Source organism: Loxodonta africana, chromosome 19 (genome assembly GCF_030014295.1).
Source record: "Loxodonta africana isolate mLoxAfr1 chromosome 19, mLoxAfr1.hap2, whole genome shotgun sequence".
Classification (NCBI taxonomy): domain Eukaryota; kingdom Metazoa; phylum Chordata; class Mammalia; order Proboscidea; family Elephantidae; genus Loxodonta; species Loxodonta africana.
In genome coordinates, this window is record NC_087360.1 from 17,555,218 (window position 1) to 17,696,599 (window position 141,382).

Genomic DNA, 141,382 nt, shown 5'->3' on the forward strand with positions numbered 1-141,382 from the left:
TGGGGGGAAATAAGGATAAAGAGAGACCCCATCTGACCCTGCCTGCCCGACCCTGGCTCCACTGCCAAATATGAGTAAGAGATGGCTCCAGTGTGGGGTGCTGGCTTGGCCAGGCTGGTTCTTGGGGACACACAGGGTGCTGAGTGAGGAGGGTGGCCACTGGGCCAACACCAGCTTGGGCAGAGCTGCAGGCGGAGGGAGGGGGCCAGAGAGGCTCTGGCAGGGGCGAAGGAAAGCAGGCGGGACCCTCAGGGCCCCGTCCCCTCTTACACCGGCTGACGATGCGGGTTCCAGTTTCAGGCGGGTTTGCCCCTTCACCCCCGGGCGAGGTCTCTGGGTCACAGTAGCAATTGGGGGCTGGGCCAGCGAGGGGGCAGCTGAGGGAGGAGGGAGCCTAGCAGAAGAGCTTGAGGAAGCAGTTTTGACAGTAAGGCTTGTCGTTCTGCTCCTTAAAGGTGCCCTTGTTGAGCTGCTTGAGGCAGAAGGCACAGACAAAGTGCTCCGGGTGGAACTTCTTGGCCATGGCGGTGATGCAGCGGCCCGTGATGGGCTTCTGGCAGCCGGAGCAGAGTGAGCCACGCCGTTCGTGGTAGTGCACCTCGCAGTAGGGCTGCCCGTCATGCTCAAAGAAGCTGCCATTGACGAAGGGCGTGAAGCACTCCTGCCAGACAGAAGAGGAGTCGGGGTGCGAAGAAGGAGACTCAGTTGGCTGTCCCTTCAGGCTGGGACAGGTGGCCAGGGCGTGAGGGGCAGGTAACAATCTTCATTGTCACACTCATAATGACGCCCACTAGCTTTAGCTAAGCAATTCCTGTGTGCCAAGTGCTATGCTAAATGCTTATTTCATTCTCCCAACAGAGGAGGCACCAGAAGCATGCAAGTTAAATGACTAGCTCAAGGTCACACAACCTGAAGTCAAACACAGCTCTGACTCCTGTGAACTTCACCAGGAGGCTGTAGCAGTATTCCAAGAAACCCTAGTGCTGGAAAAGGGTTCTGTAATCAAACTGCATCCTAGATCCTAGATTTGGCGATTCACAGGCACATTTGGGTATAAAGGCTCTGAGAAGTCCTGCAGTGAACGGTGTTTCCCAAACATATTTCATCAGGAGGCCCTTGCTGAATCCCAAATATCATCTTGTGGGCCCCTGGTATACCCCAGGATGCAGTGTAAATACCACTGCCCTGTTCCACTGAGGCTGCAAAACACTTGTGTTATCTTATTTAACGTTCACATTCACTTCCCCTAGATATGACCACCCCAGGGCCGCCTCACAGCACTGGGCTGGGGACATGTCTATCTTATCCCAGCCTCATAAAAGCCTTGGCCCAGGACCCCCTGGACTTGAGGAACCCTATTCCTGTCTGCTCACCTCTGTACTGGATTCAGAGAGCACGCTGGTGCGGGGCCCTTCCCTCCCCACTGGCAGCTCTGGCCCCTCCAGGCAGGAGGACTCCTTACCCGGCACACAAAGCACTCGGGATGCCACAGGGTGTTGAGGGCCGAGATGTAGTTCTCAAGGATGGCCCGGGCACAGCCGCCACACTTGGGTGCGAACATGTCAAAGTAATCCTTCCGGCAGTAGGCCTTGCCGTCCTTCTCATGGAACCCTGGGGGGGGGGGGCGGGGGAGCAGCATTAGGGCCTCCAGGAGTGGAGCCACCCTGACTCCAATGTCCACTGTGTCAGCTCCCCCATCCCTGCCCCCACCTCCCCACCCTCCCGGGAGCCAGAGGGTGAGGCAGGCTGGCAGTACCTTCAGGACCAAAGAAAGCCCCACACTGGGCACAGAAGAAGTGTTCAGGATGCCACGTCCGGTCAAGGGCTGTCACCACTTTCTGTGAAAGGACAGTGTGGGATCAAAGCCGGGCCACCCGCCCGACAGTGTGGATCCCACCACAGGGACTCCTAAGAAAGGCAGCCCCCCAGCCCCCGCCTAGATCACCGAGGAAAGAGCAAACCTCTCCCAAGATGACGGTCTCTCCTGACTGTGCTGTTAATACCACTAAGAAGTAAAACTTCTCGAGGGATGACATGCCAGAGACACTCTCTCCTTTAATCCTCACACGGGGTCCAGATCATAGGTTCTGTTGTGATCTCCATTTATAAGGGGAGAAACATAGGCTCAGAGAGGCTAGGTACTTCGCCAGTGTTACACAGCGGATGGTGAGGGAGCCAGCATTCAACTCTGGTGAGGACCCCTAGCCCCGAGGGGGTCTCAAGAACTGGAATTCAGGATGGGAGGTGGCAGGGTGGTGGGACTGCCTAAGGTTAAGAAGACAGGCTCTGGGCTCAGGCTTGGGTTTGAGCCCCACCATCCTAGGTGTAAGGAGCCCTGGTGGCGCAGTGATTAAGCACTAGGCTGCTAATCGGAAAGTCAGCAGTTCGAACCCACCAGCTGCTCCAGTTCTAATCTGTCCTACAGGGTCACTATGAGTAGGAATCAACAGCAACAGGCATGCGTTTTGGTCCCAGCTGTACGAGCTCGGGTGTGTGCCTCGGCCTCTCTGAGCCCTAGGGACTCACGTCCAGGATGGGGCCATTGCAGTAGTAGCAGCGTGGAGAGAAGAGGTTGTGATAGTCTTTTTCACAGTAGGGCTGGCCGTCCCGCTCAAAGAAGTTCCGGGACCCGATCTCCTCCTGGCAGTGGGTGCAGACAAAGTGCTCCGGGTGCCACGTCTTTCCCATGGCGGTCACGACCTGGGGCAGGAGACGTAACGTGGTTTCGGGCCGAGGAGCAGAGGTCCCCGAGCCCACCTGTAACTCCCTCCCTTTCCACCACCCGCACCCCTAGTCACCTGCCCAGCGATGGGCTTCTTGCAGGCCCCGCAGACCCCTTTGGCAACTGTGGCGACCCCCAGTTTGTTCAGGTCAGACTGCAGGCTCCCCAGCATGCTGTCAAGCTGGCTCCCAGGCTTTGGGGTCCCCCCAGGGGGAGAACTGCTCCCTGCCTTCCCCTGGGCCATGAACTGTGGAGACAGGGAGAGAGGGGGCTGGTTAGGACTTCGGGACTGGGGTATCTCACAGCACCAGGGGCTTTTCTCTTCCTAGACAGGTGACGTGACTGAGGCAGGAAGAGCTGCCTCCTATAGGGGCCTGAAGAGCTAGATCGGAGGGGCATCAGAGGGACAGACAGCCAAGGGGCTTGCTCTCTGCCCTTTGCAAGAGGAAAAACTCATGGTACCCAGCTGGGTGAACAAGCCCGGGGACAACAGGACCAGCGGGCAGCTGGGCTCCCAGCCTGGGCACTGACCCCTCCCTCGTCTGGCCCTTGACCGCTCTGTCTGCCGTCCGGAGCCCAGCCAGCTGCCCAGCACAGCTCTCCATCTGCTCTTTGCTCCAGGCCCTGGATCTTAGATGGGGGTAAAAAAGACGATGAGAACTTTTTAAAAATCAAGGAAGAAATAGAGACCTCATCGTTGGATCGATTCACAAAAGGGAACTTAGGATGAGAAAAGAGGATTTTTCCCCACAGGCAATACCAAAATCAAGAGAACAAATCTACAGAACAACCCAGAAACAGAGAACCAGGAAGAGATGGAGAACGAGTGCAAGGGGAGCCAGCCAAGGCCAACAGTCAGGAGAGGTGAGCTGGGGACACAAGGCAGAGGCCTCTCCAGGCCCTGGGCCTGGGGCTGGCAAGAAAGGGAGGAGCTGGTGCCTGGTTTCTGTTCTGGGAATGGCCTCCTCATATGGAAGCCTGGGGGAGTGCCCAGGGGCTGTCGAGAGGGGGCAGGCAGAGGGGCGCCCACACAGAGGAGCAAGAGGGCAGCCGATCCCAAGGAGGGGGCATGCCCACCAGGTGAAATGAGGGTCCAGGCCTAAGGAAGGACTGTGGTTACTGTGGCTGGGGCTTACAGATGGAGGTAATAGGGTGCCAGTGTGTTCAGGTATGCAGGGTGGGGCTCAGGTATGAGAAGAGGGCAGGGAGGGTGGTGCCAGGGCCCAGGGAGGCCTGCCTGCACCGGGGGGAAGAGCGGGTCCTCGTCGGTCTGGCAGCCCACGGACCTCACAGAGGGCCTCATGGTGTGGGGCACAGGGGCGGGAGAGGCGGGGCCCTGCACAGCCTCATGGAGAGAGGGACTGTCCCCTGCACTCTGGACCCCAGGAGAGCCCCAGGTACGAGCTGAGGGTCCCGGTGGAGGGGGACCGGGTAGGCTGAGCAAGGGAGAAGAGCTGCTGGCCAAGACGTCTTTGCGATGCTGGAGCAAAGGGACAGGAGGAGGAGGAGAGGCCAGGACAGAGATGGTTCTTCTCAGGGGGATGGGAGAGCCAGGAGGGAAGACAACCTGGGAAGAAAGGAGGGAGAGAGGTGAGGAAGACAGAAGAAGCAGCTCAGTGACAGCGGGGCAGAGAGGTGATGTCCCCAGGCTCCCCAGCACCAAGACTGACGCCATTCTCACAAGACCCATCTCCCCTCCAGCCAGCGGTGGGGCCAGGAAGAACCTGGACCCTGCTACCCTGCCCGGCGACCCTGGCCCTCCTCCCTGCTACCTTCTCCACAAGCTGCCCCCCAGCCCGCCTCCCACGTGGCTGCACGGTGATGACGACGCCCTCCGTCAGCCAGTCCTCCGCCGCCGGCCCTGCCACCGCCGTGGATTCCTCGGCCTCCAGCTGGATGCCCAGCCGCCCCTGCAGCTCTGCGATGAGCCGCTCCTGGGAGGGGGTCCTGCTCAGGGAGGAGGGGTCTCGCCGGCGGCGGGGGGAGGGCTCCCGGGACATGGGGTGTGCGTGGCCTGTCTCCCGGCTCCTCCTGATCACAGAGCGAATCTGAGGGGTGGGGGTGGGGGGGGTGCTGTCACAGCCCCACTCTGGGCACAGGCACCAGGCTGCTCAGTCCACACTCAGGTGCCCTGGCAGGGGTTAGAAGAAGGCAGGGCAAACACGCCAGAGAAGAGCCAAGCTGAGGTGCTGATGGAGGCAGAGGTGGGAGGGCCTGGGGAGACCAGGGCGGAGCAGACTCCCTCGGGAGTGCAGGCCTTGAGAGACCCCTGACCCCAGGCAAGACACTTGACTTCCAGGGGCCTCAGCTTCTCCATCCTGAAAATGGGGCAAAAGTCTTCTTGGCCTACCTCACAAGGTTACCACAAGAATTATTTGAGAGGATGGAAATGAAAGCTCTTAAAAGGGATAAAGCTTTTTTTTCCCCCTTCCTTTCCTTTTTCAATTTGTGATAGAAAATGCAATCTTTTCTTCCAGTAAAGCTTTTAACAAGTTTTTGTTTCTACATATGAATACATATGAACGCTTTTGCTTCTAGTGTATGACCTGGTTGTTGACAGTGTTTTGTTTCTTAATTTCTGAAAGGGCATAAATTTTAATCAAGCAAGAAACAAATAATAACATTATAACATCAGCTGTCACTTCCTGAGGGACTCTGAGCTGTGTTCTAAGCACATTCCAGGCATGATCCCATTTCATGCTCTGGACAACCTTGAAGGGAAATGTTCTATTATTACCCCCATTTTAAAGATGAGAAAACTGAGGCTGGGTGGGCGGTGCTGCCCAAGCGTTGGAGGCATGGTCTGTATCCAGGTCTTTCTGAGTCCAAAGCCCATGCTTTTAACCACTATACACACATCAGGATGCACAGGTAGCTCTTCTAAAGAAAGGCACGAACAAAAAGGAGGTGGGTTGTCACTAAGAGAAACCCTGGTGTCTAGAACCCGCTGTGGAGCCCTGGTGGTCAGGGGCACGGCCATGGGGTCTCTGGATGTTCTGCCCAGCAGACATGCACAAAGGGGAGGCAACATGCAGTTAGGATGAGTGGCAGGGGCAGGGCCACACGCATGCCTGCTGAGGACAAAGCACAGCAGCCATGCAAGCTGGCGCCTGCCTGGCCAGAGGTGGAAATCCTCTCCGTGGTGCTGGGCGTGTCCATGACCGTGACATGTGGAAGCTCCAACTGCTCCTGCCTGGCCTCAGGAACAGCTTCAGAAGTGCACTCTGGGTTCCTTGGGTTCTCAGGTCCCTGGCTTGGCCTGATTGGGCTGCCCCTCTTGGGTGTCTCTTCACCTAGCTGCTCCTTCTCGACTGGGGCAGGGCAGCCCCCTTCTGGGTCCCCTGGCTCTGGCCTTGCCTTCTCCTTCCACTGCCCATGCTCCTTTGTGAGACTCCACGTATCCGGGAAGACGGCCTGGCGATCCACGGCCACAACGGCTGGCTCAGTTACTTCCTGGAAGGCGGACGCAGCTCCACGGGGAGCCTCAGGCCTGAGTGCCCCCAAAGCCCACACAGCCACAGCCTCCTCTGGGCACAAAGGGTTGGCTGGCAGCCCCTGGGGGTCTCCAGGCTCCTGGAGGCCTGTGCACCACCCAGCTTGGGGAGGAGTGTGACAGGGAGGAGCCACAGAGAGCTCACCCTTGAAGTTCTGTGTGTCTCTCATGAAGCCTTCCCTCCAAACTCGAGCTGGGCTCTCTGAATCAAGGTGCCCCAGAGAACCCTCTGCAGAGGGAACCCTTGAGTTGGAGGTGTCCAGTGTCCCCCCAAGATTGCTGGGGGCCACAAGAGACGGAAGCCCCCATGCATTACCACTTTTCTCAACGCACAGGACCTCCAGGGTGTGGCCGCAGCCTCGAGGGGAAGGTTTAGCAGTGGAAGGCAGGAGCACAGAGGGTGAGGGAGGAGGAGGAGGAGGAGAAGAAGAAGGAATTGTGTTGGGTGGGGATGGAGCTGAGCGGGGCTGCGGCCCCTGGGAGCTCAGGGCCACAGCTGAGGAGCTGGTCTGCAGGAGGAGAGAGACAAAGGCAAGGGGGAGATGAAGGGAGAGGTGAGATAGGATGCTCACTGCAGGGTGGGCTTGCCCAAGGGGCTCAGAGAGCCAGCATTTGCATTAGCCAAGGGGACAGCGAAGCTGAATTGTGGGGACTGCCCCTTGAAGAAGACCCAGGCCACAAAGCTGGCTGTCCTGGGTCCCACAACCCTGGCCCCATCAAACAGAGCAGCAGAAAGCCACCACTGTGGTGTGCCTGTGGGGCCAGCCTAACTCCAGTCAGAGTGGGCACAAGGGACAGAAGGCTACGGGTGAGGTAGGTAGGTAAAGGGATAAGGCTGAAAGACAGATGACCAAGTAGGCCACCTCAGGGCACAAGCTGAGGCAGCCGCAGGCAGCTGCCCTGCCCTCCTTGAGCTTGCGATGTGTCCCTTCCAGACACTCCCAGCTTTCCTACTTCACAGAGGCCCCTGCTCTGGGGTACAACTACAAACAGTGTGGCTTCTCCTCCCTGGGCATCAGATGCTGGCTGCCTCAGGAGGCAACCACAGCCTTAAGACACCAGGGCAGGGCTCCGGGAGGCGAACACCTAAGCCCAACCTACTGGCTCCTGACTGTGGCTACTCAGAATCCATGACAGGGGCTAGAGTCACGGCACCCAAGGGTCACAACCCCAGCTTCAATGCCTCCCCCAGCCATGCGCCCACCCCCCACCACGAAGCCTCTTGAAAGAAAGCTAGAAGGAACCCTCAGGGCCAAGAGCACACGGACCACCTGCTTCCCTTCTCATCTTCCCTAAGTCAGGCCCCAATGGTCTCTAGTGGGCCCACATGGAAGGCTGAAGTCAGCAGCTGCCGGAGAGTTCTGTCAATATCAATCCCCATGGAGGTGCTGCCAACAGACACTGCACTCTCTAAATAAAACATCTCGGCCTGGCAGGGCTGGGGAGGCCGGAAGCAGAGGGGCAGAGACAGCTCATGCAGGACTGGCCTGGGAACCTGCCGGTTAGGGTTCCCACAGAAAGAACTTGTGGGAACTTAGGCCACAGAAGAGGCCAGAGGCAGAAAGAAAAAGGAAGTGTTGAGGACAGCTAGAGTGGGAGACAGAGCTCCAGAGCAAATGACCTCTCAGGCACGGGATCCCAGGCCCCACAAGGCCCAGCAGGAATGCCCCCCCCACCAAGAGCAGCCTCAACACAAGGCCCTTTGTCTGAGACTCTGGGTGGCTGGGAGCGCCTGGGGAGGCAGGAATGTCCTTGCTGAGTGCCCTTCTGCCTTCACGGGCAGCTGGGGCAGTGTGCAGTCCCCACAGAGCCTGGTCTCCCTCCCCCGTATCCTGGCGAGACCACGGCACACAGGGCCCCGACTCAGGGCTGAGGGACCCAAACACTGAGGAGCTGAGTTCCAGCTACTCACACTGAGGCAAGGGAGAAGGATGGGGGTGCAGGAGGGGGCAGAGCAGGGAGGATCAGGGGCCACAGGGCACCTTAAAATCTGACAGTGAGGCCATCAGCTCGTCCAGCTCCCGGGTGGCCGAGGACGCCGAGATGCGCGTCTGCTGCTGGCTGGAGGTGACCCGCTGCAGGTTGCCCATGTCACCCTGGTTCACAGTGATGGCGGGGCTGTGGGGCAGGCATGGTGTCAGCAGGGGCCCCAGAGCCCAGCCCCATGCTCTGCCAGAGTGACCCTTCCCAATGACACTGAGGTCCCACCTTCCCCAACCTCACGAAAGCCCACCAGCTCCCACTGTCTCCTGGGGACTCATCATTGGAGGGGTTGTCAGCGAGGGGGACAGAGGTCTGCAATGGACTGACTTGTGAGAAAAGTGGCAGCTTCAGGGCACCTTTCCCAGGAAGAACCCCTGGGGCCTTCCCAGCCAGGTAAAAGCTCAAGGCACCCTGCGTGTGTCCTCCACTGAACACAGATGTGAGGACTCTGTTTTACAGTAACACGGTAACGCAAGAATAGCTAACGGTAACTACAGAAAATATTCCAAGGGCTTGCTTTATGTGTATTATTGGTTTAACCCTCATAGGTAAGCAGTCTTATCCCCATTTTACAGATGGGAAAAGTAGGCTTGAGAGATGACTCTTAGTAAGCAGCAAAGCCAAGACTTGAAAAGCCAGTGCTATTAACCACACAGCCCCAGGTACCCTCAGCATGCACAGTGTTTGTCTTTTCTGATTGGTGGCAGCTCCGTGAAGGCAAGGATGATGCCCTGTGACTCACCACCATCCCCCCAGTACTTGGTGCAGGGCCTGGCAAATAGCAGGCACTTGTGAAGAGAATGGACTGCACCAGGGTAAGTGAGTGGACACTGTGCCCAGGGGCTGGCTGGGCAGGACCTCCCCTAGCCTGCGGAGAGCCTGTGGATACTCACACAGGGCTAGGCACGGAGCTCTCCAATTCATCCAAGAGGCTCTCCACGCTGGGCCTCACGTCTTCCAGGCCCCGATTCCCATTCCGTTTAGGCTTCTCTTTCGTCAGGGGCCCGGCTTTGCCTCCTAGGGGGCTGTTGTTCTCTGGGATGCCATAGTGTGGGCTCAGGGCCGCAGGCAGAGGGGGGCTAGAGTTGACCTCATCTAGCGGGGTGGAAGAGGGAGAGAAAGGCTGCTCAGCCCTGCAGCCCTCTGGGACCCAAAGGGCAGCAGTGGGCCTGGGGGTCTTGTGGGCCCCTGCCCTAGGGACCCAGTCCCACCTGCAGGGAAGCCGGGGGGGTTATGCTGCACGGCGTTAAGCTCCAGCAGCAAGCGGTCAAGTTCTGAGAGGTTGCTGCCCAGGGAGGAGCTCATGACAGTGGGTGAGGGCTCAGCCGACTTCTGCTTGTTGGGGAAGCTTTGAGAGGCAAAGAGAAAGGAGACCGTGAGAAATGCTTCCCAGCCTTGGACTAGTGTCCCCCAAGTTCCCAGGAGAATAAGGTGGAGGGGATGAGAAGTGTGGTTCAGCAAGAGGACAGAGAGTGGGGAGGGGATGTGTCAAGACCAGGAGAGGAAGGAAGTCTTGCCTCAATTCCTCCACCACACAGAAGAGCTGCCACAGCCCAGCCTGGCCAGCAATGGTAGGAGGACTGGCCCATCGGAGGGTGGTGAAACCTCTTCCCAGTAACCCCTAAGAAAGTGGGCCTGCCTGCTCCCTGACCACCCACCCTGCCCAGCACCAGCCAGGTCCCGGGACACCCAGGAGGAGGGCAGGCGTCTAGGGGGCTGGGCTGTACCTGTAGACGTGTTCGTCCTCACCAGCACGGGAGCCTGGAGCACTGAGGCTGTCCTGGGGGGTGGGGGCACTGGGGCCCTGCACCGGTGACGGCGATGGAGGCTGCAGGAAGTACAGCACTGAGGCTGGGTGGGAGAGAACCTCGCCCCAAGGAGCAGTGCACGAGTCACCCCCAGCAGGCTCCTGCTCACAGACCATCTCACCAGGGAATTTCCACATTGTGGCTGGGAGACGGGTGATTAAGACTTGGTTCACTGCCTCCCCACTCACGTGGTAGGTGGGAGAACAGCGTCTGGTGGGGGCTGAATGTGTCCAGGCCCCCCTCCTCATTCCCCCATTCCATTCCTCCCGTGGCTCCCCAAACCCCTGCCAGACAAGCTCTTTTTGCCCTAAAGCTTCTCAGCTCGTCCCCGCCTTACCTGCTGGTGGATGAATCGGGGGCCACTGGGCTGCCACTGCTCTAAGGGGTCAATGATGCTGCCATTGAGGGCCTCACTAGATGGGGGTGGAGGGACTGGAGGCGGCACGGCGATCTCCTGGTAGGTGTGGTTTCCAGTTGGGTATGAGTAGGGTGTCTCCTCAGACAAGAACACGGGCCGTTTGGAGATGTGGGAGGTGGTGGACTCCAAGTCTGCAAGAAGGGCGTCTGCAAAGAGAAGGCAGGGTCAGAACCTGGGACCTTGAGATCTTGCCAATGGCAGTGCTCTCCCCACGTGTACCCCAGAATTAATGACTTCTGAGCACCTGCCCCACCCAGGAAAAGAAATGACCAGTTCAGGCCAGGCAGTCCAGAGCAGCCTAGTAAAAACCAGCTCCCAAGGCAAGCCTCTTCTGCCCCGACTCGAGACCGAAGTGCTCTGGAGGCACCTGCGCTGCCCCTTGGAGCATTCTACCTTGGGGAGCTGGCTGCCTAGCTGGGCGTCCCCTCCTGACAGGGCTGGGCTGCCGGCTGGCTGCGAGGGAGAGATGCCTGCCTGGAACTCAGTGCTCCAACTCTGCAGGGCAGCATGGAGAAGGGGCGGGAGGGGCCCCACATCACGGCGAGGCACCCGGGCAATGCCAGGCCTTCACTGAAGCTCCAAGAGCTCAGGCTCTCCCAGCACCCAGACTGAGGGGGCACCTGGGGTGCTGCCTGCCTGGAACTCAGCACTCCAACTCCGCAGGGCAGTGTGGAGAAGGGGCGGGAGGGGCCCCATGTCACAGGGAGGCACCCAGGCAGTGCCAGGCCCTCACTGAAGCTCCAAGAGCTCAGACTTTCCCAGCACCCAGACTGAGGGGGCACCTGAAGCACTGCCTGCCCTACTGACCACTTGGAATCTGACCCCCAGCCTCCAAGCTCCTCCTGAGGCCCCTCAGTGAGGTGAGGTGGGGGGGGCTGGAATGAGGCCGCTGCAGTGGTCCCCACCCCCTTGGCCGAGCCGGGGCTGGGGGGCAGGACTGCTCTGTCTGCTGTTTCTGCGGAAGCCTGGCAAGCAGCCCGGCCCCAGAGGCTCCAGGGCCCCACAATCTGGCTTTTAAAAGCAGCAAGGGAGCCGAACCAGCCCTCGAGTGAGAGATTCCATTACCCTGATGCGGGGGGCGGTGCCCTGGATCTCCCCAGTCTCCAGATGGGGGGCAGCTGGACGGGCAGGGATACACCTGCAGCCCCCCACCTCACTCTCCCCTCCTAGGACCCTCTACAGCCCACAGCCCAGACGGCTCGGCTCGGCCCAACACCACACCTCATTCCTGAGTGCTTGCAGCCTTGCTCACTCATGGCTCTCTGTGGGCTGCTGGGGTTGGGGAAACCCCCCCGCCCAGGGGTAATCATCATCAGAAGAGAAAGACTACATTTATCTCATTTACTAGAGACAGGTACCTTGCTGGCACTTTGCATACATGGCTTCAGTGAATCCTTCTAACACCCTCTGATCTCCCCTCACAGAGGAAGAAACGGAGAGGTAAGAGGTCTCTCCAGATTAACACAGCTAGTGAGTGGCAGGACTGCTAGACTCCTCCAGAAGCCTCAGACCCCAAAAAACCATCCTGCAGCAGTGGCTGTACCCCGTGATGATGCCGTATTTAGATGGCACAACTTCCTGAATTTCGGCGCCGGGGCTTGTGGTCCTGACCCTGCCACACCCCCACTTGCAGGAAGCCAGGGGGAAGCAAGGCCCTCACCCAGGGCCTCAGTCTCTGCTCCCACCCCTTCTCTCAGAGGCTTGCCCTGATCTTTCTGACCCACAAGGTCCACACCTACCTTAGGCTCCTACTCAGATGGTCAGGCGGGAAGCTTGTCCCAAGGCCCGGCAGCCCAGCACAGGTCTCCTGACTTCCTGGAATGACCAGTTCCTGCAGCCTCCTCCCCCTCCAGGTCCCCTGGAGGAGGACCAACTTCCTCTCTCCCGGACCGGAACTAGAGGGAGTCAGCGTGCCTCTAGGTAACTGCAGAAAAGGATCCTGCGTCCAGGGCCAATCCCAGTGGCCCTTGCAGAGCCACACCTGCTGCTTTGGCTCCACACTGTCCCCATATCCTCTGAGCCCAGCCCAGCAAGGGCAGGGTCCCTCCTTCTCCATCATAGGCAGGAGGCTCCCCAGATCAAACAGCAAGTGTACCTGGTCATGATAATAGGCACCATTCCTGTTCCTGAATGATCACCAGGTGCTGGGAGCCTCACCTGTTACTTCCCTGTATCCTCATAACGACGCTAGCATGATGTTTATAAAAGAGGCTCTGAAAGGCCGAGTCACATCCCCACACATTCAGAGCTGATTTTAGGGACAAAACAGAGATCTGAACCCAGGTCCCTTGAGCTCCAAAGCACTCAATGGGAGATGAATGGTTAACCTCCCCTATCAGACCTTCTGAACCAGGGGCCCATTACCTCCTACACCAAGCACCATCACCCCATCGCCCCAACATGATTCTAAGTAAAGTCTAGTTGGTTTATTATTTTAATGGGCTCTTTTCAACACTGACAGGTATGTTGGTCAAACTGCTGGTCAGAGGGTGTGGTCCTGGGAGACAGAGACAAAAGGTCACTGGTTCTAGAGCTGAGCCAGACCTGAGTTCAAGTCCAAGCTCCTCTAGCTTGGACTATCCCATGGTCACAAAGCAAACCGCTTAACTCTCTAAGCCTCAGTTTCTTTGGTAAGCTCCTACCTTACAACACTGGTGTGAGGTTAATACAACATAAATTTTTTTTTAAACCCCAAGCTTACTTCTGTTGATTCACTTCTGACTCACAGTGATCCCACGTGTTACGGATTGAACTGCTCCATAGGATTTTCTTGATTATAATCTTTATGGAAGCAATTGCCAAGCCTTTCTTCCACAGAGCCACTGGGTGAATCGGAATTGTCAACTTTTTGGTTAAAAGACAGGTGCAAACCATTTCCGCCTTTCAGGGACCATTTATACAGGACAGCAGATGCTCAAATACACCGGTGACTGCAAACATCGATTGCACTTGCTTTGCAAAACTCAGAAAAAAAGATCTTCCTCTAAGGAGCTCAGGGTACAATACAAAGTATTGAGTCAGCCTAAGTCTTGTAGAATTGGGATAAGACATGAAAAGGGCAACTTTGAGAAGAAAAGTGTATAAAGTAACATTCAAAGCGAAATATGTGTAGGTGTCAGGAAGAAGACCCTTTATTTTTCATTTTTTCCCAAACTTTTGTCTGAGTGAGAGAGGGGGACCCCAGGAAGTACAGTCACAAATCACAGGGTCTCTGCTTTTTCGCATAGCTTTCACCTCTCTCTCTGCCCTGAGCCCTTGTCTAGTGGCCTGGACAGGACGTGCTGTCAGTGTCCCACAAGACCCCCCTACAAATGCCTTTGGGAAGACAGTCAGAAATGTAGGAGGCAGCCAAGGAGTAGACTCTGAGCTCCACTTTGGATTCCTGTGGGTGCAAATGCCTGCTAACTCACCGCAGGTTGCAAAATGATTACAGGCCAAAGTCTCCTTGGAACTGAGCAGACTCCTCCCCTTGCTGAGTAAACAGAGCCAGCAGACCTAGGAGTGCATGAAGGTACACACTTATAGGTAAAGTCCCAGCCCAGTAGTGGAAGGTCCCTCAGTTTTCAGCTACAGCTACCCTCTTGCACCCAGCTCAAAATACCCTTGAGACAGGCCCAGAAATTCCTTCTCATATCCCAAAGAAGGCATCAGGCAGCCCCACCTTCAGAGAAAATGGTACCCATTGGAACATTGCAAGACCACAAACACACCCTCCCTTCTAGCATGTCCGGGGACACGGCCCAGGTAAAAAAAGCAGTTGGGGCTGATCATTTAGGCCTGGGAAGGCCCCAAAGTTCACTGAGGTTCTGGGTCCAGGCCTGAGCCCCACCTCAGGACATACCAGAGTCGCCACAGTCACCCAAGTTCCCCTTTGGGTAAGCTCTTCTGGGGCTTCCCATGCCTTTTCTGGAGGAAGTCTCTCTGGACTGGCTGGCCCAGGCCCTGGCTCTCCCATTCACAGCTGAGGGAAAACCAATATCACCAGACAGGACCAGTGCACGTGTGCGTGGGTGAGGGTGGGAACAGGCACACTCCTCTGGTGGGGAAGGGGGAGGTTTGCTGCAAAGTCTCTAGTCTCTCAGGGGCAAAGACCACCAAGGCCTGGTGAGGAAGGGGGTGGAGCAGCCACTGCCGACCACCAGGGGGCACTATCGGCACGCCGGCTTCCTGCCTCGGGGAGCAACGGAAGGTAACCTCCACAATCACGGAATTTTCAAGCGGGGAAGACCGGGGAGCCCCCAACTATGGGCGCACTGGATAAGTTTCAATGCCGAGGAAGCTCGATTGAGCTGGAGGAATGGCGCAGACTACGAGGAGGAGCGCGGGTTGGCCCGGGTGCCTGGAATACCCTATCATTGGAACGCGCGACCCAACAGTGACGCAGCCCTTGGGATGCGGGGGGCTGCTCCAGGAACCCCGGGGACACACGCCCTCGCCTCTGGCGCCCCCTCCGCAGCGAGCACGGCGCCCTGGGGCCAGCCCCAGATGAACATCCCCCTCTCTGACTCAAGCCACCGGCAGGGCAGTCCTAGGGGCCAGATGAAGGCAGCCTAGACTGAGTCCCCGAGCGGGTTAAGACGCAGACACCCTGGGCCTGCTGCCAGGTAAAGAAGGGGCTGAGGGGCCGGTCGGCCCGCACTCCTGAGCGAATGCTGCAGCTGTGCCCCTAGCGAACACTGGTTGTCACTTGGGACAGCACCTTAGTCTAGCGGTGCCGATGCCCAGACCAGTCCAGGAATGCTGGATGGAGTTCGGGGTCCCCTGAGGCCCCCAACGTGGGGGGCACCCCCACCCCCCCACCCACACCCCCACCGCGGCCCTGAGGGCTGATACAGTGGGCACCCAATACAGGTTAAAGTAAATCAATGGATCCCTTCTTCCCCCACCCCCAGCCACTACACAGAAACAAAATCAGGGCTTTTTCACAAGCCTGGCTTTTTCCTCCTGCTTCAAGCCCCCACCACTTCTTAGTGTTTGATAAGGACTGTCAGGTCCATAAGGGCAGAGCTGGGCAGGTGCCAAGAGATGGGATAAAAGTCTATCCAGAGTGGCTCAAGAGTGTGTGCGCTGGGGGAAGCCTGGGGGGGACGTGAAGGCAGCAACCAGAGCTACCCGATTCTCTCCATCCACGCTCTGAGGACACTGGACGTCAGAGCTCACACAGCGGGACTCTGACAGACTCTGCAAGCTGCCTGGACAGGCTACTTAACTGCTCTTGTGCCCCAGTTTGCCTGTCTGTCAAATGGGAATCCAGCTTCTTACTCACAGGAGTAAAGGTTAAATGCAAAAATGGACATAAACTGCTGACTTAGCACACCTGCCTGGAACTTGGAAATGATGGGAGTTAAGCAGATGGGTGTTCCACCCTCCTGAGAGATGTTCAGCCCCTCTCCACCTCATTCCACCCCTCAGAGCAAAGGAGACCACGGTCTAATCTGGAACCAGGAGGATGCAGCGCTACTCTGATCAAAAGGAAGACATCTCAGAGAAGCCTCTACCAGGTCACCACCTCCAAGCCCACACATGCGGCAGATAGCACCGAGCGGGAGCAAGCTTCCTCATTTCTTCCCTGAGGCTTACAAGCTTCCCCCTGTACCAGCCCCAGGATCCATGCTTGCCAGTCAGGACTCATCCCACAGCTCCGGGCATAACTAAACAAGGTGTGATCCCTGGACTTGCTCAGAACCAGCAGCCATCTCCACAGGTCACACAATCCGGAAGCCCGGGCCAGAGTCGATTCTGACCCATAGCAACCCATGTGTGCAGAGCTTTCAGAAGTAAATGGGATAAGACATGAAAATGGGATAAGACATGTGACCTTTCAGAAGTAAATCGCCAGGCCTTTCTTCTGAGGCCCTTCTGGGTGGATTCAACCTTTTGGCTGGTAGTTGAGCACTTAACCGCTTAACTGTTTGCGCCACCCAGGGACTCCTGGCCCAAAGTAAGAACAAAATCTTTTCAAGAGTCAGCTCACCCACCTTCTTCCTGCACGCCGGTCTAACTCAGCTTTCCTCTCCCTAGGCAGGGGCTGGCACAGCTTCCCTAGAAGCTGACAGGCAAGAGTAAGGAGTGGCAACCACCACCAGAAAGGCTCCTCCACAGGCAGCGGAGGGGCCGCCGTCGCTCAAGAGCCAGCCCGGCAGCCCAGGGCCAGCTGTCCATCCCTGCCATTTAATCCCAGGCCCGGATTCCCTCAGAGACAGGACCAGCTCTGCAAGTCCCCTCCCCAGAGTCTGCAGAAGCCCAGCTCTGCCTGTCCTGGTGGGCTCAGACCTCCAGCAACGGGGGGTTGTGGCCCCTCTGCTGACCACCTGGCGGCCTTGGTGGCCTCAGGTGACAGAGAAGTGGCAGCCTCCTTACAGCTGCCCAAGCTCAGGGATAAACAGGGAACGGGACTGGGCCCTTCCTAAGGAAGGAGCTATGTAAACACAGGGACTGGCCTGGGATGGTCTCATCCCAGTGCTTTTGGTGAGACTCTTCCAGATTAGGAAGGAGAGCGGAGGCTGATGGTCAGGAAGGCGGGTCCCCCCTTCCTGGCCAGCCTGCAGTCTCCATCCCTTCCCCCAGCCCCAGCCCAGTGAGAGCAGAGGTAACCTAATCCATGACAGCAGGGTGCTTTTCCTGGGTGAGTAACTCCCCAGGAATGGGGAGCTGGGTATATTTATCCTGATAACCGCCCTCAGAGGAGAGGCAGATCTGTGGACAGTAAGGGCCAATCCACGAGGAGGCCCCGTCCACTTTGCCCTCACCCAGCCCAGGGACGGGGCCTGGACACTGACCAGGAACTCGGTCTCTTGCAGGGGCCGGCCCTGCCAATTTGGGCTCTTGTCAATTGACCAGCTCCTCTCCAAGAATTCTGCTCCAGAGAGCAGGGGCCTTGTGCATCTTGTTGCATGCCATGCCCCCAGCAGCTAGACTGATCTGGTGAATGACAGAGGGACTGTGAGGAGGGAGAGGATGGGGAAGGAGCAGTGAGCAGAGAAAACAGCCAGTGCCAGGTGGGAGCCGGGATGCCACGATTCGAGGTCTGCTGTGTGCCCATTCACACAACTATGACCTCTCTGGGTCCTCTTCTTGACTGGTAAAATGGGCAGAACCCAGTTTGTCCCCATTGCTGGTGGCAGGCTCTGGGCAGGAAAGAAGGTAATTATGGGTGAGATTTACAGAGTACCTTTGGAGCTTTTCGGAGTTTGTCTAAATCTAACATATGGCTATTATCTGGATCCCAGACAGGAACTGCTCCCCCCAGGGGCAGGATGAGCACAGATCAATGCTACAGTGTCATTTAAATATTTAATAGCCGTGCCTGGAGGTTATGAAGACTCAGCTATGGGCTCCTTCGCTGACTCATGCCTCACTCAACAGGAACTGCCATCTTACTCTCACACCCAAAGGAAGTGTGGGCTGGGGGTAACACACAGGAAGCCAGGAGAGAAGAACAGAGAGCTTTCCAATCAGCCTGCGGAGGGGAGGGTAGTCGTTTGGGGAAGGCGTTTCTTCCTGGGGCTTCCTCCAGTGTCAGGGAGGGTGGTTTCCTGTCTGCTGACAGGTCCTTTCCTTGCAAAGTCTTACACAACCTGGGTGTGCCGGCGGGGTCCGCTTTCTTAACTGGGTGTCTGGCTTGTGCCCAAGGGCACAGGGCACAGGAAACCAGAGACCTGAGAGAATAAAGGCTGAAATGCAACACTAGAGGTCACCCTGAGTGCCAAGGAAAGGCCCCGTGGTGCCAGACCTCGTCCACATTCACACCGACATGTCCACACCGGCAGCCAGGCAGGTCCCGCCTGATCAGGTCTCTGTGAGCTTAAGCACCAGCAGGTGGGACACCTCCACAGGTCTACCCTCAGCCACAGGCATAGGACAGGCCAGGGTGGCAAGACAGCGGGTCTCTTTTATTGAAAATAACTCATCTTCCTTCCCGAGAGGGCCCAAGGCACTCTGGACACTTTTCCTCCAGGTCTGCCATCACCCCTCGACTCTGGGCCTTTCAAAGTCAAGTCTACACTCCACCACCACAGTCCCTTTGACGGGAAAAATCGAATTTACATACACGAAGACCCAAAGCCTCAAATACGGGATGCCCACATGCTGGGAATTTTCTGAGCTATTCCAAAACTATTCCAGTTCACTCCTAAAAGCCCGGCTCTGAGAGGCCAGTCAGTCTGCTGCAGAACAGGGCGGCACCCAGGCCTCCCTTTCCCTCGCTCATCACCAATAGAGGTTAGGAGGGGCTCAGAACTGAGTCATCCCCCCGCAGAGACCTGAACAGAAAGTTCAAAAGTTTGCCTGTTCCAGGGAGGAGCTGTAGTTCTTTCAAGCTGTTTGTGGCTTTCACAGCACTAGTTACCCACTAACTTGAGCAGAGCCCACGATGACCACTGAACAGGTCAATGCTTTCCCTTTCTCAGGCTTGCACCGCTGACGTCCCCAGTTCTCATAATAGAACCACTAACAGCTCCAGCCCCTCTCTTGCTTCCCACACTGCTGGTCTCCAGTCTCATCAGTTCTTCTTCACGTGGCCTCTCCCCACGACTTGCCTCCCTCTCCCTACAACTTGCCTCCCTCTCGTTTCATTCCTGGTAGCCAATAACTTGGACTGGCACCCAAATCCATGCTCAGTCCCTTCTTGAACTCCCTAGCAGTCCCCTGCTCTGGGTTCCCCCCACTCTAACCCTTCCCACAGATACCACCACTTGGAACTTCTAGGAACCCCACCTTTTTTGTGTTTTGACACTTCACTCTTGTTTCTCCCACTGGGCTACAAGTTCTTTGTGGGCAGGACCACTTTGCTGGGTCCCTGCAGAACAGATATCCTTCCAGACCTCTTCTACGGGGCTTGAACGAATGTGTGCTAAGCAACGTGCAGATGGGTCACAGGACTTACCCCACCAACCACCTCTTTGCCTACAGGATGAGGGTGGGACTCCTGGTTGTGAACCCCTCAGAATATGGCCCCAATCTAGCCTTCACCTCCTCTTCTGGCCCCTCACTCCAACCAGCTTCACCAGCCAGACTGGGCTCCCCCTTCCATTTTCCCAGCTGGTGCAAATGGTTAACATGCTTGGCTGCTAACTGAAAGATCAGAGGTTCAGGTCCACCCGGAAGTGCCTCGGAAGAAAGGCCTGGTGATCTACTTCAGAAAAATCAGCCACTGAAAACCCTATGAAGCACAGTTCTCTGCTCTGACACACATGGGTTTGCCATAAGTCAGTCAACTTGATGGCAACTGGTGCCTTTATTCGCAAACTGAAAGTCATCCCCCGACCCCCACCCCACGACCACCATCTTTTACCTGGCTCTCCCTTCCTCACTAGAATATCCATACCCCCAGAGGATGGATGGAGGCCAGGGGCACAGGCAGCCACCTCAGAACAAACCCAGAATACCTTCTGAGGATCAAATTCACTCAGTCGTAAGAAATTTAATCACTGTTTTAAATTAAAACATGCAAAGCTGCATTATGGGGTCAAATGCAAAATGTAAGCAGATTGTAAGGTAAAAAGCAAGGCTTCACCAAGACATTGCACACACCCTGGGTACTCTGGTGACCAATCTGAAGCAGCACCACAAAGCTATCACTGTCCACACATAGTCACCCTGTCCATAGCACAGATTTGGCTGCTCTGGGGTTGCTGGGAGCTGGGACGGTCACGTACCTCTTTATATACCCTTTGGCGCCCCACCCCGAGTGGCAGTGAGGTACACTGGACAGAACAGGGCTCCCAACAGTGAGGCATTCTGCGTTCAAATCGACCAGTCACCAGCCTGGGTGACAGTAACACTGACTTGACCACTCTGGGCTTTGGGTTACTGAAACAACCACAGAGCACAAGGGCAGTAATCAATGAGAAAAGATGTAAAACCCATCACAGTGGCGGGGGACAAAATCAACCTGCGCCTCCTCCTGCCTCCCACCCTGACACAGGGGACACCCAGTAAACAAACCCACATCATGACTTTCATCTCCCTTAAGACCGGGAGAGGGAGGCAATGGAGCCAGGGACTGTGGCCAGGAATCCTGGGAGCTGTGACAGGTCCGTCACTAACTCGAGCCTTCTTGCTGAGTAAACCACTGACCTCACCCCCTGGGCCTCGGGTCTGTTCCAAGTCCTCCTCAGAGAACATTGGCTGAGCCCAGAAGCCTCCAGCTCATTCCCTAGCAAGGGCAGAGGCACAAAAAAGAAGCTGTGAGGCTTCAGCACCCCCCGCCCCACCCCACCTCTGCCACCGGGAAGTCAGTGTCTGAAAGCTCTGTGGCTTTGAACATGGAATTGCGACTAGAGAAGGGGCTGCCCAAGCTCACACCTTGCCAAGGAATAAGCCCAGGGGACAGCAGGGCCCCAAAAAGGACCCAAAGGCAGGGCTACACAGATAGAACCTCAGGAAAAGGGGGAGGAATATAGGCATGAAATGACCCTAACTGAGTATCTACTGAGACCTGGGCCTCCCAACACCCCATTTTACAGAGAAAGAAACCACGGCTCAGAGACGTCAATGATGGCGCTCAGCAGGCAGACAGTCACCCACCTAGACAGCTCTGCCTGACCACAAAGCTCATGTGTGTTCTCCCCATGACACTCCACAGGGTGAGGAAGGATGGCTTCCCTCATTCTGCCTGGGGGCCACTCTCCTGGTTCCATGGCCACCAGTCCTCTGAGCTTCTCGGAGGGATCCAAAAAGCTGCCACTGGCATGGTTGCTCCAGCACGGCCTCCTCCAGGTCCTTTGCTCTCAGTCCCCCTTTCTCCCCTCTCTCCCTCCCTCTCATCCTCATTGTCCATCTCATAAAGGGTCCTGGGGCACTGAGGAGCCCCTGGGGGTTGGTGGCATGAGAGCTCCAGCATTCAGAGAAGGCTGGACTGCCCCGTGTGCTAGCCCAACTGTGGCTCTAGGAGGTCGACTTGACGAGTATGTTACTCCTGTCTGCTGGCCAGGGCCCCATGTGAGGCATGATACAGTACAGTCCAGCCCCAAACACAATCTCCAACCTCACTTAGGCCATGCAGCCTTCTTATCTGGACCACAGGGAGGGGCCTGGGCTGTTTGTCCCAGTACACAGACAGATCAGAGGCCTCCAGCCCTACCGGAAACAAGCAGAGAATCATCCGGAGACAGACAAATAGACAGGTGTCCACTGGATGTACCAAACCAACCAACAGGGAGAGCACAGAGACAGACAGCCTGGACTCGCCAGCCCCAGGGTCACGCTGCATCGTCCTTTACTGGGCAGCCGCATGTCTCACCCAGGTACTAAGGCTACGGGGTGAAAAAGAGGGAGGTCCTGGGTTTCTGCCTCTGTAAATTCTGTTCCACCGCCCCGAGTCAGTGGGGACAAGAGGCTGTGGAGCGCACGAGTGTGCAGGCGAAACACAATCCTAAGCCCGGAGCCAACCCTGGCCAGTGGCTCTCAACCCTGGTGTGTCATCAGCAGCGAGGGGCACCACCAGTCCCTGGATAATGAGAGTAACATATTGACATTTGTAATGGATTTGCTTTTACTTGTAAAAAATAAACCGAAGTGGGCTCAAGATGACTCAGTAACCGTCAGCCCCACTCACGCGTGCTCCCATCTGCTTTCCTGAGGGAGAGAAGGGGCGTCAGGGCCAGCGGAGGAACTGTACAACCCTAGGGACACTCTGAGGGAGGGGATGGGCGGCCCATGGTCCATGCGGTCACCTGTGTCATCTGTAGGGAGCATCATGGTGGAACACAAGTTGGAACCACTGTCTTAGATGGTTAGGAGCTCTAAGAACGAGCAGACGAGAAAGGAGCAAAGCCAGAGCCAGCCGCAGCCACAGCGCTCCACCATGGACCCTCCATGATACTCCTGCTTCCCAAGAAGCCTCTGTGCCACTCAGGCCTGGGTCTTCTTGGTCTGCACCCACTTTGGAAGCCACCTGCAGAGTTCAGGGCTCCTGGAGATCCTGGTGCTACATGACAGCTGGTGTCACCACAGACCATCAGCAACTTCTGAATCAGGGGTGGTCTCAGGAGGCTACTCACAGCACAGGCCCTCTGGGTCTCATCTCAGTTCCTCCAGAGAGGCTCGCTCCCCACATACTCTTCAGCCAGCCCGCTGAGCTGAGCCAAGCCGAAACGAGGCTGGCCGTAAGGATGCCTCCAGCTAGGTCTGGCAGCCTTCGCCCCTGGCCTAGGGCGGGCAAGACCAATTCCCCCGAAGTCCAGATCCTTGCTGCTGCTCTGCCTTGGGAACTCTGCCTTTTCCTGGCCAGGGAGGGAGCAGATTGAGGCCGCAGCTCTCACGGCTTTGGCTAACCAGAGTCACACTGGAAAACCACAAGAGAAAAAAAGGAAGGAAAACCAGCCTTCCCTGACACAGGCAGCATCCAGGGAGGCCTTGGGCTCTCAGACTAGCTGTCAGGGCTCACACGGAGGGACATTAAGGTGCAGGGGAGCATGGGGACTGAACCAAGACAAGCCCCTGTAGTGGGCCTGTAAGTATCCCAACAACCCCAGAGCTGAAGCAGTGCGCCAAGCAGAGGCCAAGCCTCACGGGGGAACTGATGGGGTAGCCGTGCCCAGGCACATGGGGCCAAGGGGCATTTCCCTCTCCAGACCTGGCTGGTTACACCGAAAGACTCTGGGTGGGGGCTGGGGGGGCCCAGCCACGTCATCCCTGATTTGAATTTGACTGGGGGAGACATTCTGGGGCTCTGGAAACCCAGCCCAGCAGAGCCAGGGCCGATGGCAGCAGCACCACTAGCCATAATCCCCAAAGACATCGTGCAGGAAGTCCCCCATGTACACATGGGGAGTGTTCCAGGAGTTTGTTTGGGAAGTGGATTTACAGCCATGCAAAATGCCTTCAAAAGTCCCTGGGTGGTGCAAACTGGTAAACACTCAACGATTAGCTGCAAGGTTCGTGGTTTGAACACACCCAGAGGCACCCTGGAAGACAGGCCTGGCAATCTGCTTTCAAAAGGTCACGGCCTTGAAAACCCTATAAAGCAGCTCTACTCTGCACACACGGGCTTGCCTTAAGTTGCAATCCATTCAATTCAATGGCAACTAACAACAACAACAATTCAGGTAGACCATTTATACCATTAGTTTCATATTTTTGTGTGTCTGTGTGTTCACTGTACGCAAGGAATACTTTATAACTCTGAGGAGTCAAGGAGGAGAGCCACCCTAGGGTAGGGCGAGGCCAGCATAAGTCAGGGACACCTGAACCCCATCGCTCCATGCTCACGCTGCACTTGCTACGTGACCACGAGTGTGCTGTGCACTGGGGTTACAGCTGACAGACACGATTCCTGCCTTCTGCACTTCACAAGGACAAGACAAGCAATCTGGGGCTCTGACCCTTAACATTTATACTCAAAGTCAGAGTCTCTTGGTATCTTAGGCTGGGTTCTCTAGAGAGGCAAAACAGGTAAAGCATATATATCTATCTGTACATCTATAGAGAGCGGTTTATCTCAAGGAAATGGCTCATGCAGCTGTAGAGGCTGGCAAGTCCCAAGTCCATGGGTCAGGGATCACGCTTGAGGCTTCTCTTGACTCATGGACCTGCAGGGATCCGCAGGTAAGGTGGCAGGTTGCTAGCTTACAGGCTGGGGGGGCTGACAAATCCAAGACCGGCAGGCAACATGGTAGGCCTCTGGCTCAGGTCCCAAGAACTGGAGGTCAGATGATGACGACCTGGATGCAGAATCCAGAGCAAGCAAACAAGCTTTGCCAGAACCTCGGTGTATATATTGGATGCAGGCCACATCCCGAGGAAACTCCCCTTATAATCGATTGGCTGATCACATCAGATCACATCACGAAGGATGACTACATCATTATATAACTTCCAAATTACATCATTACACAACTGCTAAACTACATCATTCATTCCTATCACCCATGGGGCCTCAGCAGGTATGGGAGTTTACAACATAATGTAGTTGGGTTCTGTAGTTGAACTTAAGTCCTCACTTTACTACTTGCTAGCATTTTCCCTCTTTGAGCTCAGTTCCCTCATCTATAAAACAGGTGTAATATGTAATAGTCCCTTACATTGTGGGGAAGGAGCCTGGTGGCACAACCGGTTGCATGCTCTGCTGCTAACTGAAAGGCTAACGGACTGAAAGGGTGGCGGTTCGAACCCACCCCGTGGCTCCATGGGAGAAAGACCCGGCAATCTGCTTTTGCAAAACTTCAAAAAACAAAAAACAGCCCACTGTCGTTGAATCAAATCCCGATTCATGGCGACCCTACAGGACAGAGTAGAACTGCCCCATAGGCTTCTCAGGCTATAATCTTTAAGGAAGCAGACTGCTGTATCTTCCTCCTGCAGAGCGGCTGGTAGGTTCAAACCATTGACCTTTTGGTTAGCAGTTGAGCACTTAACCACTGCACCACCAGGGCTCCTTCTCCGTAAAGATTACAGCTGAGAAAACCCTATGGGACAGTTCTACTCTGTCACATGGAGTCATAAGTTGAAATCGACTTGACAGCACCCAACACCACCACCATGTTATGGGGTTTGGTGAGTCTGTATTCCTAGTCCTCCCTCAAGCCATCTGGAAGAACAAGTAAGATCATGAATGTAAAGCAGCGTATGCCATAAGCACACGGTTCTTACATATTATTAACTCCTGCCTGCCAGGTGATGCCAGGTGACAGGCAGGGTTTTGAGTACCTGTCCCACCCACGAAGTTGATATCCCTGACGGCCCCACCTGAACAGGTGGGAAACAGTACGCAACACTACAAGCCACAGGCAACTCCAGAGGCAGCGCTCCTAAAGGAGCTGTGTCCTTCAGGCAGCCAATTCTACCACACTGTCCCCAGGTATACTTCATAATATACCAAGGCTGTATCCTCAGTCTCTGTCAACAAGGAGGTCTTGGCTGAAAAGCTGACAGGCTGTGCAGGACCCAACCAAAACCCTTAATTTCTCTCTGCCTGGCTTCAAAGCCATGCCCAAGTTCAAAGGTTCACCAAGCAGGAGCACCAGAGGCCCCTGCACATGGGGTGTAGGGAACTCAGTGCACAAGGCCAATGAGAAGAAGGGCTCTGCTGATCCATAGGCCAGCAGGCCAGCCCCACAGTGCCGTCTGCTCCCAGTGGGCCGAGTTCCAAGGAAGGAGGACAGGGACTGGCTGGGGTGCTCCCTGCTGCACACACCCAGCTGAGGCCTCTGGCTCCTCACTCTGGCCAGAGGGTTTAGGCCACTGGAACATCATGGACACTGGTCTGCCCTGAGCCTGGACTTACACCAGAGGCCCTGGGTGTCGGTCATGACAATGCACACTATGGTCTGTCCCCGCCCCCACAATCCTCCCTTTTGCTGCAAGAGAACAGAAGAGCCCTCACCATACACCAATGAGTCCCTGAGTGGTGCATACAGTTAAGCACCCCGCTACAAGCTGAAAAGCTGGTGGTTCGAACCCACCCAGAGGCACCTCAGAAGACAAGCCTAGTGATCTGCTTCCAGAAGGTCACAGCCTTGAAAACCCTATGGAGCACAGTTCTACTCTGAAACACATGGGGTTGCCACGAGTCGGAATCAACTCGACGGCACTGGATTTGGTTGTTTGTGCGTGTATATGATCTAGTTACCCTGTGGGGCAGTTCTACTCTGCACATATGGGGTTGTTGTGAGTTGGAATCGACTCAAGAGCAACTAACACCACCACCACCATATACCAGAGTTCTTGTCCTGGCATCTATGGGTGACCCTCAAAGAGTCTGCGAACCATCCAGAAGTACACACAGAACTTCATGTGCAGGTGCTGTGGCACTATTCTGCGGAGAGGGGGCACAACGTTCACGTCTTCAAAGGCCCTGGGCATTCACTGAAGTAAAAGGACTGTCCTGGACCGGAGCTGGTGGCAAGCCACCCTATAGCTCCATGTCACCGTGTGGCCCTTTGAAGGCAAGTCTGATCACTAGATGACCGGAATTTCCAGAACAGGACCTGTCCAGGCACTTACCCAGACAGCACACACTCCTCTCCAGCCAAATCACCACAGTTCAGGAGGAACGAAACGACCTTGGCCTCAATCAGGTACCCCAGGCAAGGGTCAGTGCTACATGCGCGTGTCTCACCTGCCTCCTCCAAGTCCTCTGTCCCTCTCCCTGGGCACAGCCTCGTCTTTGTCGGCGATGGTCTTGACCTTGTCCACAAACATGTCCTGAGCATCTGCCATGGGGCAGGCAATGTTTCGGGCACAGGCGTCTGCCCCAGAGACAGCCAACTAGAGAGAGACTGCCACATCCACCCAGGGGAGGGCTTTCCGGGCACAGGAAGCAGCAGAGGTGGACGTGAGAAATAGCCTGAGAAACTGCCCGGGCAGAGGAGGTGGGGGCTCAGAGCACAAGTCCCAGCTGGTCGAAGAGGGGCTGGTGGAAGAGTCACCAAGGACCCAGTGCCCGCTCAGGAGCCTGTACTTCCCACTGTCGAGCCTCAAAGGGCTGTCAAAAGGAGAAAGGCAGGACCAGGCTTGCATTCTGAATCCTTTAGGCAGGGTGTGCAGGAGGAACTGGAGGGAGACCAAAAGCTAGTTCTCCAACTACAAGGAGGTAATGTCAACAAGCCCCAGTAACTGAGGGATGTGGAGACAGATGGAGGAGGACAGGATGCCTCCCATGGTTGTTTTTTGCATAAAGGATGGAACAGATAAGATAGAGGACAGGAGGGAGCAGGGCCAAGGGGAAGAGGGTGCAGGGGAAGAGTCAGATGATGAGGGCAGCAAGGGCAGGCGTCAAACCCAGAACAGGCAGGGCCACAGGGCTACCCAGGCCTGGCCGAATCATCTAGGAGTCACTCAGGGCCCAGAAGGTGGCAGTTTGGGAAATGATACGGTATTGCCACTGCAGTCAGCTCTTCCTCCTGGCCAGCCCTGGAGGAGCTCAGTAGGCTGTAAGTAGCTGCTCCAGGGATTCTCAGAGGGTTCAGGAATGTCACAGTTCTCTCCCTCCACCCGCTCCCATCTGTGCTGAAGTCTGCCTCTGAAATCCAGATACGAAGCCAGCTCCATCCCTGACAGCCCCTCCCAGGGAGGAAGATGGGCCAAGCCAAGCCTGTTATCAGAGGAACCAGGTCCTTCCGGCCACATGTGCTCTCAGGCAAACCACTGGGGCCCAGCAGGCCCAGGACACAATCTCGGGCCTCAAACTCTCATGGAAAAGCCCCTTGGGACTGGCCCAGGGGCCCCACCTTTTTCCCAGCTAAGCCCAGAAAGAGTTTTCACAAACTCTGACTGCAGAATAAGAGAAGCCCACGGCCAGCCCTGCCTCAGCCCTGGCACCAAGCCCCTACCCAAAAGGTCATTCCATCGAGGAAGCCAAGGCTCGGCCTGGCCAGCGACCACCCTCAGCCTTGTGGCTCAGGCTGAGCTTGATTGGCTTGTAAGACCCAATTGGGAGGACCAAAACCAAAAACCAAACCCACTGCTGCCATGTGTCACAGAGTAGAACTAACTGCTCCATAGGGTTTTCTTGGCCGTAATCTTTACAGAAGGAGCTTGTCAGGCCCTTCTTCCGCAGTGCCCCTGGGTGGGTTAGAACTGGCAACCTTTAGGTTAGTAGTCAACTGCAAACTGTGTGCACTACACAGCGACCCTACTGAGAAGACACAGGGTGCCAAATCATAGTCCATGAACTTAGTGTATACATGCACACACACACACGTCTCTTCCCTCCAGGCCTTTGCACATGCTGTTCCCTCTGCCTAGACCACCCTCCTGTCTTCTTTACCTGGCTAAATCCTCTCTTATCCCTTGAGACTCTGCAGGGCTCAGTTTCCTTTCTGCAGCATGGGGATAAAAAGATGGACCTTAGCTACCTAACAGGCCCTGGTGGCACAGTGTGGTTAAGTGGTCCGCTGCTAACCAAAATGTCCACAGTTTGAACCCACCAGCCGCTCTGCAGGAGCAAGACGTGGCAATCTGCATCTGCAAAGATTACAGCATTGGAAACCCCATGGGGCAGTCCTACTCTGTCCTATAGGGTCTCTAGGAGTTAGAATCAACTTGATGGCAGTGTTTTTTGTTTTTCTTTTTTGACCTACCTAACAGGATCGATGTGAAGACTACATAAGAGAGGTGGAAAAGTGTTTTGAAAACTAAAGAATGCTAAAGCAAAAGTAATGTGTTGTTTTTATGCTGGGAACCTCTTTCTGTAACAGAGTCTCATATCTTATTATAAAATGCGATCTACACAAAAGACCAAAGTTTGGGGCTTTTCTAAATGTCAAGATCCGGTTACAATAAACACACAACAAAGATTCAGCTTAACGTACCACTTCCTCCACGAAGCCCTCCCTGACCACACTCCCCACAATGGGTTCGAGGCCCCTCAGGACCACGTACTTTCCCTATCAGAGCATATATCAAACTATCAGGAGCTGTCTGCTTCAGTGCCATGATCCCACCAGCCTATGAATGCCCAGTGAGGGCAGGGAGTGTGTGTTTGTCCATCTTTATCTCCTTAGCATAGAGCAGAGCCAACCACATAATAGGTACTTGGGGGACGACCAGTGAACAGATGAATAAATGACCCCCACCAAGTTCATTTCTCCAAAGTTCCATCCTACCCTTAGTTCAGTGCCACCTCCTGCTCTGCCATCTTTCACTTCCTCTGCTGAGCCTTCACTTGGTGCCTAGGTATCGACGGCTCACTATATGCAAGGCACAGTGGCGGAGAACAACACGTGACCACGTGGTCCAAGCCCTCCCAGTGAATTTCCCATCCACTGTGATCTACTTAGGTTCTCTGGGTGTTGCAAATGGTTAAGCACTCAAATACTAACCAAAAGGCTGGCAGTTCGAACCCACACCCAGAGAACCCTTGGAAGAAAGGCTGGCAATCTGCTCCTGAAAAGTCACAGCCTAGAAAACCCTGTGGAGCAGTTCTACTCTGAAACACACAGAGTCACCATGAATCAGAATCAACTCTATGACACTGGGTTTGGGTGTTTTTTTTTTGGTGACCTACTGATCTAGTTACCACCACCACTACCAGCCTTCCCAACCGGTACCACCCCCGACTCTTAAAAAATAAAAAATCAAAGGAAAGCTCCACAAGACTGGCCAGAGACAGGCCTTTGTGAGTACTTAGTTTAAACTCACTGTGTGGCCTCTCTGGTTTCCTTTGTGGTTGGGGGAGGGGACGATGGTGAGGTGAGTTCATAGGGGTGAGGCAGCTGGGAGGGAGTCTAAGGAGCCAGGCAGAGTCAGGGCCTGGCCACTGGACAGCACTTTTGTTGTATGCTAGGGAAAGACAAGGAGGGGTATGACCAAGGGACAGGGCAAGGAAGGACCAGGGAGACTGGCAGCTGCAGAGTCTGCGATCTTGTCGCACCTCTACCCACGGAGCAGAGGAGGCAGGAGAAGAGAGGTGGAATGTGAGGATTTTCTGAGCCGAGCACCACTGGAATGTGTTAGCAACACCAGCCCTGGGTTCTGTAGTCAGAGCTGCTGATAGCGTCATCGATTATCACGACTGTGAGCTGCCACAGATGAGACGAAGCACAAAGCACGCTCAGGTTAACAATGCTGACAGGAGCTCCAAGGGCAAGGAAACAAGCTGGGTAAAGAAAAAGAAAGGCAACAAGCTTTGGAAGTGAAACTGAAAGGGCAAGGAAGAAAAATTCAGGTTTTACAAACATTTTTGTTAATTTCCTTAGACTGAGAGGTCCTTTTTATGAAGGAACAGCGAGTGCCAGAAACAGTAAATTTATGGGTAAATATAAAAGACTAACAACAAACTGTGGGTTTTATAACATTTGTAGAGGTACAATTTATGACAACAATAGCACAAGGGGGAAGGGGAAAATGGAAACATACTGTTAGAAGGTTCTTACGCTACATATGAAAAGGTATAAAGATACATAGATTGGAAGATAGATGGAGATAAGTTAAACTTATAAACTATACAACCACTGACAATATTAAACCAAAGAAGTAAAGGTACATAAGCCAGGAATGGAGATAAAATGAAATTCTAAAAAAGGCTCAGTGAATCCAAAAGAAGGCAGGAGAGGAAGGAATAAAGAACAGATGGCACAAATAGAAAACAAATGGCAAGATGGTAGACTTAAACCCAATCATACCAATAATTACTTTAAATACAAAAGGTCTAAACACTCCAATTAAAAGGCAGAGATTGTCAAACTGAGTAAAAACAGAAGATTCAATATATGTGATCACAAGAAACACTCTTTAAAGACCCAGATAGTTAAAAGTAAAACAATGGGGAAATATATATCATGTAAACACTAATATCAAGAAAGTTGGTGTGTGGCTCTATTCCAGAAAAGAATATTACCAAGGGTAAAGAAGGGTATCTCATAATGATAAAATGGTCAATTCATCATGAAGACATAATAATCCTAAATGTGTATACATTCAATAACATAGCTTCAAAACAGATGAAGCAAAAACTGACAGAACTAAAAGGCAAGAGAGACAAATCCAGTTTTAGCTGGAGATTTCAACACCTCTCTCTCAATTACAGAGCAAAAGCCTCTCTAAGGGAGGCAGAAGCTACAAGCAAACAACCTGAAAGATGAAAGGCAGCTGGCCATTGGCCAATAGAGTGCTTAGACTAGGAACAAAAGGGACCCCAGACCTTTGGCCACTGAAACAGAGTGGGTAGAGGGATGGCTATGGGTCAGGAAATGCTCCCTTCCTTTTGGAAGGCCCACAGGCCTCCCCAGGAGGGAAGCACATACTTTCCAATCGTTTTCTGTCTGTAAGAGATCTGGGGAGGGGTCTGTGTTCAACACACTCTCCCAGCCATATACCTAGTTGATCATCGATCCATCTGTACCACCCAAGCACACTACACATGAAGCATAGATGACTTCGCATACACATACACACACACCACCCTTCCCCCCCTCCCGTCTCCCCTCCTTCCTCCTCAGGGGCACTGCCCTCACTGACAGGAGGGAATCACTGTAGAGTATACAGTGTAACCAAAGAAACTGTATGGGACAATGGTCTAAAGCACAGCCTCTGCAGACGAACTGCCCAGGTTCCAATCCCAGCTCTGGCACTTACCAGCTCTTCACCCTAGACAGGTCACTTAACCTCTCTGTGCATTAGTGTCCTCACCTACAAGAACACCTACTTCAGGGGCTTGCTGGGAGAAAAAAAAATAAGGTAGTACAAACAAAGCACTTAGAACAGTGTCTGTTGTTGTTAGGTGCCGTCGAGTCGGTTCTGACTCATAAGGACCCCATGCGCAACAAAACGAAACACTGCCCAGTCCTGCGCCATCCTTACAATCGTTGTTATATGCTTGAGCTCATTGTTGCAGCCACTGTGTCAATCCACCTCGTTGAGGGCCTTCCTCTTTTCCGCTGACTCTCTACTTTGCCAAGCATGATGTCCTTCTCCAGGGACTGATCCCTCCTGCTAACATGCCTAAAGTATCTAAGACGCAGTCTCGCCATCCTTGCCTCTAAGGAGCACTCTGGCTGTACTTCTTCCAAGACAGATTTGTTCATTCTTTTGGCAGTCCATGGTATATTCAATATTCTTTGCCAACACCACAATTCAAAGGCGTCAATCCTTTTTCAGTCTTCCTTATTCATCATCCAGCTTTCACATGCGTATGACAAGATTGAAAATACCATGGCTTGGGTCAGGCGCACCCTAGTCTTCAAGGTGACCACCTTTTTGCTCTTCAACACTTCAAAGAGGTCCTTTGCAGCAGATTTACTCAATAAAATGGGTCTTTTGATTTCCTGGCTGCTGCTTCTATGGCTATTGATTGCGGATCCAAGTAAAATGAAATCCTTAACGACTTCAATTTTCCCCGTTTATCATGATGTTGCTCCTTGGTCCACTTGTGAGGATTTTTGTTTTCTTTATGTTGAGGTGCAATCCATACTGAAGGCTGTGGTCTTTGATCTTCATTAGTAAGTGCTTCAAGTCGCCTTCACTTTCAGCAAGCAAGGTGCGTCATCCACATAACGCAGGTTGTTAATGAGTCTTCGTCCAATCCCGATGCCCCGTTCTTCTTCATATAGCCCAGCTTCTCGCATTATTTGCTCAGCAAAATAATGTGCTCAGCAAAAGAACAGTGTCTAGCACATAGTAAATTTTACATCGATGTTAGCAGTTATTATTCCAATTATGAAAATATGCACACATTCAAAAGATTTTACAGAAATACGTTAGAATATTAATTATGGTTATCTCTGGATAAAAAGGAGCCCTGGCGGCGCAATGATTAAGTGCTTGGCTGCTAACTGAAAGGTCAGCAGTTCGAACCCACCAGCCACTTCATGGGAGGAAGATGTAGGAATCTGCTTCCATAACGATCACAGCCTTGGAAACCCTACTGGGTAGTTCTACTCTGTCCCTATAGGGTTGTTATGAATTGGAATCGACTCGACAGCAACAGGTTTGGTTTTTTGGTTTTATAATCTCCGGACGATTCTCTCTCTGAGGTCTCATTAAGTTCTTTGCGCATCTCAATTGTCACAGCCTTGGAAACCCTACTGGGTAGTTCTACTCTGTCCCTATAGGGTTGTTATGAATTGGAATCGACTCGACAGCAACAGGTTTGGTTTTTTGGTTTTATAATCTCCGGACGATTCTCTCTCTGAGGTCTCATTAAGTTCTTTGCGCATCTCAATTGTATTCTGATTACCTACAATGAACATGTGTAACATTGATAATCAATTTAAAAAAGTTATATATTAAAAGAAATAATATAACTAGCCCTTTTAATAAACATTTAAGAAAATACAGAAGTCTTTTTGTTTTTTTTAAAGAAGGGCATATACAGCATATGTATGCTTTAAATTTATAAATTATGGAAAATGGTTTGGAAAATATATCAAAAAAAAAAGAAAAAAACAAACCCGTTGCCATTGAGTTGATTCTGATTCATCGCAACCCTCCAGGACAGAGTAGAACTGCCCCGTAGGGTTTCCAAGAAGCAGCTGGTGAATTCGAACTGCCAACCTTTTGGTTAGCAGCTGAGCTCTTAACCTCTGTGCCACCAGGGCTTTGGAAAGATATATACCAAACAATTAACAACAGTTACCCCTGGTGGGGGAAAGGAAGAAGGGACTTTCACTTTTATACCTTTTTTTTTTTCTTTTTATAATAACCATGTATCTTTGTGACATAAAAACTTTTACAAAACTAAGTAACAATAAAACCAAAACCAAAACCAAACCCACTGCCCTCAAGTAGATTCTGACTCATAGTGACCCTATAGGACAGGGTAGAATTGCCCCATAGAGTTTCCAAGGAGCACCTGGCGGATTCGAACTGCTGACCTCTTGGTTAGCAGCCGTAGCCCTTAATCTCTACACCACCAGGGTTCCAATACTGGATGCAAAATGTCCCAAGGAAAACAAAAAAACAGACCAGTTGCCTTCAAGTCTATTCCAACTCATGGCGAGCGCATGTGTTTCAGAATAGAACTGCTCCATAGGGTTTTCTTGACTGTAACCTTTATGGAAGCAGATCAGCAGGCCTTTCTTACATGGCACTACGCAGCTAGTTTGAACTGCCAACCTTGAAGTTAGTAGTCAAGCACAAACCGTTTGCACCAGACATGAGAAAAGGCCCCAGAAAAAAAGAGGCCTTGAGGCTACACTGTGGCTCGTGTGTATTTCTGCAAACGAGGAAAACTAGGACCCCAGACCTTCCAAAAAAAGGCTAGCGTGAAGACAAAGCACAGTCTGCTTGGGTACCCAATGACCTGGACAAGTCTTCTCCCCAGTATATCCCTCTATAAACAAGAGAGCTGGACTTGGTAGGTGATCTTCCAATGTTTTTGCATTTTCATTAGCAGTTTTTTAAAAAGCTGCAAGACCTCCTCTGCGATTGCAACCTGAGACAGAAGCCAGACGTATGAAACAGATAAAAAAAGCGAACAGCTCTGACTAAAGAAGGTGATAGCTGGAGACCCCCAATCACAGGGTGAGGTGACGCCCATGGCGCCCTTTCTGGAAGCATAGGAGTCTAAGAAATTCAATCAGCCCAGAACCACAAAGAGGGGAGTGTTCTCTGATTATACCCAAACAGACCATCCGGAGGGACAGTCTCGCAGGCTGGAGAAGCAGGAGGAGGTGAGGCAGGGTCAGGATGCGAGTCTGCACATAAGGCCCAAGCCAGCAAGGCTGAGAGGAGATGCTACCAGCAATGCCATCGATAGCCAGTGACCAGTGAGCCAAGAGGGGCTTCTCTGGGGCAGATGGGCTGTGACATCCCTGGCCCCATGCTCCTGACCCATAGTCAGGCACGTAACAGCTGTCTTCAGGTCAGTGTCCCTCAGGCTCTCAGGGCGCAAACAGGATGTTTGGAAGCAGATGACCACAACTGACCACAGGAAGCTATGACAACCGCCTCCAGGTGATGCGTCTCTTCCCCAGCTTGTTTCTAGCTGGGCTGCCTCTGACCAGCAGACCAGACAAAAAGCCTTCAAGTGCTGATTTCCCAAGAAGGAGGGGGTCAGGGATTCTTAGAAAATTCAGGACACGGGAGAAGGTGAGGCCATCTGAGATGGTGAGACCAGGAGGCAGAGAGGCCACCCAGCTATCCCAACGGCTACCTCACCCCAAAGACACAGCTAAGCTGATGCTAATACAGAGGGGTGGAAAAACTGCAAACCCACTCACTCCTGGGGACGACAGGCTTTCCAACATGACCAGCACGTGACCGAGTGAGCTCAGCGGGGCAGTGCAGTGTTCGTAGCATCACAGCTGCCCTATCTGCCCGCCCCAGAGAAGCCAGCCCTGCCAGGCATGCTCAAGCTCACCAGTGATGAGAAGCCACCCCTGCTGGCCAGCCCAGCTCAGAGACAAAAGGGGAAATGGCAAATCCAGAGGAAGCCAAGTGTAGGCCAGAGGACACTCCCATTTCCCCCTAAGGCAGGGGAATGTTCCTAAAAGCAGAAACAGCAGGAAAGCCTGGCCAGGACTCTCAGAGCCACTTCAATCCCTAACCAAGCCCAGGACTGGCCCAACTGATCAACTGCCCCTAAAAGAGCACAGAGGTGGCAGGGCCACCCAGTCACTGGCCCAGCTTCTAACAGCTATGCCTACTCTTTGGACAAAACCACAGCTCACTGTTCAAAAACCAAACTGCTCTTTTCTACTGCTGCTATGAGCCTCAGTGTGAATAGTGCCGAGATGGAGACACTTCGCTATAAACTTTGCTCAGGTGACAGAGGGACACCGAGGTTTTAAACAGAGGAGAGACACTGCCAGACCCAGAACACACCAGCTGCCATCAAGTCAACTCTGAGTCATGGTGACCCCACGTGTGTCAGAGTAGAATTGTGCTCCAGAGGGTTTTCAATGGCTTTTTTGGAAGCAGACTGCCAGGCCTTTCTTCCGAGGTGCCTCTGTGTGGGTTCAAACCTCAGATGTTTTGGTTACCAGCCCAGGGCATTCACTGTTTCGTTCCATTATACATAAGGTTGCTATGAGTTGGAGCTGACTCAATGGCACCTAGCAACAATGACAACAACTAGGAGCCTCAATGGCCAAACCTGTCCAGAGAGGCTTTGAAGATGTCACAGAACATTCTTCATGGCCTGCCTTGACCAGGAGGGAGAATGCTCTGGAAGTCACACCCCAGAGCAGCTCTCTGTGGCAGCTCTCAAAGCATAGTGTTAGATAAGCCACTAGTATAAATCAACCCACCAAAAGGCCTCCTCCCCGCCCGCTTCCTCCTTGAAGCTACCAAAGAGGCCCAGGGGAAATAAAATGTCACAAAACCAAAACCCGACTTAAACCCACCAGCACTCGGGTGTGGCCATTTTACCCCCATACTCTCCATGATAGTTCTAGATCACATTCTCCTGAGACATAACCAAAGTCAGATTCCTCCCAAGCCCAGCTGAACAGCCAACCGACACCTGTGCACTAACTGGCCACTGGCCGTCTCCAAGGCCACAGGAAACACAGCCGGCAGATACAGTGAAGTGCAAGCCGGAACAGTACCGAGAAGGTGACACAGAACATCAAGCCCCAGTGCTGTGTTTGGTTATTCCAAGAACTCATGACAATAGTTACCATCCACTCAACGCTTTATTTTGAGCACTTTAAAGTATTTCAGGAAATGCACCTGTTTCACGAATGACTGGACTGAAGCTTAGAGCATGGGGTGACTGGCCGAGGTCGCATAGTCAGCAAGTGGCAGAGTCTATACAGACGCAGGTGTGGCCTGTGTTCTGACCGTGGCACTATGCTGTCTGCTCAGCCCAAACCCTGGGGATTTCACTCTCTGATTCTCTGGCAGAGGAAGTGGTTTGCTGGAGGTCCGGCATCCTAGTGGGTATCCACAGCTCATTCCCATTTAATCACCAACCACTATCTAATATTTATTAAGCAACCACAGAAAGAACAGAGCAGTACTTAGTGGTTACAAACGCCAGCCAGTCGGATAAGATCCCTGCCTTCAAGGGGCTTACAGGGCACAGGGCAGACAGAATGCAATTTACACACATCTGTAAAGTTCCGTCTAAGTGGAAGGGTCAAGGCCCAGAACGAAGTCAGAGGTTGGCTGGTTTTAACCAGAAAATACGAAAAAAAACCAAACCAAACCCAGTGCGGTCGAGTCGATTCCGACTCGTAACGACCCTATAGGACAAAGTAGAACTGCTCCATAGAGTTTCCAAGGAGCATCTGGCGGATTTGAAATGCCAACTCTTTGGTTAGCAGCCATAGCACTTAGCCACTATGCCATCAGGGTTTCCACCAGAAAATAAAGCCTTCTCAAATAGATGGCTTCAGCTGAGATCTTAAAGGCAGAGAGTGTGCGCAGACAGATAAGGGGAAGGCGCCTATTTTCTGCTCCTTTGACAAAGATCCAGACTCAAGGTGGAGCTAAGTGCTTGGGGTGTTCCAAAGTCAAGTCTAACTCAGCGCAGTTCAAGAAACCCTTAGACTTGACAATGGTGCGTCTGTCACACAAAAAGGGCAGAAAGAGAACAATCTTAGAACCCTCCAGAGCAAAACCAAGTAGGAATACATTTGCAGGAAGCTACACCCAATGTAAGCAACCAAGAAAAAAAAAAAAACAGTTGCAATCGGGTCGATTCTAACGCACGGCAACCCCATGTGTGTCAGAGTAGAACTGTGCTCCATGGGTTTTCAATGGCTGATTTTTCAGAAGCAGATGGCCAGGCCTTTCTTCCAAGGTGCCCCTGGGTGAACTCAAATCCCAACCTTTCAGTTACAGCCATGCACATTAACTGTCTGCACCACCCAAAAAAAAAAAAAAAAACCCACTGCCATCAAGTCGATTCCTCTACTCATACTAACTCTGTAGAATACAGGAGAACTAACCCATAGGGTTCCCAAGGCTGTAATTTTTACGGGAGCAGACCTTTCTCCTCTAGAGTGGGTGGTGGGTTTGAACCGCTGACCTTTTGGTTAGCAGCCAGGCACTTATCCACTGTGCCACCAGGGCTCCTTTTGCACCACCCAGGGACTCCATAATGTAAACAACAGGGAGGACCAAATAACAGCGATGTAGCTGTTCAGCTCAGCCAAGTGGTGCCACGTAGGAACATGGGTCAGCGTATCCAAATCTGATTTTTCAAAAGAAACCAGACATGTGGACTTTATGTGTAATCTCCTGATGCTTTAAATGTTGACAAGAAATTTTGAAATATTTTTAAATAGCATGAAGGCCAAATTCGACCAGTGATTTGCCACTTCTGCCTTAAGGTTTTTGGCATGAAGAACCAAAAAGCAAATGGATGTGATGTTGGAAGACCTAGGCTCAAGTAATCGTAGCATTGTCTATGGTGACACCGGGTGGGTCCCCTAAACCCTCTGAATTTTAGTTTAGCTTCCTCATCTGTAACAAGGGGACAACCACCATCTACTTTGAAAGGTTGTTGTCAGAATCATACCAGAAATAATGAAGCAAATGAAAACATTTCCTAAACCTGAAAGTGGTACACGAATGCCCATTATTTAATACAGGCCAAGAGAACAGAAGAGACCATAACAGAGAAATCAGACAATACGGTCACCGAGAGAGAGTGAGAAGGAAATGAGTTGGGTCTTTGCTGGCGAGCGGACCGGAAGAACCTGGACAATAGGATCCACGTCAGCGTCCAAGGTGGAAATACAAATTTAGGAGTCGCCAGCACACGAGTGATAAAAGAGGTCACACAAGTAGATAAATTGACCTCAGTGCTCAGAAAGAGGAAAAACAGGGAGGCCTGAGCCAAGCCTTTGGAAAAACACAAATGCACACGAAGGGCTCAGAGAAGGAAACACGAAAGGCAGTCAGTCGAGGAGGCTCTGCAGAGCAGAGCTTAAGGAAGGGAGGGGAAAACATGGCGGCCAAGGAGTACGTAATGGCTAATTCCTCTTTAGAGTGGATGGACTGTAGCGCCCAGCAAGAGAGAAAATGTCAAGAAGGGCCTAGGCTCTGTTAAAAGCAGAAAAAGGAACAAAGTAAAGAAGTTAGGGAGGGCACAAAGATAAAAAGAAGCCACAGAGACAGGAGAAAGGAAGTAGCAGGGGGAGGGGGTCTGTAGATGGAGAACATTAGGTCACAGATGTCTACATGGATGGGAGATACCAGGTGAAATAAAAAACCAGCTGCCCCAGTATTTAGTGGCTGAAAGATCGAGTTTCTACAGTTACAGGTGCAATAACGTCAAGATTTTGGCATTTCAGGCTTGCCAGGGGCACAAGACATTCTGAGTATAATTCCTAGAAGTTTAGTCTTGAGTATGTCTCTTAAGTCCTCCCAGTGATTCTACAAGACACCTAATATCCTTTAATAAATCCCTTTCTGCTTGGGGAAAAAAACAAAACAAAACAGCTGCTGTCGAGTCAACCCCAACTCATGACAACCTCATGTGTGCCAGGGTAGAACTGTGCTCCATATGAAGCAGGCAGTCATGAAAGGGTTATTAAGGGTTATTAACCATCCCATAATAGCTGTTTTTCCAGAAAAGTCTACTCTTGCTACATTTTTGTTACAACTTTTACAGCACTTCGCCATGATTGGTCAAATCCCCAGGTTTCTCGTCTTCTCCTGGCAGGAGGCCAAGGTGAGCTGACTCCAGACCTACCCACCAGATGACCTTCCTGGGGTGGCAGGGGCGCGCCATCACCATTTTTTCAGGGCTGTGTGCAGTATTTTTAGAGCCGTGTGCAAAAACTCATTCACTAAAATTATGCAGACTGTACACGCATCACAAGACTGCAGATCCTCGTCTCACTGTTCACGCATGTGTATGTCACTCCCTCTAAAAGGAGCGAACCTGGCCTGGTTCAGGGAGCCGGCAGCCTTAGGTGAGGAGACCCTGCCTGTCTCCCCATCTGCAAACTGTGAAAAAGACCCTTCTGTTCTCCCGACCCTGTGTCTGGCTGACTTCAATTAGCTAGTCTGCTTCACAAGAACCTATTAGTTGACAGCTTCACATAGGGTTTTCGGTGGCTGATTTTTCAGAAGTAGATAGCCAGGCCTTTCTTCCGAGGCACCTCTGAGTAGACTCTAACTCCCAACTTTTGGTTAACAGCCACGCATGTTAGCCATCTGCACTACCCAGGGACTAAGGGTGGGGGCTGGAGTTACAAAAGATGTGGAGGTGGAAAGAAGGTGATGTGGTGGGTGGAGTAAAACGCAAATTGACAAAGAGACAGCCACTCTGGGTCTCCCTGAAGTGTACTCAGCTCCCCAAAGACCCAGGAGGCAGGCGTTAGCCCCATTTTACAGCCTGTTTTCAGTAACATTTTTTTGTTGTTGGAAGAGGCCAGAGGCTCCATGGCTCGTTCGTAAAGATACACAGACTTATGTCCAGATGGGACTCAAGCGGCCTTCGGCTCGTTCACTTAAACCAGAAAAGAGCTCCCCAGAGGCTTCCACCCACCTTGCTCAAGCTTACTTGAGGCTCTTCGATTCCAAACAGCTGGAAATGTGTGGCCTCCCCCCTTTCCCAACAAGAAAACAGAACAGAACATGGCTGTTTCTGCCAAGCTGAGCTCTGAATAAGCTGCATTCCATTTCATTAAAACAATTACCTGAGTCCCAGCCAAGAATTACATAAAGCTTCCTTCCAGCACCACCCCCTTTCCCCCTCCCTCAAAACACAGCATGCTGTTTTTCAAACAGGCAGGGTGAAGCCCTGACACACCACTTGGGGGACCTCACCAGGAAGAACGCATGGTTTTACCAGGTGGGCCAGCTCTGCGTCCCTGTCTACAGACCTGTCAGAAGGCGCAAAGAGGACCCTAGAGTAAAGCACTCCCCTTACCAGGGCCTGCTGGCCACCCAGGACGTTTCTAGGAGGCACCAGGGCCCTCGCCTCTGCCTCCAAGCCAAGGGGCCACAGTGCAGAATCCAGCTAATTCCCAAAAACAGATGGGAGGGCCCAGTGGCCCAGCTTTGAGTCAGCATAAACGAGGCCAGTGGGAACCGGGGAGTGGGGATTCCAGGAGAGGGAGCTTGAAGTCTGGAGAACTAGATGGCCAGCTCAAGCTGCATGCAAGAGCCTGGGCCACTCCAGCCCATGCTGCCCACAGGCTAATGGTGTTCCTTTGGCCACAGATAAGAGGTTCATGATGTGAAGGAAATGGCATCTCCTCCCTCCCCCAGGGTTGAGCTACCCCAGAGACCTTGCCCTCTGCTCCCACCAGCCCTGACCATCCCTTCCAAGCTCCCTACCTCGCTCCAACCAGGGCTCAGAATCTCACTGGCCCTGACCTTGGTCCAGTTAACATCACCACATCCAAAATAATGCCCAGGCTGCCTCCACACATGTGTAAGCTCACTATCTCTGGCCCTGTCTTTTTTTGCATGGGTCACGGTGGCTGTGCGCCCCCATCCCAGCCGACAGTTGGCCAGTCAAGTTATTCAGGGCCTGCGGCTCCCACCTGCCACCTTCGCAGACAGCCATGGGAGGCCCAGGTGATCACTCAGATCGATGATAGACAGATGCTTCCTAGCACCCCTGTGAGAATGATTCTTGACACTACTATGAAAAAGGGCTTTTCTTATTGTTTCCAACTTCTTATCCTAAAAACTAACATACAGAAAAACCAAGACTAATATAATAAATGCCCTCATACCCTCTACTTAGCTTCAACAGTTATTAACATTTTGCCATTTTGCATGTAGGCGTGCTCATGTGTTTGTGCACTGTGTGTCCCTGGTGGAGCAAAAGGGTTCACACTTGACTACTAACCTAAAGGTTGGCAGTTCAAACTCATCCAGAGGCACCACGGAAGAAAGGCCTGGCAAACTGTCACAAAGACTACAGCCAAGAAAACCCTGGGGAGCAGTTCTATGCTGTAACACGTGTGGTCATCATGAGTCGAAATCGACTCCATGGCAATGGATTTGGTTATACATATAAACCCGTTACCATCGAGTTAATTCAAACTCACAGTAACCCTACAGGACAGAACAGAACTGCCCCCTATGGTTTCCATGGCTGTAATCCTTACAAAAGGTGACTGCTACATCTGTCTTCCGTGGAGCAAATGATGGGTTCAAAGCACTGACCTTTTGGTTAGCAGCCAAGCGCTTAACCGCTGCACCACCAGGGCTTCTTGGTTTTACATATACACACACACACACACACATATATATGCGTATATAAACATATACACCAAAAAGTCATCAGTTCGAATCCACCAGCCACTCCTTGGAAACCGTATGGGGCACTTCTACTCTGTCCTATTGGGTTGCTATGAATCGGAATCAACTTGACGGCAATGAGTTTTGGTTTTTTACGTGCATTTACCTCCCTTTTTTTACTATATCATTTAAGACTAAGTCACAGGCATCAAAACACTTCACTCCTAAATAATTTAGCACGCACCCAAGAATAAGGGCATTCTCCCATGAAACCACAGTACCACAATCACACAAGAGGCAAGCACGAAAAGGCACTTTCTAAGAGAAGACGTGGTCACCACAGCTCTGCAGAGCTTGGCCAGACTGTGGCCGCCCTTGCCAAGCGCACGTTCCGGCTGCCACGGGCCCAACATCCAAGGCTTCCCTGGAAAAGCCAGCCCTGAGCCCCACCGGTTAGGCCATCAGTTAGTTAGCTAGATGACTTATCGGGATGGGAAAGTACACTCAAGCCAGATGTGAGACTCTCAGCAAGACCCAAACTGAAAAAAGCAAAGTGGCCCCTGTGAGGCTGTAGAGGCCCTGGGCTATTCCAGGTGAGGAGACACCCCTGGATGCCATTTTAGTCAGTTGCTGAGTCAAAGCTTCCGAGAGAACTCAGATTCCTGATTCTTTTTATTTATTTTTTTCTCCCTCTCCCATAAGACGTTCCTCATTCACCATTCTCCAACTTAAAAGTTTTCAAAAACTTCCTTCTCTGGAAACGGAATCACTTCAAACAGCAATGTACACACACCTGGACAAGGACAAGGACTGTGCCAGCATGCGTTCCCGTGTGATGGACAGGTGGTAGGGCCGCGGGGAGGCTTCTTATCCCCAGGCAGAAATGGTGAGAGAGAGACCTTGGAGGACTTGTCCCAGGTTCTCCTCGGATGACATAAAAGCAGGTAGCTACATCTCCAGGGACAGTGGTAACTACAGAGGTGACCGGTGAGGGAGAAGCAGCAGCCACAGTACCCTGCATCCCATCTTGACCCTGGTGTCCCAAGAAAGAACAAAGGAGAGAGAAGAAGCAGAGAGAACAGGAAAAGGAAGTGGGAGGCTGAACAGAGAACGAGAGGTGTGGGGACGGGACAGAAAAGATCTTTAGCATGCCAGAAATGACACAACCAAACAAGGGCAACCAAGGTCAGATTGAGTACCATGAATAGAAGTGTAAAAAAGAGGTTATGAGCCCAGGCTCTGGAGTGAGGCAGCCAGTCCACTATTGTAGAGTCGATTCTGACTCATGGTGACCCCATGTGTGTCAGATTAGAACCATGTTCCATACGGTTTTCAATGGCTGATTTTTCAGAAGCAGATCACTAGACCTTTCTTCCAAGGAGCCTCTGGGTAGACTCGAACTTCCAACTTTCTGGTTGGCAGCGAAGCATGTTAACCATTTGCGCCACCCAGGGACTCCCAGAGCGAGGCTACCCGGATTCAAATCCCAGCCCTGCCACACACTAGTTGCACAACTTGGGTAGGTGGGCTCATCCTCTCTGTGCCTCAGTTTCCTCATCTGTAAAATGGGTAGTAATAACAGTAATAGAACCTGCCTCATATGGCTGACAGGAGAATTCAATGAAACAACAAATAAAAAAAGCCAGCATGGTCCTGCACATAGTGCTCAAAAAATATCATAGGGAAGAATTCCGTAAACACTGTTCCAAAAAAAGAAAGTGTTCTACAGTTGTTTGTTATTATTAATGAAGGTGCTGAGAGCAGAGCAACCCAAGGAGGGCTGGAACGTGAATAAGAGCAAAGCTGCGAAGAAGATTTTTCAGCATCTCTGGCCTTGAAACAAGTTAAGACCCAAGGGAAGCTCCATGCACACTCCATGCACCATGACCACAGAGGGGAGGCAGGCTGCTCAGCACCCCAGCGGTAATGACCTTCAATCAGCCCCTCTGGCCAAGGGCACACCCAGCCTCACCAATGTATGGTCACCACTGGGGACGATGGGAAAAAGGAACACTGAGACAGACCCTCAGGTGTGTACCTCAGGAAGCTGAGATGAACTCAGAATGAGTGGGCTATGGCCCCAGCCTGTCCACACCAAGCTGTGGCTGCCCAGGCAGCAGACAGTTCAGCCAGTGGTAACAGCACCTGCTTAAGAAGCAAACATGACAGGGTTGGAGTCCCGGCCCTGGCTGTAACTAGGTCACAGCCCAAGAGACTTGGCGCTGTCACAGAGCTACTAGGAGGGTACCCTCGCTCACAGGCAAAAGCTGCATCTTCCTCAGACCCAGCAGCTGGGTGCCCTGACCCTGGACTGACACACAGAGGCACCACAGTCCAGCAAGCATAAATCCAGACTTTCCATGGAAACAGGGTGGCTTCATAGCCTGGAATGCCCCAGGCGAGTCCCTTGCCCCCCACCCCAACACTACCCCCAAGGACAATGAGGCACTGTTTTCCAAAGGGTCAGGACTGCTGAGAAGTTGAAAGAAGACATGTCCAGACTTCAGCAGAGACTGGGCATTGCCAACAGCTGGCTGTTCCCCTGATGGGCATGAGGAAGGCAGAGCCATAAAGACTTGAACTGGACCCTCCCTTTGCCATACAGGGCATTTCCTGAGGACGGCCCCAGGGCAGAAACTTTAAAGGTAACTATCCCTTCCTGTAGCAACACAAAGAAACCTGCCAATTACTCAGCAGGCCCAATGGCTCATCCCCTGCGTTAGTCACCAGGCACTCACTACCTTATTATGATAATGATGACCAGATCTGGAACCTGGTTCAAATCCCTACTTCACTGCATATATGTTGTTGTTGGTTGTCACTGAGTCAGTCCCAACTCATAGCGACCCTATGTGTACACAGTAGAACTGCTCCATAGGGCTTTCAAGGCTGTGGCCTTTCAGAAGAGGATAGCCAAGCCTGTCTTCCGAGGTGCCTCTGGGTAGGTTTGAACTGCCAACCTTTCAGCTAGTAGTTGAGTGCTTAACTGTTTGTGGCACCCAAGGACTCCATATACGTATATAAAACCAAAAAAACCAAACCCATTACTGTCGAGTCAATTTCGACTCGTGTGTGTGTGTGTGTGTACACACTGTATATGTAAAACTAACTTTGACTGAGTTGTCCCTGGAAAGTACAAATGATTAACATGCTTGGCTGCTAACCAAAAGGTTGATGGCTCAAGTCTACCCAAAGGCACCTCAGGAAAAAGGGCTGGAGATCTACTTCTAAAAACTCGATCATCGAAAACCCTGTGGAGAACAGTTCTACTCTGCAACACATGAGGTCTCCATGAGTCAGAACTGACACAACAACAGCTGGGCTTGGGTGAAGTTACTGAACTTCCCTGAGCTCGGGTTTTCTCACCCATAAAACAGAGACAAAACATTCTCTAGGAAAGGTTGTGAGGACTCCAGGGATAACACGCTTTGTAGAATGCTGAGGACCATGCCTGTCTCCCAGCCTGCCTGTGGGGCCATTACTGGAGCACTGCTGTAGTCAGAGCTCCTCAGCCCCAACCACATGAAGATCGTGAAGCAGGGGAGGGCAACGAGGAGGGTCAGCAAACATAACCAGAGTGCACCTCAGTGTTGTGGAAACTGTCCAGGAAACTCCGGCCAGAACTCAAACAGAGCGAACTCCTGGCCAAACCAGCATCTAAACAGTAATGAGAAAAGCCACCAGCAGCTACCCCACAGCAAAAAGTGGAAAGAACACACAGGGCAGGGCAGGGTGCTCTGTGTTTATGTTTTTCTGCCCAAAGACCTATAAATTTGTAACTTATTAAACAGCACATGGTAAGTCTCTCATTGGCTGCTCGGGGGAGAGGAACATTCTCCCCCGCTCCTGTTTTTTATTTTTTGTTTTTTTTAAAGACCAAAAAACAAAGTCACAGGAGAGGCTCTGCCCCCTCTGGCCTTGCCACAGGACAGACCGTAAACTCTCCCTTGTGTTAGGGACTAGGAGGCTCACAGCTGAAAGCACTCTTCGGAGAAAAATAAAAACAAGAGGCCTGGCCTTTGTGTCCACCCTAGCTAAGAAAAACAGCTGACAGGCAGTGTGTGGGCAGCCATGCAGACAGCTGATGGAGTCTGAGCACTGAGGCAAATTCCTCTCCCCTATTCACACCCCATTCCTCCCACCCCAGGCTCTGGTCAGCCAGGCAGCGCTGGCCTCCTGGGACCTCAGGCCAAGGAAGTTGGGCAGCCAGGACCCAAGCAACTTGAGAGCATACGTTGGAAGGCACAGAAGTTCCAGGTGGCACCCATCACTCCCCTGCGACCCCTCCTCAGGAAGAAAGTCCTCTTGGTACATAACAGCTGCAAATCTAGGAGCTAGGGACTGGGCTTCCGGTCGTGGTTTTGTCATTTAGTGGCCGTACGGCCTCAGGCAACCTCTCTTAGTCTTAGTTTTCTCCATTTGTAAAAGGCAGGGAGTAAGGATAGCAACTGCCTTGTCGTTGGTTGCTGTGGAGTCAATTCCAACTCATGGCGACTCCACGTGTGCAGAGTAGAACTGCTCCATAGACTTTTCAAGGCCATGATGTTTTGGAAGCAGGCTGCCAGGCCTATCTTCTGAGACACCTCTGGGTGGGTTCAAACCACCAATCTTTCAGCTAGTAGGTAAGCACGTAATCATTTGTGTCACCCAGGGACTCCAGCAGCAGCCTTACGGGGCTCTTATAAAGGGCTGTTGTGAGAACGAAACAAGTTGAGGTATGAGAAAGTATCCATAAGCAGCGAATTTAAATTCCTACAATTCCCTCTGCCACTGTACTCTTTCCTTTCAGAGACTGTACTCCATTTCCTGGCCCTAAATGGGAGACCGTCAGAAGACACGAACTCCGGAGTTCAGAAGCTGCGAACTCTACAAAGACCTTTCTCAGTCCTTCAAACAGCACCGGGGCTGTCTAAAGGCAACACGACCACATCAGTATTTCAGAAACTGTAATTCTGCTCCCCAGTCCCTGCTGAGAAAGCACTGAGGCTTTCGGATCCGGACTCAAAGACTAGCCCCCAGCCTCCTTTCAGCTTAGTTGTTTTGATGTGAAAAGAAAAAATACCTGCCTGGAAGCCATGCCAACCTTGAATGCGTTGGAAAAATAGGTGCCAAGTCTGACCCAAAGGCAGAACTATGCTTGGCAGCCACCACGCTCTGCAAAACAGGCGGGATCCTCCACTACCCCCAGCTCCAGGATCTCTCAGGGGCACCCTGATCCCAAAAGGAAGCTGGCAAGGAGCGGTCAAGCCCGAGTCCTCTCCCCTGCCCCCTTGGAACTCCAAAACCAAACCAAACCCGTTGCCTTCAAGTCACTTGGGACTCATAGCAACACTACAGGACAGAGAAGAACAACCCCACAGGGTTTCCAAGGCTGTAAATCCTTAAGGAAGCTGACTGCCACATTTTTCTCCTGCAGAGCAACTGGTGGGTTTCAACCGCTGACCTTCAGTTAGCAGCTGAGCGCTTAACCGCTGAGCCACCAGGGCTCCGACTTGGCACTCCAATGCCTACAAATAGCCAGTCTTAGTGCCACCAGTCCTGTCTGTTGAATCTACTCCTCAGTGCTGGGACAGAGGAGGCATCAGTGGTCACACAAGCCACCCACAGTCCAGAGAGCGAAGACAAGGGTCCTATAGAAAAGAAACTTCTTTTTTTCCCTCCTCATGGCCATAGCTCAGTGCTCTGCAGCTTCAGGCGTGAAGGGGAGGGAGAGAAAGGGAAGCTTCCCCCCCTCCCCGGGGTACCGGCCACTCAAGGCATTCCTAGAACCCTGGCACCAACCCCCTTGGGTTCAATGCCTGGCTCCAGGAGAAACTTTCTCCTGCCCTAACACCAGATCGAGCCTGGGGAGGGGGTGCACTGAAAAGAGTAGTAGTCTTAAGGCTCCAGTAACATGAAAACAGTAAAACTCTGTTCTGGGCATCCTGCCCTCCTTACCTGTGTGGGTTCCAGCAGGGTCTGATGCTGGGAGGGGGGAGGGGGGAGGGTCCTGCCAGTCTGGACAAGTTCATGGCCATACCTTGGGGCCCACTTCCCACTTCCCACTTCATTCCCCTGACATTTCACCAGGGTCTAGGTTGCGGGGGAGAGTCCTGTCTCCCCAGTTTACCCTTCCAGGTTTAGGCTAGTCTGTGATACGAAGGGGGAGAGGCTGGTCTGTGAATTGAGGGACTGATTCAGAGTGGGAGGGCGGTCAGGAAGGTAGAGGGCTCTGATACTGCACTGGAGTGACCGGCCCAAGAAACGGGGCAGCCAGACCTGAAGTAGGGGGTTAGTCGGGCGGATTGGGGGACTTGTCCTTAAAACAGGGGTGTGGTCGTGGGAAGCTCAACCGTAACTTGTGAATCTGACTTGTGAAATTATAGGGGTGGGTTCCTAGGTGGAGGGGCTATCCCTGAAATAGTGGTGCTAGTCTGTGAAGTGAGGGTGGCCCTGGAGGGGACCGGAAGTTAGGGGCCACGCAAGAGATTAGGCAGCTGCTCCCCGAGTTAGGTGGCAGATTTGTGGGGTGGGGTGGGGGTCAGTGAAGTGAGGGTCCCACTGCTGAGGAAGTGGACCGCTCCAGGAAGTGGGGGTCCCGCCCCTACGGCGGACGGGGTGGGTCCCTGAGGTGTGGGCCGGTCCCTGGGGCTGGTCTGGGCAATGGGGGTGGGTCTTCGAGATAGGGGGTTCCGGACGTAGGGGCCGCCCCTGAGGCGGGGGGTGGCGGCTGTGGGGACGACAGCCGGGCCGGCCTGGCCCAGGACTCAGGCCCAGCCGGGATCCCGGCCCCGCAGAGCCCGGGGCGAGAGGACATGCGCCGGGGACGAAGCTGCCAGGGGTGGGATCCCGCCGCCCCCGCCGCCCGCTCGCGCCCGCCCGGCGCGGGGCCGCGCGCCCCTCGCTGCTTCCTCCCTCGGCCTCCCGCTCACTCACCGAGGTCGTCCATGGCGAGGCCGCGGGCGCCGGGACCCGGCTCGGCGTCGAGCTCGCTACCCGTCCCGGGGCCGCTCCTCTGCGCCCCGCAACTTTTCCGCCGCGAGCCTCGGCCCGAAACGGAACGCGCCACCGCCGCGCGCGCCCGCGTGCGCCGCCGCCCCGCCTCCGAACGCCCCGCGTGCACGCGCGCCGCGCCCCCGCCGCCCCGCCAGCATGTTGGCCCCACCCCGTGCGCACGCTGGCACCGCCCCCCCGGCGCTGGCCCGCGAGCGCGCTCCCAGCTGGGCGGTGCGGGGCGGCGGCGCCCCCTAGCGGCCGAGCGGGCAGGTGGGAGGTGCTGGGGCCTTCAAACCTTGGGGTCTTTCTGTCCATCTCAAAGCCACGTGGCTGAACGACCGTCTGGCTGACAGGTCTGTCCACCTGTCTTCATAGCTCACCACCCGACATGTGCCTGCCTGACACCCATCAGTCACTCAGTCATCAGAAGTTCACTACAAGGTCAGATTTGTCGGCCTGCCTCTGTGTCCATCTCCTGGTAAGTCACCTCCCCGGAAGGCCCGAAATCAGGACCAGACAAAGTTGGGAGCCTGCCTTTGGAGGAACTGTCCCCAGCTCACAGCCCGGGCTTTGAGGCCCAGATCCAAAACTTGGAGGTACTTCTTAATCTTCGTCACATCTACCTTCCCGAGAGGGAGCCATTTCCAAAACTCTGCATGGGGCAGAGGGGACCCCACCTCAGATATTAAAGGGAAAACTACAGAATGTCACACTCATGTCAGGCACAGCTTTCTGAATCATCTCATTGCCATCCCAGACCCCAGAGGGGCTCTGCCCCCACACACTCAGCAACTGAGTGCCTGAATAGACAGATTGCTGTTATCGTTGTTAGTTGTGGCCTAGTTGATTCCTACCCGTGTGTGCAGAGTACAGCTGTGCTCCACAGGGATTTCAAGGCTGTGATCTTTCAGAAGCAGATCGCCAGGCCCGTTTTCTGAGGTGCCCCTGGGTGGGTTCAAACCACCAACCTTTTGGCTAGTAGTCGAGTGCTAGCTAGGGACTCCAAAAGACAGATACTATATACCTATTATCTAAATTGGAGTCTTTATGTGTCAAAAAACCATTAAGCGCTTGGCTACTAACCGAAAGGTTGGTGGTGGAATGCACCCAGAGGCACCTCAGAGGAAAGGCCTGGAGATATACTTTTGAAAAAGCAACCATTGAAAACCCTAGGGAACAGTTCCACCCTGACACAGATGGCGTTGCCATGAGTCGGAATTGACTTCACAGCAACTAGTTTAACAGCCCCTGGGATCCATTTCCTCCCCCTCTTCCACCTCCTTCCCTCAGACCTTGTCTTCTCAGTAATCAGACTCCCTTGACTCAATCCAGGTTTTTTCATGCTTCCTCAAGATTAACTGGCATTGACAAGGCAGACAGACAGCCCTGCAAAAACTGACTTCAGAGTCCCCACGGTGAGGTAATAGTAGCTCCCAAGAAAGCAGACCCTCCCTGGAATCCAGATGGACCCCGGTCCACCTAGTCTTCTGAATGTCCTCCTTTCACACGTGCTGTTCCTTCCGCCTGGGCTACAGTGGATGCCTCTTCCAGTCCCAGCACACAGGCCTCTCTGCTCAGTGGTGTAGCGTAGCAGTTCAGAGCACAGACCCTGGGGCTGACTCCACCCAGGCTCAAATCCCAGCTGTACTCTTTGCTGGTGGTTAATCTTAGCGGTTTACTTTGTCTGCCTGTTTCCTCCTCTATAGAGTGAGGATTAGTAATAGCTTTTAGAATCATCTCTAAAAGGATTAAACAAGATGTTACCCATTAAGTACTTAGAATGGTCCTTGTCACCCAGAAAGCACTCTCTAACTCAGCACTGTCCAATAGAAATAGAATCCAAACCACATATGTAATTTGGAATCTTCTAGTAGTTACAGTGACCTCCTGATCTGCTTCTGTAAAGATTACAGCCTAGGAAACCCTATGGGGCAGTTCTACTCTGTCCTGTAGAGTCCCTGTGAGTTGAAATCAACTCGACTGCACACAACAACAAGCATTCGCTATTCTTGTACTGATGATTTTGGTTTCCTGGACTGTCACGTGGGCGGAGCCCTGGTGGCATAGTGGTTAAGAGCTCAGCTGCTAACCAAAAGGTCGGCAGTTCAAGTCCTCCAGCCACTCCTTGGAAACCCCATGGGGCAGTTCTGCTCTGTCCTATAGGGCCGCTATGAGTCGGAATCCAACTCGATGGCAATGGCTTTAATAGTTACACTGGAGTCCCTGAATGGTGCAGTTAATGTACTCAGCTGCTAACCTAGAAGTTGGTGGTTCAAGTCTACCCAGAGGTGCCTCAAAAGAAAGGCTTGGTGACTTACTTCCCAAGAAAAAATCAGCCGCTGAAAACCCTGTGGAGCACAGTTTTACTCTGATACCCGTGGGGTCTCCACGAGTCGGAATCAACGGCAACTGGTTAGTGGCCACATTTAAAAGAAAAAGTAAAAAGCAACAGGTGAAATTAATTTTAATAACATATTTAATCCAGTGTTATAATTTCCATGTGTGATTAATATAAAAGTATCAACGAGAGACACTCTTTTTTTTTGGTCTCATATAAAATCCAGTGTGTATTTTGTGGAGCCCTGGCAGCACAGTGGTGTGAGAGAGCTCAGCTGCTAACTAAAAGGTCGGCAGTTTGAATCCACCAGCCACTCCCTGGAAACCCTATGGGGCAGTTCTACTCTGTCCTATAGGTTGACTTTTGTCATCGTTGATTTTACATTTATGGCACATCTCAGTTCAACTAGCTGCATTTCATGTACCCATTAGCCACATGTGGCTTGTGGCTACCACACTGGATGGCACAGCTTTAAATGCTGTCATCCTTATTTTGGGGGTTTCAACCTAAAAGCCATTGCCTCAGAAAACCATTCCTTTACCTACTGCTGGACTATGCCAGGGCCTCTGTTATTAAGATCTATTCTTAGCATCCTGAAGTGCTCAATGTAATTAAATAACTCTTATGCCCACTAGACTCTAGTCTTCAGAAAGGCAGGGGCCATGTCTGTCTTGCTCACTGCTCTTCCAGTATGTGGCACAGGGCACTATACATAATAGGTGCTCAATAAATAGATGTTGCGTGGACATTTATTAAGGACCCACTTAACAAATTAAGCTTGGCACTGCACTAGTTGATGTTGAGGAGTGCATTAGTTTCTGAGGACTGCTGTAACAACATACTAGAGACTGGGTAGCTTATAAGAACAATTATTGTCTCACAGCTCTGGAGGCTGGTGGTCTGAATTCAAGGTGTCGGCAGAGCCACGCTCCCTCTGAGGTCTCTCTGGGAAGGTCCTTTCTTGTCTCTCCCAGCATGCATCTTCACGTGGCTGACTTTTCTCTACCTGTTTCCCTGTGTCTCTCCTCCTCTTTTATAGGACACCATGCAGATTGGATTAGGACCCAGTATGAGCTCATTCTAACATAGCTGATAACATCTTCCAAGACCCTATTTCCAAACAAGGTCACATTCATAGGTACCAGGGGATTTCACCACAGCTTTGGGTGACACAGTTCAATCCATAAAAGGAAGAAAGAAGAGGTTAAGAAAAAGGAGGGAGAAAAAAAAGTTTTAGAAGAATAAAAATATATATTTAAGCATTAAATATGTGTGTATATATCGACTCAACAGCACCTAACAAAAAAATACATATTTAGCTAGAGAATACATAACTAGAATGAGCTCTGTAATTTAAAATATCGACATAGAAATTTTCTTTATGTTTTATATATATAAAAAATATATATATTTTATAATATATATCTAAAAGCAATAGTTGCTCATCATAGAATCTTCTAGCTGTATGTTCTCTAGCTAAATATGTATGGTGTTAGATGCTGTTGAGTCGGTAAACACACATATATATATAATATTTAAATACATATTTTTATATTTCTACACACTGCTTTGAAACCTATGTTTTTACCAAGTACTGTTTCATGAACATCTTTTCATGGCATTCAATCTGCTTCTAAAACAGCATTTCTTTGGGTGAAGTGGTATTCCATGACATGACTGTACCAGTATTTCCTTAACCAGTTCCCTAGTTAAATTTAGTTATTTCCAAGTTGTCACTGTAATTAGTGATTCTGAGAACATCCTTGTAGCTAAATCCTTAATTACTTCCTCAAGAGCAATTCCTAGAAGTGGAAGTGCTGTATCAGAGATTAAATGCATTGTTGTTCCTTTTGCTATGTTGTGGTGCAGTGAATTATTTAACATGGCCCTTACAGCCGTAGTTTTTGTAACTCCCACCAAATGACTGGGTGGGACTATGCAGATGAGGTGGTTGTGGCCCACCAAGTGGATCAGATAGCTTGTTAATAGTGTAAATAAGGTGCGTGGCACCCTTATGTGGGTGGAACCATGCAAATAAGGTGTATGGCTCCATTTAAAGACAAATATTTAGTAATAGTATAGTTGGTTCTCAGTTACAACCAAAATCATGAAGGGTACACACATAACCCAGTTTGAGGCATTTACCAAGATGTATGCCCACTCCAGAGCCCTGATAGTGTAGTGGTGAAGAGGTTGGCTGCTAACCCAAAGGTCAGCAGTTCAAATCCACCAGCTGCTCCTTGAAAACCCTACGAGACAGTTCTGTTCTGTCCTACAGGGTCGCTATGAGACAGAACGGACTCAATGGCACCTAACAACAACATGCCCGCTCCAGGAGTCCCTCAGGTGGTGAAAAGAGTTATTAAAAATGGTTTCATGGCCCCCGACTCATGGCGACCCCGTGCACAATGGGATTGAACTCTTGTGATCCAATACTGTTTTCATTGGCTGACTTTTTGGGCATAAATCACCAGGACCTTCTTCCTAGTTCATCTTAGTCTGGAAGTTCCACTGAAACCTGTTCAGCATCATAGCAACATGCAAGCCTCCCCTGACAGACGGGTGGTGCTCATGCAGTGTGTTGGCCAGGAATCGAAACTGGGTCTCTCACATGGAAGGTGAGAATTCCACCACTGAACCACTACTACCCTCTTCTGACATTATGGTCCATATTTCTTTATCTCTTTTTTATTTGTCTCTCCCCCCTAGGAGACCAGAGACTGTGTCTCTCTTATTCACCAGTGTCTCGAATGGTGGGTTTTCCATAAATATTATTTGAAGAAATAAAAGACTGGGGAGACCGAGGTACAAAGAGGTGAATTGACTAGGCCACAGAGTTAGTTACAGGATCAGAAAGAGGACCCCAGTGTCCTGGCCCCAGCCCAAGCCTCTCTCCTCTATAGTAGGCCATTCCCAGAGCCTCCCAGAACTCTGACAACAAACACTCAAGTGCAAGGTTATTAACTGCAGGGCTGCTTTTAAGGGCAAAGGACTGGAAACTAGCCAAATGTCCATCAATTGGGGGTTGGTAAAATAAATTACATACAGTCCTGCAATGGAAAACTACATGGCCTCAGAAACCATGGAGGAAGCTCATTATACAGTTATATGAAACAATCTCCAAGGTCTATTCTTAAGGACCAAAAAAAATAAAGTGAACAGAGTGGGTAACATAAAAAATGGCATGGGCGAAGTGTCTGACCTCCTCTAACTTCACAAGGGGGAAGGAGAATCAAGATCAACAGCCCAAGGTTGATTCCTACGAGGAGGAGGTCGGACATGCCTCTTCTCTCTACCATCTTTACCAATTCTGACACCAACCATCCCTCCCACGGTACTCTCTACTTCTCTGCTGGGTTTGACAATTCATGGCAATGGCCACACACAACTCACAGACCATACTCGTAATTATGGGGTTTATTAGGGAAGTAACGGGTTTTTTTTTTTTTTAACGGGTTACAATTCAGGTTCAGGAACGCTCAAGATACAGTTCTTCCACCAGGACAGCCTCTTCTCAGCCATGCTAGCAGGCACTCCTCTTCCTAGCCCTAGGCCTCTGCCCAAAGGCACTCAGCTTTCTCTCTCCATGGGCCGGGAAGCCCACTATGCCATCTCCTACTGCTGGGTCTCTGCTGCCTTCAGTGTTACAGCTCTCTCTCTCAGTCTCCTGGTTCCAGGAGCTTCTCAGTGCAGAGATCCCAGGTCCAAAGGATGTGCTCTCCTGTTCCTGGATGTTCTTCCTTGGTGGTGGTGGGACCCTCTCATTACCACCTCTTGGAAGGCTCATTTCAAGCCCAGCGGGATGACAAAACTGACCAGTCCCCTTGGTGGGCCATAATTACCCTATCACACAGCCCCACCCAATCACTTTGGTGGGAGTTACAAGACCATGGCTAGAAAGTCCACACAAAAGTGACCCATTGGACTGCAGAAAAAATATATTTGGTTATGCATAGGAAAGATCTTTTAGGATCTTTTGAGTTTTGAATAACAGATGCAATTTTATCTATTCCCAAAGTGGATGAATATTTCAAAAATAAAACTCCATCCCATTTTAAAAATTACAAGTGGTAAGGAGCCCTCGTGGTGCAACAGTTAAGCGCTCAGCTGCTAACTAAAAGGTTGATGGTTGGATCCCACCCAGAAGCTCTGTGGGAGAAAGACCTGGCAATCTGCTATGGTAAAGATCAAAGCCTAGAAAACCCTATAGAACCGAATATTCTAAAGCATAGATGAGAAGTTTGGAGGGGATATGAAGCTAGGTTAATGGGTACTGAACAAGTAGAAGCGAAATAATGAGAATGTTGATACAATGTGAAGAATGTAGCCAATGTCACTGAACAAAATGTGTAGAACTTTTTCAGTGAGAGCCTGTTTTACTGTCTACACTTTCACTGAACATAGGATAAAATTTGATTTTTGAAAAGATAAGAAACTTAGGGGGCAATGAGTTAATGGGGGAGGAAGAATATGGAAAAGGTGGGTGAGAATGGTTGTCCAACTTGAACAATGTAACCAGTGTCACTGAATTGTGCGTGTAGAAATGGTTGAGCTGGTGAGTGTTCTGCTGTGTATATTCTCAACAACCACCATAAATAAATACATAGATAAAACCCTATGGGGCAGTTCTACTCTGTCACATGGGCTCTCTAGGAGATGAAATCAACTCGAAGGCACCTAGGAACAAGGAGCGGTTGATGGGGACTAGAGGGTGGGGGAACAGGGGAGCCATTATTTAGGAAGCAGTCCTGTTTATGGTGATGGGAAATTTGGCAATGGTTATGGGTTATGATTGCATAACATGATTAATGGATATCACTAAACTGCACACCTGAAAAATGTCAAACTGGCAAACGTTGAGTTACGTTTATTTTTACAACATTTTTTAAAAAATGAAAAAATTTACACTATAGATGTTAATATGGAAACCCTGGTGGTATAGTAGTGAAGAGGAATGACTGCTAGCCAAAAGGCCGGCAGTTCGAATCTACTAGATGCTCCTTGGAAACCCTATGGGGCAGTTCTACTGTGTCCTATAGGGTCGCTATGAGTTGGAATCAACTGGATGGCAACAGGTTTGGTTTGGTTTTGACATTAGTATAAAGGGAATCAACCATTTAAGGATGATTCAGATGAGACTTGGAAAATGTTTCTTAGAAAAGGAAACTAACTTGGACCTGATTTTTGGAGACTAGGAGGCTGTGAGGTACCCTGGTGGCACAGTGGATAAAGTGTTCTGCTCCTAACTGAAAGGTCGGTAGTTTCAACTGATGTAGGAGATAATATTGGAGCCATTATTCCCTGCCCTAGAATGTGACCTAGCTGGAGCTGGACTCTCAAGGACACATAAACTGAGCCCTTAGGTATAAAGACAATAGCTAGGACAATCTTGGAAAACATCTTTTAGGGAACCTTTCACATAAATCATAAACAGAGCACAAAAGAGTCACATACTTTCCACTCTTACCTTTCTCTGTTAGCATTTAATGAAGAGCAAGATTTGCAGGACCAACGAAGACCCTCCTGACTGTCATTACTGAAACCTGTACCAATGATTGTTCAGAAAGACAACTCAAAATGTAGAATCACAATGACTTAATGTTTTAGCCAATCTGTGAAAAGGTGAGGTTTCAATGATTTTGCCAGTTTTGTAATGTTCATATATATTGGTCATTCTGTAATGTTCCTTAAACTTGGGCGGACATAGCTCTGGCAGCATGCTTGTCTGTTTCCAACTTTTGCCTCTTTGAATATATGCCGAATAAAACTTTGCCTTTTGCTTTACTAAACTTTTTGATGTTTTTACCCTACAACAGAACCCACCAACTGCCAAGTGAGGGAAAGATGTGTCAGTGTGCTTCCCTATGAATTACAGCCTTGGAAACCCTATGGGGCACTTCTACTCTGACCTGTAGGGTTGCTATAAGTCCGAATTGACTTGAGCGCAATGAGTTAGGAAGTTGTGGGTTGGCCAAGAAAAGTACAACATTCAGGAAGGAGGGGCTGGTATCCAGAAAGGTATGCAGATAGGAACCAGCACACCCTGGGTCCTAGAACGGGGCAAGGAGACAAAGAGGTTCCAGCCTCCCCTGGTTTATTTCAAGGAGGAGCGACGTGGCTCAGAGGGTGGGTCCCAGCAGGCACTTCTGACCTCTGGGGAAACCCCCAGTATCCAGGAATCCCAAGACAGGTAGGTGTGGGTTCAAGTCCTGGCTTGCCACCCGCCAACTGTGTGGCCTTGGGCATGATACTTTGCCTTTCTGAGCCTCAGTTTTTCATCAGTAAAATGGGTGTGATGCTCTCTGCAGAGCCTGATGCTTAGCAGCTGTGTGGCTTGGGGCAAGTGGCTTAACGGCTGTGAGCCTCAGTTGCCTTAATTGTAAAATCTGGATAATAAAACTTACACCTTCCATGGTGATTATGTGGATTCAACAAAAATAACAGAAATGCATGAAAAGGGCTGAACATAGTAAACAACCAAGATATTGTAGCTATAATTATCATCAAATAACCCGGGGGGGACTTTAGGGCTAGGAGAGAAAAGGACAGGTTTGGGGAATTATTCAGCCATTAAAGAGTTGCAGAATCATGGTTGTGAATTGTTACTATTATTGGCAACGTTTATTTTTTATCATGTGGGAAGCACCATGTTAAGTCTTTTACATTGTATCTCATTTAACCTCAAAAAAGTCCAGTGGGGGTTTTATCCCGATTTTACAGGACAGGAAACTGAGGCTCACAAAGTGGCAGAGTTAGGACTCGAACCCAGAACTGTCTGATTTCTGGAATTAGTGCAATAACCTCCAAACTGGGCTCCTCCAGTCTATTTTACACCCAAAAGCCAATGTAACTTTTTTTAAATCAACTTTATTGAGGTATAATTTATACAAAAAGGAAGCTTAGGAGCTGTGTCACCACCCATAAGCAAGTCCAAGCCCCCCCCCCCCCCCCCCGCTGGCTTGAACACAGCTATCTTACTTAATAACTCACAAAGTCTCTGTAGCCATGGGTCTTATCATTAGAGTCAATTCAGAACCACTTGGAGGACTTTAAAAAATACTTTCGCCCAGGTTCAACCCTCAGAAATTCTGGCTTAATTGGCCTGTGTTATAGATTGAATTGTGTCCTCCAAAAAGATATGCGGAAGTCCTAACTCCTGGTACCTGTGAACGTGATCTTGCTTGGTCTTGTTTGGAAATAGGTTCTTTGATGAAGTTATCAGTTAACATGAGATCACACTGCAGTAGTTGTGGTCGGGAGCTGTTGAGTCAATTTTCAACTCATGGCGACCCCATGTGAGAGAGTAGAACTGCCCTGTAGGGCTTTCTAGGCTGTAATCTTTAAGGGAGAAGATCACTAGGTCTCTCTCTTGCAGAGCTGCTGGGTGAGTTCGAACTGCCAACCTTTTGGTTAGCAGCCGAGCACTTAACCATTGTGCCACCAGGGCTCGTTACTGGAATAGAGTGGATTCTAAGCCTGTCTGAGTGGTTTCTAATCCCATCTGAGTGGCTTCCTTATAAAAGAGAATAGACACCCTGGGGTCTTAAAAGCCTGTGAGCAGCCATCTAGGATACTCCACTGGTCTCACCCTTTAGGGAGCAAGGAAGAGTGAAGAAAACTAAAGATACAAGGGAAAGATTAATCCGAAGGACTTATTGACCACATCTACCACGGCCTCCACCAGGCTGAGTCCAGCACAAGTAGATGGTGTCCGGCTACCACCACTGACTGCTCTGAGAGGGATCATAGTAGAGGGTCCCGGACGGAGCTGGAGAAAAATATAGAACAAAATTATAACTCAAAAAGAAAGACCAGACTTGCTGGCCTGATAGAGACTGGAGAAACCCTGAGAGTATGGCCCCCGGAGACCCTTTTAGCTCAGTAATGAAGTCAGTCCTGAGATTCACCCTTCATCCAAAGATTAGACAGCCCATAAAACAAAACGAGACTAAAGGGGCACAGCAGCCCAGTGGCAAGGACTAGAAGGCAGGAAGGGACAGGAAAGCGGGTAATAGGGAAGACAACGTTGAGAAGGGAGAGTGTTGACATGTCGTGGGGTTGTTAATGTCATAAGACAGTATGTGTACTGTTTAATGAGAAACTAGTCTGTTTTGTAAACCTTCATCTAAAGTAAAGTACAATAAAAAAAAAAAAAAAGAGAGAGAGAAGAGACACAAAGAGACTGAGGAAAGAGGCCACGTCAAGATGTACCTACAAGCGAAGGAAAGCCTGGGGTTGCCAGATGCTGGGCAAGACAAGAAAGAATCTTCCCCTGTTGACGCTTGGAACTCAGACTACTTGCCTCCAGAAGTGTGGGACAAAAATTTCTGTTTTCTAAAGCCTCCCACTTTGTGGTGCTTTGTTAAAAAAAGTAAAAGGCAGCCCTAATGAATCAACTCAAAGACAAGAGGTTTTTTGTTTTTTTTTTTTTTTTGTGGGGGGAGACTAATACCCTCTGGAATGTGGCCCGGGCATCAGGATTTTTTAAAGCTCTCTGGTGATTCTAATGGGCAGTGGGGATGGAGAACCACTGGCCTTTAAAATAGATCTGATCCTGATTCTCCTTGTACAGCCAGGGAAACCGAGGCACAGAGAGGTTAAGTAAGTGGCCCAAGGTAACCCAGCTTAGTGAATAGTGGAGCAAGAATTTGAGCCCAGAATGTTTGGCTTCAAAGCTCTACCAAAAAAAAAAAAAAATCCATTAGCATCAGTTCATTTCCCCAGCGACGGGGATTCGGGAGTTGGAAGCCAGCTGCTTTCTGAGACAGACAGACAGACAGGGCCCCTCAGGCAAGGCATATTTTTAACCCAGCGAGGCTGAGGATTCTTTGAGACATCCTGCAGTGACTTGTTTGGGAACCCAGTGGCCCTTCCCCTGTCGAGAGAGCCCCCAGAGTCCAGCTAGTTCTTCCCCAGGAGCCAATGGGTCCCACCTGGCTCAGGCGGTGGGGTGGGGGTTACCTCCACTGGGGGCTGATGCTTGCACACATGGTGGAAGGGGAGGGGGGCCAGTTTGGATGGATGCAGAACCCTCCTCACTCAGAGACTAGGATTATCCTCCCGAAACCAGCCCCTTCTCCCTCCTCTCTGCCTGGCAAACGGTTGGAGGACAAGCAGCGTTGGAAGCTGGATTGTACAGCCAGGCCCCCGGAGAATGGGTGGGAATTCTTCTTTCTCCCCCTTTTCCTCCCTGGTGAAAGCCACAGAGCACATCCAAATAAATGTACACGTTAAGCATTCTTCAGATGTTCTTAAACACGGCTCTGTGGGTGAACACATGGGTGCAGTCTTAGAGTTGCAATTTGGGAGCCCCTCCTAAAATGCAAAGAGCCATGGTGGCGCAGTGGTTAAGGCGCTCAGTTGCAAACCAAAAGGTCGGCAGTTCAAACCCACCAGCTGCTCTGGGGAAGAAAGATGGGGCAGTCTGTTTCTGTAAAGATCACAGCCTTGGAAACTTTGATGCAGTTCTACTCTGTCCTATAGGGTCGTTGTGAGTTGGAATTGACTCTACGGCAACGGGTTTTGCTTTTCTTAAAATGCAAAATATGCATGGTCTTTGAGCCTGCAATCCCACGTGTAAAAATTTCCCCTAGAAACACCCTACAGCTAGGCAAAGACACACGTCTAAGGATGTACACTTTAGCATTGCAAAAACCCCATTGCCATAGAGTCGATTCTGACTCACAGTGACCCTATAGGACAGTAAAACTGCCTCATTGCTTATAATAGGGAAAATCTGGACGCAAGTGTCCATCCAAAGAGGATTGGTGAAACCTGTCGGATATGTACTTAAACGATGACGATGGAATACAGTAATGCTGATAAAAAGAAGTGGAGCTATTTGCTGACACAGAAAATAGAGCCGCGATATATTATTTAGCAGGTAGAAAAAAAGTAGTAGAACCGTATGTAGCATGTAGTCGTTGCATCCAGCACGCTCAATGAAAAATACTTAGACGATAACCGTTACTGCACTAAATGTGTAGTTTATATGGTGGGAGAGCTTGAAATGGTATTACCAGAAACTCCACACGGCTGGGTGCTCTTTAAGAAGCCAAGATACACTAGAAAAGACAAGATCCCATAACAAAAACCTGAAACAGCTCTATTTAACGTAGAACTAAACAACCTACTTGAAATAAAAAATGCACTCCATAGACGCACAAAAATAAATCTCTAAAACTAAAAAGAAATACAGCATGAATAGTAAAAAAAACTAAGTAACTTTTTTTAAACAAGTAATAGATCAGTCTCCGTAGAGACCGTCAAAAATTGCCAATGCCGACTATGTTTCAAGTCGTCACGGCGGGGTATTGGGAAAAGTTTTCAATTAGCAATAATCGCGCCTCGGATAAACCTCATTGGCTACGATATTGCCACTGCGCAAAGCTAACTGTTGTTGGCGCGCGCCCCATTCTCCCACGGATGACAACAGCCATTTTGCTGAGGGTCGGTGACTGCCACTGTGTTCGTGGATAGGAAGCGTCCCCACTCGGTCAGTCATATTTATGGCCCATCTGCATGGGAAGTTTCCTATTATTGGATCTTCTTGCGTGGAACATTCCGATTTTGGAACGAGCAGAGCAGCCGCGTAGGATGCTGGGGGTTCTTATGCAAATAAGGCTGACGTCATTGAGCTGCCGGGTGGAGACCTGAATTTTTTGAGAAAACAGCGGCGGGAAAGCGAGGGTGACTCGTAGGGGTGAAGCGGTACGAACAGCAGGTGGATGAGGAGGTGCGTAAACAGCGGGCAGAGCCCCGAGGGAGTATTTTCAGAAAAGGAAAATTAATTGCAAATGCCAGCATGGCAGAAGGCAGACGCAGAAATACAATGTAGCGTGGAGGAAAGAGCCCTGGTGACGCAGTGGTTAAGCACCTACGCTGCTAACCGAAAGGCAGGTGGTTTTAGCCTAGCGATTTGCTCGAGAAAAATGTGGGAGAAAGATGAGGCAAGTCTGCTTCCCTGGAAATTCACAACTTTTGAAACCTTATGGGGAGCAGTTCTACTCTGTCCTATAGGTCGCTATGACTCGGTGCCTATTGGACGGAAACTTGGGTTTGGGTTTTCTTATGGTAGACAAAAAAAATATGACAAAGGGGTATAGCAGAAGAAATGTAACTTGTACAGTAAGAAAATAAAGTTCATCAGAGACCACAAGCAAAAACACAGACAAACAATACAAAACTTTTTTTTTTAAACCGAATTATTCAGTCTCCGTAGAGACCGTCAAAAATTGCCAATGCCGACTGTATTTCAAGTCGTCACGGCGGGGTATTGGGAAAAGTTTTCAATTAGCAATAATCGCGCCTCGGATAAACCTCATTGGCTACGATATTGCCACTGCGCAAAGCTAAAGAGTACCGCCCCCTGCTCATCATCCCCAATAAGCAACGTTCCTATTACAGAAAGGCGAGTTTCAATCTCATGGAATTATTGTTTTGTTGAAAATTATACAATCCTATAAACGTCTTTTGGAAATGGAAAGAAGGTTCTGAAGATTCCGTTCTTAGTTTCACTTCACCAGGTTTTGGTGGAAAATGAAGCAAAGCACTATGGGAGGGAACATGTTAATAGCCTTAATTCAGAGACTGCGAGGGGCGTTTGAGAAATGGGTTGTCAGGGTTTCGCGCTGTCACTGCTGTTCACTTGGTTCCTGATTCACAGTGTAACTATCGTCTCCAAAAGAGTTTTCTGTGGACGTCTTAATTCAGAGAGAAGGCCAAAAGAGAATTTATTTCCACAGAAACGTCCACAGTACGCGAAGTTGTAATTTTCACCCTTACCGTCTGTTTTCTTTGGCAGGTGGAAAGCTGTTAGAAACCGGTATCTGTCTCTTTCCCTGACCCATATTCTCCAAAAGCTTTTATTTTGATTTTTGCCACTTGTAAAGATGCAAATAGTGGTTTATGAGAAAGTGACATTTTCCGCTAACATTTTTTATGGAAGATTCTTGCAAACACAAAAAGTTCAAAGAATTGCTCAGTGAACATTCATGTAGTCATCACCTAGGTAAGAAAGTAACTTTTTTTTTTTTTTCCTCAGAGTAAGAACTCAATATAAAAAACCCACTCCCGGTCGAGTCGATTCCGATTCATAGCGACCCTATAGGACAGAGAATTGCCCCGTATGGTTTCCAGGGAGAGCCTGGTGGATTTGAACTGCCAACCTTTTGATTAGCAGCCACTATGCCCCCAGCGTTTCCACTCAATAAAAGATAGCTTTATTTTGTTTTTTTTCTTGCTCATCTTTTCATATATTTATTATTTTATATACTTTTATTTATTTTGTTGTCATTGAGAATATACACAGCAAAAATATATCAACTCAACACTTTCTACATGTACCATTTAGTGACATTTATTACATTTTTTGAGTACTGCAACCATTCTCACCCTCCTTTTCTGAGTTGTTCCTCCCCCATTACCATAAACTCACTACCCACTATGGTTCCTATCTAATCTTTTGAGTTGCTGTTGTCACTTTGATCCCATATAGATAGTTCTTAAAATAGCACATTGCTCAAAGCAGACATTTTTTACTACTTGAGCTAAACTATTGTTGGGTTTTAAGAAGACTTCAGGGGATATTTTTGGTTTAAGGTTTAAAGATTATCTCAGGGCAATAGTTTCAGGGGTTCATCCAAACTTTATGGCTCCAGGAAGTCTGGAGTTCATGAAAATTTGAAATTCTGTTCACATTTTCCCTTTTTTGATATAAACTGACATTTTTAAAGGCCTGTTTGATGTTAATGGATAGTGAATTATTTTATTTTCTTTTTCAGGCTACAGCATTAACTGCCAGGGTAGAAAAACCTAACAAACAAACAAAGCTTAGCAATCTGGTTAATTTTTATTATTTTACTTTGACCCAATCAAAGACTGAGCCATTAATTCCAGGTGAGTGGAGAATAGAACTGGCTTTCGTAAAAAATAAAAAAGCTACAGCCCCAGTCCTACAGGATTATCGCTAGAACTGCCCAGCTGGTGAGAATGTCTGGATTGGGTGGGGTATGACACCCTGTCAGTGATTAAGAGCTATGGCTGTCATCTATAAAGGTCAGCACTTTGAACCACCAGCTGCTCCTTGCAAACCCTATTGGAGCAGTTCTACTCTGTCCTATAGGATCGCCATGAGTCGGAATTGACTGAACACCAAGACGTTTTAGTAGCTATCAAGGGTAATTGTGCATTTCCCTAGCTGTCTTGGGTGACTTCATTCTCCATAGATGACTTTGCAATGCTATGGGAAAAATTTTAAACTCAGCTAACTTTTCCCCCAGAACATTCCTGGGGCCTAACAGCACAAGAGTCCTGCAACACCGGCCAGTCTCTATATTAATGATGCTCATTCCACTTGGAGATCTGAGAAAAAGTAACACGAACTTGACATTTTTCATAATAAAATGTTGGGGTGGGGGAAAGTCACCATCACAGCATTTTCATAGGTTTTTATCAAATAACCTTGTATACAGAAGGAACCCTGGTGGTGCAGTGGTTAAGAGCATGGCTGCTAACCAAAAGGTCAGCAGCTGGAATCCATCAGCCCCTCCTTGGAAACCCTAGGGGGCAGTTCTCCTCTGTCCTGTAGGGTCCCTATGAGTCTGGACCAACTGGACAGCCCATAACAACAACACAGAGCAGAGTTTCTCATTGGCTGCACGTTGGAAATACCCGGGAAATTTGTAAAATGACTTAATGTCCAGGCATCTCCCCAGACCAATTAAATAAGGATCTCTGGTTTCACTTCTTCAATATAAAAGCACAAGATGAGAAATAAAATTGGAGAAGCCAAGTGATCAAACACATTAGTCCATGTATATTTGGCATTTTTGAATGGATTTTTTTTTTTTTTATTGCAGTGCAAGTATACACAACAAAACATTTGCCACACTCTTCACGTTTGGCTTTAATTTTTTGGTATTTGTGAATGCATTTCTTCACAAGCCTTTTTTTTTTTTTTTAAGATTGTGTAACAAAAAAAATTTGCCTCGTAGCAAGATCTTTTACTAATAGCGGGGAACTTGACTGCCACGGTGAGTGGAAAGAGTCACAAACACTGAAGCTGAAGACGAGTCAAATCCAGATCCATTATATTCTATTTTAAGAGAATGAATTTCTGAATTAGAGCTGTTTGGATTTACTATTTTGGACTCAGGACATCGGTAGCGAGGCTCTGATCCACTTCTCTTTCAAAGAGACGAGGATGTACTGGCTTAGCGTGAGTACCGTATCACCGGACCAAAGTTCAGAACCTCTGACCAGGAGGGCAAACAGGGAGCGAGACTGGGCAATCTGGGTCCCGCAATTGTAAACCCAGAGGATTGTGGGATTTGTAGTTTTTCTTAAAGCATTTCCTCTCCATGCACTACATTTCCCAAGATGCAACTGTAGCAACACAGTCCCGCTGTCCGGTGAGAAGTGTCTTTTAAGGTAAGTCTGTTGTGTGGGCTGCAGGTTTCTAGGAGTTGTGGAACTCTTGTGAGGGTTCTAGTTCTCTTCTTTGCCCTTTGGTGGGGCCCGAAAGCGAGCAGCTGCTCCAGTAGAGCGTGTTTTCGGCACGGTTTCCCTAGCCCTTTGCTCTTAGGGAACCCGACAAGGCATTTGTTTAGCTGTTCACGTGTCACTGTGAAATGTCAAGGAGAAAGCAGAGTCCTGAACTTAGATCTGGAAAGCCAAGCATAAAATAATGTTTACCCACGGGGTGAGTGTCACTAGAAAATTCCTGCATTGTATCAAATAATATGTCAAAGTCTTGTTCCTGCAGCTGGCAAAGCTGACCTGTGAGGATAGAGCGTCTTGACAGTTCACACTACTCTTTTGCTGTATCCACGTAGCAGGGTTTGCAGTTGAGGGTAAACTAAAACAGTAGGGGCAAAATGAAAGAAAAAAAGGTGTGCGTGTGCTTAATTACGTTAATAAAAGCCAGGAAGTTCTGAGCAGCAACTTCTTCATCAAATCCTAGCATACTAACCCTCAAATGTACTTCCCTGAGCTTATGGAGAAATGAGATAATTCTAATTTATAAAGTGGGAGTAGGTTTATGGAATGCATTGTCCCCCAAGGGATGGTATTTGCTAAAATATACTTAAGTGCATTCCTCATATAGAGACATCTTTAGGTATAGTCGTAGATAGAATAATAATGTGCTCTTAAGGGATTTGGAGTCCCTGAGTGGTGCAGACTACTACTACACACTAGACCACTAGCTGAAAGTTTGGCAGTTTGAACTCATCCAGAGGCACCTCAGAAGACAGGCCTGAGTATCTGCTTCCGAAAGGGCAGAGCCCTGAAAACCCTATGGAGCAGTTCTACTCTGCACACATGGGGTCACCATGAGTCGGAGAACAACAGCATTGAGCTTTTTAAAGCTTATTGGCATAAGCCATTAACATTTGGAAGTTTTTAAGGAATTCAGTTCTGACCAGCTAGGCATTAGTGGGAGAGACAGAATAGGCCTTATGTTATGATAGAATCCAACTTTATCAATTTTTTTCTTTAGCACCCCACCCCTTTTTTTTTTTTAAGCCAAAATATAGTTTTCCTCAGATGCAGAAAGCCATGGCAGCTTCAGCAGCCATTTTAAATTAATTTTCATCTGATGGGGGTAACACAGTAGAGCTCTGGCTGTGGGTTCTTAAGAGGTCAGAAGACAAGATGGTTTTAGACTGTTATGAAATAGTCTGGTGTGTATTCAAGATTTCATTTGTGGAAGCTATTAGAGGTTCTTTTTTTTTTATTGTGCTTTAGATGAAGGTTTACAGAGCAAATTAGTTTCTCATTAACAATTAATACACATAATGTTTTGTGATATTGGTTGCCAACCCCATGACATGTCAATACTCTCCCCTTTCTTGACTTTGGGTTCCCCAATACCAGCTTTCTGTCCCCACCTGCCTTCTCATCCTTGCCCCTGGGCTGGTGTGCCCATTTAGTCTCGTTTTGTGTTATGGGCCTGTCTAATCTTTGGCTGAAGGGTGAGCCTCCAGAGCGACTTCAGTACTGAGTTAAAAGGGTGTCTGGGGCCCATACGCTCCGGGATTCTCCAGTCACTGGCAGGCCAGTAAGTCTGGTCTTTTTTTGTGAGTTGGAATTTTGTTCTACACTTTTCTTCAGCTCTGTCTGGGACCCTCTATTGTGATCCCCATCAGAGCAGTCAGTGGTGGTAGCCAGGCACCATCTCGTTGTTCTGGACTCAGCCTGATGGAGGCTGTGGTAATTGTGGACCATTAGTCCTTTGGACTAATCTTTCCCTTTTGTCTTTGGTTTTCTTCATTCTCCCTTGCTCCAGATGGGGTGGGTATTAGAGGTTCTAGACAAAACGAAAACATTAAAAAGAAAAGATTATCTAAGAAACATTGAGTATCTGTTAATGGTGATGGAAAATTTGTCAATGGACATCGCTGATGGTTGCCCAACGTGATTAATAAATGTCAGTGAATTTTACATTGTACATGTAAAAAATATTGAATTGGCAAATGTGTTCTATATATTTTTACCACCACCAAAAAAAAAAAAAAGATTGTTTCAGGTTGGACTTCATAGGACCCGTGAAGCTGTACTAGAACCAGTTGGTACCTATGAGAGCTGAATGTTAAATGTTTAGAATTTTTGCTAGCTGATTGTTAAACCCTTGGTGCCTTGACACTGGCTGTGATGGGAGTATTTTCTTTCTTGTGGGGCTGAAGGTGATAGCGGTGGAAGGAACCAAGCTTACCAGTACACCCCTGGCAAGTGTCTGTTTTCTCAGATCTGTAAGCCTGGAGTCCCAGTGTTCACTGCATCCTTGAGTTATCAGATCCTGAACTAGCTCACACCCTTCCAAATTTCACAAAAGATTGGTTGCGATTACAAAGTAAACTTATAAATACACTGTAGGTCTGTGCCTGTGGAGGAGGGAGGGGACTGATAGTGCCTTTGTTTTCATCAAAGAGAAACCTTATACCTTTTAGCGCTCAATGCCCCCAACTCCTGAAGCCCTAGACAACCAGTAATCTTTCTGTCTCTATGGATTTGCCTATTTCTGGACATTTTATATGAATGGAATCATACGTCATATGGCCTTTCCATCAGCTTGTTTCTTGTATTCTAATGTTTTCAGTGTTCATCCACCTGGTGCATGTATCAGGACTTCATTCCTTTTTATGGCCTAAGGAGAGTCCATTGTATGGATAGGCCCCATTTTGTTTATCCATTCTTCAGTTAATGGTTGCCTTCGGTTTTTATAATATATTTATTTTTGTTGTTGAGAATAAAGACAGCAGAGTTTGCCTTTGCTTTGAAGATCCAGTTTCTCACTTGAGGTTTCTTTTTTTCTAGAATGAGGATGACCCTTGGGTTGACTCTCAGGTCAGCACAAGGCCGCTGGACTTCAAACGCCAGCCGTGGCTGCTCACATGGATCTCTTGGGTTATTTGTGCCTGCAAGTCCTCCTTTGGACCCCGAGAAGGTGAAGGAGTTGCAGCGCTTCATCACCCTCTCCAAGAGACTCCTAGTGATGACCGGGGCAGGGGTCTCCACGGAGTCGGGGATCCCAGACTACCGGTCAGAAGGGGTGGGACTTTATGCCCGCACTGACAGGCGGCCCATCCAGCACAGGGACTTTGTACAGAGCGCACCCGTTCGCCAGCGGTACTGGGCAAGAAACTTCGTGGGCTGGCCGCGGTTCGCCTCCCACCAGCCTAACCCGGCACACTGGGCTCTGAGCAACTGGGAGAGACTCGGAAAGCTGTACTGGTTGGTGACCCAAAACGTGGACGCCTTGCACACCAAGGCAGGGAGTCGGCGCCTGACAGAGCTCCACGGGTGTATGCACAGGTGCGCGGAGGCGAAACGCTTTGACCACAGACACCTGCGCTCAAAAAGGGGGGACGGGGGACCTTGGTTATCTTAATCACTGTTGTCTTATTTAAAAAACCAGTTGCCTTCGAGTCAGCTCGGACTCATGACACCGCATGTGTGTCAGAGTAGAACTGTGCTCCCACAGGGTTTTCAATGGCTGATTTTTTTTTTTTTAATCGTCCTTTAAGTGAAAGTTTACAAATCAAGTCAGGCTCTCGTACAAAAATTTATATACACCTTGCTACGTATTCTTAGTTGCTCACCTCCTAATGAGACAGCACACTCCTTATCTCCACCCTGTATTTCCCGTGTCTATTCAGCCAGCTTCTGTCCCCCGCTGCCTTCCCATCTCCCCTCCAGACAGGAGCTGCCCACATAGTCTCGTGTGTCCACTTGCTTCAAGAAGCTCACTCCTCACCAGCGTCATCTTCTATCTTATAGCCCATTCCAATCCCTATCTGAAGAGTTGGCTTTGGAATGGTTCCAATCTTGGGCCAACAAAAGGTCTGGAGACAATGACCTCCGGGGTCCCTCTAGTCTCAGTCAGACCATTAAGCCTGGTCTTTTTACAAGAATTTGAAGTCTGCATCCCACTGCTCTCCTGCTCCATCAGGGATTCTCTGTCATGTTCCTCGTTAGGGCAGTCATGGGTTGTAGCTGGACACCATCTAGTTCTTCTGGTCCCAGCCTCTGATTTATGTGGCCATTTCTGTCTCTTGGGCTCGTAATTACCTTGTGTCCTTGGTGTTCTCCATTCTCCTTTGCTTCAGGTGGGTTGAGACCAATTGATGCATCTTAGATGGCCCCTTGCTAAGGTTTTTTTTTTTTAATAATTTTTATTGTGCTTTAAGTGAAAGTTTACAAATCAAGTCAGTCTGTCACATATAAGCTTATATACACCTTACTCCATACTCCCACAATGAGTCAGCCTGCTCCCTCCTTCCAGTCTCTCCTTTCGTGACAATTTTGCCAGTTTCCAACCCTCTCTGCCCTCCAATCTCCCCTCCAGATAGGAGATACCAACACAGTCTCAAGTGTCCACCTGATACAAGTAGCTCACTCTTCATCAGCATCTCTCTCCAACCCATTGTCCATTCCATTCCATGTCTAATGAGTTGTCTTCGGGAATAATTGCTGTCCTGGGCCAACAGGTTTGGGGACCATGACCGCTGGGATTCCTCTAGTCTCAGTCAGACCATTAAGTAATGGCTGATTTTTTAATTTTTCTTATTTTAGGACAGGTGCCACTTAATCTGATGAAATGTGGTCCGTAGCGATGTATGATATTTGCACAAGCTGACTGTACAAAGTTAACAGCTCTTGGGACTCTGAGGACAGGCTCCTTTATTGCTTTATTTTTTAACTTTTGTAATAACATATTATTATGTTTTTGGTGAAGGTTTACACTTCAGTTTAGGTTCCCATTCAGCAATTTCTAGACAAGTCGTTCAGTGCCATTGGTTACCATCTTCACAATGTGTGAAATTTCTCATTATTTCCATTCTGGTTGTTTTGTTTCTATTAATCTAGTTTCCCATACTCATCTTCGTTTTAAAGTAATTGGTGATTGTTTGGTCTTGTATAGGTGATTTTTTTAAAGGAACACAGTACTGATGGGTGATATTCATCATTTTTTAGCCAATTTGTTATTTAGCTACAGGGTGACCTCAGGGGTTAGTTTTGGTTCAAGGTTTGAAGAGTATCTCAGGCTAGTAGTAGTCTTAGGGAGTCCTCCAGTCTCAACCAGCCCAGTAGTTCTGGGTTTTGTTTTTTTTAGGAATTTGAGGTTCCGGTCTACATTTTTCTATCATTCTAGCAGGGTCCATGTATTGTGGCCCTGATCTGAACAGTCATGGTAGCCAGGTATCATCTAGTTTTTCTGGTCTCAGGGTAGGTGAGGCTGTAGTTGATGTAGATGATTTGTCCTGCAGACTAGTTTCTCCTTTGAGTCTTTAGTTTCCTTCTTTCTCTTTTGGTCCTGACTAGTAGAGACCAAAGGTTGTATCTTAGATGGCCTCTCGCAAGCTTTTTTTTTTTTTAACATTTTATTGGGTTTTAGGTGAAAGTTTACGGAGTAAATTAGTTTCTCATTTAGAAACTTATACACGAATGTTTCATGACATTGGGTACAATCTCCTCAATGTGTCAGCACTCTCCCCCTTTCCTCCCGGAGTTCCCCTTTTTCATTCCTCCAGTTTTCCTGCCCCTTCCTGCTTTTTCCTTTTTGCTTTTGGGCAGGTGTTGCCCATTTGGTCATTGGTGATTGACCTAAGAAGCATGTTCCTCATGGGTGTTATTGTTTGTTTTATAGGACTCTCTGATCTTTGGCTGAAAGGAGAACTTTGGGAGTAGCTTCAGTTCGGAGTTAGAAGGGTATCGGGGGGATATGTATACTATAATTGTAAATTCATCCTCTGGCTGATGAATTTTTGGAGTGTTTCTAGTTTTGGGCTATTGTGAATAAAGCTGCTGTCAACTTTGTTGTACAAGTCTTTTGGGAAACATTTGTTTTCATTTCTCTTGGGTAAATGCATAGGAATGGAATTGCTGGATCATAGAGTAGATGTATGTTCAGCTTTATTAGAAACTGCTCGGCGGTTTTCCAGAGCAGTTGTAGCATTTCATACTCTAACCAGCAATGTACAAGGGTTCCACTTGCTTCATGGTCTCACCATCTTTTGATATTGTCAGTCTTTGATTTTAGCCTATTAAAAAGGTATAAAAATGGCATCTCATTGTGGTTGTAATTTGTATTTCTGTGATGTCTAATGATGCTTAGCACATTTTCATGAGTTTATTGGCCATGTGTGTATCTTCTTTTCTAAATTTTTGGTGGAATGTTCAATACTGGAAAACCGATGATGCAACTATGTAAGTGATCTCTTTAGCAGGATCTGGCATTTTACCTGTCATATAGAAGATTAAACTCCAAATGAGAAAACCACTCAGCAGTTTGAGGCTGACATTGAAGTATCTTGGGGTTAAATGGAACTTTCTAGTAAAATTTGCAGGAGGGTTTCCTTTCTTCTGCTTTCCTAGCAGCCACTGGCATCGAAGTACCTCTGCCATGAATTCTTTTTTTTTTTTATTGTGCTTTAGGTGAAAGTTTACAGCTCAGGCTAGTTTCTCATTCAAAAATTCATGCACATATTGTTTGTGACATTGATTGCAATCCCCACAATGGGACAGCATGCTTCTTCTTTATAATCCAGGCTCCCTGGGTCCAGTTGTCCGGTTCCCATCCCTTCCTGCCTTCTCGTCCTGCTTTTAGGCAGGAGTTGCCCATTTGGTCTTATACATTTGATTGAACTAAGAAGCACATTCCTTTTGTGTGTTATTGTTTGTTTTCTAGGCCTGTCTAATCTTTGTCTGAAAAGTGGGCTTTGGAAGTGATTTCAGTTCTGAGTTAGCAGAGCGTTGGGGGCCATAGTCTTGGGGGTTCCTCCAGTCTCTGTCAGACCAGTAAGACTGGTATTTTTTTGTGAATTTGAATTCTGTTCTACTTTTTCTCTGGCTCCTTTTGGGTCTATCTATTATGATCCCTGTCAAGAGTAGTCAGTGGTGGTAGCCCAGGCACCATCTAGTTCTCCTGGGCTCAGGCTGATGGAGGCTCAGGTTCATGTGGTCCTTTAGTCCTTTGGGGTAATATTTTCCTTGTGTCTTTGTTTTTCTTCATTCTCCTTTGCTCCACATGGGAAGGACCAATAAATGTATCTTAGATGGCTGCTTGCCACCTTTTAAGACCCCAGATGCTACTTACCAAAGTAGGATGTAGAACATTTTCTTTATGAACTATGTTATGCCAATATGACCTAGATGTCCCCTGAGACTATGGTCCCTAGCCCTCAGTCCCAGCAACTCGATCCCTCAAGGCATTTAGATGCATCTAGGAAACTTTTATGGCTTTGCCTTGGCCAAGTTGTGCTGATTTCCCTAATATTGTGTGTTGTCTTTCCTTTCACCAAAGTTGACACTTGTCTACTATATAGTCAGTGGTTTCCCCTCCCCATCACTCCCCACTCTCATAACCATCAAAGAACTTTTTTTTCCTGTGCGTAAACCTTTTTTTGAGTTTTTATAATAGTGGTCTCATACAATATTTGTTCTTTTCTAATTGACTTATTTCACTCAGCATAATGCCCTTCAGATTCATCCATGTTGTGAGATGTTTCACAAATTCATCAGTTCCTTATCGTTTCCATTGTGTGTATGTACCATAGTTTGTTTAACCATTCATCTGCTGATGGGTACCTAGGTTGTTTCCATCTTTTTGCTATGGTGAATAATGCTGCAGTGAACCTGGGTATGCATATGTCTATTCGTGTAAGGGCTCTTTGATCTCTAGGATGTATTCCCAAGAGTGGGATTGCTGGATAGTGTGGTATTTCTATTTCTAGCTTTTTAAGGAGGCGCCGTATTGTATTCCATCGTGGCAGTAGCTTTTTATATTCCCAGCAGCAGTGGATAGGAATTCCAATCTCCCCGCAACCTCCCCAACATTTATTATTTTCTGTTTTTTTTTTTTCTTCTTAGTGCCAGTATTGTTTGGGTGAGATGGTATCTTATTGCAGTTTTGATTTGCATTTCTCTAATGGCTAATGATTGTGAATGTTTCCTCATGTGTCTGTTAGCCCCGCCTGAGTGTCTTCTTCGGTGAAATGTTTGCACATATCCTTTTCCCATTTTTTAATTTGATTATTTGTTTCTTTGTCGTTGAGGTGTTGAAGTATTTTGTAGATTTTAGAGATTAGATCCTTGTTGGATATGTAGTGGCCACAATTTTTTCCCAGACTATAGGTTCTCTTTTTGTTCTTTTGGTGAAGTCTTTTGATGAGCATAAGTGTTTAATTTTTAGGAACTCGCAGTTATCTGGTTTCTCTTCTGGTATTTGTGTGTTGTTAGTTATGGCTTGTATTCCATTTATGCCATATATTAGGGCCCCTAGTGCTCTCAAGCTTTTAAGACCCCAGACACTACTCACCAAACTAGGATGTAGAACGTAACTTCGAACTATATTATGAACGGCTGATTTTTTGGAAGTAGATCGCCAGGCCTTTCTGAGGAACCTCTGGGTGGACTTGAACCTCCAACCTTTGGGTTAGCAGCTCAGCCATTAACTGTTTGCAACACCCTAGGGACTCTGCTGTTTTAGATAGAATCCGAGAAAAAGGCTTGGGAGGAAGTCGTTTATTTTGGAGTTGATCTCAGCAAGTCGGGGGGAGTAGAGAAGTGAGGCAGGGAAAGGGAAGGAAGGAAAGCCAAGAAAAGGTGTGTTCATGACTGGGTTACTGCTTTGGGCAAGTGGGCTCAATCCTATTAGGGACCCTCTGAGAGACTGTCTAGAACGTGCTTCAGAGCTGTCTCACGGAAGGCTGAGGAAGCTGGGGTATTTATCCACCATGTACCATCCCTTACTGGCTGAGGGTCACTCTTATTTTTTTCATGATATCTTTTTTTTTTTTATATAATCGTGATTTGGGTGAAAGTTTACAGAGCAAATTACTTTCTCATTAAACAGTTAATTCACAAATTGTTTTGTGACATTGTTTGCCAACCCTGCGATGTCTTAACGCTCTCCCCTTCTACACCGCAGATTCCCCGTTTCCGTTTGTCCAGTTTTCCTGTCCCTTTCTGCCTTCTTATCTCTGCTTTTGGGCTGATATGCCCATTAGTCTCATATACACAATTGAACTAGTAAGCACATCCCTCACGTGTTACTGTTGGCCCTGTAGACCTGTCTATCTTTGGCTGAAGGGTGACTCTTGAGAGTAATTTCAGTACTGAATTAAAAGGTTGTCCAGAGGCCATACTCTTAGGGTTTCTCCAGTCTCTGCCAGACCAACAAGCTTGTTTTTTTTCTTTTTCTTTTTGTGAATTTGAATTTTGTTCTACACTTTTCTCCCACTCTGTCCAGGACCATCTATTGTGATCCCTGCCAGAGCAGTCAGCGGTGGTAACCGGGCACCAGCTAGTTCCAGGCTCAGCCTGGTGGAGGTTGTGGTAGTTGTGGTCCATTAGTCCTTTGGACTAGTCTTTCCCCTGTGTCTTTGGTTGAGGGTCACTCTTGGGTATTAACTCCCAAGCACTGTCACTTTGTTCCTCCTGAGAAGCTCTCACGGCCAGAGAGCACCCTAAGAGAGACACGGGAAGCTGCATGTAAGAGAACTGCGTGCAAGTGGACTTGGGGTGGACTGAGGGGAAATGAGCAGGGCACTGCCAGCATATGCTACAAGCTGCTGTGTCCCCAGTACCTAGACACACGAAACACAATAGAGCCTGGCACCTGGTCAGAGCTGGTAAATAATGACTGAATGAACACATGGGAAGGGTATCATGTCTGTAATCCTCGGAGTAATTTGTAGCTAATAGAAGACCATTTCCCTGACCCTTAAGCCCCAGAGATCCTCCTCGAAGGACTGAATTGGTCTGCCAATGGTAACATATGCATCGCGAGCCTGCTATTTATATGCGTATTGGTGTGCTACTTGGTCGTGTGGAGCGGGCCAAAATCATACCATAAAATGAGCTGGTTTATATGGGGAAACTTTGTAGTAATCTGTTTGGGGGACACAACAATAACTCATGTTTAACAATGAACAACTCAAGACAACACATGATTGTTAAATTATGTAGTCCTTGATATAAATGCCAGGAGCAGTGGTGGGTGCAGTGGTTAGAGTGCAAACTTACCAGCTGCTCCATGGGAGGAAGATGTGGCAGTCTGCTTCTGTAAAGGTTTACAGCCTTGGAAACCCTGTGGGGCAGCTCTTTGTCCTGTAGAGTCACTCTGAGTCAGAATCAACTCGATGGCAGTGGGTTTGGTTTGGTTTTGATATAAATGCTATAAAAGTTCAGAGAAACACAAATTTAGTGAAGACTGGAGTGATCAGAAAAGCTTTTATGGATGAGGTAGATTGAGCCTGGCTCAAGTTTAGCTAGGCAAAGGGGGAAAATAGGGCTTTCTAAATGAAGGGTGGAGTCCCTGGGAGGTACAAACAATTAACATGCTCAGCTACTAACTGAAAGATTGGAGGTTAACGTCCACCCGGATGTTTCTCGGAAGAAAGGCCTGGTGACCTGCTTTTGAAGCATCAGCTGTTGAAAACCCCATGGAGTGCAGTTCTACTCTGATCCACACAGGGTTGCCAGGAGTTGGAATCAACTTGACAGCAACCGGTTTAAAGGAAGGGAACTTGTAGAGCCCAGAGGAATCTGGCCTGGTCTCTCTGGAGGGCTTGGACTTGGGACTAGTATGTAATGAGATTGCCTGGGAAGGCTAGACCTGAATCATGGGTGTATTTGAAAATCATGGAGTGCATTTTGAGTCTGTTAAAAGAGACTCTCTTAGTCATCTAGTGCTGCTATAACAGAAATACCACAAGTGAATGGCTTGAACAAAGAGAAATTTATTCTCTCACAGTCTAGTAGGCTACAAGTCCAAATTCAGGACATCAGCTCCAGGGGAGCTCTCTCCGTCAGCTTTGGAGGAAGGTCCTTATGATGTATCAGTCATCCCTTGGTCTGGGAACATCTCAGCGCAGAAACCTCAGGTCCAAAGGACATGCTCTGCTCCCAGCGCTGCTTTCTTGGTGGTATGAAGTCCCCCTGTTCCTCTGCTCGCTTCTCTCTTTTATATCTCAAAAGAGGTTGGCATAAGACACTATCTAATCTTATAGATCTCATCAATATAACTGCCACTAATCTATCTTATTACATCATAGTGATAGGGTTTACAACACATAGGCAAATCACATCAGATGACAAAACGGTAGACAGTCATACAATACTAGGAATCATGACCTTGCCAAGTTGACAGGTATTTTCGGGGGACACAATTCAATCCATGACAGAGACCAAAGGAGACTGTTAATGGTTTCTGAGCAAGAAAGCAACATGATAAAAACAGCATTTGAGGAAGGCTACGAGGATTAGAAAGAATAGATTGGGAAGGTCAGCCTGGAGGGCCCAAACTAAGGTGGTTTCAGGGGAATTAACTAGTAATGACTAGGGGTCCATTTAAAAAAATTCATCATGAAAATTTCAAACCTCTATAAATGCAGGGAGAAGATTATAATGAACGCCCATATACTGTCACCGAGATTGAAAGATTTTATCAGGATTTTTTTCATGTCTGCTTTATCCCTTATCTGTCTGGCTGTCTCTTCTTAAACATTTTAAAACAAATCCAAGACTTCTTATCATTTCATAGGGGGCCTTAAAGGGGAAAAAAAAAATCAACATAACCTGGTGGCTAACTAGATAGAGGGCAAAAGGAGAAATGATGAGTAATGCATGTTTTCCAAGGGGTTGAGCCCAAGTAACCAGAGGAATGATGGTGATAGAGAAGCTGGGAAGGGGTGGTTGAAGAGAGAGGTCAAGCTTTGAGCATGAGGTCATGACTAGACAGTCAAAAGAAATGTGCAGTGTGTACATGGAGTCCCTGGGTGGTGCAGATGGTTAACATTTGGTTGCTAACTGAAAGGTTAGAGGTTCAAATCCATCCAGAGATGTCTCGGAAGAAAGGCATGGTGAGCTACATCTGAAAAATCCGCCATTGAAAACCCTGTGGAGCACAGTTCTACCCTGGCACACATAGGGTCGCCATGAGTCAGAGTCAACTCCACAGAACTGGTTTTTCCTTTTTTTTTTGGCAACTGGGTTTTAGTAAGACCTTGGAGATTGGACTTGAGTTTGGGAAAGAGGGCAGGATTAGAGTTATAGATGAGGAAACCATTAGCACAGAAGCCATGAGGCAATAAAGATGGAGAGCACTGAGAGGCGGGAGCATAGAAGGAAAACAGGGTAGAGGGTTGAGCATGCAGAGGAAGAACTAAAGAACCTTTCATTTTTTCTTTCGGTAGCTATTTAGTGAGTGCCCATTATGTGTGGCACTGTTCTAGGTGCTGGGCATAGAACAGTGAACAAAAGACACAAAGTTCTTGCCTTCATGGAGGTCTTATTCTGGTGATTAGAGAAGTGTAAAGAGAACCAGAAGACACTGTGTTATGAAAGCCTTAGTTAGTAGTGCTGCTGTAACACAAATACCATAAGTGGGTGGCTTTAAAGAACAGAAATTTATTTTCTCACAGTTCTGGAGGCTAAAAGTTCAAATCAGGATCTTGGCCATGTTGATTCCTTCTGTGGGCCTTTCTTGTAGGTTTCTGGTGTCTCTGTGTGTGTGTGTGTGTCCTGCTCTTTTTATAACTCAGGAAGTGAATAGGTTTAGAACCCACCTTATTCAGTGTCATGGATTGAATTGTGTCCCCAAAAAATATGTGATATAAATCCTGAACGCTTGTACCTGTGAACGTAATCCCATTTGGGAATAGGACTTTCTTTGTTATGTTAATGAGACCATTATCAGTGTACGATATATTTTAAGCCAATCATCTCTGAGATATAAACAGCAGATTAGGCAGAGAGAAGCAAGCACAGATGGAGGGGAAAATACACACTACGTGAAGATGCCAAAAACAGAAAGAAAGCCTTTCCCTAGAGCTGGTACCCTAAGTTTGGACTTCTGGCCTCCCAAACTGTGAGAAAATAAATTTCTGTTCAGTAAAATCACCTGCTTGCAATATTTGTATTATAGCAGCACTAAGAAACTAAGATAGAAGGTATTTCTAAAATGGGGAGAAAAACTGTGGGTGTTAGGAAAGGAATACAAAATGGCGGAGGGGCTGAAGATGGTTGGGGATAAACTGTCTTTGGCAGCCTCATGCCTTCCAAGGACAGTGTTGAGTGACCTCTCCTTTGGTTTCAGGGTCCTTTGCTTGAATTGTGGTGAGCAGACTGCCCGCGGGGTGCTGCAGGGGCGTTTTGAAATGCTGAACCCCACTTGGAGCGCTGAGGCCCACGGCCTGGCTCCCGATGGTGATGTCTTTCTCACAGAGGAGGAGGTGCAAAGCTTCCAGGTCCCTTCCTGTGCTCGATGTGGAGGTCCCCTGAAACCAGATGTCACCTTTTTCGGGGACACAGTGAACCATGACAAGGTTGACTTTGTGCACAAGCGGGTCAGAGAAGCCGACTCCCTCTTGGTGGTGGGATCGTCCGTGCAGGTATCTGACTTGGTCAGAGTGGGAACTGTCCCTTTTGAGGAATAGGGCGCCCTGGAGAGGCTCCCTATTTGGTTTGCCTTTTCCTGGATCTAGAGAGCTTACCTGTGTTTTCTCTTCATGCAGGTGTACTCTAGTTACAGGTTTATCCTTACTGCCCAAGAGAAGAAGCTGCCGATTGCAATACTGAACATTGGGCCCACACGGTCAGACCACTTGGCATGTCTGAAACTGGACTCTCGCTGTGGAGAGTTGCTGCCTTTGATAGACCCACGGTGACCATAGCCTGATGTTCCTGAGCCAGAAACAGGGACTTACACTTGAATCCTGCTGCTAAAAGTAAACGCCTTCTCAACTATCAGATTCCATCTGAGAGTAGGCTGCACTGACAAAATATAGAAGGTTCTAGCTTCTTAAGGGGCCCTGGTGGTGCACTGGGTAAGAGCTCGGCTGCTAACCAAAAGGTCGGCACTTTAAATCCAGCAGCTGCTCCTTGGAAACTATGGGGCAGTTCTACTCTATCCTGTAGGGTCACTATGAGTTAGAATCGACTTGATGGCAACAGGTTTGTTTGTTTGTTTGTTTAGGCTTAGTGCTACCCAAAATTGGAGGTTCAAGTATACCCAGAGGTGAAAGAAAGGCTTGGCAATCTACTTCTAAGAAAATTAGGCATTCAAAACCCTATGGGGCCTCCGTGAACAACTGCCTCCTTTGCCAGGATACCAGAACCATCGATGGTGCTTCACTATCATTACTGAACATTTTGATTAAAGATTTTATAGAAGAATCTTGATCAAAAGGGGGCAAAATGCAGTGCAGAATTTCAAATTATCATGAAATCCAGACTTTCTGGAGCCATGGAGGCTGCGTGAGCCCCCAAAATTATTGCCTGAGATAATCTTTAAACCTTAGACCAAAAATAGCCCCTGAAGTCTCCTTAAAATCAAACAATAGTTTAACTAGTAAAGAATGTTTGCCTTGAGCATTACGCTCTTTTAAGAACTAAGAACTATGTATATGGGATCAAAGTGACAACAGCAACTCAAAAGATTAGCTAGGAACCTTAGGGGGCGGTGAGTTTATGTTAATGAGGGGGGAACAGCTGAGAAAAGGAGGGTGAGAATGGTTGCACAACTTGAATGTAATCAGGGTCACTGAATTGTACCTGTAGAATCTGTTGGACTGGTGTATGTTTTGCTCTGCATGTTCTCAATAACAACAACAAATAAAATAAGTTACCAAAAAGGAGAAAACCGTATGGAGTGCAGTTCTACTGTAACACACATGGGGTTGCCGTGAGTCGGAATTGACTCGATGGCAGCTGGTTACTGGTTATTTTAGCATTAATTTGTTTAATTTCTTTTCAAATCCCCAAGATCCAGCCCTTCCTCCAAGCTTGCTGAGTGTGGCCTGTAGAGGGCAGCAAACCAACATCTCTGCCATTCCATCTCTGAACTGGCTGAGTTTCAGAGCCAACCAGTTCAGGTCTGATGAGATTTGCCCCCAAAGACTTTTTCAAGAAAGCAGCATCTCTCGATAGCAAAACAGCATTCACTTCCTTTTTGTCTCACCGGGCAGAAGAAATGGCCAGGGAAATATGTAGGCCGAAATGGTTGCTGGGGTGCCAACTGAGGGATCTCGCTAAATAAGGTAGAAGGAAACAGTTTATAATACCAAATGGTTAAGTGTCTTTAACTAATCCACTTTGATGTTTTTTTTTTTTTTAAACAGCAATGACATGAATGAATTTTTTTTTATTAAGTAAGGAATAAAGATTTTTTTTTTTTAAAGCATGTGGGGTGTTTGGCCTGCACGTTTAGGTTTTTTCATCTGTTGAAAGAAAATGGGGTTTCTGACACAGTTCTCCAAGGATTTTTCTTTGTCTTCAGCTGCCAGAATGAAACACCTGCCTTGAACCGGCCTGTAGAGAGGAAACAGTGAATTCCCAAGTGGGTTCTTAAGTTGATTTGTTTCTGCAGAGGAAAGCAGCAAGACTTGTTTGATTGCTGCGTTCAGCAGAAAGAATCATTGTACCCAGCTAAAGCTTTCTGCACGATCTCATCAGAAAGTGAGGCGGATGAGAGTATCGCAGACTATTCCGGGGAGTCTTTTGTCTAAAATTAGGTCACTCAGGACATGTTCATTCCGTACCTGCGGAGGAAGCAGCTTTCAGTTAACTGAGATAATCCAAGGTCTTGACAACACAGTGAGTCCTTTTCACCTGCACAGCTGTAGGCTTGCCCAGAGACACTAATTCGTTCTGAAGCCGTCTAAAGTTGTTGTAAATCTCATTCCGGCCTTTTTTGTAGGCGAGGATCCTATGGTGCCCTGAACTGGTTGATTTGTTCAGTTACCCAAAAAACCAAAAAAGCCCAAACTGGTTGCTATTGAGTTGATTCTAACTCAGTGACTCTATAGGACAGAGTAGAACTGCCCCATAGAGTTTTCAAGGAACGCCTGGTGGATTCAAACTGCTAACCTTTTGGTTAGCAGCTGTAGCACTTAACCACTACGACACCAGAGTTTCCAGGTTACCCAAAGTCAGGACCAATAAAATCTGGGTCTTTTGAATCTCAAGCCATTCTCATCCACAAATCTCATCAACACTTATTGATGGACATTGTATTAAGGTACTGAGGATGCAAAGATACAACTTCTTGTCCTCAAATGGCTCAAAGAGAATTGCTATTCCCGCCCCCCCCTCCACCGCCCCATTCCCTACCAGAAAATGTCATAGAGTCATGCATGGAATAACAATTAGAGAAAGTTTAGTCCATCCTCTCATTTTTTTGTTTAAGGAAACTAAGGTCCAGACTTACCTAAGGCCACATTCATGGTGATTCCCTGTGTACAGAGTAGAACTGCATTTCATAGGGTTTTCAAGGATGTGGCCTTTTAGGAGCAGATTGCCAGGCCTTTCTTTTGAGGCACCTCTGGATGTATTCGAACCGACAACCTTTCAGTTAGCAGTTGAGCACTTAACTGCGCCACCCAGGGACACTGAATTGGAATTGACTCGATGGCAACCGGTACTGGTAAAGCCACATTAGGTAGTTTCAGAGCCAGAACTAGAATCCGAGTATTCAGACTCCCTTTCAAGTTATTTTTCTTTACGCAACACTCTGTCTCATTGATCTGCAGAATGTGGGTAGAAAGCAGTCAGTCTGAAGTTAAAGTAAAAGCCAGCAGTACACCTGGCCAAGGAGACCAGGAATGGTTGAAGCGTAGTGGCCTTGGAGAGCTGGTTAGGTTGCGGGGCAGGCTGCTTCAGCACCTTATTGCTGGCACAGATCATGAAACCCAGTCTTGAAGGCCTTAGGAATTTTTGCTTTGTTCATATTTCCTCCTAAAATGGAAATCTTTCCAAAATAATGTGTTCCAAGACGAACTTGATATTTCCTGAAGCTGATGCTTCTCATTGCCTCCTTGTTTTGACATCTTTTGCTTTCAGCCAGTGTGGGAGTTCCTAACCCATTGTAAGTGCCCTCAGTTGAAGTATCAAACGTCTGCTAGTGGGCTCTGTCAGCCCACCCCTGCCCTGGTTATATGGTTCTAACTGCACAAGCCCAGACTTACGCGTGACTTTGAGTTGTATTTTTCAGTTGCTTCTGCCGTTCTTCTTGACTATCATAATTAGGTAAATAGAAGTCACAAAGGCAGACAGGTATATAACACTCGGAACTTCCTTCTCATGAACTCTTGCTCCTTCTTGTATGTTGTTATAAACTGAATATCCTTCTTACCTCCCCCTTAAAAAAAAAAAAGCGTTTATTGAACACATACTATATCCCAAGCACTTGTTGTTAGATGTCATCGAGTCAGTTTCGACTCATAGCAACCCTTTCTTTGTACAACAGAGTGAAACACTGCCCGGTCCTGTGCCATCCTCACAATTGTTGTTATGCTAGAGCCCATTGTTGCAGCCACTGTGTCAATCCATCTCGCTGAAGGTCTTCCCAAACAGTATGCGAAGCATTTTATGAAGTACCAGCTCACCTACGGATTAACTCCACAAGAGATGTTTGGACATGCATGTGGTTCACTCTTTAGTGAGTGTTGACTTTTTCTGAGAGGATTGAAGGAAGGACCAGTAGGAAATTCAACACTCCTAGATAGGGTCACAGATTGCCCAGGGCTGAGGGGGTTTCCCAGGATGTAGGATCTTTACTGCTAAAACTGGGATGAGTTCGTTGCCCTGCTCCCAGGAACACCAGAGGCTGCCACCAAATATAATAGTTGATATCAGATATATTATGGAAACCCTGGTGGCGTAGAGGTTAAGAGCTACGGCTGCTAACCAAAGGGTCGGCAGTTCGAATCTGCCAGGTGCTCCTTGGAAACTCTATGGGGCAGCTCTACTCTGTCCTATAGGGTCGCTATGAGTCGGAATCGACTCGACGGCACTGGGTTTGGTTTCTGGTTTTTTATCAGACATATTATCCTTGTTGAGATTCCAGATGGTGCTGTGAGATCTAGTGTTTTTTTTTTTTTCTTAGTTTTTATATCACAAAAGAAATTCCACCTCATGACGGAAAAAATAAGATGAATCCACAGCACTAGGCACTGTGAGGATATTGTGGCTGCTGGGATGCCACAAGAATGAACAAATCTGTCTTGGAAGAAGTACAGTTAGAATGCTCATTAGAAACAAGGATGGTGAAACTTCATCTCATGTACTTTGGACATGTTGTCAGGAGAGATCAGTCCCTGGAGAAGGACATCATCCTTGGTAAAGTACAGGGTCATCGAAAAAAAAAGACCTTTAATGAGATGGATTGACACAGTGGCTGCAACAATGGGCTTAAGCATAACAATTGTGAGCATCATGCAGGACCAGGCAGCGTTTCATTCTGTGGTACATAGGGTCGCTATGAGTAGGAAACGACTCAATGGCACCTAACAACAACAACATTCATTGTCTAGCTTTTGCATGCATGTGAGGTGATTGAAAATACCATGGGTTGGGTCAGGCGCACCTTAGCCCTCAAAGTGACATCTTTGCTTTTTGAAGAGTTCTTTTGCAGCATATTTCCCAATGCAATACATTGTTTGATTTCTGTCTTAGATAGGGTCGCCCTGTGAGTCAGAATTGACTCCATGGCAGTGGGTCCACCATTAGTATGTACTCCTTTAACCAGACTCCACAGGATCTTCCTTAGGGTCACACTTTCACTTGTGCATGTGTCTGTTTGTCTAATTACAAAAGTATCTTAGTCATCTAGTGCTGCTGTAACAGAAATACCACAAGTCAATGGCTTTAACAAAAAGAAATATATTTTCTCACGGTCTAGTAGGCTAGAAGTCCAAATTCAGGGCATCAGCTCCAGGGGAAGGCTTTCTCTCTCTGTCGGCTCTGGAGGAAGGTCCTTCTTGTCAGTCTTCCCCTGGGCTAGGAGGTTCTGGGTGCAGGAACCCCAGATCCAAAGGACATGCTCTGCTCCGGTGCTTCTTTGTTGGTGGTATGAGGTCCTCAACTCTCTGCTTGCTTCCCTTCCCTTTTCTCTCTTGTAAGATAAAAGGTGGTGCAGGCCACACCCCAGGGAAACTCCCTTTACTTTGGATCAGGGATGTGACCTGAGCCAGGGTGTTGCATCCCACCGTAATCCTCTTTAACCACAGGCAGAGATTATAGTTTATAACACCTAGGAAAATCACAAAATGGAGGACAACCACACAGTACTGGGAATCACGGCCTAACCAAGTTGATACATATTTTGGGGGGACACAATTCAATCCATGACAAAAAGCAAGTCCTGCTTGTTGCAATAAAGCCTTTCTAAAGAAAATAAAAAGGAAGTATCCTTCCCTCTCTTTTCCCCCGGAAGCATTTTACAACATATTTGCTTACTTAATTCCTACAACCCAGTGACATGCGCACTACTACTATTTCTTTTGAAAGATGAGGATCCTGAATCTTGGAGACCTAATGTAACTTGCCCAAGGTCACATAGGGTGATCAGGCCAGTAATCAAACCCAGTGTATTCAGTTCTGGTTTCTCTCTCTAACCATGTAGAAACCAGGTGGAGTAACTGAGCAATCTACCTTGAGAAAGAAGGGCAGGGTTCAAGAAACTTCCAGAAGCGACCCAAAGTGGGTCCTGAAAGGTGAATAAGCGTTCACCAGGCGCGCGGGGGGAAGCGGGGGGAGGGCATTTCGGACAGAGGTAATAAGCAACGCAAAAGCGTGGAGTTCAGACCCGCAAATTCTTTCATCTTTTTTTCCACCAAGGTGGGAGAGGGGGATTTAAGTGTGGACTTGGGGTGCCTCAGAGACCCTTGGCTCGCCTGGCATCTACTCGCCGCTCTTCCTGGCCATCCCTCCTTTTCAGCCACGCTTTCATTGCTTACACCCCACTTTCCCAGGCCCTAGTCTGTCTCCAGGGAGCACTGGTGGTGCAGTGGTTAGGAGCTCAGCTACTAGCCAAAAGGTCGGCAGTTGGAATCCACCAGCCGCTTCCTTGGAAACCCTATGGGGCGGTTCTACTGTCCTATAGGGTCGCTATGACTCAGATTGTGTTTTTATGACTCAGAATCAACTCCATAGCAACGGGTAGTCTGTCCCCGGAATAAAAACATTGGCAGGAGTTACCAGCCGGACGAGGCAGCGGGAGCTGGGCGCGGAGGGGGGTGTGTGTGTGTGGAGGGGAGTGACCCGGGGAAGGACGCACACAGCAGGGAAGTTGACCCCAAAGGCACAGCCCATACGAGTCCACCCTCTTTTCACACTCGAGCCACCCACTCTGTTGTTCCTGTGGGGTTCTGGCTCAGGACAAGAGGTAGCCCTGGACCCAGGAAAACCCCCACTCAGCTACCGCCTCCTCCACCCCACGCGGACGCCACCTGGAGCGACTGTCACACAAGCCACTGCGTCTGCGCCCGCTCGTCCCTGCGCCCGAGACGAGAGGGGGAGGGCCTGGCCAGGATGGGAGGTGCGGGGGTACGCCGGGGGTTGGGCCATTATTCACCAATAGAAAACAGAGACCGAGAGCCACGTGTCCACAAATTAACCAATCACTTTTTTACACCGAAATCCCTTGGGTCTTGGAGTGGGACCTGCAGATTGACCCGGTTGGGCGGGCTGGATCATGCGATCCGAAAAGATAAATACGGCCACGTGGTTTTTCCTGGGCTGCTGCAAGCTGTTGGGCCCCACTGTACCTGTTGAACAGTTATTTAATGAACGTGTGTGAATTGTTAGGCGCTGTGAGGATATTGTGGCTGCTTGGGTACAATCCGGCTTCAAATTACTTTTAGCTTAGTTTATGGAGTCTCTGGGTGACCCTGAGTGACTCAAAGACAGGACTGGCGATCTGCTTTCAAAAGGTCACAGTCTTAAAAACCCTCTGGAACAGCTCTGCTCTGCGTGCATGGGGGTCTCCATGAATCTGAGTCAACTAACAACAATTATCTTGAAAGGATGCCGGTTTGAAGATCAGGTGAAAAAAAAAAATCACAGAGAAGACTCAACTGCAGGCAGTTACTAATAATTAATTATTATTGTCTTGAGGCCAGCCCCAAATACATTGGATCCCCAGCATCTTGTTCAGTGCCTAGCCCAGAGTAAATAAATATTCATTGAGTGGATGAATGGAACAAGGGAGAAATCGGGCAGAAAGACACACTCCCTCTTCAAACTGAGGGTCTTTTGCTGCCCACCACCTTCCAGCGGTGACTGCTGTTCTGTCAGCCTCTGATGGTTTGCAAGTGTTCAGTTGAGGCTTCTCAAAGTCTGCATACTCCTTCCTTATCTTTGATTTTCTAATACAGTTTCCTCCTCTGCCCCTTCCCACTTACACTGCTGAATTTCAATGCTGGTATAGACATAAACAAGAAAACTAAACCTTTTGCCATCGAATCGATTCTGACTTATATTGACCCTGTAGAAAGAGTAGAACTGCCCCCATGGAGTTTCCAAGGAGCATCTGGTGAATTTGAACTGCCAGCGTTTTGGTTAGTAGCCATAACACTTAACCACTACATCACCAGGGTCTCCAGACATAAATACAAAGAGGAAAACTTGACTTAGGGACTCAGCAGTTAAGAGTTCAGGTGTTGCTCTCAGACAGATCTGGTCAAACCCAGACTCTACCATCTGTGTGATCTTAGGCACGTGATTTACCTTCTCTGAGTTTTTAGCTTCTTGCCTATAAAGTGGGGGCACTAGTATCAATAATTGATTAATTGATATTATCAATAGTATCAATCTCACAGAGCTGGTTTGCCTATGTTCTGTAGATGGAAAAACAACCTGCAAACATGAAGACTTTCAACAAGATGCTTTAATGGAGGGCAAAGTGTAAGGGAAGGCAACAGGAGGACTCTTTTCAGAGGTGACACTCAGCTCTGACAGTACTTCTTTTTGTCCAGGCTCTTGTGCTCCTCGTTGTATGGGGCCTTTGAAAAGCAGATGGCAGCACTGCGGTCACAGTTGCAGAGGACGGCCTCACACTCTTCGTTGCTGCCTGGAGAGGGGCCAGAGGAGAGGAATGAGCCAAAGCGGACCCTCAACTGTACAGCCCAGGGGCAGAGAGGCAAAAATTTAGGGCTAAATGAGATTTCTGATATCTCACCGTGAGCTCTACGTAACTTAGTGGTTAAGATCAGAGCCTTTGAAATCAGGTGCAACTGGGTTCAGATGCCCACCCTGCTGTGTGGTTTTGGGCAAATGACTATCTTTGAGCCTCAGATGCTTCACCTGTAAAATGGGCATAATAAAACCTATCTTGTGTGCATGATTGGAAACCCTGGTGGTGTAGTGGTTCAGTGCTAGGGCCGCTAACTAAAAGGTCGGCAGTTTGAATCCACCAGGTGTTCCTTGGAAACTCTACGGGGCAGTTCAACTCTGTCCTATAGGGTCGCTGTGAGTCGGAATCGACTCCACAGCACCGGGTATTTTTTGTTTGTATACATGATTAGCTCAGTATGTTGCATATAATAAGGGCCTAATAAATGCCAACTCTTGGCAATTTTTATTAAATAAGGAAGCATACCAGTTAAGAGCACAGATTTGGAGTCATATAGACCTATGTTCAATAACCAGACACCACCACTGGAATGATTTGGAGAAGGCGAGCAACAATGGTTGCACAATTTGAAGAATGTAAACAATATCACTGAACTGTACCTGTAGAAATTGTTGAGATGGTATTAAGGGTTGAATTTTGTCCCCCCAAAATATGTGTTATAAATCAAAGCCTCTACGCCTATGGTTATAGTCCCATTTGGGAATAGGTTGTCTTTGTTATGTGAATGAGGACTAGTACAGGATGGATCTTGAGTCAATCTCTTCTGAGATATAAAAGAGATTAAACAAGCAAGCAAGAGAAGGAGAGATGGTGGAAGAGAGATGCCAAGAATATGAAGACCGCTCAGGAGCAGAAACTCAGAAGAGACAAAGACTTTCCTCTGGAGCCAACAGAGACAGAAAGCCTTCCCCTAGAGTCAGCACCTGGAATTCAGACTCCTAGCCTCCTAAACTGTCAGGAAATAAATTTCTGTTTGTTAAAGCCACCCATTTGTGGTATTTCTGTTATAGCAGCACTAGGTTACTAGGACAGAGGACGTATGTTTTGTTATGTATATTTTCACCAGACACACACACACACAAAATAACAAAACAAACACCACCACTTATGAGCTACCTTAGACAAATGACCTAGCCTTCTGAGCCTCAGTTTTCTCATCTGTACAATGGTGATAATAATAGTCCCTATCTCCTAGGGTTGTTGTAAGGATTAAAGAAGAAAGACACTGCCTGGCATTAAGAAAGGCATCAACAGATAGTGGCTCTCGTTAGGTCACTGTCATTCCCTCTCCCCCCCGCCACACTGAGGGTCTAGAGGCTGATGAGGGGTGAACCTACTGCTGCAGGTGATATCAGATCCAGAGCATTTGTATGAGTAGTTATTGGTGTAGGGGTTGTCCAGGAGGAATGTACAGCTACTCAGATTCTTAACCCGGTCGTAGCATTGGTCGTGTGTCTGACAGCACCTGGAGGGGATGGGGAACAGAACTCAGACAGGAGCCGGGGCCAGGTAGAGGTGACCCACTGAGATGCTCCAATACAGATGGTCCTATGGCTTGAAAAGATATAAGTACTTTTATCATATGTTTGTTGAGAGTTATTTTAAAATGGTTGCAGGAATACAGTAGAAAACCACGTATTCTGAAGATGAAGTGATAGTTTTAATTACAGGTGGAAGATGACGCTTGAATTGCAGCTGTGGTTGTGTGCTGTCGTTCTCTGCCGCTAGGAGGCAGCATGATCCATCGCCAACGTTCCTCATGCCTTCCATCTAATAGGAAGCTTTGGATACACGGTCCTCTGGGAACATATTTCTTTATATGGCAAGAAGTGGAAATATGTTACCCTTAGCAAATATGCAAATCCCCCACCTGTGCCTCTCTTTGGTGCAATGTGAGATTCTTAGCTCGTGCTCACCCCCTACCCCACCCCTCACCTCAACAGACCCTCCCATTTCCCTCCAAATCACTCACGTGTCCAATTCGTCCACAGGGGTGCCTGATCCGCCCAGGCCGCAGTAGCAGCCGTAGTCGTTGTATTCTTTCAAGGGATTACTGTTGGGGATCGCGCACTTGATCATGTTGCGGAACTGCCATACTGCTCGCGGGCTGATGCCACTCCCAGCAGCACCCACTGCAAGGAGAGACACAGCCAGAGTTCAAGTCCGGCCTAGCTGGCTCTGCTAGTGCCCCGTGGGCCCACACTGCCTGCCCTCTCAAGCCTCTCGCAGTCCCCTTGCCAGCTGTCTCCTCAGAAGAGAGTTGGTCACAAGGAACCTGGTAAAGTGAGTAGGATTTTTTTTTTTAATGAGAACATTTTCAAGTATTTCTAATGAGATAAAATTTACCTAACTCACTTTGACTATTTTAAACTGTAAAACTCAGTGGTTTTTAGTTCACAGAGTTGTACAATCGTCACCACAAAACCAATTGCCATGGAGTCAATTCTGACTCATAGTGACCCTGCAAGACAGAGTAGAACTGCCCCGTGGGGTTTCCAAGAAGCACCTGGTGGATTCGAACTGCCGAGCTTTTGGTTAGCAGCTGAACTCTTAACCACTATGCCACCAGGGTTTCCGTTATCACCACAGTCAATTTTAAAACATTTTCATCACTTCATAAAGAAATCTCATACCCTGTAGCTATTGCCCCCCACCAAGCCCCTTCACCCTAGCCCTAGGCAACCACTAATCTACTTCTCGTTTCTATGGATTGCCTCCTGTGGACAATTTATATAAATTGAATCACGTAGTATGTGGCCTTTTGTGTCTGGCTTCTTTCACTTAGAATAATGTTTTCTGGGTTGTAGCACGCATCAGTACTTCATTTTTATGGTAAAATAATGTTCCATTGTATGGATATGCCACATTTTGTTTATCCATCCGTTGATGGACATTTGAGTTGTTTCTGCTTCCGGGCTATTGTAAATAGCGCTGCTGTGAACATCCATGTACTAATTTTTGTGTGAACGTATGTTTTCAACAGGGATGGGTCACTATGAGTTGGAATTGACAGCAGCAGGTTTTGTTTTTTATTTATTCATTTATCCAGGAAATATTTATTGAGCACCTACTGTATGCCAGGAGCTTCCCTGGGAGCTAGAAATAAAGCAGTTTACAAATTAGACAAAAATCTGTAACCTCATGGAGCTTACATCTCACGGTTAAATAAATTGGAGTACAGACATACAATGGAATACTGTACAGCCATTAAAATGAATGAAGTGGGTAACCCTGTCCTGATATGGAATGATCTTCAAGACAAAATGAAAAGGCAAGGGCAGAATGGTGTGCTGCCATTTGTATGTGGGAAAAGTATGTAAAATATGGATTAGTAAATACATCTGGAAAGAAAAATGAAAGCTGGTAATCATGGTTGCCTCTGGGGAAGAGTATCCGGTTGACTGGGAAGGGTGAGCAGAGGAGAGAGGAGATCGTGAAGGAGCCAGAGAAGGAGTAACTGGAGCAGAAGGAGGGAAGCCAGAAGGATGAGCTACCATAGACGCACCCAAATTCCCTGAGGGACTGAATTACTGGGCTGAGGGCTGGGAACCATGGTCTCGGGGAACATCTAGCTCAATTGGCATAACATAGTTTATAAAGAAAATGTTCTACATCCTACTTTGGTGAGTAGCGTCTGGGGTCTTAAAGGCTTGCAAGTGGCTATCTAAGATATTCCATTGGTCTCACCCCATCTGGAGCAAGAGAGAATGAAGAAAACCAAAGACACAAGGGAAAGATTAGTCCAAAGGACTAATGGACCACAAGTACCACGGTGTCCACCAGACTGAGTCCAGCACAACTGGATGGTGTCTGGCTGCTACCACTGACTGCTCTGACAGAGATCACAATAGAGGGTCCTGGACAAGCTGGAGACAAATGTAGAACAAAATTCTGACTCACACACACACACACAAAGACCAGATTTACTAATCTGACAGAGAGTGGAGAAATCCCAAGAGTATGGCCCCTGGAGACCCTTTTAACTCAGTGATGAAGTCACTCCTGAGGTTCACCCTTCAGCCAAAGATTAGACAGGCCCATAAAACAAAACGAGACTAAATGGGCACACCAGCCCAGGGGCAAGGATGAGAAGACAGAAGGGGACAGGAAAGCTGGTGATGGGGAACCTAAGATAGGGAAGCGGAGAGTGTTGACATGTCAGGGGTTAGCAACCAATGTCACAAAACAATATGTGTATTAATTGTTTAATGAGAAACTAATCTGCTCTATAAACCTTCATCTAAAATACAATTATAAAAAAAAAAAAAGAAGAAGGGTGAGGTATCAGGAGAGGCAAGGGATAAGCAAAAAGGGAGCTCTTGAACAGGGGAACTGATTTCCCAGGAGCTGGGGCAATTATCAAGGAGGGGAAATCAGTATTCCATTCTGAGGCTAGGTCTGGGTGGTTCAGCTTTGTATTCTCCTTGCTGTAACTGAAACCTGGTCATCACCCCTGAGCCCCCCAGCCCCAGCAGTCCCTATATCCATTCCTCAGCCCCTCCCCTGGTTTCTGTCTTTAGTGTGTCTCTCTTTCAGTTCATCTCTCCATTCCCACTGCCTCTGTCCCTGCCCAAACTACCACCATACCTTCCCTCCACAGTGGCAGTAGACTCTTAACTGGTCACCCAGCACTCATGCTCACCCCCTTTTGATCTACTCTCCACAGGTTGCCAGACTTTTTTTTTTTTTTAAGTTGAATCTTAATTTTCCCCTTTAAAACCCTTCAATGGATGGCCCTGCACTTGGAATAGAATCCAAATTCCTTATCCCATTCAAGAAGGCCCTTGAGATCTGGCCTTTGCCCATCTCTCCTGTTTCATCTCATGCCACCCTCCTCCCACTCACTTCCTACAGCCAAGTAGCCTCCTTTCTGGCATGTGTGTGAGTGGGTGTTTGTACTCACTCCTTGGGCAGGGAGCCTGGTCTCTGTATCTCTGAGTCCTCAGTCTCCACCCACAGGAGCTGGATGCCCTTGGAAGTTCCCTCAATGTTGAATGAATGAATGAACAATGAATGACTGAGGTTGGACTTGAATTCCAATGTGTCTGACACCACTAATTCATTCAACAAAGGGTGCAAATAGCTCCATTCCTCCTCTCCTGGCACCCACAGTTCCTTTCTTCCTTTTGAGTAGAAGAATGTGAATAACAGACAAGCAAGATAAGAATTACAGGCAGGGGCCGTGCTGGGGAGACACTATCCCAGGGCAATGTGTTGGGAGAGAAAGGCGAGGGGGCTCTCTCAGCTTGGGTGGTCGGGGCAGAGGGGTCATCTGGTTGCAGACCTGAAGGTATGATGGGGGCTGGGGATTTGAGAGGAGACAAAGGAACCTCCAGAGGGGGCTCTTAAGCCCTATGGGGAGCCTCAAATGAAGACTCCAGGTCTGGCCAGCCCCATCTGCTGTGACCTGTGGCCCCTATTCCAGAGAAGTGGAACCTTAGTGGATGGAGGGGGTGGAAATGGGAAGGTGCCTACCTGTAAGCAGAACAGCCAGCACAAAGAGCTTCATCCTGCTGTCAAGGAAGGGGAGTGGGAGAATGACTTGAAGGGGCCAGAGGTCTCCCTCCTTATAGCTTCCCCTGCCCGAAAGATAAGGCTGTAGTGTTTGCTTTGCTCCCAGCTGACTCAGGGTTGGCCTTGAGTCTATTTCTGTCATAACTGACCAGCTTGCCAGCAAGAGGTCATTGGAAGCAACATGCATATTTGTCTTTAGCACTTTTTAGCTACAGGGAGTTTGCAGGCCTTGGGATCTTGACCTTCACACCCTTATCTTTGCACCCAGCCCAGCTTCATGGTTGGATGGCAAGGCTGCCAACTCCATTGGACAACCAGGACCAGTGGGACAGGAAAGAAATGACATGGCGCCTCCATGTCTCTTTATGTGCCGAGGTCTGTGTTGTGGGCCTCATGGAGGAGTCTTATCAATCATGCACTTTGCAGATGAGGAAACAGGTCCAGAGAGATGAAATAACTTGCCCAAGTTCACACAGCTAGCAAATGGCAAAGTGGAGACTCAAACTTAGGTCAGTTTAATGTTAAAAAAACGCGTTTTATTTTTTCCCGCTGAACCTGTACCACTGCCCTCCCCCACTCAGGTGGGTGGGATTTTGTGAGGAGAACCTGGGCTTTGGAGCTCCAAGGGCTTGGGTCTGACTTGTACAACGGTAAAGAGTTTTAGAACTGTCAGGAGTAGAACAACCGTATCCAATATCCATAGGACTTTTTTTTATTATTATTATTGTACTTAGATGAAGGTTTACAGAAAAAACTAGTTTCTCATCAAACAGTTAATACACACATTGTTCTATAACATTGGTTAACAACCCCACGACATGTCAACACTCTCCCTTCTCAACCCTGGGTTCCTATTACCAGCTTTCCTGTTCCCTCCTGCCATCCAGTCTCTGCCCCAGGGCTGGCGCATCCCCTTAGTCTTGCTTTGTTCCAGGGGCCTGCGTAGAACTTTTTTTTTTGAGGTAAAATTCACATAACATACAATCAATCGTTTTGAAGTATGCAATGCAATGGTGTTTAGTACATTCACGATGTTTCTCAACCATCACTACTGTCTAGTTCCAGAACTTTTTCATCACCTCAAAAGAAAGCCCTGTAACCATTAGCAGTCTCTCTGCATTCCCTCCTCTCCTAGTCCTTGGCAACTATCAATCTGCTTTCTGTCTCTATGGATTTACCTATTCTGGGTATTTTGTATAATGTATAACATTTTATAATTGGTTTGTTCCATGGTTGAGTTCTTACCTGATCTCTACAATAACTCTGTGAAGTAGAGAGGGCTGTGTTTATTTAATTAAATTATTTATATGAGCAGATAGTAGAGAGAGTTCTCGCATAACATCCACACATACCTGCATGCTGTTACCCCTATTAACATCTTATATTAACCCAGTGCCGTTGAATAGATTCTGACTCCTAGAGACCCTATAGGACAGAGTAGAACTGCCCCATAGGGTTTCAAAGTTGTAATCTTTATGGAAGCAGACTGCCACATCTTTCTCTTGTGGAGAGGCTGAGTGGGTTCAAACTGTCAACCTTTTGGTTAGCAGCCAAGAGTTTAACCACTGCACACCAGGGCTCCTTAACATCTTACATTACTGTGGTATATTTGTTACAATTAATGAACCAATATTGATATGCTATTGTTAATTAAAGTCCATAGTTTATTTAGATTCTCTTAGTTTTTACCTAATGTTCTCTTTCTCTTCCAGGATCCCACCCAGGACACCATATTATAATTGTCACATCTCCTTAAGCCCCTTTTGGCCATGACAGTTTCTCAACCGTCCTTGTTTTGATAACCTTGACCATGTTGAGGAGTCCTGGTCAGGTATATTATAGGATGTTCCTCTACTGGAATTTGTCCGATGTTTTTCTCATGATTATTGTTATGTGTCATAGAGTTGATCCTGACTCATGGCAACCCTATTGGACAGAGTAGAGCTGCCCCATAGGGTTTCCAAGGCTGTAATCTTTACAGGAGCAGATCACCAAGTCTTTTCTCCTGCTGGTGGGTTCACACTGTCAACCTTTCAGTTAGCAGCCGAGCACTTAACCAATGCACCACCAGGGCTCCTTTCACATGATTAGACGTGGGTTATGTGTTTTAGGAAGACCACAGAGGTAAAATGCTATTTCCATCACGTGGTTAGGTTATTTCTGATCATCTCTTTTCCTGAGAAGCATCAGGGCCTCTTTCCAGATGAGGAAACAGAGGCCCAGGATGTGGGACAGCTGGGAATGGTCAAGCCGGGACTTGACTCCACATCTGCTTCTTTCCACTGAACCATTTCCCTCCACCCTGGGTGAGGTCGTGTTGCCTGTGAGTCAGTGTAGAATCAAGGACTCTTGGCCTAGTTTTAACCTCGTGGCCCTGCTCAAATTTTCCAGAATTCTAGCTGTCTGCGCTTTTCCGACGGATCCACCAGGGCCAAGAAAGAAAAAATCCACTGGAAGGGCTTGCCTCTTTCAAACCAAGTCCAGGATCCCTGGGAAAGGTCTTCCAGCTAATGAGATCACAACTTAATAGCATTTAATGAGCAGATGCGGGAAACTGAGGCCCAGAGAGGGGAAGTGATTTATTTGGTTGGGCCTGGCTCTGCCCTCATTTTACCCAGGCTTGTCTCATGCCACCCCACTCTTCATACTTGCCTGAGATTTCTAGACCTGTGCTGTCTAGCATGGCAAGCCATTAGCCACATCCAAACCAAAACCAAACCCACTGCGTCTAGTCCATTTCGACTCATAGCAACCCCGTAACGGTTTCCAAGGCTGTAAATCTTTACAAAACCAGACTGCCACATCTCTCTCCTGAGGTGGTTTCTAACTGCCGGCCTTTCGGTTAGCAGTCAAGCGCTTTAACCACTGTGCCACCAGGGCTCCTATTAGCCACCTGAGGCTAATAATTAAAATGAAATAAAATCAACAATGCCATTTCTCAGTCATATTACCATTACCAGTTGCTGTAGAATCGACTTTGACTCATGGCAACCTCATACGTTTCAGATCAGAACTACATTCCGTAGGGTTTTCAATGGCTGTGATCTTCTGGAAGGAGATCACCAGGCCTTGCTCCTCAGGTGCCTCTGGATAGATTTGAACCACCAAACTTTCAGTTAGCCACTCAGTGCTTAACCATTTATACCACCCAGAGAGCCTTTCAGTCACACTAGCCACATTTTAAATGCTTAGTAACCCTATATTGCTAGTGGCTACCCTATTGGACAGCATAGATATAGAAGGTTCGATTGCTCTAGTGCTGGCCAGAGGCTGGAAGGGCTGTGAGAGCTGCTGGAGGAGAGTAGGATTAACTCAAGAGCCCACATCAGCCTGACTGAATGGTTCTGCCTCTTCAGCCACACAATGAGTAGAGGCTGCCCAAGGAAAGGAAAGGTTCAGCAACTAGAAGTTAAGTCCTGAGAGAAACTAGAGGAACCCCTGAGATTATGGCCCCAGGACACCCTGCTAACTCAGAATTGAAACCACTCCCAAAGGTTTTTCTATAGGCTTCTCTAATCTTTCCAGCCAAAGATTAGAGAGGCCTATAAAACAAACAACACAGATGAGGAATGTCCTTCTTAGTTCAGTCAAGTATGTGAAACCAAATGGGTAACACCTGACCGAAAGCAAAGACGAGAAGGCAGAAGGGGCCAGGGGAAACCATCGGAGTGTAAAGGGAAAGGGGGAGAGTGCCGACATGTTGTAGGGATTGCAACCAATATCACAAAACAATTTGTGTACAAGTTTTTGAACAAGAAACAAATTTGGCCTGTAAACTTGCACCTAAAACACAATTAAAAAAAAAAGTTAAGTCCTTTTATCTGGGTTCTTTGGGGTCACAAAGACCCAGAGGAACAGGCACTGCTGCTGAATTTCGGCCTGGGTGCTGCTAAGTGGGTGGTTGGACATGGCCTGAGGAATGAGGAGTAGTCAGAGATACGAAGTCCTCCAAGGCTAATGGTAATAGCAACCATTTACTGAGCATTAACTCTACGCAGGAGCTCTGGTAGCATAGTGGTTAAGAGCTATGGCAGCTAACAAAAAGGTTGGCAGCTTGAATCCGCCAGCCACTCCTTGGCAAACCCTGTGGGGTAGTTCTATTCTGTCCTGTAGGGTTGCTATGAGTTGGAATTGACAACAGGTTTTTGGGTTTTTTTTTTTTGTAATTCTACACGAGACACTGTGCTAAACACCTGGCAGGACCCTTTGAGGTTAAGTCCAACTACAAACTCCATTTTACACAGGGGACATATGAGGCTCAGAGAGGTTAAGCGACTGCCCCAGCGTCACACAGCAGGACCAAGATGTGAGTCAGATCTGGTGCTTACTATATCATAATACCCCTTGAGGAGAGGGAATGGACAGTAGCGATGCCGAAAGCCCCTTGGGGTCAAGAGGAGGTATAGTCCTGCCCACCTCCCCATCCCCTAGCCAGCTGGACGCTTTCCAAGAGGCAGGCTGGGCAAATTCCCACAGGCAGTGGCTTAGGCAAAGCACCTGGTAGGGGAGGAGCTCAGGCTGCTGGTGTAAATGCTCTCCCTCTGGAAAGAGGCATATCCCATGTTACAGCCCAAACCTGGCACCTGGGCCACAAAGGTAGCAGAAGAATGGACCCAGCAGGTCACTGGGGAGCCCTCCCCAAGCTCCTACACTCTGCACCATGACCTTCTGCTGCACAGGTGCTAGCAGCCCAGCCTCTCCCAGCCTGGAAAGAACACACTGTCCAGTGGAAAGAACAACTATTCAGGTGACAGCGTACCCACACTCTTGCAAGGTCATGCCTGCCCAGCCTCTGAAGAAAGCCTCCTGCTTCCAGGAATGCTTAAGAACAGTTAACTATTTGCTGAGCACCTCTACATGCTCAGGAAACCCTGGTGGCGTAGTGGTTAAGTGCTACGGCTGCTAACCAAAAGGTCGGCAGTTCGAACCCACCAGGTGCTCCTTGAAAACTCTATGGGGCAGTTCTACCCTGTCCTATAGGGTCACTATGAGTTGAAATTGACTCAATGGCTTGGGGTTATATGCTCAGCAACTGTGCTGAGGGCTTTCCCGACATTGTCTTTCAGCCTCATAGGAATCTTCTGACCTAGTTATTATCGTTGTTGTTGTTGTTCGTATTATCACCCCCATTTTTCAGATGAAGAAAACTGAGGCTCAGAGAGCTTAAGTAACTGGCCTAAATTCATACAGCTAGAAAGTGATAGAGATGAGATTTGAACCTCTGTCTGCCTACCTCTTAGTCCAGGGCTCCCTTCAATAACAGTAACAACAATAACAATGGCTAACATCCACTGGGTGCGTGCCTAGAAAGATACTTAGAACTTTACGCAGGTTACTCCATACTTGAGTGCTGTTACAGATCACCAAATTGAGGCAGTACTTAAAGTACCTGTACCTTTTTTCCACACCCAAAGCTACCATCCTCAGCCTCTCATCCGAACTGCGCCAGTGGCATCCACTCTCTAATGCCCCACCCATCCAGGAAGTGGAATGACCTGTAGCCAAAAAACCAAAACCAAACCTGATGCCATTGAGTTGATTCCAATTCATAGTGACCTGATAGGACAGAGTAGAACTGCCCCATAGGGTTTCCAAGGAGTGGCTGGTGGATTCCAACTGCCGAGCTTTTGGTTAGCAGCCAGGCTCTTAACCAGTTTGCCACCAGGGCTCCAATATGTAGCCAGTGGTTCCCAAACCAGGAAAATGGGCAAACCGGGATAAGTTGAGTTGGTCACCCTATTAATGCCTAACACAGTGCCTGGTACACAGTAGATGCTTGGGAAATAGTTGTCAAATTAATGTGCAAACCAGGAGCTGTTCATCCCACTCAGTGGAGGCAGCTATTGCTGAGCTCCAGTCACCCATTTCCCAGCATCTGGGGCAGCCCAATACTAACAGCACCTATTTACCAAAGGCCATGGTATTTTCAATTGCCTCAGATGCATGCAAAAGCCAGGCAATGAATAAGGAAGACCAAAGACAAATTGATGCCTCTGAATTATGGTGTTGGCTAAGAACGTTGAATATACCATGGACTGCTGAAAGAAGGAACAAATCTGTCTTGGAAGAAGTACAGCCAGAATGCTCTTTAGAAGTGAGGCTGGCAAGACTTTGTCTCACATGCTTTGGACATGTTATCAGGGAGGATCAGTCCCTGGAGAAGGACATCATGAGTGGTAGAGGGTCAGCAAAAAAGAGGAAGAGCCTCAACAAAATGTATTGACACAGTGTCTGCAACAACAGGCTCAAGCATAACAGTGATCCTGAGGACGGTGCAGGACTGAGCAGTGTGTTTGTCCTGTTGTACACAGGGTCGCTGTGAGCTGGAACTGACTCAATGGCACCTAACAACAAGAACAATTTACCAAAGGAGCCCTAGTGGCGCAATGCTTAAGCATCTGGCTGCTAACCAAAAAATTGATGGTTTGAACCTATCCAGTGGCCCTGTGGGAGAAAAACTTGGTGATCTGTTCCCATAAAGATTACAGCTACAGGGTGAACATCTAGCTCAAGTGGCATAACATAGTTTATAAAGAAAACGTTCCGCATTCTACTTCGGTGAGTAGTGCCTGTGTCTTAAAGCTTGTGAGTGGCCATCTAAGATACTCCACTGGTCTCGCCCCATCTGGAGCAAGGGAGAATGAAGACAACCAAAGACAAAAGGGAAAGATTTGTCCAAAGGACTAATGGGCCACAACTGCCACAGTCTCCAACAGACTGAGTCCAGCACAACTAGGTGGTGCCTGGTAACCACCACTGACTGCCCTGATGGAGATCACAATAGAGGGTCCCAGACAGAGCTGGAGAAAAATGTAGAACAAAATTCTAACTCACAAAAAAAGACCAGACTTATTGGCCTGACAGAAACTGGAGAAACCCCGAGAGTATGGTCTCTGGACACCCTTATAGCTTAGTAATGAAGTCACTCCTGAGGCTCACCCTTCAGCCAAAGATTAGACCAAACAAACAAACAAACAAAACCCCATTCCGTCAAGTCGATTCCAACTCATAGCGACCCTATAGGACAGAGTAGAACTGCCCCATAGGGTTTCCAAGGAGCGGCTGGTGGATTTGAATTGCCAACCTTTCGATTAGCAGGCGAACTCTTAACCACTGTGACACCAGGGCTCCAAAGATTAGACAGGCCCATAAAAACAAAAGGCGACTAAATGGGCACACCAGCCCAGGGGCAAGGATGAGGAGGCAGGAAGGGACAGGAAAGCTGGTAATGGGGAACCCAAGGCCGAGAAGGGGAGAGTGTTGACATGTCATAGGGTTGGCCACCAATGTCACAAAACAATATGTATATTAATTGTTTAATGAGAAACTAGTTTGTTCTGTAAACCTTTATCTAAAGAACAGTAAAAAAAATTTTTTTAAAGATCACAGCCAAGAAAACCCTATGGGGGCAGTTCTACTCTGTCATACAGGGTTGCTATGAGTAAAAATTGACTCCATGACACCTAACAACTATTTACCATGTTATAAATCCTACCACTATGTTGTTAACAAGGCAGGATTAGAGGCAGTTATGTTAATGAAGCAAGACTCAAGCTACAAGATTAAGTTGTGTTTTAAATCAATCTCTTTTGAGACATAAGAGAAGCAAGCAGAGTCAAGTGGACTTCATTACCACCAAGCAAGAAATGCCAGGAGAGAGGCGGGGCCAAGATGGCGGACTAGGTAGACACTACCTCGGATCCCTCTTGCAACAAAGACTCGGAAAAACAAGTGAATCGATCACATACATAACAATCTACGAACCCTGAACAACAAACACAGATTTAGAGACGGAAAACGAAGAGAAAACCAATAACATCAGACACCAGCACAACACAAGGTCACAAAACAGAACATCCTGATATCAACTCAAATAGGAAAATCACAAAAACAAATTAAGATTAATTAAAAAAAATGCTCATAACAGGGAATCACTGAAGTCAATTATGTAAAAGATCACAATAATCAAAAAGAGGGACTAAATACAGTAGGCATAGAACTGCCATATGGAGAATGATACAAGGCGACATAGAACAATACAAGTTAGGTTTTTACTTAGAAAAATAGGGGTAAATAATAAGGTAACCACAAAGAGGTATAACAACTCCATAACTCAAGATAAAAGCCAAGAAAAACGTAACGACTCAACAAACATAAAGTCAAACACTACAAAAATGATGATCTCACAATTTACTAAGAAAAACGTCTCAGCACAAAAAAGTATGTGGAAAAATGAAATTGTCAACAACACACATAAAAAGGCATCAAAATGACAACACTAAACACTTATTCATCTATAATTACGCTGAATGTAAATGGACTAAATGCACCAATAAAGAGACAGAGAGCCACGGACTGGATAAAGAAACACGAGCCGTCTATATGCTGCCTACAAGAGACACACCTTAGACTTAGAGACAGAAACAAACTAAAACTCAAAGGATGGAAAAAAATATATCAAGCAAACAATAAGCAAAAAAGAAGAGGAGTAGCAATATTAATTTCTGGCAAAATAGACTTCAGACTTAAATCCACCACAAAGGATAAAGAAGGACACTACATAATGATAAAAAGGACAATTGATCAGGAAGACATAACCATATTAAATATTTATGCACCCAATGACAGGGCTGCAAGATACATAAATCAAATTTTAACAGAACTGAAAAGTGAGATAGACACCTCCACAATTATAGTAGGAGACTTCAACACACCACTTTCGGAGAAGGACAGGACATCCAGTAAGAAGCTCAATAGAGACATGGAAGACCTAATTACAACAATCAACCAACTTGACCTCATTGACTTATACAGAACCCTCCACCCAACTGCTGCAAAGTATACTTTTTTTTCTAGCGCACATGGAACATTCTCTAGAATAGACCACATATTAGGTCATAAAACAAACCTTTGCAGAATCCAAAACATCGAAATATTACAAAGCATCTTCTCAGACCACAAGGCAATAAAACTAGAAATCAATAACAGAAAAGCTAGGGAAAAGATATCAAATACTTGGAAACTGAACAATACCCTCCTGAAAAAAGACTGGGTTATAGAAGACATCAAGGAGGGAATAAGGAAATTCATAGAAAGCAACGAGAATGAAAATACTTCCTATCAAAACCTCTGGGACACAGCAAAAGCAGTGCTCAGAGGCCAATTTATATCGATAAATGCACACATACAAAAAGAAGAAAGAGCCAAAATCAGAGGACTGTCCCTACAACTTGAACAAATAGAAAGTGACTAACAAAAGAATCCGTCAGACACCAGAAGAAAACAAATAATAAAAATTAGAGCTGAACTAAATGAATTAGAGAACAGAAAAACAATTGAAAGAATTAACAAAGCCAAAAGCTGGTTCTCTGAAAAAATTAACAAAATTGATAAACCATTTGGCTAGACTGACTAAAGAAATACAGGAAAGGAAACAAATAACCCGAATAAGAAACGAGAAGGACCACATCACAACAGAACCAACTGAAATTAAAAGAATCATATCAGATTATTACGAAAAATTATATGCTAACAAATTTGCAAACCTAGAAGAAATGGATGAATTCCTGGAAAAACACTACCTACCTAAACTAACATATTCAGAAGTAGAACAACTAAATAGACCCATAACAAAAAAAGAGATTGAAACGGTAATCAAAAAACTCCCAACAAAAAAAAGCCCTGGCCCGGACGGCTTCACTGCAGAGTTCTACCAAACTTTCAGAGAAGAGTTAACACCACTACTACTAAAGGTATTTCAAAGCATAGAAAAAGACGGAATACTACCCAACTCATTCTATGAAGCCACCATCTCCCTGATACCAAAACCAGGTAAAGACATTACAAAAAAAGAAAATTATAGACCTATATCCCTCATGAACATAGATGCAAAAATCCTCAACAAAATTCTAGCCAATAGAATTCAACAACATATCAAAAAAATAATTCACCACGATCAAGTGGGATTTATACCAGGTATGCAAGGCTGGTTTAATGTCGGAAAAACCGTTAATGTAATCCACCACATAAATAAAAGAAAAGACAAAAACCACATGATCTTATCAATTGATGCAGAAAAGGCATTTGACAAAGTCCAACACCCATTTATGATAAAAACTCTCACCAAAATAGGAATTGAAGGAAAATTCCTCAACATAATAAAGGGCATCTATGCAAAGCCAACAGCCAACATCACTCTAAATGGAGATAACCTGAAAGCATTTCCCTTGAGAACGGGAACCAGACAAGGATGCCCTTTATCACCGCTCTTATTCAACATCATGCTAGAAGTCCTAGCCAGGGCAATTAGGCAAGACAAAGAAATAAAAGGCATCCGGATTGGCAAGGAGGAAGTAAAATTATCTCTATTTGCAGATGACATGATCTTATACACAGAAAACCCTAAGGAATCCTCCAGAAAACTACTGAAACTAATAGAAGAGTTTGGCAGAGTCTCAGGTTATAAAATAAACATACAAAAATCACTTGGATTCCTCTACATCAACAAAAAGAACATCGAAGAGGAAATAACCAAATCAATACCATTCACAGTAGCCCCCAAGAAGATAAAATACTTAGGAATAAATCTAACCAAGGATGTAAAAGACCTATACAAAGAAAACTACAAAGCTCTACTACAAGAAATTCAAAAGGACTTACTTAAGTGGAAAAACATACCTTGCTCATGGATAGGAAGACTTAACATAGTAAAAATGTCTATTCTACCAAAAGCCATCTATACATACAATGCACTTCTGATCCAAATTCCAATCTCATTTTTTAAGGTGATAGAGAAACAAATCACCAATTTCATATGGAAGGGAAAGAAGCCTCGGATAAGCAAAGCATTACTGAAAAAGAAGAAGAAAGTGGGAGGCCTCACTCTGCCTGATTTCAGAAGCTATTATACAGCCACAGTAGTCAAAACAGCCTGGTACTGGTACAACAACAGGCACATAGACCAATGCAACAGAATTGAGAACCCAGATATAAATCCATCCACATATGAGCAGCTGATATTTGACAAAGGCCCAGTGTCAGTTAATTGGGGAAAAGATAGTCTTTTTAACAAATGGTGCTGGCATAACTGGATATCCATTTGCAAAAAAATGAAACAGGACCCATACCTCACACCATGCACAAAAACTAACTCCAAGTGGATCAAAGACCTAAACATAAAGACTAAAACGATAAAGATCATGGAAGAAAAAATAGGGACAACCCCAGGAGCCCTAATACAAGGCATAAACAGAATACAAAACATTACTAAAAATGATGAAGAGAAACCCGATAACTGGGAGCTCCTAAAAATCAAACACCTATGCTCATCTAAAGACTTCACCAAAAGAGTAAAAAGACCACCTACAGACTGGGAAAGAATTTTCAGCTATGACATCTCTGACCAGCGCCTGATCTCTAAAATCTACATGATTCTGTCAAAACTCAACCACAAAAAGACAAACAACCCAATCAAGAAGTGGGCAAAGGATATGAACACACATTTCACTAAAGAAGATATTCAGGCAGCTAACAGATACATGAGAAAATGCTCTCGATCATTAGCCATTAGAGAAATGCAGATTAAAACTACGATGAGATTCCATCTCACTCCAACAAGGCTGGCATTAATCCAAAAAACACAAAATAATAAATGTTGGAGAGGCTGCGGAGAGATTGGAACTCTTATACACTGCTGGTGGGAATGTAAAATGGTACAACCACTTTGGAAATCTATCTGGCGTTATCTTAAACAGAAATAGAACTACCATACAACCCAGAAATCCCACTCCTCGGAATATACCCTAGAGAAACAAGAGCCTTCACACAAACAGATACATGCACACCCATGTTTATTGCAGCTCTGTTTACAATAGCAAAAAGCTGGAAGCAACCAAGGTGTCCATCTACGGATGAATGGGTAAATAAATTGTGGTATATTCACACAATGGAATACTACGTATCGATAAAGAACAGTGACGAATCTGTCAAACATTTCATAACATGGAGGAACCTGGAAGGCGTTATGCTGAGCGAAATCAGTCAGTGGCAAAAGGACAAATATTGCATAAGACCACTATTATAAGAAATAGTATAAACTGAGAAGAACGCATACTTTTGTGGTTACGCGGCGGGGAGGGAGGGAGGGAGGGAGAGGGTTTTTTACTGATTAATTAGCTGATAAGAACTGCTTTAACGGAAGGGAAGGACAACACTCAATACATGGAAGGTCAGCTCAACCGGACTGGACTGGACCAAAAGCAAAGAAGTTTCCGGGATAAACTGAATACTTCAAAGGTCAGCGGAGGAAGGGTGGGGGTTTGGGAACCATGGTTTAAGGGGACTTCTAAGTCAATTGGCAAAATAATTCTATTATGAAAACATTCTGCATCCCACGTTGAAATGTGGCGTCTGGGGTCTTAAAAGCTAACAAGTGGCCATCTAAGATGCATCAACTGGTCTCAACCCACCTGGAGCAAAGGAGAATGAAGAACACCAAGGTCACACGACAACTAAGAGCCCAAGAGACAGAGAGGGCCACATGAACCGGAGACCTACATTATCCTGAGACCAGAAGAACTAGTTGGTGCCCGGCCACAATCGATGACTGCCCTCACAGGGAGCACAATAGAGAACCCCTGAGGGAGCAGGAGATAAGTGGGATGCAGACCCCAAATTCTCATAAAAAGACCAGACTTAATGGTCTGGATGTGACTAGAGGAATCCTGGCGGTCATGGTCCCCAAACCTTCTGTTGGCACAGGACAGGAACCATCCCCGAAGACAATTCATCAGACATGAAAGGGACTGGACAGTGGGTGGGAGAGAGATGCTGATGAAGAGTGAGCTAATAATATTAGGTGGACACTTGAGACTGTGTTGGCATCTCCTGTCTGGAGGGGGGATGGGAAGATAGAGAGAGTTGGAGGCTGCCAAAGTTTTCACAAAAGGAGAGACTGGAAGGGCTGACTCATTAGGGGGAGAGCAAGTGGGAGTAAGGAGTAAGATGTATATTAACTTATATGTGACAGACTGACTTGATTTGTAAACGTTCACTTGAAGCTCAATAAAAGTTAATAAAAAAAAAAAAAAAAGAAATGCCAGGAGCTTGCTTCCTTTGGACCCAGGTACCTGCACTGAAAAACTCCTAGACCAGGGGAAGACTGGTGCCAAGGACCTTCCCCCAGAACTGACAGGGAGAGAAAGCCTTCACTTAGAGCTGGCACCCTGAAGTCAGACTTCTAGCCTCCTAAACTGTGAGAGAATAAATTTCTCTTTGTTAAAGACATCCACTTGTGGTATTTCTGTTACAGCAGCAATAGATGACTGAGACGTTCCTGGTTGCCCTCAGCCCCTGGCAACCAACCATCTGCCGTCTCTCTATTCTGGATATTTCATATAAATGGAATCATTCAATATGTGACCTTTTGTGCCTGGCTTCTCTTGTTCCCCTTTGACAGATGAGAAAACTGAGGCTCAGCAAACCGTCCTTCAGCTAGGAAGAGGAGGAGTCGGGAGTTGAAACCCATGTTTCCAACCATTTGGCTGTAACAGCTCCCCACCCTCATCTGAGCTGGTTTTCCTACCTTATCCTCTTAGGATTCTCTCTGGGTTACAGGCAAACCAGAGGAAAGGGGTCCAACGCTAAACTTTGAGGCTGTTCCAGAATTTGGAGATGGAAGCTGGGTCAAATGGAAAGTGTGGATCATTCCAGAAGGAAAGCTGGAGGGTCTGAGCAAGAAAACAGGGATCCCGGAGGTATTTCAACCCAAATACACACAGACACGAAGACAGTCACAAGCCCAGCACCGTTTTCAAATAATTTATTAGGAATTTAAAACTGAAAATAAAACCTGGAAAAAGAAGTTACAGATGTGGAGAGAAGAGACACCGGAGGGTGGTAACTTGCTGGCTTTAAAACACCATGTAACATCTTTTTAAAAAAAAATTCCCCAAACAAATCAGAAAACGGAATTCCATAGCCCTGAGCCCATGGATGGGCCCAAGGGGGTGGAAGGGCCAGAGGGAAGAGAGAAAAGGGAGGCCAAGTCCCTCAGGACTCAGCTCAAACGTAGAAAATTAAAAATAAAAACCAATAAAATGCAGCTTCTCTTTTATTAGGAAACATTAAAAAAAAAAAAAAAACACAACAGGAACAGCCGAGTCTCAGTAACAAAGATTATTGCTTTGTGTTCTCAGGGCTAATAGGTTAAGCACCTCACACAATTAACTCTCCAAAGGGGAGGTTTGAGGGGTGGGGGCTGTGAGGGGGGAGTTTAGGCCCCCAGTCCCAGGCCTGAGGGAGAGGGAGCCAGAGAAGACCATGGGTGGGCCTCAGCCTTGCTGCCAGCCAGGCCGCTGGTCATGAGATTCAGACCCTGAGCCTCTTTTTCCTTTGAAGGGAGGTTCTGTGGCGGGGGGGCTACCCAGGGGCTCTGGCCATGGGACCATCCTGGTGGGAAACTTCAATGAGAGAATGTGGGGGTTCCCTGAGAAGCTTTGCTTTCCCCTGGGGTCCGCCCCTTCCCAAAATGTCCCCTGTGCCCACATAAGGAGGGCAGGGGGCTCAGAGCAGAAGCCATGAGGGCCCAACCTGGGCAGGGGGCAGGGGGAGACCTTTGGAGAGTTAATTCCTTTCCAGCGGTGGCCCCAGGCAAGCCCTTCTCTTCCCTCGCCCCCTACACTGGGTTTTCCGGGTGAGGAGACTCAAGGCCTTTCCCCCCCTGAGGGCCTGAGAGAGCTGGCCTGCTGCTGCCACAGCGGAGGCCTACAAGCTTACAGTAACGGTGTCTGAGGAGGGGACAGAAACATGGGAGCGGGGAGACGATGCCCTCACCCGCAAGGGTCCAGAGGGGGTGGGGGCTTCACCTCACAGTATTTACATATGATACAGGACGGGGATGGGTCCAGGGGCTCGGCCTGGCCTGCACAGCCCTGTCCTCCTCTCCAGGCCCCAGGGCTGCGGCCAGGGACCCACACCCACATAGACAGTTTGTTCTCAGCTGGTGGGGGGCACCTGGCCCCTTGCCCCCTGCGGCCTGGGGCTTCACATTCACAAACCTAGAAATAGTTTAAAAACGGTTTCTCTTTTTAAAAAATGAAGGGGGAAAAAAAAAAGGAAAGAACAGAGAAAAGGAAGGAAAATCAGAATAAAAAACGCGTTGGGGCTGCGGCCGCTGTAGCAGGCTCCCTCCGCCCTCACTCTAGCTATGCACAAATACAAAAGCTTTCTTGGGGGTCCTATAGGGGCGCGGCGGGGAGGGAGGGGCGCAGGCCCAAGAGGGGAGAACGAGGGGGGCAACTGGCTAATCCAAAATAAATAAAAGCGGGCAAGGGCAGTGGGGGTGAGGGCAGAAGAGGGGGAGGTTAGTAGGGGGGCGAGATGATGTGGGGGGCAGCAGGGCAGGGGCCGGGCCCAGGGAGATGGGGGCAGGCAGTAGCGGGGTCCGAGTCGCTGCGGGGGAGGGGGCGGCGGCTGCGGCTGAGGTGTCCCCGCCCCCTCGGCTGGCTCACTCGTGGTCCTCAGTCAGCTGCAGGCTGGGGCGCTGAGGACACAGTAGGGAGGTTATGGGGGCCTGGCCTCTCTTTGGGGCTTCCCCTAAGCCCCTCCTAGGTGAGCTTTGTTCCCGGCTTTTGCTTTTGCTGTTCCCTGTTTTGAATGCTCTTTCTCCAGATATTGAATTTATTGAAATTTGTTCAAATGTCACCTCCTCCCTGACACCTCCTCTGAACCCCTTATCAAAAGGGGCTCCTCACACCCACACTATTTCAAACCATCTCATTTGTTTACTTGATTTTTGTCTGTAGATTGAGAGAGGAGCCTTGTTCATCCCTCCATACTTGTCTGAGTGAATGAATGAAATGTCACTGGTTCACACAGTACCCCATCGTGTCCCTACTGCGGCCCTCATCATACTGCGTTTTCTGAGTGTGTGCACAGGGTTCTGTGTTGATACATACTCAACTGTATCTTTCTTTTTTTTCCCCCTTCTCGCTTTTTTTCGTATTTTAACATTTTTTACATGTACATTAATTACGCTCCGTATGTTATTCAACCATCACCGTTATCCGCTGTAGCCTGTTTTAATAGCTGTGTAATATTCCATTGTGTACACACACCCTCATTTATTTTTGAGAGGCATTCTGGGTATTTCCAACTTTTAAAATAAATGCCTACAAGTGGAATTATTGGGCCAAAGGGCCTGCATATTTCAAATCTGGGTAAGCCCCTCCAGACTGCCCTTCCAGAACAACCGAGCCCATTTCCAACACTGTCTCCCCTGCACCCTCATCCATGTTGGGCACGGTGGGGCTTCAGAAAACTTTGCCAACCTGATTGGGGAAATGTGGTGCCTTGGTCTGGTTTTAATTGGCATTTTTAAATGTAGCAGGTTGAGCATCTTTTTATATGTCTGTCTCCCCCCCGGACTGTGGGTTCTGTAAGGGCCAGGGGTGTCCCATGTTCCCTGGTACCGCCCTCCACCTTGTATTGTTCCCTCCCCCCACCCTCCTTACCTCCTGCCACCTGTCCCCTGCTTCAGTGGTACCCATTGGTGAAAGCTGTGGCGATCAAGGGGCCCTGGGAAGAAAAGAATTTGACTCCTAGATTCCTGGGGAAAACAGACCAAGCCTAGGGGCTCCCTTGTTCTCCCGCAGGAACCCTGAGGTGGAGCACAAAGCCTTCTTCAGCCTTGCCCCGAATGCCCCCACTGCACTAAAGAAAACCAAACCTGTTGCCACTGAGTCAACTCCAACTCATAGCGGACCCTATAGGACACAGTAGAACTGCCCCATGTGGTTTCCAAGGAGTACCTGGTGGATTCGAACTGCTGACTTTTAGCAGGTGTAGCTCTTTTAACCACTATGCCACCCGGGTTCCCACTGCAGCCCTATTAAAAAGCTCTCGGGTAGGTCCTGGGAATCTGTATGTAACCAGCATCCTGGTAAGTCAGGGGACCCCTAAGTTCGAATCTAACCTCCATGAGGGCAGAAATGGCGTATGCCGCTTTCACACGGTGTTCCTGTTGTTAGTTGCCACTGAGTCGATTCCGACTCATGGCGACCCCATGTGTGCACAGTAGATCAGGTCCACAGGGTTTTCAAGGCTGTGACCTTTTGGAAGCAGATCACCAGGCCTGTCTTCTCAGGTGCTTCTGGGTGGGTTCAAACTGCCAACCACATGGCTAGTATTTGAGTGCTTAACCATTTGCACCACTCAGGGACACCTCATGGTATCCCTAAGGCCCACCTAATGCCTGGTACACAGAGGGCCATTATTAAAAGCCCAATTAATGAATGACAACCCCCACTCTCCCCTCTTAGGGACCCTCTCTTTTTCTACCCATCATCCCTCGCCCTTCTTCTGCCTCCACTACACAAGGTCTCTCCCTCTATCAACTTCAGGGCGTTCCAGGGCCTGGCCACTCACCCCAAGACTGTGGCCGAAGCCAGTGCTGGGGGCGGGGCTGGCGGCGCTGATGTAACTGCTGACCCCCGAGTCCTGATTGGCCGCCCCGTAGAGCTCGGCCATGGGGCCGGGACTGGTGGTCCCCAGGAAGCCCCCGGTGCGGCTGGGAGTCGAACCTGGAGGGGGAGCCATCGTCCAGGGGTGAGAGCCTGGCAACCCAGAAAAAAGACAGTGATAGCTCTGGTGCCCACTGCCACCGCACGGCCCCACCCACCCTGACCTTGACCCCTCCTGCTCTCTCTCCGCCAAGTCCCAGCAAATCCTATCAGTCCACCTCCTGGTAGCTTTCCAAGCCCACTCACCCACCCCTGCTAGTCCAGGCCTCCCATTTCCTGTCTCTCCACTCAGCAGCTTCCTCTCTCCCGGCCTCCTCACTTCAAGCCCCTTCAAACCCTTCCCTATGTACCTGGGATGCATTTCCTAAAACCTGACTGACCTACCTCATCCTGCTGCCTAAAATGTTCAGTGTCTCCTTCTCGCCACTCTCCACCCCCACACTCTATACCCACACTGACTGGTCTCTAAGCCTTTGCACATGCCATTCCCTCTGCCAGGAACACTGTTCCTCCTCTTTGCCTTCAAGTCTGAGGTTAAGAGATCCTTGCTCCTGGAAGCCTTCCCTGGCCTTCCTTTGAGGCCCTAGCTATGAGCTCCTCTAGTACCTAACCTCCCCCAGGGAGGCAGTATCATTCTTCAGTAGTATTGTTTTTGTAACACCTGATGCCACCACCAGCCTGTAAGCTCTGGAGGGCAGAGGTCACGCCAGTCCCACTCTAGTGGGATTCCAAGTGCCTGCACAATGCCTAGCACACAGTGGGTGCTCAGCTAATACTTCTGAGTGAACTAATAAATGAGCCCCTCTGAAAAAGGTGTGGCAGTGGCCAAGTCCCCTCCTCTCTCTGCCCCCTGTGCTTCCTTCCTCATGTCCTGCAGCTCAGAAGGCCTCACCTGTTCCTCGAACCACAGCTGCTGCTGCTGCTGCTGCCGCCATTGGTCCGTAAGCAGTGAGAGGAATTGCTGAAAGGAAAGGTATGGGCACTTTAGCGTGACCGGTGAGGGGACAGAGGTGGATGAAGGGGACCCCTACCTTCTGGGCAGAGCCCCCCTCAGGCTTACCCCACCTCAGGGGACAAGGCAGAAAGATCTACCTTGGGCCACCATTTGTGCCCTGACCAGTGGAATGGATGGAGAAAAGTATGAGAGAGGGCAGCTTCCCAGTAAGCACCTCTGCCTCAGTTTCTCCCCGGGACTCATGGGACACACTCGGACAATCCACAGCTCATAGAGGGTGGAGGCAGGGCTTGATTCATGATGCTGGGTTCCTCAGGGGCTGTAGGGGACACTGTTGTTCCCCACCCAGACCCCCTTTATCAGGCAGGTGCACTCATCCCGAAGCTGCTGTGTTGCTTGCAGCTGCCCTCTTCTCCAGAGAATTCCCTTACAGAACAGGAGCCACCTTGCCCAGAGGTACCTGGGAGGCTATATGTCCCTCATCCCAACTCCAGTGGATTGCAGCCCATGACTGACCACCACAGACACAAATGGCCCACCCCCTTCTCTCAAGAAGAGACTTATTCTGTGGTATGATTCACCCTCCAGAGCTCCCTGTGGGATCAGGTGGAAGCTAGACTCCATCTTTGCTTAGCAACTTCCACTGCCTTGTCCTGCTTCCTTCACCCCCCTTCTCCTGAGAGCACGCCCTCAGTAAATTGTGTGCATCGGAGTCCTTGTCTCAGGGCATCCCTGACCACCCAGCCAGAAATGACCAAACCACGCCCCCCCCCCCACAATTCCCTCAGCCCCTTTTCTGTGATCCCGTCTTTCAAGACATAGGGAGCTTGCTATTTCCTTGTTTGTCGTCTACTCCTTCACCCTCACAGTATCTAACGCCTTGTCTTGTGCACAGCTGGTGTTTAATGTCTGCTGAAGACACAGCAGTGGCTTCTGCTTAAATAGCCCCTTAACTTGAGCCTGGGGAATCCTTCGAGTTCAGGGGTGAACGCCCCCTACTGTGTGACTGTGCTACTGCAGCTCTTCAAGGGCTACAACCCCTGCCCAGAAAGGCTTCAGAGTTTCCGTTTGACAAGCCCGGAAGAACACCATCTTCCATGCCAAGATGTGCCCCTCAGTGCTGTTTGGGCAACCCTGGCCCTGGAACTGGACCTAGGGCAAGGGATACTGGAAACCAGTTGCCATTGAGTTGATTTCAACTCATGGCAATCCCATGTGTGTCAGAGTAGAGCTGTGCTCCATGGGGTCTTCAGTGGCTGGTATTTCGGAAGTAGATCATCAGGTCTTTCTTCCAAGGCACCACTGGGTGAGTTTGAACCTCCAATCTTTCAGTTAGCAGCCAAGTGCATTAATTGTCTGCTCCACCCAGGGACCCTAAGATATCTGTAGAGGGGACCCATCTTCCCTCAGTTCTTTCAGGGCAGGGGCAAGGTTCTGAGGTCTGTGTTTTGGTCCATTTAGGCATTTCCACAGAACAACATCAAAGGAGCCACCCCAAGCAAGAGCTTATCACAATTGCGAAGAAATTCTCATTTGTATAATCAGTATTGGCTTCCCTCTCTAAACTGCAAGTTCAACGAGAGCAGAGGTTGGCTCCCTCTTGACTCACTGCTGTGTCCCCAGGGCCTGGCAGAGTGTCCCATGCACAGTAGGTCTTAAGCTTGTATTTCTGGAATGAATAGACAGGATCCTTCACCCCCAAATTGCTTTTCAAACTCTCACTCTGCTCAGGAAGACCCTCTTATCACCCCTACCCCCAGGACTCTCTCCTCCCTCCCTTTCCTTCACCCCATGTTTCTCCTCCCCTCCCCCATTTTTGGGAAAAGAACCCCTGACCACCCTTTGGAAGAAAGGACTCATCTAAAGCAACATCCATGCTCACATCCTCCACACGCTACCAGGTTGGGGGGCAAGAGTCTGGGGTAGGGAGGGGGAGAAGCAGGTTAAACAGAGAAAATCCTTGCAGCCCACCTCATTTGTACATGTACCCCCCTTGGCCTCACTCCCAGCTCCAGAACCAAGTGAGCTGGCCTAAGAGAAAGTTCCAGTTGGTTCCAGCAAGCTCCTCCCACTTGCCCAAAGGACTGCAGTCAGCCTTCGGATATGTATCATTTGGCCCACACAGTGTTGTAAAATTTTTGGAATTTGTTACCAACATTGAAAGATAATTGGCAATTTCATAACTAGAGCAAAAGCCAGGTTTCTGGCTTCTCTAGAAAAAATGAGATCTGAGGGCACTGGGTCTGCATCCCGCTTGGCAGGGATGGCTGGAATTGAGGGGCCATGCCGACTCCAGTTTGCACAAGTCCCCACCCGGCCCACTTTGCTCTATGTTTGAGACCCCGGCTTGCTTGCCACTGCATCCCAGGGCTGGCCATTGTGCCTGGCACTCTGGAGGTGCTAGGTAAATATTTGCCAAGTAAACGAATGAGTGACTTTGCTTTCATCTGCTGGGTGTGGCCTGATACCCCATCCTCAAGGGCCAAGTAGCTACGTGGACTGGCCAATGCCCGGCACAGGCTGCTGCGCCTCAACAGCCAGAGGGCCAGCGGGCAGCAGAAAAGGGTCCCGGCTAGCTTTCCCCAGGAAGGTCCCTGGGTCTCTTCTCTTTCTCCCCCTGTGGCCTATGAGGTGTATGAAATCCGAGCGACTGACCTGTAAGCTCGGGGAGGACGGGGGCGCTCGGGAGAGGGGTCCGCTCTACACGGAATTCTAAAACAAAACGTAAAACAGCTTAGGAGGAAGCCAGAGAGGCCCTGGGGCATAGCCCAGGGAGGACAGAGGCACCCACAGGGACACTGGGTGGGGGACAGGCCATGCACAGGACCCAAGAGCTGGGGATGGGGGTGAGCATGGTCCCCAGCAGGCAGGGGAGGGAGAGGCAGAGGAGACACAGACACAAAGAAAGAGAGAGCGGCGGAGTTGCCACCTATACCCTGGACATGGGGCAATGCTGGAGCGACAGTTCCAACTGTTTCTTTTAAATATTTTGTTGTTGTTGAAAATATACACAGCCAAACATAAACCAATTCAACAGTTTCTACCTGTACAATTCATTGACATTGATTACATTCTTCAAGTTATGCCACCATTCTCACCCTCCGGTCCAAACCGTTCCCTCCTCCCCTATTAACATAAACTCACGGCCCCCTAAACTTCCCATCTAACCTTCCAGCTATTTCTTAAAAGGTTTAGGATTGAAAGGGGGAGTTTTTGCAGAGGGGGCATTGAGTTTATGTTAATGGTGGTGGAACGATCTGGAAATGTAGTCAATGTCACCGTATTCTGCATGTAGAAACTGTTGAGAAGGCATATGTTTTGGGATGTATACTTTCACCACAATAAAATTTTTAAGAAGAAAAAAAATTTAAACCAATAAATAAATAAATAAATAAATAACAGGCTTAGAAATATACCAGAAACATCTTCCAGAATCACCCTCTTCTCCTTTTTTTGTGGGAAACTGGGGTGGCAGCACTGATGAAGAGCAATGGCCCTCAAGTAAGGTGGGCTTGGGTTCGATTCCCACCTCCACCGCTTCCTAGCTGAGTTATTTTGGAGGGTCATTTCTCCTTTCTGAGCTTGTTTCCTCATAAAACAGGGATAAGCATACCTCACGCCTCAGATAATTGTGAAGATTAGACAACAAAGTATATACAAAAGAAATCACCTATGTGAGACCAAACAGTCAATGATAACTTTAAAACAAAGGTGAGAATGTAAGGGGGTAGGAAAACTAGATTAATGGAAACGGAGCAACCAGAAAGGAAATGATGAGAATGTTCACATACTGTGAAAAATTTAACCAATGTCACTGAACAACCTGTGTAGAAATTGTTGAATGGGAACCTAAACTGCTGTATAAACCTTCACTGAAAACACAATAAAATATTATTATTGTTTTTTAAAGTATACAAAGGATTCTAAGCCAATGGACAGCCCAAGAGGTGGATGATGCAAGTGCTTAGAGACCCTCTGAAAAAGAAGACAACAATTTTTCTTGTTGTTTCAAGAATTTGGTATTTGATATTTTAAGGAAAACAACATTGAGAGTCATCATGGGGGAAGTTCAAAACTCTGTTGGGCTTCCTGCCACTTATTTAGTGTTAATTTTTATTCTGAATTACAAATGAGGATTGTAATCATAGTTTTTTTTTTTTTCCTTTTCCTTCAGTATTTTGAGCATCAAAAGGTCTTATCCAGAAAGGGCTCAGCATAGCACCTGGTCATTATAAACCAAACCAAACCCACTGCTGTCGAGTCAATTCGGACTCATGGAGACCCGATGTGACAGAGTAGAGCAGCTCCATTGGGTTTTCTTGGCTATAATCTTTACAGGCCTTTCTTCTGTGGTGCCACTGGGTCAGTTTGAACTACCAGCCTTTAGGTTAGTAGCTGATCACAAACCGCTTGTGCACCCAGGGGCCTCTGGTCATTATACATGTCCCAAGTCAGTTCTCAGGGAGGTCCCTTCACCAAAACCCTGAGGCTCTCTCTGTTGGAAGTGGCAACTCCAGAATAGGATGGGGAGGAGAGAAAGGTAAGAGGCAGGTGGAGACAGCCTGAGAAAGAAGTGTGCCATGCAGGGCCAGGCGGGGAGCCCCCGCTTCAGCTCCTGGGGAGGGTGTGGGAAGGGGACTAGGAGGGGAAGCAATCCTTCCTCAGACATGCCCTTCCTTCCAAGCCTCCAGCAGGCAGACCCCCAGCCATGCACCCCCAGACACCGCCCTGAGGAAGTCAGACTGCCCGGGAGCCAGGGTCATGCTGGCAGCAGAGGGTTACCAAGCAGGACTTACCAGGGAACTGGTAGGTGTAGCCAGGGGCAAGGCCTGTGTAACTCCTGCTGGCGTAGGTCGTGGCTTGGAAACCTGGGTAACCTAATGGGGCAAGGAGACACTGTCAGAACAGGGGACCCTGCTCGTGTGGAAGAGTCTGAGCCCCTTATTTCCTCCCTCACCACCATCTCGTGTCATGAGTAACAATCAGTCACATTTATCAAATGCCTTCTTCGCACGAAGCCTAAGTAAATTGCACACTTTATTATCTCATTAAACCTCACAAGAATCCTAAGAGGCAGGTGCTATTAAACCAAACCCAAACCCATCGCTGTCGAGTTGATTCCAACTCCTGGCGACCCCATGTGTTACAGAGTAGAACTGCTCCATAGTGTTTTCTTGGCTGTGATCTTTATGGAAGGAGATCACCAGGCCTGTCTTCCGCAGTACCACTGGGTGGTTTTGAGCTGCCAACCTTTCGGTTAGTAGTCAAGTGCAAACTGTGTACACCAGCCAGGGACCTCAGGTGCTATTAGGAGCCCAATATTACAGACAAAGAAACTGAGGCTCAGAGAGGTGACACTTATTGGCTGAAAATAAAATCCAAACCCCTTACAAAGACCCATGTGCCATGATGCCTGCTTCCTTCTCTGTCCTTATCTCCTATGCTCTGCTCCAGCCTCCAGCCACACTGGTCTCCCTGCTGTTTCGCAAACTCACTACTCTCCTTGTAACCTCAGAGCCTTTGCATGGGCTGTTTCCTCAGCCTAGAACACTCTTCTCCCAGATTTTTGCACAATTGGGTTCTTCTCATTATACAGGTCACGGCTCAAATGTCACCTCTGCAGAGAGGTCTCCCCACAGGAGCCCCTCCTCCAGTCAGTGACAATTTCTATGATGTCACCCGGTTTGCCCCCTCATAGCATCGATCGGCATTATCTGAGTTTATCTCATGATTTTTTTTTCCTTTTTTAAATTTTTATTGTGCTTTAAGTGAAAGTTTACAAATCACGTCACTCATACAAAAATTTATATACACCTTGCTATATACTTCTAGTTGCTCTCCCACTAATGAGATAGCACACTCTTTCTCTCCACCCTCTATTTCCTGTCCATTCAGCCAGCTTCTGTCCCCCTCTGCCTTCTCATCTCCCCTCCTTCATGATTTTTTTTTTTAAGTGCTTATTTTCTGTCTTCCTCGCCTCTTTTATGTCTTTATCCCCAGTACCAGCATGGTGTCTGCTACTTAGTAAACATCTCAGAAATATTTGCAGGGTTGGCAAAAGGTTAGATAGGAGGGTTAGGGGACAGTGAGTTTATGTTACCCGTGGAGGAATAATTCACAAAAGGAGAGTGAGAATGGTTGTACAACTTAAGGAATGTAATCAGTGTCACCGAATTATACATGGAGAAATTGTCAAATCGGTGTATGTTTTGCTGTGTATATTCTCAACAACAGCAAAAATAAAACACATCAATTTAAAAAATAAAAAATATATACAGAGTCGAAAGAAAAATCATAGCAATGGTACAACTAGGGCTCAAATTCAGATCTGACTGGCTCCAAGACTCTTAGCCACCATTATTGCTATTTATTACGGATTTTCTTTTTTATATTTTAAATGGAGGTGAAACCTGCCCATGAATCACCTGAAAAAAAAAAAAAAAACTTTCTAGCAACAACAAAAATAAAACAAATTATATAAAAAAAAAAAAAGACAATTTTTTCAATGTTCTGGATCAAAGGAGGATAAAGAGACAGGACAACTAAATGCAACGCCTGATTCTAGCCCAGATCGTGTGCAGGCAGGCAAAAAGATGCTATAAAGAACATTGTTAGGTCAACTGATAAAAAGGGGAGATAGACAGTAGATTACATACAAATATTACATCAATATAAATTTATGAAGTTGCTAACTACATTGCGATTACCTGAAAGAATATCTCTAATCTTAGGAAATACACAAGGAAGTATTTAGGAGTAAAGAGCCACGATGTATATAACTTACCCTTAAATGATTCAGGAAAAATCACAAGAGTGTGTGTGTACCCCATCTCTTTTATTTCTGTATCTCTACACACACACACACACACACACACAGAAAATGATAAAGCAAATGGGATAAATGTTCACAACAGATGAATCTGGGTAAAGGGTATGAGGATGTTCTTTGAACTATTATATTTTTTGTAACTCTTCCAAAAGTTTGAAATTACTTTCAAATAAAATTTAAGAAACAAAATAAAATTTCAAGATAAGACTGTACCCCGTTTGGAGGGTGTTCTTCTCCCCCTTTTCTGGGATCCCAATCCTGTCCCCCAGCCCATGCTATGTGCCCCACCTCTGAACTCCCAGGGCACTCCTCTGCACCCCCCTGCCCCCCATCCCTGGCATGAAACCCCCTTTGTACTGTTATCTTTTTGTGAGTACACATCTTGTCTCCCCAAGGAGACTTGTGCTTCCTGGGGGCCGAGCTCAGATTTGTCACGCCCAGTCTTGGGCCAAAAGCACTTTGCATGGAATCAATGCCTGACCACTGGCTGACTCCTGGTCAACAACCAAGACTTAGCACAGGAGTCACCTCCTCCAGGGAGCCTTCCCTGACTCCTAGTGGGTTTAGGCGCCTCCTTGGACCTCCCACAGTCTCCAATCTACTCTGCACTGACACTGCCCACCTACTCATGTCTTGCCCACTTGATGGTGAGCCCCACAAGGACAGGGCCTGCCTCTCAGAAGTTGCTCGATAAAAATTAGTTGAATGAAAGCAACCAAGGTGCCCATCAACGGATGAATGGATAAATAAATTATGGTATATTTACACAGTGGAATACTACACAACAATAAAGAACAATAATGAATCCGTGAATCATTTCATAACATGGGGGAATCTGGAAGGCATTATGCTGAGTGAAATTAGTCAGTTGCAAAAGGACAAAAATATGAGACCACTATTAAAAGAACTCAAGAAATAGTTTAAATAGAGAAGAAAATATTCTTTGATGGTTACGACAGTGTGGAGGGAGAGAGGGAGAAGGGTTTTCACTAATTAGATAGTAGACAAGAACTATTTTAGGTGAAGGGAAAGACAACACACAATACAGGAGAGGTCAGCACAACTGGACTGAACCAAAAGCAAAGAAGTTTCCTGAATAAACTGAACACTTCAAAGGCCAGCATAGCAGGGGCGGGGGTTTGGGGACCATGGTTTCAGGGGACATCTAGGTCAACTGGCATAATAAAATCTATTAAGAAAACATTCTGTATCCCACTTTGGAGAGTGGCGTCTTGGGTCTTAAATGTTAGCAAGCGTCCATCTAAGATGCATCAGTTGGTCTCAACCCACCTGGAGCAAAGGAGAATGAAGAACACCAAAGACACAAGGTAATTATGAGCCCAAGAGACAGAAAGGGCTGCATAAACCAGAGACTACATCAGCCTGAGGCCAGAAGAACTAGATGGTGTCCAGCTACAACCCATGACTGCCCTGACAGGGAACACAACAGAGAACCCCTGAGGGAGCAGGAGAGCAGTGGGATGCAGACCTCAAATTCTCATAAAAAGACCAGACTTAATGGTCTCACTGAGACTAGAAGGACCCTGAAGGTCATGGTCCTCAGACCTTATGTTAGCCCAAGACAGGAACCATTCCCAAAGCCAACTCTTCAGACAGGGATTGGACTGGATTATAAGATAGAAAATGATACTGGTGAGGAGTGAGTTTCTTGGCTCAAGTAGACACATGAGATTATGTGGGCAGCTCCTGTCTGGAGGGGAAATGAGAGGGCAGAGGAGGACAGACGCTGGCTGAATGGACAAGGGGAATACAGGGTGGAGAGAAGGAGTGTGCTGTCTCATTAGTGGGAGAGCAACCAGGAGTATATAAAAAACCAAAAACCAAATCCGGTGCCGTCGAGTCAATTCCAACTCATAGCAACCCTATAGGACAGAGTAGAACTGCCCCATAGAGTTTCCAAGGAGCGTCTGGTGGATTCAAACTGCCGACCCTTTGGTTTGCAGCCGTAGCACTTAACCACTACGCCACCAGGGTTTCCTGGAGTATATAGCAAGGTGTATATAAATTTTTGTGTGAGAGACTGACTTAATTTGTAAACTTTCACTTAAAGTGCAATAAAAATTAAAAAAAAAAAATTAGTTGAATGAATAAGAAGGGGCAGCCTTCTTGCATTTCCAAAGGCTTTTGGCCTTTGTAAATGCTGTACCCTGTGCCCAGAACACTTTTCTCCTTCCCTTCTCCCTTGCCCTCCCACGGCTGACTCCTACTCATCCTGCAGACGGAGCTTAAGTGTAACTTCTTTCTCTGACTTTTCCATGTCTTGTTTAGGTTCCTCTTCTAGGCTCCCTCAGCACCCTACACTACTCCATCCTAAAACGATTAATCTTCTTATTCGTTTACCCCACCAGACCATAAAGCTCCAAAGTAAGTCACTGTAGTGATTCTGGCACAGTACCTGGTGTATAATAGTTGCTCAATAGATACTTGCTGAAAGGACAGAAGAATGGACAAACCCATGGATGGAAGGACCACATTAAGATGGAGCAACTGGACCATTCTTAGGGCCACCACCAGATGGCAGCACGGCCCAACCAAACCACCCACCTCCTGTAGACCTGCCAGACCTGTGCTCCCTCATCCCCACTCCCGCCCAGTGACTCAGACAGGAGGGCAGACCACAGAGATGTACCACCCACGCGCATCCCGGTTCCGGGCAGGAGGAAGACGCCGGCGGGGCCTAGCACATACCCAGCATGCCGATGCCCAGCATGAAGGCGTCCATCCCATAGGGCATAACTCGAGACCTCCCCCGGGCAGAGCCCGTCGGCGACATCACCTCTTTTGGCTGAGCTTTCTTACATTCCACCTGCAATGAGACCTGGAATCAGTCCTCCTGACCGACCTAGGGTCACTGTACCTTTTACTCCCTCTAGGGCCTCTTTCCTATTAATTTTGTAACCACCAGTCGGCCCCTAGTCGATTCTGACTCATGGCGGCCCCACGTGTGTCACAGTAGAACTGTGCTCCCTAGAGTTTTTCAATGACTGATTTTTTGGAAGCAGGTTGCCAGGCCTTTCTTCCTAGGCACCTCTGGGTGAACTTGAACTTCCAACTTTTTGGTTAACAGCCAAGCACATTAACCATTTGCATCACCCAGGGACTCCATTCATTGCCTAGTTATCATTTATGGAGCTCTCACTATGTACTAGGCACTGTGTAAACAGCTGTTGCATGCAATATTTCATCAAATGTTTACACCAATTCTATATTGTCACCCCCATTTCACAGAGAAGGAAATTGAGGCTCCAAGAAAGAAAGTGATCTGCCCCATGACTAGACTAACAAGCGGTAGAGTGAGGGTTTTCACCCAGGTCTCTCTGACTCCACAAGCCAAGCTTTTTAACTGCCATGGGACACAGCCTCCCTGTATAGATTTTCATGAGGTAGGAGATCTGGCTCCACCTCTCAAGCTGTGAGGCTCCAGAAGCTTTCCTGGCTGGCTCAGCCTGCAGCACCAGTCCCTTTTTGGCCTCTGCCCCCACCCAATCCCAGCTCACCATTTTGTTGTTGATTTCATGGAAGTGAATTTCACACACTTTCTCCACGATGTCCTCACTCTCAAACGTGACAAAGCCGAACCCTAGAGGGAAGACAAGCAGCCAAGGCAGGGTCAAAACCAGGACTCATGGTCCCACTGCAGCCCTCCAGGTACCAGGGACCTTGCCACAACCCACAAGCAGCACAAACACCACCTCTCTGGTGGGCAAGTATCTTATGAAAGATTCTAGCCACAGCCTCACAGCCTCTCCAACCACCCAGTGGGACAGTTTCTAGCTCCAAATTACAGATGAGAATACAGAGGCTCAGCAAAGTCAAGTGACTTGCCCCAGGTCATACAGCAAGTCAGAAAGTGGCAGAGCTGTGAAGAGAATACACTCAACATGCCTTTTCTCCTGCTCTGATGCTTTCCAAAGAGAGAACACAGAACGCACACAAATACTTACCTAAACGTATACAGAGGCGTACACACTCAACCATACATTTGTACACAGACACGCACATATACAATGTGTAGGCACACACACCGGCAGACACACACACTCACACCCAGGTACCCACCTACCATACACACTCACTAGGGCTCACAGAGGCCGCCCTCACACGTGGACAGTTACCCCGACACACCAGACATGTACAAATACTCAGACACAGACACCTTCACGTGTACAGATATAAACACACACAGAACATACCCCACTCGCAAAATAGGCTGTGAGACCCACAGCCCCAAACAACTAAACAGCCCCGCCTCCTCCAGGGCGTACCCCAGGGGCTGGAATGGGATTTCGCAAAAGGCAAGGCCCTTGGGAGAAAAACAACCTGGCTGCGTGTCCACTGTGGCCCAGATGCTCCCAGGTTCAGGAGCAAGGCGAGGAGGCTGGGCTGAGCGTAGGGGGTGGCTGATGGTGGCAGCAGACTGCCAGGGGGCTGTGGAGTCAGCCTGACCAGACCCTGGGGCAGCCTGGCCTGAGCTCCAGTTACCAGGGACAAGGGAGGCCGGGCAGACACCAAGCTGGGGTGGGGGCAGGGGGCTCAGTTGTGGGGGGGCTGCTCCTCTGTTCCTCTCGGCAAGTTTCTAGCACAGGAAACGGGCGGGACAAAAGCCTTCTGTAAGGCCAGGCCCGGGAGAGGATGCAGATCCTTGGGGATAGGATGTCAGGAGGCAAGATGAAAGGGCAGCTGTGACCTGCAGCCCCCTGGCTGACCACAGGCTCCGGGGCCAGCCTGAGAAGGGGGAGGAGGCCACACTCACCTCGGTGCCGGTTGGTGGTTTTGTCAAACATCAGCATAGCATCGTCTACCTGAAACAGAACCTGCCATGGAGGACCCACCAGGTACCAGGGACCCCCGCCACAACCCAGAAGCAGGGGATCCCACCTTCATTCCCCTGAAGTCCAGTCCAGACTTTATCCTAAGCCTGCTCCCCAACTGGAGCCACAGTGCCCCCTTTCCCATTCAAGCACGGGCTCCTCAATGGATCAGCCTCCATTCATGAAACTCCTACCATGTGCCTGGCACTTTGCCCCATATGCTTTACAAGCATCATCCTCCCCACATTCCCACGTGGTAAAAGCCCCTTTTGTAGATAAAGGAAATGGGCTCAGAGAGGTGAAGTCGCTTGCCCAAGGTCACACAGCAAGTCCTAGACCAAGCGGGGAGGAAGAAGAGGTACAGAGGGGGAGCCAGAAGAGGAAGTATGGGAGCAGGATGAGAGAGATGGGGAAGCAAAAGCCTTTTCCATTTTCCCAAAAAGACAGGCGGACAGCAGCTACTCCAGCCAGACTCAACTCCCCTCTCCTGGTTCAGATCTTTTCCTCTAATTGAGGTTTCCTTTTGCTAGAGGCTGTAATTAAAGCAAGGAGAGTTCAGCGCCTGGGCTGCTTGCCTCCCACTGACTGGGGGAGGGGGAAGGGACCAAGAAAGGGGGAGGATTTACATTACCACGCTTTCTCAGACCCCAGGCTTTTCTTCCTGTTACTCCCACCCCACATCCCCTTGGATATGTGGACAGCCAAAGACTTAGCTTCTCTTCCCAGTCCCACCTCTTTCCCTTTGCCTACATCTGGTGCCTCCTTCTTGCCTCTTAATCCTTCAGCCAAGGTCAGGTATCCCATGGGGTTAAACCAAAGTCTGATTCACCCTCCCGCAAATGGCCAGGCACCCAAGGAAAAGGATCCTGGGCAATGGAGCACAGCCTCTCCTCAACTCTTTCTTCTCTTTCCAGGCCTGTCACCTGACTTGTAAGGGGTCTCCCCTGCCTCATTCAAGTAGAAGAGGCAGACCTTGAGCCAGGGTAGTTGTTCAAGCACCAAGCTGCACCTGGCCTCCAGGAGAACCAGGACCCGGCTGAGCCAGGACAGAGCTGGGTCCCCGGAGAATCTCAGAGGGAAATGATGTCGATCTCCCCAAGGAGTTTCTTGTCCTGGGGACCTGAAGCTGAGTGCCTGCCTTACTTCCTCCCAAGGACCCAGCCTGAGTCCCAGAACCAGTTGGTGACAAGATAGTCCAAGCTGGATAGACCCTTCAGGCTCAGCACTTCTTCCCCACCCCCTGGCTTCACCAATGGAAAAGAGAAACCCAGAAAGGAGGCTGTGCTGTGAGCACAAGGGAAGAGTAGGGCAGCCCTGCTGAGGTGGAATCCTGCTTTCTGCATTTGGTGGTTGGGTAACCTCGAGCAAGTGGTTTTATATCTCATGGTTTCAGTTCCTTATCTGTAAAATGAGCACAGACAGTGTCTATCTTTTTTTTTCTTTTTAATTTTATAATATATTTTATTTAATTCAATATATCTCAATTCAACAAATGGTGTCTATCTTATCAACCAGTTACCCCCAAGTCTACTTCAATTTATGGCAACCCCATGTGTGTCAGAGTAGAGCTGTGCTCCACAGGGTTTTCAGTGGCTGATTTTTTTTTTTTTTTCCAGAAATAAATCACCAGGCCTTTCTTTGAGGTGCCTAACCAAAAGCAAACTCCAAACTTTTGGTTAGTAGCAGACCTCATTAGCCCTTTGTACTACCCAGGGTCTCCATCTACCATATAAAAAGGAATTAAATGAGATGTGCATATAAATCTCTTGACTCACAGTACCTGGGATGCACACACACATGAAATCCACTGCCTTCAAATTCATCCCAACTCATAGTGACCCTATGAGGACAGGGTAGAGCTGCCCCATGAGGTTTCCAAGGCTGTAATCTTTATGGAAGCAGACTGCCACATCTTTCTTCCGCAGAGTGGCTGGTGGGTTTGAACTGCTGACCTTTCGGTTAGCAGCCAAGTGCTTAACCGCTGCACCACAAGGACTCATACCTGGGATGCAGCAAGTTCTTAATAATGCGTGGCAATTATTATTTGTATTATGGAGGGACTTGTCCATAGTCACACGGGGGACGTTGGCAAAGCTGAAAAGCCATCTAAGACCACTGACTCCGAAGTCTCCGTGAGGGCAATGGCTGTGTCAGTCATGATACCATCCTACTGAGCACGTTGATTTGTAAGAGGTGCTCAACAATTATTTGTTGAATGAACAAATGAATGAATGGAGGCACCAGCCATACCTTCACCCCTAATCTGCTTCTTTGAGTTCCTGCCTGACCCACAAACTGATTCAGTCCAATTCCTGGTGCTGCCCATCTTCGTCCACCCAGCCTTCCATTCCACCATCCCTGGCCCCCCAGGCCCCTCAACCTGGGTCTTGAACCCCCAGTGGGACACTGGGGTTAAAGCCAGGGCAGGGGGCAAGGAAAGTGGCTGGGCGTCCAGGGTCCCCCAACTCGTGTCCCCTCCCTGGGGCCAGCTGAGGGGAGGGAGGCTACCAACCCAGTGTCCTTAATAGGCTTTGGTCTCCATGGGAACCCAGGGGCAGGGGGACTCAGGCGGGGGGGAGGGGAGGCGGCCAAGGCTTGCTGACCAGTGGGAGCCGCCAAGTTCGGCGGCTGCTAAGCCTGAGTGGCAGCCATGGCGGCTGACCATTGTTCCCCCCTCGGTGGCGGCCCCTCAATCCGGGCGGGGGGCCCCCCGCCGCGGGGCCCTTGGCATTCCCGGCTGTCCCCCTCGCTCCCTGGCAGCCTATTCTCCGGCTCCCCCTGGCCTCCCCGGGCCGGTTTCACATGCCAACGCCGATTTAGGCCCGAACAAAAGACGCGGCCGCTGACGGCTTCTCCTGGGGCCCGGTTGTCATGGCAACGCCGGCCCCGGGGGCAAGCGGCCTCCAATCACAGCTGCTGGATCAGATTAGTGCGAGCTCTAATGCTCGGCGCTCAGACACAAAGACACCCCGCCGGAGCCGAGCGGGCCTGCTGCTTCCCAGGAGCGCCCTTCCCTCTGGGGCCCAGGCCCGGCCCGCCCTGCGTCCTGCACCTAGGTCCCCACGGGGGCGCCGGAGCCAGACCTCTGGCCCCACACGCCAGCACCCAGGCCAGAGGATCCCCATCCTCCCTCCTTCTACCCAGGACAGGAGGCTGGAAAGCCGCCCATCCCATTTCCCAAGCCATCTTCCCCTTCGTCCTCTTCCTTGGTGGGCGAGTCGGGACCCCACCTAGCCCATCTCACTTAAGACCAGGAATCCTAGTCTGAAGCAAAGTGACCCTCCTTCACCCCCAGACTTATAGCCTGCGCTCTTCTTTGCCATCTTACGGTGGGACCTTGTAGTCCATACTGCTCCCCTTTCTGGGGACACCCTCTAGCCAGGTTTTGTTTGTCACACCTTCTATGTCTTTGGCCTAAATGGTCTAGACCTTAAAACTTGATGAAGCTCAGAGCCAGCCCTCTGGCCCTGATCAGGAATTTAGGGTGCTGTCTTCAGCCCCCTCCCAACAGCAAGGCCATCAGTGCCCCCTCACACTCTGCCCCGAGCCCCACGCCTGGACGACCAGGGTGCTGAGTGCAATCAGGAGTCATATATTTATTGCGTCCTTATCATCCTCACCAGGAAGAGGTGGGGAAGGTGCAACTGCTTGCCTGTGGCCTGGACAGGTGCAAAATCCCAGGAGGCCAAGGGGTGGCTGGATTGAACTGGTAATGGGAGCACAGCCTCCCTGGGGAGAATGAAGATAAGCAAGAGAAACATACAGGGAAGAGCAACAGGGAGAGCCACTGTGTGGCTCCCTCCCCCTGGGGACCATACACAGGCCAGGAGGCTGGACGATGGGTTGCCTTGGCCTCGCTCACGAAGGGCCCACTCTTGCTTTCATCTTTGTAGGAATTGGAGTGACCTGGTGGGACTCCACTTGCTGCCTACCAATTCTACAGGGCTCTCCCAGCCCTGGGAAGCACCCCTGCCCATAAGCACCCCCAGCTTGGACCAACCTTCCCAAACTGTTCAAAATACTGCTTCACGTCCTCCACTGTGGTGTTCACCGACAGCCCCCCCACAAAGATCTTCTTCGTTCGAGTCACCATCTGTTACGGGAGGGAACAAGAAAGTGGGCATCTGAGTCCTGTGGCCTACCGCCACCAGCAGGGGCTCGAGCCCCCCTGCCAGGACGCCAGCTGACAAGCTCTCTGTGGCCCCAGCCTCTCGGAAGGCCCCCATAAGCTTCCCCTTGGACCCCCGCCTTTAGGCCTGTCACAGGCAGCTGTGTGCCCCATACCCGGGCTGGCCTCCTGCCTGCCTCCCTCCCTGGGGTCTGTGTCTGGAAAATGCCTTCCCTAAGCACTAACGCTGGGAAGGGGGTTGGTCAGTCAGTGACCCAGACCCACAGTCTAACTCCAAGACCCCAGCAGCCCCCCTGGGAAAAGCCAAGGCCCATCACAGGGTCTCTCTGAACTCAAGGCCGACATTTTCCTCGCCACCTTCCTCCCAATCCAACCTCTGGCAGCCCTGTCACCCCAGCCCTGTTTTAGGAAGAACACATGGTCCTAATTACCCCAGGAGCGCATGGCTAATCTGTGGCAATTCCCAGCTCCATCCTAACACTAAAGCACCTTCTGTCACCAAACTGCTTAATGGAATTAACCCAATTCTGACCATGTGCTCCCTGGTGCGGCTTCCTTGGAATACCTGCTCCATAATTGCTTTCAGGTCCTTGGTTGGACCCTTCCCAGAGATGTCCCTTTCCTGTCTCCTAAAACTTGCTCCTCTCCCTTCTCCATGGCAGGAGCTGGGGGCCTTGGAGGAATCCACCTGGCTCAGAATCTTAAAGCATTCTAGCGCCCAACAACCCTCTTGTAAAGGGGGAAACTGAGGTCTCCTGGAGAGAGACCTCATCCCAGGGCACATAAGTCTGCAAACTCAGGGGTCCTAGCTCCCTGTACTATAGCCAGCCTTCCCACCAGTCCCCTGTATTGGGTCGCATAAAAACTCAGATCTGGCAAGTTGCCCTGGAGCCTGGAATAGAATCTTAGGCTCCTGTCCTCCACCAAAAGTTCTGAGTGCTATATACCTCTATTGCCCAGAAATTTGTTTTCTGTACTCCTCTGCCCTCCCCCCCCCCCCCCCCCCCCGCTCAGAAAAATTCGCCAGAGTGCCAGCGGAAGGAGAGCAGTTGGGAAGGCAGCTACAGCCACCTAAGTTGAAAGACAACAGGTGACAGGGTACCCAGGGCACAGCAAAAGGTGAGATTCATTGCCAAGCTCTGGGGTCCCTCCGCTGTGAGCTCAACGCAGCTCATCCCAGAGGTAGGAGGATGACTAGAGGTTCACCCCTACTTAGCTCAACCTCAAGGAGTAAATGTGTCCTGTGTTTGACCCCCAGAGGCTCTGGGCTCAGAGGCTGTGATCTGTGAAGTCAGAATTAGACTCAGCGTCCAAACTGTACTGGCTTCAAATACGAAACAATTAATCCCCCCCTCCCGAGGCGGTTCCCCTTTCTCCCAGCACATGCAGCCCCTCCCCACTCCATCCCAGAGCACAAGCCACAGAGCAAGGACAAGAATATCCCCTCCTTCCTCCCCAGACCATTGCAGAAACACTCTAAACAGGTTCCAGAAGCCACTTTCATAGCAGGGAATGCTGGAAAAATCACTGCCCAGAGTTGTCCACGGTACCAGAGCTGCTCCTAGGCACAGACACACCTACCTTAGGCTGTGCTCGTCGAGGAAAGGCCACCTTGGGGTCGATCTGAAATAGAACGGAGAGGTAGAAGGGGCTTTGGTCACCGCACTTAAGAAGGCTGATCACCAATGACCATGCAACTCAGCTGTGAGCCCTGAGGACCTCTCTCGTCCCAGTACACAGAGATGACAGGACCTGCCCTGAGACCACAAGGACCTCTGACCGGAAACTTCTGGCAGGAAAGGGTCGTGTCTCTAGAGTAAGACTGCCTGGGTTTGAATTCCACCCGTACTGCTTCCTAGCTGTGAGACCTTGGACAAGTGACCTAACCTCTCTGAGCATCGGATTCAAGCTCACCTGCAAAATGGGCAAATAATAAAGTCCACCTCAAATGGTTGCCTACAAGTGACTTGAAATAATGCATACAAAGCACTTGGCATGGTGCGTGGCTCACAGCAAGAACCCCAAATCTTACTCCTTCGAGGCCAGGTATACGGGGAGCCCTGCCTAACTGACTTCACACATACCTGCCTAAGTAAGGCATGCAATTCAGACTTCGGAAGCCTTGCAAATGGAAAGGCTCTTGGATTAAAAAGACTGCAAGATGAGAGTTTACAACTGCCAGGAGGAGACTCAGTTCTGTGTCCCCCGTAATATCCACATCTAACAGCTCGCCCTGACGCTGTAAACCAACAGGTCCCTGATAATGCAGCTTGGGTTGGGGTGAAGCGGAGGGCAGTCCTTGGTGACGCAAAAGGGCATGGGACTTGGACTCAGAAACCTTGGGCGCCTTGCCAAGCCTGTGATCTTCGTCACTCTCTTGACCCCTCTGGGCCTCAGTTCCCTCATCTGCAAAGTGGGAATAATCACACCCATTCTTCCCAGGGGCAGCTGTGGGGAAGCAGGTGAGATAACATGGGTGAAAGCAGCCCTTTGTGAACTGCCGTGCACTGCACAAACAAAGGTGCTATTACCAGCAGGCCACCTTTGCCCTGGCTATGAACAACCAGAGGGAAAAATCAAGACACTCACCTGGCTTCTGGGACTAAGGGCAGAGTTTACATCAGAAAATCCTTGTTGTCGTTGGAGCTGGGTACCCCCGTGATACTACGCCCATACTGACGAGCAGCAAAAGCCAGGGCATAGGACACCATGATCAAAGCAGACCCTAGAAAGCTTGGTCATTCCAGAGTTTCCTGCCACCCGCATGAGTGGACATCACTCTGAAGTTCACCAGCCAATTGCCGGGAAGATTCATCTTTTCCCAAAATTCCTTCTGTTCTAAACTCAGCCTCATTCTAAGAAACTGGCTCCAGCTATTCTCCTGCCTGAACGGCAGGAACCAGCCTTCTACAGGCTCCTCCTTGGAATCTGCCCACAGAGATGGAGTTTCCAAAAGCTACGCTGGGGCAATTCCTCAGCCCCAAAGTCCAACTGGGCTCTAGAAAAAAGTCACAGCAGCTCATTCCAGTTGACTGAAGTTGTGATTACGTATCTCAACGGACCATTTTATCCTTCCATTTCTTCCGGAAACAGCCTCCTCAGCAACCAGCATGCCTCACACAGGCCCCCTGCACAAACCCTGACAGGGATCTCCCAGAGACGGTACCCAAGCCACGCATCCACAGACCCACACATACCCCATCCCTGACACACCCCACCTCTACTCTGACTCACAGCTGGCAACATAAATAAACTCAACAAGTAAATAAAAGGTGAAAGTCAGAACCCAAAATAGACTCCCCACAGTAAACCTCCCTCCCACCCCCTTCCCCAGGCCTGAGGAGGCCAAACACACACAAAGCCCTTGCCCTTTTGAGTCTCCTCAGGACAGCCACCTCACCTTTCTGCCCTCTCTCTTCCCTCTTATCCAGCTTCCACTCCTCCGCCCTCAGCCCCAGCCCCTAAATCTCAGCTTCCTGAGCTCGGCCAAAGCCTCCAATGCATTCTGAGGGCAGGGGATGGTAGGAGAACAGGCAGCTTGATGGCAGATAACCACCAAAAACAATAGGCCACTGTCTCTCCACTCCCAGGTCACTCCGGCTGTGCCAAGAAGATCCTTTCAGAGCCGGCAAAGTTGAGGCCTCATTTGCTCATTACTGCGAGCGGGAGTAGGAGCCACTGGGCAGAGATAACAGGAGCTGGGGACAAATTCTTGGGCACAACCAACTATTGTTGCAGGTAAACAGAAGCCAGTGGCTGACCCAAGCAGGGAGGCCCAGGGCCCAGGGAGTGTGGGGGAGTGTGGAGAGAGCAGGCTGTACTATCTCCCTGGCGGACAGACACCCCCATCACAGAATCACCCCTCCTCTGACATTTTCCTTTTCTCTCTCCCCTTGAGCCATGCCTCAGCCAGCGCCCCCTGCAGGGGCCAAGACACTGAGGAGCCATGGGACAGCAGCAAAATGTTCCAGGAGTTTGAAGGCCAAACAAGCAGTGTCTTGCTAAGAGCTAGTCCTCAGAGGGGGTCCCTGAGGGTTGTTTCCAGGCAAGCTAGCTCCCTTCCCCTAAGTCCCCCTGTGGGCAAAGGAGGGCCCAGTCTTCCACACAAAGCAGGAGCTCACAGACCAAAAGTGGGGGAGGAGGGAAGAGAAGAGGAGAAGGGCTCAGCCATGCTTTACCACCGGTCTGGAATTGGGGTGGGGGGGGGGTAGGTTCAGAGCCAAGTACTAGTTAGAGTTCAAGAGAAGCCACCGGGTGGGTCGCTACAGACCTGACTCACCCAATTTGGGCTAGGGGAGGGACCTAGCCCCACCCCAGGCTCAGCTCTGAGGCATCCCGATTAGTACTTACAGGGAGGGAGGTGGGTGGTAGCTGCCTCTTCTCTCATTAGTCCTGGGGGGCTGAGGGGTGATGTGGCAACGCGAGCAGTCCTGGGGTTTTTCTCCTCCCTCTCCCCCCAACTCTAGTGACAAAGTTTCAGAGCATAGCAGCCCTCCTATTCAAAAAGCTCCCTCCTCCCTCAAGGACCCCGTCCAGCTGTCCCCTGGGAAGAGTCCTGACCCTCTCCTCCTCCGGCAGTCTCCCTCTCCCAGAGGACCCCCCCAGCCCTGAGGGCCACTCACTGTTTTGGAGTCGAGCTCGTGCCGCGATTGCGCCAGCACTTTATCCACCCCCGCCTGGTCCATGAAAGTGACGAAGCCGAAACCCCTGTGAGCCGTAGTGAGGGAGAGGCAGATGGTTACAAGGCAGTGAGTGGCGGATAGAGGGGGCGAGCCGGGAGCAGGAGGAGAGGGTGAGGGGCTCACCTGGATCTCTTGGTCAGGGGGTCCCGCATCACCAGACACTCCTTCACCTCCCCGAACTGGCCGAAGTATTCGCGCAGCCCTTCTGTAACCACACACTCGCCTTCGGACCAGCTCGGGCCCAGTGCCCTTCCCCCCCCCTCGTCCTTTGCCCCCGGTGACCCCGGCGCGGCCCCGCCGCCCCCGCGCCAAGCTGCCCGCGCGCTCTCGGCTGTTCCCCCTGCCCTCGCCCGGCTCCCGCGGAGCTTCCATGCACCCACCGGGGCCCCGGGAAGCAGAGGGCCGAGCTGGGCTGGAGGGGGGACGGCTACGGCCGGGTTCCCGCCGCTCCGGGAGCCGCCTCACAAAAGTTTGAGCCGCAGGTGCGAGCGGAGTTGGCGCTGCCGCCGGCGGGTCCTGGGGGCCCAGCCCACCCCCCCGATGCCCCCTGAAACCCTCATCTGCTCCCCTCCACCCGCGGGGCCGTGCGCTCTTGCCGACCGCCCTGCGCTCTCTGGGTCCCCGGGCGGGGCGCGAAAGAGGGCGCGGGGGCGCCCAGGGTCAGCAGGGTGCAGGGCCGGGCTGGGGGGTCCGGTTCCGGGGCTCTGGGGGGTCCGGGGTGCCCTGCCCGGCTGGTGGGCGCTCCAGGGCTCGCTCACCCTGCGTAGTCTGCCAACTGAGTCCCCCGATGAACATCTTGCTGCGGGAGGAGGAGAGACACAAAGGGCCCGCGTGAGCGCCGGGCGCCAGGGAGCAGGGGGCGCGGGCCCGGGCCCCGGGGAGGCCCGGCCCGACCCGGATCGGCCATGTTGGCGGGGCCGGGGCGGGCGCTGGCCGGGCAGGCCGGGCCGGGCCGGTCCGGGCCGTACCAGGGGTCGTGCGGCGAGTCCGGGGAGGCGAGGCCGGGCTGGGGCGCGTCAGTCTCCATCGGGAGCCGCGGGCGGCGCGGGCAGCGGAGCGGCGGCGGCTGCGGCGGCGGCGGCGCTCGGCGCGGGGCAGATGAGGAGCGCGGCGAAGGGGGCCGGACGGACAGGCCATGCTGCCCCCTCCCCCGACCCCGCTCGGGCGGGCGGGCGGGGACGGCCGAGGGGAGGGCCCGCCGGGGGCCGACCTGCCGGCTCCTCCCCCCGGCGCCCTGCGCGCATAAAGCCCGGCTCTCGCCCGCGCGCCCCGGCGCCCGCGGAGACGGCGGCGCCCGACCCCGCTCCCGCCGGACTCCCAGCTCCCCCGAGGCGAGAGAGACCCCGAATCCCGGGGCGGGCCAGGGCCTGGGCGCGGCCGCACCCCCAACCCCAGCGCGGGGGCCGGGCCGCGGGAACGCCCTCCCGGAATGAAGCGCTTCCCGGTGCCTTCAAGGTAGCTCGGTTCCGGATCGGGGACCCCCTAGTGCTCCCTCGTAAGTCCCACTATCCAGAATTTAAGAGACCCCCCCAATCTCCCTGGGTCGGGGGGGAGATAGTCCCAGTGCCCCCAAATCCCCTCACGTTCTCAGCTGGTGAGAATCCTTCCACTCCCCCATTCCTGAGAGAGGAGCCGCCTTCGGAGTCCCTAATTTCCTCCGAACCTAATTTAGGGTTCCCCCTCTGCGGCCCTCAGTCCGCTCCCAGTGCCCCATATCTCCCATATCCATTTTGGGGAACCCTCTCAGCGCCTCGCGTCCCGAGTGGGGAGCCTCCATCAGCACCCTAGTAGAAACTGGCTCCGTTTCCCTAATCCCTCCTCGACCCTTGGTGGCCAGAGTGAAAACTCCCCCTCAACTCCCCTCAAATCCCTTCGGCCCACAGTTGTGGAAATCCACCCTCACTCTGTGGTCTGTTGACCCCAAACCTGGGGTTCCAGTTTGCCTCTACCGCATCTCCCAGTGTAAGGAGACTCCCCTGTTCCTCTCACCCCCTGGTTAGCTTGAGGGGTCTTGACAGTCCCACTCAGACTCCAGTCTGAATTTGGGAAGCCCCCTTCCAGATGCTCACCGCCCCTTCCCACCGAGGCTGGGGAGAGTCCAAGCCTCTTAGAGTCTCCGGTTTCTCAGTTTAGGAGCCTGATGGCTCAGCGGAGGACCTTCTCCTCTGAACGACCCCCGTTTGCGGAGTCCCAAGCCCCACCCCGTCCAATGGAAGAACCTACGCCGCCTCCCTGCTGCGTTTGGAGTTTCTTCCCCTCCCTCGCAGTCTGAATTTGAGACCACTCCCCACCAAGGCAAATGCCTTCTCCCCTCGCCCCCCATCCGAACCCCTATCCTCTGGGTCTCAGATGCCCCAGTACTTCCACCCAAGGCCCCTGGGAGCCATCTCACCCACCCAGACAACTCCCTCTCTCCTGCCTGGGAACCTGGAGAAAGTCCATTCTGGGTTACCTCCAGAGCCAGAGACCAGTCTCCTTCTCGGTACGTCTCCACACCTAAGGACCCCTCACATCTCTGGCCGAAACCAGCCAAGAAAGGGTCAAAGCCAGACAGTTCTGGAGGCTAAGGCAACTAATGCCTCCCCATCCCCATCCCTGCTGGGGATCTCGGTATCACACAAGCCTCTCCCTCCCAACTCACCTCCTTCCCCCCTCCCTACCTTAAATCCACCTAGAGTAACCCAATGACAGCTCTTGAAGACAAGCTCCTTGCTGCTCACCTTGACATCTGTCCTCCATTCACCAGCATTTATTAATGTGAGCAGCAGCACTGGGCAACAGAACCCTGACCCCTGGTATGGTGCCCATCCCCCTCCTCTTAGCACATCTCCCCTCCCCCACCCCAACCACCACGCGTATAAGAACCCGAGAGACACAAGTTAATGGTTTCCTTGGGGACCTTCTGGGAACGCTCAGCAGGTAGATCCTGCCAACCTGTGAGCATAACACTAGAAACAAACTTGTTTTTTCCTGTCCTTTCATCCTCCTACTCTACCCTACAGTTTCCCAGCATCCCCTCAAATGAGAGTGGAGGGCACCCCGGCCAGGGCATTTCCCACTGTTTCAACACAAGCGCAAACATCAGATGTGTCTTGGGAGAGACACAGGTGTGGATCAGCCAGCAGCACCTCCAGTCTTAGGGAACTGAGAATTCCTAGGTCTGAGTTTCCGGTTGCTTGGATGTAAAATGGGGCCAATGGGGAGGTGCAGGGAGTGGGGAGCCCCCAAGTGTCCAGGAGCATTGCCTTGTGTGATGGTGCTCTTGGGCAGGTGGCTTGGAGGACCGGACATGGGTAAGGACCATTTGTTCAGAGCCAGCCAAGTCTGTGAGTAATATCTTGAGACATGATCCATTTATTAGCGTCCTCATTCAGAACGTCAGAGGAAGATGCCTCTATTGTCAATACCTGGTGTGTAGCACAGGAGTCAAGTGTGGGGTGGATTTAGAAAAGCCCCCTGCCACTGCAGGATCAGCTCAGCCTGGCTGCTTCAGTCCACTTTGCTCACAGGAGGGGTGACAAGTCCTTCTAGGGGTCGCCCTCACCGGACAATGCATCTGTGGATGCAGGATCCTCATAGTAAATTGAGGATCTCAGTGGTATTAAGGGAAAATAAGCTTTACAGCAACTGGCCCAGACTCCAGAATTAGGAGCTTAGAGAATGTGATTCCAGCTATTTCTCTCTAGTACTACACACAGAGCATTGCTCAGAGAATAGAGAATAATTTGCTTTATAGTTTAAAAAAAATACTTTAGAAAATAGCACTGGGCGAATGATGTTATGCCCAGGCACTAAGCTGCCACTTGGCACATTCATTCAACCCACAAATACTTATTGAACACTTGCCATGTGCCAGACACTGTCCTAGTGCTGGGGGTACAGCCATGAGTTACCTTCAAGACTGTGTGGTTCTACCAAAAGGTCAACAATTACTCTAAAGCAAAGATGAGAAGATGAGGGGGCAGGGAAACTAGAGTACTGGAAACAGAACAAACAGAACTCGATTAAAGAGGATGTCGACAAATTATAAAACATATAACTAATGTCCCTGAACAATTTGTATAGAAATTGTCAAATGGGAACTTAGTTTGCTGTGTAAACTTTCACTGAAAACACAATAAAATATTATTTTTTAAAAAATGTACTGGCTTAAGGATAGACGTGGAGATCAATGCAATAATGGAGTTGAGAGTCCAGAAATAAACCCTCACGTTTATGGTCAATTGATTTGACCCTAAGTTTGGGTGCCAGGACCATTCAATGGAGAAACAATAGGCAAGCATACCTACCTGTAAAGCTTGCTTTCCAGAGGCAGGAGCAAGGTAATTTGCATATATATATATATATATATATATATATATACACACACGGAGTCCTGGTGGCACAATGGTTAAAAGGTCAGCAGTTCGAATCCACCAGCTGCTCATTGAAAACCCTGTGGGGCAGCTCTACTCTTCCCTATAGGGTTGCTATGAGTCTGAATCTACTTGAGGGCAACAGGTTTGGTTTGGTTTTGGTACACACGCACACACATATCTATCCCTGGGTGGTGCAAATGGTTAAGCGCTCTACTATTAGCTGAAAGGTTGGCAGTTCAAACCCACCCAGAGGTGCCTTGGAAAACAGGTGTGGCGATTTGCTTCCAAAATGTCACAGCCTGGAACATCCTATGGAACAGTTCCACTCTGTACACATGGGGTCACCATGAGTTGATTCTGACTCATAGTGACCACATGTGGCAGTGTAGAACTGTCCAATAGGATTTTCTAAGCTGTGGGAGCAGATTGCCAACTCTTTCTTCTTCGGAGCCGCAGCGTAGATTAGAACTGCCAACCTTTTGGTTAGCAGTCGAGAGCGCAACCGTGGTACCACCAGGACTCCTAACAACACACACACACCAAAAAAATACCCAAACCTTTTGCCGTTGAGTTGATTCTGACTCATAGTGACCCTATAGGGCAGAGTAGCACTGCCCCCACAGGGTTTCCAAGGAGCCCCTGGTGGATTCAAACTGCTGACCTTTTGGTTAACAGCCATAGTTCTTAACCACTGCGCCAGCAGGGTCCCCTCCTCCCCACACTCATAATATGCCAGTCAGATGTTAGTGAGTGCTGTGGACAAGGAAGAATAGGGAGCATGAGAGGCATGGGAGAGAGGGTGATATGTAATTTGATATCAGGAGAGTTCTTATAGGGCAGATGATGTTTTAGCAAAGATATAAAGGACATGAGATACATTAATCTACCATATTATCCAGATCTCTCGTTTAAGCAGAATGTCTGCACCTCTTAAGAGCAATGGTAATTGATATTCATAATTGCAACTTTCGCTCCTCTAAAAGAGTGGTTCCCAAACCTTCGTGTGCGTAAAAATCATCCAGTGATTTTCAGTAGATCTGGGTTGGGTGGGGGCTTCTAAACCTGCATTCTTAAGCAAGCACTTCTATCCGATGATTCTGTTAGCTGTGGTGTTCCTTCGCTCACTCTTGAAGAAACAGTGCTCTAAAATACCCTGAAGAGTCTTCTAGAACAACAACAACACAAATTACAGATTAAATTACAGCCTGTGTGGTTTTAGAATTGAGAATATTTCATTGTGTTCTCATTCTTTGAAAATGCAACACCCAAGGAAAGCACTGGATTACCCACGTCACCTCATTTCTTGTCCATTTGGAAGATAGGAATATTTGTTGTAAGCTGATTAACAGCTATACCTTTATAAAAGTCTGTGTTACACACACACCTTTTTTTTTTTTTTTTGGCCTTAATTTTTCTCTTTACTTGTTCCTTCTCTCAAGTTCCTGGACTCAATCAGGAGGCAATTGACCAGAATAATGAGATCACTTGACTGAGTCAAAAGATCCACAGGTTAGTTCTGGGACCACCATGTTTCTGGCTGGGTGAGTCTGGGAACCTCACTCAGCCTTCTGAGCTTCTGTTTACTCTCAGAGTTGTTATAGGACTTAAGTGAGATCATGTATATGAAAGGACCTTAAAAACTCTTAAGCATTATGGAAAGGTTAGGAAGGTCTGTGATTGTCATTCCCCAATCCAGTTAATTTGTTTCAGCTCAAATTCAGTTACCCTGAAGACAGTGTGGTACTGGCATAAGGATAGACATAGAGATCAATGCACCAGAATTTAGAGTTAAGAAGTAAAGTCTCACATTTATGGTCAATTGACTTTCCACAAGGGTGGCAAGACAATTCAAAGGGGGGAAAGAATAGTCTTCTCAACAAACGGTGCCAATATCCATATACAAAAGAATTAAATAGTACACCTATCTCATACCATGTAGAAAAATTAACTCAAAATCGATCAAAAACTTAAATGTAAGAGCTAAAACTATCATGCTCTTAGAAGATATAAGTGTCAATCTGCATGACATTGGGTTAGGAAATGGTTTCTTAGGTATGATAGCAAAAGCACAAGCAACAAATGAAAAAATAGATAAATTGGACAGCATTAAAGTGAAACATTTTTGTGCTTCAAAGGATACATTTAAGGAAGTGAAAAGACAACCCACAAAATGGGAGGGAAATTTTTGCACATCACGTATCTGTTTAGGGACTGGTATAGAACTACAACTCACTGGTAAGAAAGACAAATAACTCAGTTAAAAATGGACAAAGGGTCTGATTAGACATTTCTCAAAAAAGATATATAAATGGCCAATAAGCACATGAAAAGGTGATCAACATCATTAGCCATCAGGGAAATGCAAATCAAAACCACAATGAGGTAATCACTTTATTTCACCACTAGGATGGCTCTGATGAAAAAAGACAGGTAATAACAAGTGTTGGAGAGGATGTGGGGAAACTGAAACATTGCTACACCTCTGGTGGGAATGTAAAATAGTGCATCTGCTTTTGGAAGACAGTCTGGTAGTTCTTCAAAAGATTAAGCACACAGTTTCCATACAACACAGCAATTCTTCTCCTAGAGAAATGAAAACTTATGTCTCCACACAAACTTGTACACGAATGCTCAAAGCAGCATTATTCATAATAACCCCCAAATGGAAACAACTCAAAGTCCATCAGTTGATGAAGTGGATAAAAAAAATGTGGCCCATTCATACAATGGAATATTGTTTGTCCACGAAAAGAATGGAGTACTGATACATGCTACCACATGAATGAACCTTAAAAAATTATGTTAAGTGAAAGAAGCCAGTAAGACCGCATAATACATGGTCCCATTTACATGAAATATCCAGAATAGGCAAATCCACAGAGACAGAAAGTAGATTAGGGCTGAGAGGGGAAATGGGGAGTGACAGCTAATGGGTACGGGTTTCTTTTTGGGGTGATGAAAGTGTTCTAAAATTGATTATGATAATGGTTGCATAATTATGTGGATATACTGAAAACCATTTAATTATACACGTTCAATGGATGAGTTGTAAGGTATGTGAATTTTATCTCAATAAAGCTGTTATATAAAAAAAAATCACTTACCTGTTAGGAATCTTCCCCTGATGCCAGAGCCCATCCATCAAAATGAGTTTACGCTTTTCTCCCATACCCCTTGGCGTCGAGTCAAGTCCGACTCATAGTGACCCTGTAGGACAGAGTAGAACTGCCCCATAGAGCTTCCATGGAGCGCCTGGTAGATTTGAACTGCTGACCTTTCGGTTAGCAGCTGTAGTACTTGACCACTACGCCACCACAGAGTTTCCTTTTCTCACATAGCACCTGTTTTTTACCTTAATTATTATTATAATCTAGAAATTATTAAGCACTCACCATACAGTGAGCTAAGCCCTTTTCAAGGATTTTTCCATTTAATTCTCCCAGCAATTTTATGAGGTAAGAACTATTAGATCTTTATTTTTCTGACCAGGAAAAAGAGCCTTAGAGAAGTTAAAATATTTGTCCGAAGTCACATGTTGTTGTTGTTAGGTGCCATTGAGTTGGTTGCAACTTATACTGACTCTAATTACAACAGGCCCTGTGCCATCCTCATAATCGTTGTTATGCTTAAGCCCATTGTTGCAGCCACTGTGTCAGTCCATCTCATTGAGTGTCTTCTTTTTTGCTGACCCTCTACTTTACCAAGCATGATGTCCTTCTTCAGGGACTGATCCCTCCTGATGACATGTCCAAAATATGTGAGATACAGTCTCACCATCCTTGCTTCTAAGGAGCATTCTGGTTGTACTTTTTCCAAGACAGATTTGTTTGTTCTTTTGGCAGTCCACGGTATATTCAATGTTCTTCTCCAACACCACAGTTCGAAGGTGTCAGTTCTTCTTCACTCTTCTTTAGTCATTGTCCAGCTTTCACATGCATAGGAGGCAACTGAAAATGGTAAAAGTAATAACTAAGATTTATTGAGCAATTAGTATGTGCCAAGGGGCCCTGGTGACACAGTGGTTAAAGCAATCGACTACTAACTGAAAGGTCAGTGGTTTGAAACCACCAGTGGCTCTGTGGGAGAAAGACGTGGCAGTCTGCTTCTGTAGAAATTTACAACCTTGGAAACTGTATGGGCTTGCTATGAGTTGGAATCGACTCGACAGCAGTGGGTTTTTTGGTTTAGGCACTGTCCAAAGCACTTTGCATCGGGAAACTCATTTAACCTATATAACAGCCCTGTGAAATAGGTCTCTATTATACAAATCAGGAAACTGAAAGCACAGTGAGAGGTAAATTTGCGAATAAAAATTAGATTGGTAGCAAGCAGGGGAAGTTAAATTTGAGTTCTGCTTTTGTCTTAGTTATCTTGTGCAGCTATAACAGAAATACCACAAGCTGATGACCGTAACAAACAGAAAACTATTCCCTCACAGTTTAGGAGGCTAGAAGTCTGAATTCAGGGGACGGCTTTCTCTCTCTTTTGTCTCTGGAGGAAGGTGTTTGTCTCCTTTCAACATCTGTGGGCTCAGTGTTCCTTGAAGATTTCTGTGTGTCTTGACATAAATCTTCCCCTGGGTCTAGGAGGTTCTCAGCGCAGGGACCCTGAGTCCAAAGGGAGCACTCTCTGCTCCCAGCTCTTCTTTCTTGGTAGTAGTAAGGTTCCCCTCCTCTCTGCTTGCTTCTCTCTCTTTTTATCTCCTACAAGATAAAAGATATGATTCAAGCAACGGTGTGACTTGAGTAAGAGTATGACTTCAGTCACACCCTCTTGTAAGGCTGTCACTCAAGATACACCCCCACACTGACAGAGGTTAGGATTTACAAAATATCACCAAATGGAGCGTAATTATATCAGAGGAAAACCA

General features: G+C 48.8%; 4 protein-coding genes and 2 non-coding genes across 15 annotated transcripts; 1 reads left to right on the forward strand and 5 right to left on the reverse strand.

Moving 5' to 3' along the window:
- Positions 1 to 276: 276 nt before the first annotated feature.
- On the reverse strand, positions 277 to 48,998 carry PXN (paxillin). Of its 5 annotated transcripts, XM_064272280.1 has the most exons (15): positions 26,485 to 41,255; positions 10,344 to 10,570; positions 9,926 to 10,026; positions 9,410 to 9,546; positions 9,092 to 9,293; positions 8,198 to 8,333; positions 5,837 to 6,724; positions 4,495 to 4,770; positions 3,960 to 4,289; positions 3,254 to 3,352; positions 2,799 to 2,969; positions 2,527 to 2,700; positions 1,757 to 1,838; positions 1,463 to 1,611; positions 277 to 661 (listed from the first exon to the last, which is right to left on the reverse strand). In XM_064272280.1, the coding sequence occupies exons 1-15, from the start codon at positions 26,651 to 26,653 to the stop codon at positions 395 to 397; spliced, it is 3,408 nt and encodes a 1,135-aa protein (XP_064128350.1). In that variant the 5' UTR covers positions 26,654 to 41,255; the 3' UTR covers positions 277 to 394. The 5 variants fall into 5 exon arrangements, with proteins under 5 accessions (XP_064128350.1, XP_010597232.2, XP_023415218.2 ...); XM_010598930.3 differs by lacking the exons at positions 3,960 to 4,289; positions 4,495 to 4,770; positions 5,837 to 6,724; positions 26,485 to 41,255 and adding an exon at positions 48,879 to 48,998; XM_023559450.2 differs by lacking the exons at positions 3,960 to 4,289; positions 4,495 to 4,770; positions 5,837 to 6,724; positions 26,485 to 41,255 and adding an exon at positions 22,100 to 26,459.
- Positions 48,999 to 59,726: 10,728 nt separating this feature from the next.
- Positions 59,727 to 83,645, forward strand: SIRT4 (sirtuin 4). Its single transcript, XM_023559447.2, has 4 exons — positions 59,727 to 65,706; positions 68,593 to 69,090; positions 78,878 to 79,172; positions 79,296 to 83,645. The coding sequence occupies exons 2-4, from the start codon at positions 68,594 to 68,596 to the stop codon at positions 79,446 to 79,448; spliced, it is 945 nt and encodes a 314-aa protein (XP_023415215.1). The 5' UTR covers positions 59,727 to 65,706; position 68,593; the 3' UTR covers positions 79,449 to 83,645.
- On the reverse strand, positions 61,527 to 61,667 carry LOC111753153 (U4 spliceosomal RNA). The gene has a single exon (XR_002788015.2). It is a non-coding gene; the product is annotated as a U4 spliceosomal RNA (small nuclear RNA).
- Positions 62,489 to 62,629, reverse strand: LOC111753155 (U4 spliceosomal RNA). Its single transcript, XR_002788018.1, has one exon. It is a non-coding gene; the product is annotated as a U4 spliceosomal RNA (small nuclear RNA).
- A 3,861-nt stretch (positions 83,646 to 87,506) lies between the features above and the next one.
- Positions 87,507 to 93,203, reverse strand: PLA2G1B (phospholipase A2 group IB). Its single transcript, XM_023559504.2, has 4 exons — positions 93,170 to 93,203; positions 89,667 to 89,826; positions 89,032 to 89,159; positions 87,507 to 87,631 (listed from the first exon to the last, which is right to left on the reverse strand). Exons 1-4 carry the CDS (start codon positions 93,201 to 93,203, stop codon positions 87,507 to 87,509), a joined length of 447 nt encoding a protein of 148 aa, XP_023415272.2.
- A 16,538-nt stretch (positions 93,204 to 109,741) lies between these two features.
- MSI1 (musashi RNA binding protein 1) lies at positions 109,742 to 133,181 on the reverse strand. Of its 6 annotated transcripts, none has more exons than XM_064272282.1 (14): positions 133,123 to 133,181; positions 132,913 to 132,953; positions 132,278 to 132,356; positions 132,095 to 132,179; positions 129,054 to 129,095; positions 127,344 to 127,436; positions 123,286 to 123,334; positions 122,030 to 122,112; positions 121,221 to 121,338; positions 116,479 to 116,559; positions 114,338 to 114,394; positions 111,620 to 111,688; positions 110,633 to 110,820; positions 109,742 to 109,783 (listed from the first exon to the last, which is right to left on the reverse strand). In XM_064272282.1, exons 1-14 carry the CDS (start codon positions 133,179 to 133,181, stop codon positions 109,742 to 109,744), a joined length of 1,086 nt encoding a protein of 361 aa, XP_064128352.1. The 6 variants fall into 6 exon arrangements, with proteins under 6 accessions (XP_064128352.1, XP_064128354.1, XP_064128351.1 ...); XM_064272284.1 differs by having other exon boundaries at positions 110,633 to 110,787; positions 132,278 to 132,359; XM_064272281.1 differs by having other exon boundaries at positions 132,278 to 132,359.
- Positions 133,182 to 141,382: the final 8,201 nt, after the last annotated feature.

What these genes read in the sequence shown, in the direction of transcription:
- PXN (XM_064272280.1), bottom strand. Translation starts at nt 26,653, where the DNA reads ATGTGGCAGTCTCTCTCTAGTTGGCTGTCTCTGGGGCAGACGCCTGTG. An exon ending in CCCGATTCATCCACCAGCAG is followed by an intron (nt 10,027 to 10,343) that starts GTAAGGCGGGGA and finishes TACTTCCTGCAG; the next exon opens with CCTCCATCGCCGTCACCGGT. An exon ending in AGCTCCGTGCCTAGCCCTGT is followed by an intron (nt 8,334 to 9,091) that starts GTGAGTATCCAC and finishes CCTGCCCCACAG; the next exon opens with CCCCGCCATCACTGTGAACC.
- SIRT4 (XM_023559447.2), top strand. Translation starts at nt 68,594, where the DNA reads ATGAGGATGACCCTTGGGTTGACTCTCAGGTCAGCACAAGGCCGCTGG. An exon ending in CTCCACGGGTGTATGCACAG is followed by an intron (nt 69,091 to 78,877) that starts GTGCGCGGAGGC and finishes CTTTGGTTTCAG; the next exon opens with GGTCCTTTGCTTGAATTGTG. An exon ending in TGGTGGGATCGTCCGTGCAG is followed by an intron (nt 79,173 to 79,295) that starts GTATCTGACTTG and finishes CTCTTCATGCAG; the next exon opens with GTGTACTCTAGTTACAGGTT.
- PLA2G1B (XM_023559504.2), bottom strand. Translation starts at nt 93,203, where the DNA reads ATGAAGCTCTTTGTGCTGGCTGTTCTGCTTACAG. An exon ending in GCTGGCTGTTCTGCTTACAG is followed by an intron (nt 89,827 to 93,169) that starts GTAGGCACCTTC and finishes CTCTCCTTGCAG; the next exon opens with TGGGTGCTGCTGGGAGTGGC. An exon ending in CCTGTGGACGAATTGGACAC is followed by an intron (nt 89,160 to 89,666) that starts GTGAGTGATTTG and finishes CATCCCCTCCAG; the next exon opens with GTGCTGTCAGACACACGACC.
- MSI1 (XM_064272281.1), bottom strand. Translation starts at nt 133,181, where the DNA reads ATGGAGACTGACGCGCCCCAGCCCGGCCTCGCCTCCCCGGACTCGCCG. An exon ending in CGTCCTCCCCGAGCTTACAG is followed by an intron (nt 111,689 to 114,337) that starts GTCAGTCGCTCG and finishes CTTTCCTTTCAG; the next exon opens with CAATTCCTCTCACTGCTTAC. An exon ending in GCTTCGGCCACAGTCTTGGG is followed by an intron (nt 109,784 to 110,632) that starts GTGAGTGGCCAG and finishes TTTTCTTCCCAG; the next exon opens with GGCCCCTTGATCGCCACAGC.